The sequence below is a fragment of the Amborella trichopoda genome, chromosome 4 (assembly GCF_054954075.1).
Source record: "Amborella trichopoda isolate Santa Cruz 75 chromosome 4, AtrichopodaSantaCruz75HAP2 v2.0, whole genome shotgun sequence".
Taxonomy (NCBI): Eukaryota; Viridiplantae; Streptophyta; class Magnoliopsida; order Amborellales; family Amborellaceae; genus Amborella; species Amborella trichopoda.
Genome location: NC_142339.1, coordinates 25,391,168 through 25,533,521, shown reverse-complemented (window position 1 = coordinate 25,533,521; position 142,354 = coordinate 25,391,168). Strand labels below are relative to the sequence as shown.

Genomic DNA, 142,354 nt, shown 5'->3' with positions numbered 1-142,354 from the left:
GGTCTGTGGATAGCAATCTGACTCCTTGGGGATAAAATAGTTAAGGCTATACACAAGCACAGAGCTTTAGATGAAGATGGTAGCTCTACGAGGGGTGGCAAATAAAAGCAAACTTCACTGAAGATTAAGAGGGCAAGTCTGACTCCCTGGGGTGAAGGATGAGGCTTCATGTAACTCCATTAGGGATAACAAGGGTTACGACTTTGGTGTAACTCCACTAGGGATAGTGGTAGAATAAGCTCGACGGAGAGGTGCGTCCATTTGCGTGGACTGTTTGTAGCATCATTTATCATCTTGCTAAAGTTACGTGAGTTACAGTTTTAAGGTCTTGTAGCTCAGACCATGGCTATGTAGTTTAAAGTCATGCAGCTAGGACCATGTAGTTTAAGGTCGTGCAACTAGACCTCCACTATAGTTTAAGGTCATATAGTTTTAAGGTCGTGCACCTAAACCATTCAGGTGGTGAGGGAATGTGACTCCATGGGGAACAGAGCCGTTACTGGAGACTTGACGACTGTGGTGAAGCGAATGGACTCTTTGGGGATGCAGAACGGTGGCCTGCTCACTAGGGAGGGCAGGTCCCGATCTGGGCGTAACTCCACCGGGAGGACTGGAAAGACCACATCTGACAGTGCTTGAGTTTGGTCTACGAGCGGCGCTAGGCTGAGGCAGACGCGCGACACAAGGAATGAGCAATACATGCGCATCGTTAAGCTTTTAAAGAGGCGTACGATGTGAAGCCTTTTAGAGAAGCACACGGTGCACAACGATAACACTTGTAAAGTGCATGGCGATAGCATGAGGCGATAGGTCCTGAGGAAGCCCGCGACAATAGCCTCTGGTGGGGCGCACGAGGATAGGTCCTGAGGAAGCGTGCGGTGATAGCCCCAGGTGGAGCACGCGGTGATAGGTCCTGAGGAAGCGCGCGACGATAGCCCCTTGTGGAGCACGTGGCGATAGGTCTTGAGGAAGCGCACAACAATAGCCCCTAGTGAAGCACACTGCGTTAGCATGGGCAACAGTGTATGCACGGCGTTCGCCTGGGCGACGTAAGCATACACAAAACTGGGGGCACACGCGACGATTGAATGACACATGAGAGACACGTGCGAGTGGTGGTCTGCGAAGGACCTTGGACTCGGGCTTGAGAGCTGCTGCCCCGTTCATCCCGGCCTCACAGGGAAAGGTCTTTTGCAGTCTTTTGCCCCAATTAGACCATCGAGGGGTGCTTTTTTAGCAGTCCTCACCCTTGTTGGATGTATTCGAGGAAAATTTTAAGGTCTTCACCCACTTTAAACAGTTGTAGAGTTAGGGGCACGCATGACAAGAAATGGGGTGATGGGTAGTTAAGGTGCATGCTGTAGGTTTAAAGGGACCATGGATGGTGTGACTCAACTAGACAAATGGAGGCCATAAGACTCTTGAGGTAATGGTGATGCGTGGAATGGCTACAATGGGTGGTGAAAGCGCCTTATCAAGTGTAGGGATATACGGTTGAGACTGCGATACGCCTATTTGAGATATTACTTAATAGAGGCGGTCATATGCCTTGATGGTTGCATGCTCTGCTTCGAAACCTCATAGTCAGAACTGTGGTACTCCTCATTAATATATGGCTTTGTAGAGGCAGTGGTATACCTTGATAGTTACATGCTTTACTTTGAAGCCTCACAGCTGGAACTGTGGTACACCTCTTTGTGATATGGCTTTGTAGAGGTGTCGCATGCCTTGGTGGTTTTATGCTCTGCTTCGAAACCTCACAGTCAGAACTGTGGTACACCTCTTTGATATATGGCTTTGTAGGGGCAGGCGCATGCTTTGAAGTGCACACTCTACTTCGAAGCCTCACAGTCGGAATTGTGGTACACGTCTTTGTGATATGGCTTTATAGAGGCCGGGCGCATGCTATGGTGCACACTCTGCTTCGAAGCCTCACAATCGCAATCGAGGTACACCTTGATTAGGGAGGACAAGTCAAAGGGGTGGTGTCCTATCATCGGGGGCTTGTGAAGAAGGATGTAGTAGAGGATGTGTAGGAGGGTGTCATGCGGTAACCTCATGGACACATGTAGGAACAAGAAGCAGTTTATAATTGTGCAAATGGACTAAATGTCACGCAGTTTAACGTCTTGCTAAATGGACGTTTGACATTTTTACTTGTGATGACCCGTAGGGCAGGATCAACACCCCTGTCATTTGAGAGTGAGTGCCTCGAAGGGTTTTCACCACACCCCCTTTATTTTGACAATCTTGCCCATAGTGCCCTTGCGGGTTTTCACTATGCCCATCTTTTTTCTTTTTGACATATTTTGCCTATGGTGGCCTTTGGGGGTGCACACCACGTCCGTCATTCGTTTTTTTGACATTTTTACCCATGACACCCTTGCGGGTTTTCGTCATGTCCGTCTTCTTCTTCTTCTTTTTTTATTTTTTTTGTGGAAGCGTGTTTAAGGTCATGCACCGTCAATTGGACGTGTTTTAAGGTCATCCGCCGCGACCTAAGGGCATGTTTAAGGTCTTGCCTCCAAGACCGTATGTTGTGAGTTTAACGTCGTGTCACTAGGACGTGTGCTATAGTTGAGGGCAATGGTTTAAAAAGTGGATCGGTGATCAGGATCGAGCATCTCAAAAACCGATCCGGATCGAGAATCGGCTGAATCGATCGGATTAAAGCTTCAAAAAAATCCAAAAAAATTATTAAAATTCATTATAAATATTTTTTTTTAGTAATCCAATAAGAAATGAAGGTACTACATTATTAAATTTCATTTTTTCATCAATTTGTGAATATTGAGATGCTCTTTCCCTGTATAAACTTATGTTAACCATTAAATTTGCATCACATAAAAGAAAAATCATAGAATTATCATAGATAAAATATATAATTATACATGGACTATTATAAAGACTAAACTAATCAATGAAAGAATGGGCATTAAAATCTCGTTTTGGCGAAAAACCCTAATCCGCTAAAAAAATCCAAATTATTATAGCCTAACTAACTATAATCCAAAATTATTAAAACCTAACTAATTATAATATTATATACTGAAATTATAATTATTAGTTTACATTTTATAATTATTTTATTAGACAAATAATAACAAATTAAAAATATTTTATAATATTATCTAATTTAAAATGTATTATTGACAACTGTAAGAAAAATAATACATTACATGATTTATAATGTAAAAATTAATAAATAAAATAAAAGATTTGTTATCAATGTAAAAATTAATAAAATGAATACAAATTTTGGAAATAACACTTCAATTTTTCAAAAATTTATTTTTTTAGGTTTCTATAATAAATTTAGTGAAAGAGATTGTTAATAGAAAGATGGAGATTTCAAATAGAATAAAATTTTTACGTTTTATTTTTTTATGCCTTTCATATTATTTAAAAAAATAATTATACCACTATCTACAACAAAAATTAACTGCTATACAAAAAATTAACTTTTTTATTTTTTATTTTTTTTATGCTTTTTATATTATTTACAAAAATATTTATACAATATATACAACAAAAACTATACAACACAAAAAAATAACGCTCACGGGGAAACTCGACCTTGAGACGTCACATGAAGAACCAAAGGTCTTAACCACCACGTCACCTCACCATATGTGGTTATAACTTGATGATTAATAGAACATATTTAAATTCCCTTTTCATTTAATGATGTTTGGGAATTATCCCACAACGAAAGATGGGTACTCCACTTTGGTTTATAAATAACCTCACACGTGTCGCACGCGTGCAGGTGCGTGTCGCACGCGTGCACGTGCATGTCGCACGCTTGCACGTGCGTGTCACACGCTTGAACGTGCGTGTCGCACGCGTGCACGTGCGTGTCACACGCGTGCAGGGAGGGAACCGGGCTGAACCGGACAGAACTGGATTGGAACCGGCGGTTCTCCTCTAGAACAGGGTGGTCCCTGGTTTTGTATCGGAACTGGCACGGGCTGTGCCGGTTCCCGAGTCGAACCGGGCGAGTCCGGTTCGACTCGCCGGTTTTTAATACATTGGTTTAGGGTCATATAGCTTGGACCATGTGTGGCATTGGATCACGTGTGGAATTAGGCCCCAAGTTCAATTTTCCCTTGTCTATGAAGTTTTGAATGATGTCCTTGGCGACACGTCACTCCTTAGTGCTATGACCAAGTCTCCTATGATATTAGTAGTAATTGGGCTTGCTTTCCCTTCCAAGTTCGCTCGATATTTTTGTCACGGGTAGCTCAATCATCCCCTCTGATAAAAGAGTCTCAGGCAGCTTGAGAATCATACACTTGTCAAAGGAGTAATCCTCGTGTCGGCCTTGGCTTGAGGAGTGCATGGTATTTGTTATTGCAGCTGATAATTGATCATCGTCTTTGACTGATGCGAAGGGTCCACGTGTACTTTTGTGGTACTTGAGCAAACCTTCAATTTGAATTGTCTTCTTGATCATCTTGGCTAATGTAGTGGGCCATGATGAAGTGTATTAATGAGGCAATTCTGGATGCATCGCATCTATGCAGTACTCTATGTCTTGAGGTTCACCTGTTGGTGTGGCCAGATTGATGGCCAGGTTGCGCCACCTTTCGATGTACTCGATCACTAGCTCGTGTGGCTTTTGTTTCATCTCAAGGAGTTCAAAGAGTTGCACTTTCCTTTCTATGTCCCAGAAGCTCTTAAGGAACTCTTCCTTCATTTGTGCCCATGATGAGATTGACCCTGGTAGTAACCAAGAGTACCATTTGAATGCCGCTCCTGCAAGTGTTCCCACAATTGCCGAAGCAGTAGGTGCTCATTGTTCGCCGTATTATCATAGGCTACAATGAAATGGGCTATGTATTGCTGGGATGAGCCAGTACCATCAAACTTGGGGAAGTCAGGTCTTTGATAGCTCGATGGGAATGGAATTTGGTCAACATATGATGAGTAAGGCCTTTGATAGCAATTCAGCTCTTCCATCACTGGGATACTGTACTTTTTCAATGCTTCGACTACCATGCCTTTAACTAGTTCTCCATTCCCAACCTGAATCGGTGGGGAAGAGGCCGGTAATGATGGAGGCGAGGGTGGGAATGGCTCTTATTTTGATGGTGCTGTTTTGATAACCCGACAAGGTGCTTGAGAGAAGGTAAAGAGGGATTGATGCCCCGAGGGGGTATGAGACACTAATACCTCTTGGCGTAAAGTTTTCATTGTTTTATCTTTTGTCCTCATCTCAGCTTGTAATCGCCTTACTGTGGCCTTGAGTTGTGCAATCTCGTCTCCATAGGATTTTAGTACTTCGTTGATCACTATAGCTTTAACAGCTGCCATACTTGAGGACTCTTCTTTCATTTGCCCGTTACATGCCTAGGAGCTTGTAATCTTGGATTCGACTGCTTCAACAACATCATTGGTGAGGGTCATTGAGCCTTCCCTCAGGCCTACTTCATTTTCCAAGGATTGGGTATTCTCATCATCTAATGAGAATGTGAAACTCTCATAAGACGATGAGGTCACATCATCATCATTGAGGGAACAATTTTCAAGATATCGAAAGAACATGTGATCGTCCTCATAGGGAGCCACGACACTTTCAAGACATGGAGCCCATAGGTGGTCAGCCTCATAAGGAATCATAGCGTCTTCGGGAGCTGGAGGTGCTATTTCATTGGGGTGGTCTGTGAAGGGAATGTTAACCATCTCATCCTCTATTAGGGAATGATTTTCCTCAAATGAGAGTGACAAGCTCTCGTCAAAGGTAAGAGTCATTGGGTAGATGAGGACAAGGAATGTCGCCCTTTCAGAATTGAGCTCTTCATCACCTAACAGGAATGTGAAACCCTCATAAGATGAGGCCTTACTGTCATCGTCAAGAACACACATGAAGCACGCATGACATGAGCAAAGCATGCAACTGGCTTTGAGGGGAATCATGGTGCTTTCAGGGCATGGAGGGGCCATATCAGTGGGGCTGCCAATAGGGGAAGTACAACTCATCCCATTCAATACTGGGAAGTAGCTTTCCTCGAATGAGTGATGAACTCTCATCAAAGGTAAGAATATCTGGATGAGAGAAAGTGAGGGAGGCCACATCATTAGAATCATTCAGAGGGGACGTGAGTCCATCACTTCTCCGAGATTCTAGGACGAATCCTGATGAAGGTCAAGAGAGGGTGAACGATGGCAAAGTCCCATTCTTTTTTATGAGATCAATCTCAACAATGAGCTTTTCAACCCTTTGAAGCATCTCAATAGTTCGGTTCTCTTTCAGTTTCATCTCGGAGAGCTGGGATGTTGAGGCAGACTTTGGGAGGAGCTGGTGGACAATTTCCTTGCATCATGGGAGGAAGACCGACCCCTTCATAAGTTGAAATTTCAACCACCAAGGGATCCTTGGCAACACCCTCGGTGGGTTCGGCTTCTATCTCACTTGAGTCACTGAGAATGCCCCACAGTGGTGCCTTCCGGCTCATATGGAGTCTAGGGGAAACTGATTCGGGTCTATGAGCTGCCCTGAGCTCAGTCTGCTTGAAGAAGGCTTTGCTCTCGGTGCCCCGACTGGAGAGAGGCTTGGGAGTGTGATCGGGTGATGGCTCAATCCTTTAAGTGTTCACCTCATGCCATGCTTTTCCAGCATCATCCGCATCAAGGGGAATGAGAGGGGGAAAATGGCTCACATCTTTGAGAGGGAATTCTTCAATCACGTTTTCTTCTTTGCCCCTAAGCTGGGCTTTCAATGTCTTGGTATCCCGGCACCATTTCCAGGCTTGATCATGATTTCCCTTCTTCATGGCCAGGTAGTACTGCCTTCGAGCGAAGGTGATCTGTTCTTCCATCCCATTCACATGATTACCTTTGGAACCGGGTGGAGTGTTAGATCCATGCACGTGTGAACAATGCAAAGATGTGCTCCGGATGGGCAGGGGGATTGGCGCATGTATGCCCTCTACAAAAAGACTTCGAGAGATCTAGTGGCCAACTCGGGATCGAGTAGCATGTCCGGCCTTAAGAGGCCTGGTGCCATGAGCATGTGTGTGTGATGGAATGATCGTGTGACCATCCCTCACAGAGTGAGCAAGCATGTGCTGGGCAGGGGAACTAGGAGGTTCTCTCTCGTGTGCTCAAGCAAACGCATGATGCAAAGGGTGTGCAGGGCCAGGTCCAAGAAGAGTTGAACCTTGACAGTGCCCCGAGCTAACCTAAGGGTTGCCCCGAGTGGTGTGATGTGCATACAAAAGAGGTGTAGGGCTCAGTTCATGCTGACCCGAACCCTGATAGTGTCTCGAGGTAACTCGAGGGTTGCCCTGAGTGGTGTAATGTACATGCAAAAGGGGTGCAGGGCGTGTTCAAGAAGACCCGAACCCTAACAGTCTCCCGAGGTAACTTGAAGGTTGCCCCAAGGTGTAGCTAGAATGGATGGTCCACTAGCTTTGGTGGGTGTGTGTGAGGTGGTGACTTCAATTCCACCTCCTCTTGTGTCGAACCTCTTGTTACAAGGGCCCGAAGTGATAGTGAATGGGGGGTAGCCTCACGGAGACCCACAAGAGCATCGACAGATGAACTGGTAGTCACAAGAGAGGGAGGGGTGGACTTCGGGCTGCCTAGAGTAGTGGGATCGGCACGTGAGTAGCCGGTAGCAGTGTGCGTGCTGTGTGTGGTGGCATATGTGCCACTAATACAAGATGCGTTGGCAGATGGTCCACCATTGTAAGGAGGTAGGGAATGAGGGACTTGTTGATCCATCCTCGCCTTTTTCCAAGTGATGACCTGGGAGCACGACATAGGGTCGATGCTCAGGAGAAAGGTCGGGCACAAGGTTTGCAGAACCTGTTCCCGATGAATACTCATAAGTGCTGGGATTACAAAATTCCCGAATCGGACGAAGGGGTTAAGTAACCCCAAAGACAGGTGTGTATATAGTAAGCAGGAATAAAGAGAAAGAAAAGTCAAATAAGAACGATCCAACGATGGGGTAGCGTGTCCCCAGTGGAGTCGCCACACTGGTCGGATGCCTCGATCTCGCCTCCCGGATCTAGGTGATCGGGTAACACGTGTCTCGAGTTCGGAAGACCCGGGACCTGAGACTTCTCTCTTGGAAACCGTGTTCACAGAACAAGGGCAGGTACCCCGGCTGGTGAGAGAGGAATTAGGGCCGTGAGGCGAGACTTACCTCACGTGGGTTCGTGACATGCTTGGGCTGGCTCTCATGAGTGCTCTCTTAGATCACGTTAGAAAGCCATGTTTCTTCTTTCCTGCAAATACAAACATACATAAAAAATATAGAGATGTGGGTCATAGGACCCCGCTTTGCTATAATGAGATAAAAGAAGTGAAAATTAGAGAAGAAGTTCGACCTGATGGCTAGGCTGACATAGTAACAGGAGTGATGCAGCGGTTGGTCTGACATGGCAGCAAGATGTGTATGGTAACTCAAACCGGAGTGACGACAATACTGCACAACAACAAGACTTGCACGAGTATAAGGCTCAACTTGCCTTCTGGTCAAACAAGCAAAGAAGAAATGAAGACTAGCTCGACTCTCACTAGGTCCTCAAAAAGAGACGAAAGTGAAAATAAAAGTGATGGTGAAATAAGGATGATGGAAAATGAGGTAAAATGAAAATGAAAGAGGTGAATTAAAATAAAATGGAATTATAAATAAATAAATTAAAATAGAATGAAGTGAAGTGAGATAAATAAAATGAAGTGGAATGTAATAAAAGGGATGGAAGAAAATAAAATAAGATGAGATAATTAAAATAAAATAAATGGATGAAATAGAGTAAAGTATGGTGAGATAAAATGAGTGAAATAAAATAAATGAAATAAAGAGAAGTGAAATAAAATAGGTGAGGTAAGAAAAATAAAATAAGAGAGGTGAATGAGATAAAATGAAATAGGTAACTAAAATAAAATAAGATACATTGAATTGAAATAAGCTACATAATGGAGTAAGATGGAAAAAGGTGTAGTCAGAACTAAGATGGAATAGAACGAATGTATTAGAAGAGGAAGAGAGGAATAAAATACTAAAAAAAGTACTTTGGTTTAGAGAGAGAGAGGGTTATGCATTGGGTTGTTGTGTGAAGAGCGAGAGTAATGTTAGATATTGTAAAAGGGGCTTGTGCGAAAGAGTAGGGTTTGAGCCAGCAGGAAGGCGCGCACGGCGGCCAAGGACAAAAACCTCTTTCAAGGATGTGCACTCGTGTGCACGGCGGCTTGGTCTTCACACGTGCGAGGGGCACAAGCAAGGAGTTTTGTGGACGACAGCCTGAAGAAGGGGAGACTCGAGCAACGGTTTACACACACATGTGAAATACATGTGTGAAGGAAAGAGATCCCAAGCAGTGGCTGGAAGTACGCACATGGGGGTACACGTGCGGGGGGCCTGCTCGGGGCTACTATGAATAGCAAACGACAGCCAGGATGTGAGATCCCGGGCTCAAGCTCAGGTTATTGACCTGGTCTGACCCACTGCAACGTGGGGGAACGGTGACTGGAAGGGAACATCCTAGGCTTGGGCTTGGGTTTTGGCCCGGTCTGACCCACTGCAATGTAGGGCAACGATGACTGGTAGGGAATATTCTGGGCTCGGGCTCTGGTTTTGGCCCGACTTGGTCCGACCCATCTTTGTTTGAACTTTTGCATTGTTGTCTTCCCAAATTGCCCTCAACCTTTCTCACAAATGGCATAGCACCATTTTTGGCCTTGGGCGGTATTTTCCCTTTTATGAGGGGCAAATATGGGAACAACCGAGAGGATAAGGGGGTAAACAGCCCCATTTTTACCTTCTAGTGAAGAGTTACTTCGGTAAAGTTAAAACATTTTCGGTGAGGGTTCAAGCGGGGGACTTTGAGATTCCAGCGAGGAAGTTCAGGGTCGTCGGGGAATCATGTTGGAAGCCTAGGCAAAGGCAGGAAGTCACCGAGAAGGTGCTGAAAAGCACCGGGAAGTTTCGGCAGCATTCCGGCAGTGGTCTTTGGGCAACCGGAGGATCTTAAGGGTTGCTGGAGAGTTTTTCAGCGATCGGAGGGAGGAGTGTAGGGAGACCGAATGGTTTCGGTGGGATGCAGCAGATTTTATGGTGAGGGTGCATCGGTGAGGTGTCGGGGATGAGTTTCAAGGAGGTTTCGGGGGTGGTGTACCGAAAATGAAGGTTTCTTGACAGGGACCGACAGGTCACACAGAAGGCAAAGGGTTTTCTAGTGTAGGAAGCCCGAGTGGGGGTGCGCAGGTGGTTAGGGAAACCGAGGGGTCACGGTTCGCACGTGTGAGCAAGGACACGCGTCCTGGAGGTGAATGGTCGTACTTGCAGTGTACGGCAACCGAAGGGAGGGAGCGGCGCATGTAGGAGCGCATGTGCGACTGCGTGAGGGAGTCCACACACGACGACTAGTCTCGGTGGCCTAAGTAACGACGCCCTGAGTGAAAGGACATGCACGACAACCTAAGCGGTTGGCGCGCAGTGGGGTTGCACACGATGGGAGAGTGCATGTTGGCTTAAAAGGGCTCGTGCATGAATAGAACGAGCCCGACGGCTTAGGAGCAGAGAGGTGTATGAGGGAGAGAGAGCACCCGACGACTTGGAGTACAGGATGGATGGGAATTCTGATAACTGAGGACCCAAGAGTATTCCCTCGGTGAAGAACCTTCCCAAGGCTGGGGAACTCAAGACTGACACCTTCATAGGTGATAGCCTAGTCAGGGGAGACCTTATTTGGCTTACGAAGCCTTTATGTGAGCCACAATGGTCGCTCAGCATTACTTTTGTTGGTTAGCCGACGTGCCTCCACGTTCAAGAAATCGACGATGGAGTTATTTCCGTGGAGGAAGAGGGGGTCCCTCTTTTGCACTTCTTGCACGGGGAGTTGACCTCGAGCGAGGATCTTCCCACCCTCAGGAAGATGATGGTCAAGACGAAGGGTCTAGTATGGTCCCCTGTTGGGCTTCAGATGTAAGGGGAGCATCAGTTCTTGAATGGATCCGTTGTACTCTAGAAGTGATGCAGACTTATGCCGACGTCCTCAGGCACTCTTCCCTGTCGGCGGCAGTACAGAGTTTAGCCGGCTATTTTGAACGTTGCCCGAATATTATGAAGGCACTGTTAGAGACCTGGTGTCACGCTAGCAACACGTGGCTCTTTGGATTCGGTGAGGGTGGGATCTCCTTGCTCGATCTCCACTTTGTGAGCAGCCCGTCGCAGATGGGGACCATGTATGACAAGTTCGTGCCTCAAAACTCGGTCATTTTTTATAGGGCAACCCTAAGGGGTGAAGCACCTCCTTCCGGCCTTAAGGAGATGTTTGAGGCCTATCAATTTTTGAGCTATCAGGCTGAAAATGGCCACGTGACCTTTACCGAGTAGGTAAGGTATTTTTACAGGGAGTAACCTGACACCGCAGAGCTGATGTACTCCGTCATTGACGAGAAGGTTATGGGGAGAGTAGAGGTCATACCCCCAGTTTATGTGTGTGGCTCTGCAATAAACAACGTCTACCTTGCCGCCTACTTGGCCCTATTCCTTTGCATGTTTGCCCTTCATGGGGGGCAAGATGTGATTCGGCCCGGCTGCCTTTATGTAGCCTGTGACATGGTGAGTGGACGCCAATATGCTCTTTACAGCCTATCCTGGGCAACATTTACCATGGCTTAGGGGCAATATCATGAGGGAAGCCCATCAAGGGAGAAGAGGACGGGCCCGAGATAGTGGGAGGAGAGGCTTTCCTGGGAAATTTCAAGACACTCTTCCTAGCCCACTATGTGTTCGGCTAGCTTGCAGCATATTTCTCGAGCACGTATGTCAAGAACACAGTTCTGGAGGAAACCATGTGCACTCAACTCGTGAAGATAGCAGAGCAAAAAGCCGTCTTCCGTATCTGCGACAGCTTTCTTTATGCGTCGCAGCTTGTTTGGTGACAAATCTTTCTCTATGCGTCGCATCCCGTTTCTAATAGGGGGCTACACCGGTCGCGCTTTTGTCGATGAGTTGGATGGTGCATTGACGGGGATCCCTAAGCTCATGTTTCTTTTTATTATCAAAGGAGGGATCTTGCCTTATCGGCCCCACGCGGCGCGAAGCTTGAGGGGTATTATCCTCACTATTTTGCCCGTCAGCATGGGCTTGATCAGGGGTGCCCCTACCTGGCATTGTTTGAGAAACGTCATAGTAAGGTTAGCGCTAAGAAGAAGGAAGAAGCCCTGGGACTCGCCGAGAGTCTTGGAAGATGTTTCAGGTTCACACTGCCTGGGCGACCTGTCTCGAGTTCACCTAGGTGAACAAGTTTGTCATTCCCCATTCGGCTGAGTGAGTAGGGCTACAAAAGCATACTGGCGTTATGGAGACTCACCAATCGTTGGTACTAGCAAGAGAATCACCCATGGAAGGGGGAGAATAGCGGTCGGCATGAAACGAAGTAAGGAAGAAACTTCTCATCCCCTTTATTTGGGGAGTTCTTCGAGCTGAACTACCCCAAGGGCTGAGAGCAGCTCGGGGTGCCAAGGATGCTACTGGTAGATGCCACATCACCGCAGGTGCTTGCTTTGAGGGAGAGGACAAACATGTTTTTTGATAACCTTTGCTCCATCTTCGAGTGGAGAGTAGACCGCCAAGTTCTTGGCAGAGAGAGGTGTTTGGTTCAGGACATGAATGCCCTTATTGGAACTGGCACACATAGCATCCCAGACACAGGTTTTAGTTATGGCCAAATTCCAAAGGGGCCGCTATCATCTGGAATGGAGAAAATGGGGAAGCGCCCTGCGCCATCTGATTCTTCAGATGGAGAGGTTTCGTGCACAGTCAGGGTTTTGCATGCTTGGGGCACCGGGTGGGGGAGATCGATCAGTAGGGGCTGAAATTTCCCCAACTGAACTTGGGCCCTGAATGCGGACCGGGTGAGAATCAGTTCGCGATGGTCATGGGATCGTGGGTGTTGCAGGCTCGGGTCATCTCTTACAAGGGTGACGATTGCGTAGGCCTCTACCTCTCTCTTTTCGAGCTTGGTTGCCGCCAACAATGGGTAGAAGGGGTTCTTAGCCAGGGGGTTAGCAAGTTTGCTTGCCCTGGCCTTTCCAGGCTTCTTCCTTTGCGCAAACCGTATGCCCTCCGCATGCTTGGTTCTCAGGTTCTGGTATACTCTCTTCTCGAACCGAGAACAGAACATTCCAAAGCTACTTCCATGAGTCAAGGTAAGGGATAGGGGCCAGCAATGACAGTCTGTTTGGCCTTTTTAGACTATCTTGGCCTGGGAAGAGAAGGATGAAGAAGGTCTTCTCGGGTGAAGGGAGCCTTGCCCCGAGCTTGCCTCTAAGCTCTAGGGGCAACATAGGCTAGGAGAGGGGTTTGCAGGATGGTACTCTTAAGGAAGACTTTTGAGTACTATGGCTGCAAGTGTTTCACCAGAGGAGAAGAGGTGAACAGGGGAGGAGTCAACTACCAATGGCCTTTCGACTGAGAGCTCAGTGTGGATTGTGGCCTTGGCGCATGTGCACTCCTTGAAGTTGGTCTTCGAGTGACTTGGGGGTTGACCCAAGCTCGAGTGGCAGGTCTGGGTTTAGAAGGCCCAGTGTCGTGAGCATGTGCACGTGAAGGAATGGCCTTGTGACCACCCCTCACAGAACATGCATATGTTGGGAGGGGCGACAATGCTCGAGGAAGTGTGGCGAGAGAGCTGCCCAGAGCGGTGCAATGCATATGAACAGAGTACACAGGGCCGAGAAGACCCAAACCCTGATAATGACCCGAAGCAATCTGAGGGCTGCCCTGACGTGTAGCTCGAGTGGATGCACTACAAGCGTCGGTGAGTGTGTGGGAGGCAGAGGTCTTGGAACCTCCTCCTCGGTGTGTCGAGCCACTTGCTACAGAGACTCGTGGTGGGAGAGAATGAGAGTTTGCCTTTCGGCGACCCACTGGAGCAACAACAGGTGACTTGCTAGTCATGGAAGAGGAAGAGGGAGCCTTGTGGCTTCCTCGAGTAATGGGACCGGCAAGTGATTTTTAGGTAAAGGGGTGCATGCGGTGTGTGGTGGCTGATGCACCACTAATGCAAAGGGCCTTGGCAAAGGTTCTGTCAATGCTTGAAGATAGGGAGCGAGGGATCTTTATATCCCCCCTCACCTCGATCCAAGTGAGGACCTGGGAGCGTGACATTGGGTTGACACTCAAAAGGAACATCGGGAACGAGGTTCATGGAACCTGTTCTCGAGAAGGACTCACGAGTGTGGGGATTACGAAATCCCTGGCTCGGATAAAGAGGTTAAATAACCTCGAAGCCATGTGCGTACAGAAAGCTGAAAGAAAAGCAAGAAAGGCTAAGCAAGAACGATCTGACGATGGGATAGCGTGTCCCAAGTGGAGTCACCAAGCTGGTTGGGTTCCTCGATCTCGCCTCCAGGCTGGGTCACAGATTCACGATGATCCCGGGACTGAAGATCGCTCTCTCAGGAACCGCATGAGGAGGAAGTGGCAGGGTACCAACTAGTGAGAGAGAAATTAGTCATGAGGCAGGGCTTACCTCACGTGGGTCTGTGACATGCTCGGGTTGGCTCACATGGGCGCCCTCTTAGATCACGCAGAAAGTGCCATTCGCCTCCCTTAACCTCCTCGCTTCCTTCTAGCAAACACACACACACACACACACATAAAATGTCCAAACAAGTGGGTCAAGAGACCCCGACTTGTCTTTTAATGCGAGAATACACATGCATGCATGCTCGGAGGACGATGAAATGGGGAAAATGGTATCGTGGAGCCAGTGCCAACTTGACAGCCTTATGATGTCTCTTTGACAAGGGACTCGCGGTGCGTTCAATATTGAGAAAAGTGGGAAGGGGAGGAAATCAAAGAGACAAAGAAGAGAGAAGGGAAGAAGAGAGAAGACAAGGAGATATAAGAGAGATGATATAGAGGAAAATGGTGAGAGTGTGAGAGAGAAGTAGGTAGAAAAAGAGAAGAGAAGATGGAGAGAGATGGAAGATAAATAGGGGTATTAGAAGAAGAGAAGGCAGAAAGAGAGAGAGAGGAGTTAGAGAGATAGTGAGAGGGAGAAGGAGAGAAGATAGAGGACGAGATTGCGGTTAAGTCTTCGTTCGGGGAAGAGAGAGAAGGAGAAAAGATAAAGGAGGAGGGAATGAGAAAGAAAAGTTAGAAAGATAAAGAGAGAGAAAAGGAGAAAAGATAAAGGGAGAGAGAAAGTGAGAAGATAGAGAAGGAGAGAGAGATATAAGAAAGATAAGAGGGGAGAGATAGAGAAGAAGAGAGAGAATATAGAGAAGATGAGAGAGATAAAGGAGAGTGAGAAGTTAGAAAGATAGTGAGAGAGAGGAGAGAAGATGGAGGGGGAGAGAAAGAAAAAAGCGAAGGAGGTAAGATAGAGGGGAAGAGAAGATAAGGAGAGAAGATAGATGATGAGATAGTTGGTTAGGTGCCGCGATCTCGCTTCCCCGGATCTAAGTGATCGGGTGACACATGTCATGGGTTCGAAAGATCCGAGACCTAAGATAGCTCTATCGGGAACCTTGTTCACAGAACAAGGGCAGGTGTCCAACTAGTGAGAGAGGAATTTGATATGTGAGGTGGGGATCAACCTCACCTGGGTTCGTGACTTACTCGGGCTGACTCACACAGGTGCCCTCTTAGATCACGACGGAAAGCCCCCTAGCTGCTTCAGCTGGTTCGTAATCGCCTCTTTGGACCTGCAATGTCCTTGTTTTCTGCATAACTCTATCATGGTTAATTTGCAAGACAAGTGGGCATAAGGACCCACCCTTGTCTTAGGGCAATGTACATTCATATGGCAGAGAAGGTGAGAAGTTAGGGTGATGAGAAGAAGAGGGTTTGAATGTGAGGAGAAAAGAAGAGGGGACTCGATGAGGGGACGAGGATAACATGATAGTTGGACCAGTGCAATGACCGACTCAAAGTGGTACCAAGACAGGCACGGTAACTCAGACCGGCGCGACAGCAATACTACTTGAAACCAAGGTTGATATGACTATCCTAAACTAGTGTGGCTCCAACACGGGCCTGGTACTTAGGACCAGCACGACGGCAATACTGCTCGATAACCAGACCGCTAAGGCATTGCTAGACTAAGTCTTCCTTTGGTCAAGCGATAAGAGAAGAAGAGAAGAGATGAGACGGCAAAGAAAGAGGGTCCCAACGACACTGAACAGTGTTGCTCACGGCGAAAAGGCGCAAGCAGTGAACTACAGGCATCGTTAGGCATCACCGTGGAGAAATGCGAGAAGGTAACGTATCCCTTCGCGGGTGGCGATGACTTCTTGTGAAGCGCACGACGATAGGCATGGGACGCAAGGGAAGCATGCGGATGACGATAGGCTCCAAGCGCACGAAAGAAGCCTATGCACAGCGATAGACACCGAGCGCACGAAAGAAGCTTGCACATGATGATAGGCACCGAGCTCACGAAAGAAGCCTGCGAATGGCGATAGGCATCACCACGACCCTTCATGGGTGGTGATCGGTATCGCCGTCTGCGATAGTGCAGGGCGCAAGAGAGAAACTTGCGGACTTCGATAGGCATCACATCGACCCCTCGTGAGCGGCAGTAGGCATCACCGCCTGCGATAGGCGTGGGGCACAAGAGAAGCTTGCAGACGGCAATAGGTATTGTCGCGACCCTTCGCAGTCGGCGATTGCCATTGCCGTCTGCAATAGGCATGCAATAGGGTAAGACCCCTGCGGGCGGCAATAGGCATCGCTGTCTGTGCTTATGCAAGACGCCGAAGATACGCCAGCGGATGGCGACGAGCAGCACCGTCTACAAACTTTCACTGAGAGACAGAGACGAATGAAGAGAGAGAGAAAGCAGCTCGCACATGGTGTTGCCATCGCCATGCACGACCTGTGAAACCACAGGAGGGAAAAAGAAAGAGACAGAGGCATGCACGACACTGCCACTGTCACGCATAGCCTCGGAGTAAAACTCAGACAAAGAAGAAGAGAGAGAAGGAAAAGAATAGAAGAGAGAAAAGATTTACCTTAAAACCTTGGGGTACCGGCCTAGAAGTTTCTCTCTCCTTCCTTTCTCTCTTAAAACTTGACCCAACGATAAGAGGAGATGATGATTTTATTAAGCAAAAGTTCGTCTGATGAAAAGTCCTTTGTACGATGATAGTACGTGATATATAGAGAGTTTTTCCCAAACATGGGTGGATTAATCAAAATTAAACCTAATTGCTGAAAATTAAGATTTAACTGAATTAAAAGAAATTTTAAAAATAGGTGCAAAATGACAGATTTGTCTATTCCTAACAATTTGTAGAATTCCAAAATAATCATTGTTGCTGCCCTAGAATTTGCATGATCTTTCATGGATGATCCAGGGTTGCTCTGATGCCTGTTTGATCGAAAAATGATTGTTTTCTTGTAGGGTTCGGCATGACGATCGATTTAATACCAACTTCGAGTCATGGATCGTGTTTTTAGGCCATGATTATATGACTTAAAATTTGGATGAATCTTGAAAATTTTGGATCGACTCGTTTCTTGATGTTTTTTCGTGATTTCTTCGTTGAATCACACTAGGCATGCCATCATGATCGTGTGGCAACAAACACAGCTCGATTTCATGTTTTCGATGAAGATTTTGTAACTTTGGAGTTTTGGTCGGAATCTGGAATTCCAGAGGCAAAATTTTCCGTTACTTCATCAACTTCGTGTACGGAATTCGACCGTTGATCATGTACGGGGTTCAGAGCAGAGATAGCCATAAACCTTACGCACACGATGAAACTAGCCTCGCGTCGATCCGATTCATGAGCACCATGATTTGGTCGTTTGAGAAAGGCGTGTCGTTGTTGATTTTCCTTCAACTTTCTTCACGAATCGGCAATTTCTCTCTAGCTTTTCCTCGTGCTCAGGCGTCGTCACGGGGCATGCTACATATCGAAACGCTTATCTTGATGAGACAAACAAGCTTCAACAAGTTTGAGCACGATCTGATCTCGAACGAAGGAGATATAAGTGTAGCAAGTTACTGTTCGTGACTGTCCCTTTAATGGAGTTTAGTTGCAGGGTGGCCGCACGGGAATAGTGTGCAGCTCCTTCTGTTTCTATCTTTCACCTATAGCTTCTTCCTAGAGTGTCTGTTTAGGCTAAAATTTTACCCCTAAGGGTTTTCAACTATGCCCGATCTAATGGCGATGGTCCAATGACCATTTGATGCCCTAGAGTAGGGTTCCAGCTATAGGGGTGCTAGAGGTTGATTTTGCCGAAACTGTTTCTTAGTCTGCACTGCCTTAGACATGTTGGAATGCGACGAAACTTAGCAGGACACTTTTAAGAGTCCTCATGAAGATCTTGACCAGTTCTGGGGCCGTTCTTAGACTGTCAAAATTGTCACTGTTTTGTCACGCTTTATTAACCGGCTTCTCTTTCTTTATTCCACATCGGGGACCCATGCTGCTGAAAAATGTCTTCAAATAACATGCCTCATCAAATGTTATGGTTCAAGAGAAGTGAGAAGGATAATCATTCGAAAAATTTCCTCTTTCTTTATTTCTTTTTTCATCTTAGCCACAGGACCACATGAATGCCGAGGAGATTCACGTAATGCTGTAACTAGGATGCTCAGAAGTTTGGATACAATGTGCAGGTCCATTCATGGAGACTTTTGGGGGAGAAGAGACTTTTGAGGGATCTGTCGAAGTACTCACCCTCAAGGGACTATTTGTGATTCTGACAGCTGAGGATTTTGTGGGACCTCGTTGTCAGAATCTGGCTGTCTGGCGACCAAGTGCCATGCTTTAAGGCACTTCTTCCCATTTAGTCTGGGTTTCTTTGTTCTTGGATTGACAGCCAAGGAGCCTTTGGTTGGCGTTGTTTGCTGCTACATCAGGTTTGCTTTTCACAATCAGGGTACCTCTGTGGGCCCCATCCTGTCGGGTCTAGTCAGAGGCTTTTTGTTGGCGTGTCCCGAAGGTTTAAGCCTGTCGGCTAGGAAGGTTTTAGGTGAGGTGACGTCATGACTAAGCGTTACCCTGAAATATCTAGCACTTTTTGCCCTGGCTTTCTCAGTTTCTTGCCTTCGGAGGCATCTTTGGTTTGTAAGAATGATTTTTTGTTTTTGTTTGACTTCCTGAGAATGGTGCTTTCATTCATGAGACTTGTCTTGCTTTCTTGGAGAGTCTTTTGTCCTTCAGGTCCTTTTTGCCAATGGACTCATGCTGCTGGAATCTTTCCTTGATGATCGTATTTTTGAGTCCTGATATTATGAAACCAGGGGATTTTCTTTTGAATGGGGCTGAAGCGGCCTGTAGAGGCAGGTGCTACATCAACCTGCTTATTGGTCCAAGCGTCCTTTGCAGATTTTCACTTGGACTAGGGAAGTGGCACCATAAATATGGTTTTCACCAACCTCTTTTATTTTTGGGCTCTTTTACCCATGACCTTGTGGCCATGTCCACCCTTTTCATCTGTTTTTATTCATGACGTACTTTCAGGTTTTCGCTGTGCACTGGTTTTTATTCACGGAACTCTCTTACTCATGGTTTCGTGACCATGTGCGTCCGTCATTTTTACTCATTACGTTCCCCTGCTAAGATTTACATCATGCCCATTATTTTTTGTGAAGGCGTGTTCAGGGTCATGCCTGTGAGACCTGTGCGAAGCCTTTTAACGTCATGCGGCAAGGATGTACACTATAGTTTTAGGTCATATAGCTAGACCATGGTGGTGATGGATGGCAGTCTGCAGGGGCAATGGAGTGAGTATGGTGGTGGTTTTGACTCACTTTGAGGAGATGACACGAGGTTACCTATGAAAGATGGATGATGTATGAATGGTGCATGAAAAGTGGTGACCCACTAGCTGACGACGAGTATGGGTGGTGGGATGGTTTTCCATTTTGTGAGCATGGGTGAGACTCATTGGGAAATGATGGATGATAGTGAAGGGTTATGGACTTACTAGGGAGGTAATTAAGGTGGTGCGCGCATACAAAAGGGACGGTTAGGGAAGGTGTGCGTGAAGATGCACGTAAAGGGTGTATGCGAGTGTGTAGGGGCAAGTTTAAGGTCATGCCTCTGGAAGCTGTGCAAAGTAGTTTAACGTCATGCGACTAGGACCTGCATTACAGTTTTTAAGTTCATACAGCTTGGACCGTCATTATAGTTTAGGGTCATATAGTTTGGATCATTATGCTAAGCCTTTTAACGTCATGTGGCCAGGACTTACACTATGGTTTAATGTCATATAGATTGGATTGTGGTTATGTAGTTTAAAGTCATACAACTAGGACCATGCAATTTAAAGTCGTGCAATTAGACCTCCGCTACAGTTTAAGGTCATATAGTTTGGACCATGCAGTGCACCTGAACCATGGCTGTGCAGTTTAAGGTCATGCAGCACAGACCATTGTGTGGGTCACCATGTTGGTGATGCACTATAAGGGATCAGTCTATGGACAACAATTTGACTCCCTGGGGATGAAACAGTTAAGGCTATACACAAGCGAAGAGCTTTAGATGAAGACGGTGGCCCTACGAGGAGTGGCAAATGGAATTGAACTTCATTGGTGATTAAGAGGGCATGTGTGACTCCCCGGGATAATGAGCAATGGTACGGATGTAACTCTGCTGAGGATGATAGGCCAGAGCACAGATGCAACCCCACTGGGGGCTGAAAAGATAAAAATGACCCTGACTCCATGGGGATAATGGGTTGCAATATGGATGTGACTCCTACTGGGGATGTTGGTGCGAAATAGATCCACTGGGGATTAAAGGGGTAAGCATGATGGAATAGACATAGCAAAGAGGTGGTCCATTTCATAGTTTTAAAGTCATGCGTACGGACTATTTGTCGCGTCGTTTATCGTCTTGCTACAGGGACGTGCGTTGCAGTTTTAAGGTCTTGTAATTCGGACCATGGCTATGTAGTTTAAAGTCATGCAATTAGGACCATTCAGCTTAAAGACGTGCACCTAGACCTCTGCTATAGTTTAAGGTCGTATAGTTTGGACCATGGTGTTAAGCCTTTTAACGTCATGCGGCTAGAACGTGCGCTACAATTTAAGGTCATACAGTTGGACCATGGTTTTGCAGTTTAGAGTCATGCGACTGGTTAGGTGCCTCGATCTCGCCCTCCGGATCCTTTTGGAATCGGGCGGCACATGTCTCGGGTTTCGGGGGAAGACCCGGGACGTTTTTGAGATCTCTCTCGGGAACCTCGTTCGAAGGCGAGGGCAGGTGTTACCAACCAGTGAGAGAGTAATTTAAAGTTGAGTTCAGGACTTACTCAGGCTGACTCGCATGGGCACCCTCTTAGAACACGAAGAAAGGCCCCTAGTAATAAAACTGATTCGGAATCGCCTCCCTAGGCTTGTATTCTTCTTGTTTTCTACTTTTCTGCAATCATACACATATATGGAAAAGGTTATAAAACGGGTGGGTCAGACCTCACCCTTTTCCTCATTGATGAATGTACACAAGCATGTGCATTCAAAAAGAAGAAGAGAAGAAAGACAAGGGAGAGAAGAATTCGACTAAGTGAGTGGATCAGAGCGGTGACTAGGCTGATGGACAATTGGCCTGAAGTGGTAGTAAAGCAAGCTCGGTAACTAAGATTGGCTCATAAGAATACTACTAGACATCGTTACCAATACCGACTAACTAGCTATAATGGTCAGTCTGTCATGGTAATAACGCGGGCCAAGTAACCCTGGCACAACAACATTATAGCTAGACGACAGGACTATCATGAGAGGCTAATCTCAATCCCTCTTAGTCGAACGAAAGAGTAACAGAATTAAGGCTACGAGGAGAATATAAGAAGTGAAGAAGGGAAAGAAAGGAGGGAGTAGGAAGAGAAGAGTATGAAAGATGAGAGAATAAAAAAGAGAGAGGGAAGAAAGGCACAGTCGGCGTTAAGAATTGCCAACTGCATTTAGAAGGAAGAGAGAGAAAACTAGTCGGTGCTAAGCTTCATCTACTGACAGAAGAAGAGAGAGAAAACCAGTCAGTGCAAGGCTTCACCGATTGATAGAAGAAGAGAGAGAAAATCAGTCAGTGCTAGGTCTCGCTAACTGATAGAGGAAGAGAGAAAAAACCAATATGTGCTAGGTCTCGCCGACTGATAGAGGAAGAGAAAGAAAACCAGCAGGGGCTAGGTCCCGCCGACTGATAGAAGAACAGAGAGAAAACCAATCGGCTTTAGGTCTCGCTGACTGATAGAGGAAGAGAGAAAAAACTAGTCAGCGTTAGGTCTCACCGACTAACAGAGGAAGAGAGAGAAATTCAGTTGGTGCTAAGTCTTGCCGATTGATAGGAGAGGTGAGAGAAAATCAGTCGGCGCTAGGTCTCATCAATTAATTGGGGAAGGGAGAGAAAACCAGTCAGCACTAGGTCTCATCAACTGATAGGAGAGGAGAGAGAAGACCAGTCGGTGTTACGTCTCGCTAACTAACAGAAGAAGAGAGAAAACCAGTCGGCGTTAGGTCTCACCGACTGACAGGGGAAGGGAGAGAAAACCAGTCAGCACTAGGTCCCGCTGACTGATAGAAGAGGAGAGAAGACCAGTCGGTTTCACTAACTGACAGACAGAAGGAGAGAGAAAACCAAATGGTGCTAGGTTTCACCGACTGACAGAGGAAAGAGAAAACCAACCGGCGTTAGGCCTTGTCAATTGTGACAGAAGGAGAAAACCAACCGATGTTGGGCATCACCGTTTGCATTAGAAGAGGACATATGGAGATAGAGATGAGAAGAAGATAAAGATGAGAAGAGATGAGAGAGAAAGAGGGAAGGAGAGAGAAAAGATAGAGATGAGAAGGAGATAGAGATGAGAAGGGAGAAGGAGAGAGAAAGAGATAAAGATGAGAAGAGAGAGGAGAGAAAAAAGAGAGAGAAAGAGAGATAGAGATGAGAAGGGAGGAGGAGAGAGAAAGAGATAGAGATGAGAAGAGAGGAGAGAAAGAAGAGAGTGAAAGAGAGATAGAGATGAGAAGGGAGGAGGAGAGAGAAAGAGATAGAGATGAGATGGGAGGAGAGAGAAAAAGATAGAGCGAGAAAAGAAGAGAGGAGAGAGAAAGAGATAGAGATGAGAAGGGAGGAGAGAGAAAGAGATAGAGCGAGAAAAGAAGAGAGGAGAGAGATAGAGATAGGGATGAGAAGAGAGGAGAAGAAAGAAGGGAGGAGGAGGGAGAAAGAGATAAAGATGAGCAGAGAGGAGAGAAAGAAGAGAGAGAAAGAGAGGAGGAGAGAGAAAGAGAGAAGGAGAGAGAAAGTTACCTGCCAGAATGGTATCGACCATTTTCTTCTCTCTCCTCTCTCCCTCTTCAAGACGTACTAGCCAACTCAAGCAGGAATGGAAATTTTAGTGAATCAATCCAAAAATGAACCAAAGGCCTTTACAATTTAGCTTTGCATATTTATATAGAATTAGGCTAAAACGAGGGTGTATGCCCAAAAACTAACTAAATTGATGATAATTAAACTTTAATTGAATTAAAGAAAATTAAGAAAATAGGGTGTAAAGGACTGTTTTGTCCCTTCCTAACAATGTGTCGAATTCTAGAATAGCCCCTGCTGCTGCCCAAGAACTTGCATGATCTTTCGTGCCTAACCCGAGGTCGTTCTGATGCTCATTTGATCAAAAGATTATTGTTTTCTTGTAGGGCTCGGCTTGACGATCATTTTGATGCCAACTTTGAGTCATGAATCATGTTTTTGAGGCATGATCATGAGACTTGAATCTTAGATGAATCTTGAAAACTTCGGATCGATTGTGTGCTCGTTCCTTGATGTTTCTTCGTGATTTCTTCATTAAATCAAACTAAGCATGCCGTCATGATCATGTTACAAATAACATAGCTTGATTTCGTATCCGGATGACGATTTTGTCGTCTTGAGTTTTTGGTCGGAATCTTGAAATCTGTGGCCCGAATTTGTAACAGCTTTGACGCCTTCATGAGTGAAATCCAATTGTTCATCGTATGCGAGGTTCAGACTAGAGATAGCCTCAGACCTCATGCACATAATGCAATTGGTTTCGTGCCGATCAGGTATGCGAGCGTCGTGATCTGGCTGCTCAAACAAGGCATGCTGCTACTGAATTTTCTGCAACTCCTCTCACAGATCAGCAACTTTCATTTAGTTTTTCTCTCTGTTCAGGCGTCGTCACAGGGCGTACCACATATCGAATTGTTCGTCTTGATGAGACGAACACACTCATCAAATTTAGGAGTGATTCAACTTGGAAAGAGTGAGATATAGGCCCTAAAAGTGACTGCATGTGAATGTAAAAAAACCCACCTTTAATGGTGTTTTGGTGCAGTGAAGCCACACGGGAATAGTGTGCTGCCTACCCCTTTTTAGTCTTTTACCCATAACTTTGTTTTAGAGTACCCAATTAAGCCAAAACTTGACCCATAAAGGTTTTCAATCATGCTGGATGTAATGAAGATGGTCCCACAGCTGTTTGATGCACCAAAATTATAGCTCTAGTTACGGGGTTTATTTCAAGGTGCAAGAGTCCGATTTTGCTAAAATTGTTTCCTTGTGTTCACTGCCTTAGACATGTCTGATCACGATGAAATTTGACAGGTGGTCTTTTGAAGTGCTGATGAAGATCATGACCAATTATGGGGCCATTATGAGACTGTCGATAATTTCCAATGTTTTATAGGCTTTAATGACTTGTTTCCTACCAGGGACCAAGGTGCTGAAAAATGAGTTCAAACAGCTTGCCCTGCCAAATGTTGTGCTTCAAGAGAAGCGAGAAGGACGATCATTCGAAAAATTTCCTTCGGCTTTTACTTTTTTTCTTCCTAGCCACAAGACCACGTGAACGCCAAGGAGATTTACGTAATGGTGTGACCAAGCTGCTCAAACGTAGGGATGCATTGTTCGTGGGTCCGTCCGTGGAGAATTTAGGGGGAGAATAGACTTTTTTGAGGGATCTTGTCGAAGTCCTCACCCCCGTGCAGATTATTTATGATTCTGAATCTGATGATTTTGTACGGACCTCGTCAGTCAGAATCAGGCCCATCTAGTAATTGAGTGTCATGTTTAAGGGCATCGTTCCCATTTGGACTGGGTTCATTGTTTTTCTTTGGTAGGCACTGTTTGCTGCTACACCAGGTTTTCTTTTGACGTTAAGAGTACCACTATGGGTCTCGTCTATTGAATCTAGTCGGAGGCAGGTTCTATTAGCTGATCCCAAAGGTCTAGTCGTGTCGACTAGACGAGTTGACGTCTCTGGCAGGTTCTCCCCTCGCTTTGTCAGTTTCTTGCCTTTGGAGTATTTGTTTCAAGAGTGACCTCGTGGGAATAATGTTCTTCCTCATGTGACTTGTCTTGCCGTCTTGGTGAGTCTTCTGTCTTTCGAGTCTTTTTGCAACTGGACTCGGGCCATCAGAATCTTTTCCTTGAAGCTCATTTTTTTGGAGTCCTGGTACTATGATACTGGGGATTTTTCTTCTTTTGTGTGAGGGCTGAAGCCGCCTGTTGAGACGTGTGCTGCATCAACCTATTTATTAGTCTAAGCGTCTGTTGTGGATTTTCACTTGAACTTGGGAATCGGTGTTGTAGAGACGGTTTTCACCAATTTATTTTTATTTGGGGCTCTTTTACCCATAAATTTTTAGTTATGTCCACCCTTTTCGTCCATTTTTTCTCGCGATGCCCTTTCGGGCACTGTGCCCGGTTTTTATTCACGGAACTCCTCTACTCATGGTTTTGTGACTATACATGTTCGTCATTTTTGCTCATGGCGTCCCCTTGTTTAGGTATAAACCATTCCCATACCTTTTCATTTTCTTATTTTTTTTTATTTTTTTATTTTATTTATTTATTTTTTTATGTGATGGCGTGTTTAAGGTCATGCCTTCGGGACCTGTGCGAAACAGTTTAACGTCATGTGGCCTAGACAAGCACCATGGTTTAAGATCGTACACCGGACCATGGTTACGCAGTTTAAAGTCATACAACTAGGACCGTGCAATTTAAGGTCGTGCAACTATACCTCCACTACAGTTTAAGGTCATATAGTTCGAACCATGGCTGTGCAGTTTAGGGTCATGCAGCTAAGACCACAATGGAGATGGATGGCAGTATATGGAGACCCTGGAGTGAGTATGGTGGTGGTTTGACTCACTTGGGGAAATGGCACGAGACTACCTATGATGTATGAAGTGTGAGTGGATGATGGTGACCCACTAACTTACAACGAATATGGATGGCGGGATGGTTCACCATTTTGTGAGCGCGGGTGAGACTTACAGGCGGATAAGATGTGGTGATGAAGTGAAGGATCTCATTGGGGAGGTAATGAAGGTGGTGCGCACACACTAACAAGTAGGTTAGGGAAGGCGTGAGTGAAAGTACATGTAAAGGCGTGTGCACGTATGTGACGGTGAGTTTATGGTCATACATCTGGACCATGGTTATGTAGTTTAAAGTCATACAACTAGGACCGTGCAGTTTAAGGTTGTGCAACTAGACCTCCGCTACAATTTAAGGTCACATAGTTTAGACCATGGTGCTGAGCCTTCTAACATCATGAAGCTAGGACGTGTACTATGGTTTAAGGTCATATAATTTGGACCATGACTGTGTCGTTTAAGGTCGTGCAACTAGACCATCATTACACTTTAAGGTCATATAGTTTGGACCATGGCTGTGTAGTTTAAGGTCGTGTAACTAGACCATCGCTACAGTTTAAGGTCATATAGTTTGGACCATGGTTATGTAGTTTAAAGTCATACAACTAGGACCATGCAGTTTAAGGTCGTGTAACTAGACCTCCACTCATGGCTGTCCAATTTAAGGTCATGCAACTAGACCATTGCTACAGTTTAAGGTCATATAGTTTGGACTATGTAGTTTAGGGTCATGCAACTAGACCATCATGTGGGTCGCTATGTAGGTGGAGCTCTATGGGGAATAGGTCTGTGGATGGCAATCCAACTCTCTAGGGATAAAATGGTTAATGTCATACACAAGTAGAGGGTCAGATGGAAATGGTGACCTGATGAAGGATGGCCAATAGAGGTGGTCTTCACTAGAGCTTAGGGGGGCAAGCTTACTCCCTAGGCTTAAGATAGCTTGGTGTGAAATGGATCCACTGAGGACAATAGGCTGCAGTATGGGTGTGACTCCTATGGGGAAGAGGGATAGCTCCTGACTCCATTAGGGATGATGGGTCACAGTTTGGGTGCAACAGACTGATGCAACATCAGTGGGGATGTCAGGTCACGTCTTGGGTGTAACCTCACTAAGGATAAGTTGTAGGATGCACAAGACTTCAACCTGGAGTAGGTAACAATAGGCTGCTTGAAATACGACCGGCGCCAAGTGTAGCGTTAATGGTTTCTGGCAAGTGTTCAACTGGCACCGAGTTCTCAAAACACAACCGGTGATGGGTTGTTAAAGACTCAGCTGACGCTGTGAACAACCTGTGATATCGTTTGATGACAACCGACGCTAAGTTAACTACCGCTGGGGTCATTTGGAAACACACCCGGCGCTAAGTCAACCGACACTAGGGTTGTTTTGAAGATACCCGACGCTAAGTCAACTGGTGCTATGGTTGTTTGGAAGATACTTAGCATTAAGTCAACCAGCACTAGGGTTGGGTTGATGAGAGTTTCCTCGGGTCTCGAGCTAAAACCCGACTAGGCTCATCATCGCTTGGCTTCCCTTGGACACGATTGGAATTCTCAATTTGTGAGGGGCATTCGAGGGTAGTATAGGCTATCTAAAGGGTTAGAATCCCATTTTCCCTCATTTTTCACCAAGGGTAAAAACAACTTAAGCACAAGTTTTCTTTAACCGTGAGGAGAGAGTGTTCAGTTGAAGTTCCAGCGAGCAGCGGGACTTCAGCAAAAATTCTGCAGTGAAGGTTCTTGGCCAACAGTGGGATTCCAAGTGATTTTGCAGGGAAGGCCTTCGGCATGCAGGATTTGCCAAGAATTCGGCGAAGTTGCAAGGAAAGGAGCAGGAAAGGAGAGTTCTCCGAGGAGTTTTTCGGCAAACAAAAGAGGTTCTGGCTTTAGTCCTTTTCGACAGAAGAGGCAGGAAGTAAACCCGCGAGCATTTTCCTGCGTCTTAGGAGTTTTTTGGGGATTTTTAAGAAGTTTCCTGGGGATTGTCGCCACGTTTCGACACTGTTAGTGATGTTATAGAGGTTTTCGAGAACTTAAAGAAGTTTGCGAAAGTTTTCGGTGAGGTACTAGTGTTGTCCAGGCCAAAAACGTAGGCGGGAAAGTTTTTAAGCTGGTTTTCGGCTGTATATGAGAAGTTTCGGCGGGAAACGAATGGTCATAGGTGGTGGACCATCGTGGAAGGTGTACAGTTAAAGGAGATGAACCGTCGTAGGGGAGGCGTACGATTACTTCCTAAAAAGTGTGACCATTAAGTAGGTGCGAAAACTTAGGCTTTGAAAACGAGGAGTCTCGAGAAGAGAATAGTGCCACCAAGCCGGCGCTAACAAAAGGCAGTCGGCGCTGGGGCAACTTGCACTGATGGTTTGGAGTGCTAACTCAACTGGCACAGAACCTCAAGAAAGGCAACCGGTGTTAGGGGTAAGGAGCGCAACTGGCGCTGGCCTTCAGAGTGCTGACTCAACTGCCGCTCATCATCACGTGTGGCTTATCATGGTGCAGAGAGTGATGCTCGCTTATGATAGTAAGTTACGTGCGGGATTGGCGGCGCTCGGCGACGAGCTACATATGGCAATGTTCATGGGCCGGGCAAAAGTAGTGAATGATGGTAAGGCGTGGCTTGTGGTTCCTGTTGGAAGCCAAATCCTTCAGCATAACAGTGAGGTCCATGTTGTTCTGTGGGAGGGCATCCACTATGAACAGAGTACGCTTTACGTCATAGGCCAGTTCCTTGCCAGGGCAGCCCGCTTTGTATATTTGATACACAAGTTGAATGAATCCTTCATTGTATATTTGATGTACAGGTCAAGTGAGATACCTGACTTGTATGTTTGACATACACGTTGGGTGGACTGAGGCTAACTCCTTGGAGCGGCTCTGCTTTGTCTTCTGGCCTGTAACCATCCTCTTACTCATCAGATGAATTAAAACTAACTCTCCAAGTGGTTTCGCTTCTTCTTCATGAGGAAAGCCTTTCTTTCGTGGGTTTGCTTCTTCCTCATGAGACAGACATTTGTTTTAGCCTGTAACTATCCTCTTATCCTCATATGCTCTGGCAAAAGTACAAGTTTTTAGTTTGTAACAGTCCTCTTATCCTCAGATGCAAGAGACTTGTAACCTCCCTAGTAATGGGTTTCTTGTAATTTGCAACTCATTTTTACTGCAATAAAAAGAGTTAGAATTTTGTTTGGACTATCTTGCTTATTTTTGCTTTGAGTCTCTTTCTTTTTAATACACATCATGGATAATACTTCTTTAAGTATCGTCCATTGATAGGGGGCATTGCTTCCTCTCCCTCAAGATGTGCCAGTATATAGGCTCCATTGGGCGAGACCTTTTTTATTATGAAGGGACCTTCCCACTTAAGCTCAAACTTCCCTTTACGCCGGTCGTGTAAAACAATAGGCCTTTTGAAAGCTAAAACTAGATCATCGCGGGTGAATGAATGGACTTTGACAGACTTGTCGAAAGCCCTCTTCATTCTCCCTTGGTTGAGTTCAAGGCTCTGCTGAGCCTCTAACCTCTTTCGATTGAGTGCGTCCAATTCTTGATATCGGAGCTTGACTCTTTCGTCTTAGGTTATTCCTTGGTGAATAGCGACTCGCAGCAAAGGGATTTTTATTTCTAGAGGTAATACTACTTCTCCCCCATAAACCAAAGAATAAGGAGTGGAATTAGTAGCATTTCACGTAGTAGTGTGATAAGCCCAATAGGGCTTCAGGAAGCTTCTAATGCCAATTCTTCCTTGTTTTCTGACTTTCTTAAAATGTTGCACAGAGTTCTATTAAAAGCCTCAGCTAATCCATTTTCTCGAGGGTGGTACATAGTTGAGTACCTCCATTCGAAACCGAATTCATTAACTAAGCGATCGACGTGATGACTCATAAATTGAGGACCATTGTCAGATATAATCCGGTCGGGCACCTCGAAGCGGTATATGATATGATGTCAATTAAAGTAGGCTACCACTGTCCCAGGAACCTGCTTAAGGGGGACCGCTTCAGCCCACTTAGAGAAATAATCTATTGCAACTAAGATAGAAACATGACCAGTTGCAGAAGGAGGGTCAATAGGCCCTACGATGTCCATACCCCATTGTGAGAAGGGCCATGATGCAACCATAGGGTGTAAGGGCTCTGGAGGCTGGAGTGTATCTGGCATACTTGGCACTTTTTAGCATAGTTTAAAGAATCAACAATCATGGAAGGCCAATAGTATCCCAACCTACATATTTGTTCATAGAGCTTAGGACCGGATTGATGTAGTCCACAAATACCTGAGTGGACTTCTTCTAACACCTTATTTGCTTCTTGGATATCGACACATCTAAGAAGAATGTCGTCGAACGAGACTCTAAAGAGAGAATCTCCTTCAAGGAGGGTATACTTAGTAGACATTCGACGTATGATGTTGCGTTCGGTACGATCTTCTGAGACCCTGCCATGTTTTAGGAAACTGGTGATGGGTTCTCTCCAATCTTCCACTTGCTCAATTTCTGCACACATTGGGTCAAAGAATTTTGGTTCTTGATTCTGACCCTTAGCTCCTTGACTCTGCGCTACTGCTTGTTCAGTCTTGATTATTTCTTTGGCTAATAGAAGTGCTCCAAATGGATAAGGAGGGCACTCCGCATCAACCTCAGTTCTTAGTTTGATGTGTCTCCATTCTGCCACCCAGACAAGTGCGCCAGCCTGCGAGTTTAGCCTTCTGGGGATGTGACTCAGGGATACGTCCTCATACTGAGCTATATACGGTTTTGCAATATCGTGATATGGCTTGAGAATGTCTTTTCTCACATCATAAATCCCTTTGAGCTATAGGATAACCAACTCAGAGTTGCCATAGATCTTGAGCTGCTCCAAGTCGAGGTTGAAGGCTATTTCCAGTCCGATTATAAGGGCCTGATATTCTGCCTCATTATGAGAACCGGCTTGAGCAAGAGAGAAAGAAAATGGTAATATTCATCCTCTCGGACTCAGGAGTACTACTTCGGCGCCTCCTCAATTTGATTGGAAGGCTCCATCGAAGTACAATTCCCACATAAGAGCAAGGTCAGCACATAATACTTCTTTATCAGGGAGGTCGCTTGATAGAGGAGATTCTAACGGTACATGTGTGCTGCGAGAAAGTTAGCCAAGGCCTGACCCTTGATGACCTTTTTTGGGACATACGTGATGTCGAACTCCATCAGCAATAGTGCCCATTTAGCCAGACGTCCCGACAAGCATGGGCGTTTCATGAGAAACTTTATAGGATTAGCTTTGATATAAGTTCCACTTCATGACCAAGTAAGTAATGACAGAGTTTTTGTACTGCGAAGATCAGAGTAAGGCACATCTTTTCTATCGAGGAATACTTCTTCTCGGCCCCTTGCATCCTGCGACTAAGGTAATATAATGCAGTTTCTTTTCCTTATTCATTGTTTTCTGCTAATAATGCTCTGAGGGACTCGTCTAAAGCAGTCACATATAGAATGAGGGGTCTTCCCAATACTGGTGTCGAGAGTACTGGAGGATTGAGTAAATAAAGCTTAATGTCGTTAAGGGCTGCCTGACATGTTTCATCCTAGATGAATGGGGTATCTTTCTTTAACAGTTGTGTAAAGGGTTTATAGCAACCTGAGAGGGTGGAGATGGACCTGCAAATGTATGCCAGTTGCCCTTGGAGGGAGCACAGTTGTCGAAACATCGTCGGTGATGCCATTTCTTGAATTTCTTTGATCTTGACTGGCTCGACTTCAAGCCCTCGATGTCTGACGATGAAGCCCAAGAATTTTCCAAAGCGCACGCCAAAAGCGCATTTCAGCGGGTTCATTTTTAGTTGATGAAGGCGCTCGCTTGAACACCCTTTCAAGGCCTCTCATGTGAGCATCGTTTTCTTCATATTTTACCACCAAGTCATCTACATAACACTCCACCTCTTTGTGTATCATGTCTTTGAAAATGGTCATCATTGCTCTCTGGTATGTGGCGCCCGCATTCTTTAATCCAAAAGGCATCATTGTGTAGCAGAAGACCCCTTTTGAAGTTAAGAATGCAGTGGCCTCTTCATCTTCAGGCGCCATCATTATCTGATTATAGCTGGAGTATCCATCCATGAAGGAAAAGATTTGACAGTGAGCAGTAGAGTTGATGAGCATCTCGATGAACGGCAACGAGAAGTCATCCTTGGGACAGACAGTATTCAAATTGCGAAACTCAATACACACCCTGATTCGACCATTCTTCTTCCTGACCAAAACAACATTTGCTAGCCATTTCGGCTACTTGACTTCACAAATAAAGCCTGCTTGTTTGAGTTTGGTCACCTCGGCATCTATCTGCATCTCAAGGTCAGGCCTGAACCTTCTCGATTTCTGTTTGACAGGTTTGATAGTCAGGTCGATGCCGAGATGGTGAACAGCTACTTGCCGGGCATCTCATGATATTTCCAAGCAAAGACGTCACGGTTTTCTCGTAAGAAGGTGGTGAAATGCTCTCTCTTCTGAAGACATATTCGCTGAAATGAAAGTGGGTCTGGGATCTGCTTCGTCTCCAAGATTTATTTCTTCGAGTTCATCAACTGTTGCCTAACCACCTTCTTCCCATTCTTTTGGGGCCTCTTGGAACTCTTCATCATTATTTTCAGAGGTCTTTTCATCAACCTCAAGCACAGAGACCCATGACCCTGACATCTCTGCTTCCAATAGGGTTCCAGAGCATGTCATGATTTCTGTGCCTTTCTCGAATCGGGGGATAGAAGGGTCGACCTCAAACATGGGAAGCCAATCAGGCTGCAGGAGCTTGTTTTTTGGTTCAGCAAAGGTTGAGAGTGAAGTATTGTCATATGAATCACAAGGCCTTTGCGCATATGTGTGTAGAGCTTGCTTCGCAGTGACTTGCGCTTCATAGACTTGCACCATATGGCAAGCCTCTTGTGAATAAAAATTTTGCCCCCTCGATTCTCTCAGCCTCTGCTCAAAGTCAGGCTCAAGTGGCCACCAGGGTTTCTTTGGCTTCAACTTCTTGTGCTTCTTTGAAGAAGGTGGCTCTGCCTTAGCTTTAGCTGCCAAGGCATCAGCAACTGTTAGGAATCATGTTGCCTGTGCGAGGGTCTTTCTCAATTGTTGTCCGTTGCGTCCTGCTTATATTGGATCCTACGAGTTCTCGGTCTAGAGCATCGAAGTTCAGCCATATCAAGATTGTACCTGCAGGAGAGATATAAGAGGGATAATGAGAAGCATGAGAAGAAAGAGGAGAAGGGTTAGAAGGTGGGAACTTTTAAGGTTGTTCCCCTCATCAGACAGATTTGAGAAGCTTTTTACGTCATCACCAGGGTTGGACGGGTGCAGGGAGTCCTTTAGGTCTTTCCCTTGCTTAGACCGTTGGGGAGTGCTTTGAACGTCGTCACCCTCATTAGACGTATGCTGAGTAGGAGATGGCATGGGGACGACTTCTTGATAGGATAAAGAAGGAAGAAGGATCGTGCTAGGGATGAAATATAGTAAAGTTGGTAGTGGAGGAAGGGGCCTGAGAAATTGTTGCTCAGCTGTGGGTTGAGCTATCTTGTTTCTTCGGCAAGTAGCCCTTGGTGCACATATTTTTTTGGTTTTCTGAGGTGATGTTTGATTCATCTCGTTGGACTGGCGAACAGTCCTAGCTTGGCGAGCTGCTTCTCGCCTTAAGGACTTGAGTCTGCTTCGGCCATGGTAGACTATCCATGCCTGGGGAATCATTTCGCAAAGTCCAAGTCATTGATTGGAAGGTCCTGTTCTGCTAGACCTTCTTGCCCCAATAGGGAATGACTTGGGGATCACTTACAGGGAGATTGTAGAACTCTTGACACTCCCGTATTTTCTTTGGGAATATATCAAAGAAGCTTGTGCACTCTGATAGATAATGGCCTCTTATCTGATGGTATGGGCACCAACGATCTTCAGTCCCCTTAGCAAGGCGACGAGGCTGCCTTGCTTGCTTCAGTGTGATTATGTGTTTCTGAAGCATTATAATGAAGAAGGCGTAAAGGATATCGGGCATTTCGTCTTCCTCTTGGATGGTTACAACATGAGAGGCCTCGGCTGCTCCGAAGGCTCTCGTTAAGTCTTCAAGCGTTATTTGACCCTTCAGAATCAAGACATTGATAATATCCTTCAGTGTGTAGCAGTTATCTGTAAGATGATTGATCCTCCGATGGTAGGCACAATAATTCGCCTGAGTGTCAAGGCCAGGTTGCTCAGGGAATCTGGTTTCTGAAAGCTGGATCATACTATGTTCTAATAATAACCGAAACAGTGCAGGGACCCATTCCTTCTTGAAGGCGTAGACCTTGTTCCTATGCCTGGTGAAATAATCACCCCGATCAAGGTTGGCTGGTGGGGGTACCCGATTGTACGATTGTTGTTGCTTGCCAGCCTGGGGTACTACCTTTGTTGTGCTTACCCCTTTAGAGAGGTCCAAAGTTTGGGAGGGAGACGTCTTTGAATAAGTGACCATGATGGCCGCACTGATTACTCCTTTCTGTTGGCTGCCCCGGGTGTTATTCCGAGAGCTACCATTGCCTCAGTTGTTTACTAAACTTGTAGATGGTTATCGTGTCGTACCATGGTGGCATGATAGACTTTCTATGCGGACTGATTTAAAGATCAACTCTGACATGGAAGTCGGATTAGAGGCCTCTACATGTAGAGCGCTTTCAGGGTCGCATGTTCCGCACGCAAGTTTGGACTGCTTCCTTCTCAAGCATATGGTTAAGATGGCGGGAAGCCAAGTTTCTCCATCTGGATATGAACTGATCCACGGGCTCATCAGGGTCTTGAGTCAGGGTGAGAATTTCGATGGTTTGAACCTCTCTCTCGACGTCATATAAGCATTGATAGAACAACTTCTCCACCTCCTCTCACGTATGGACTGAGTTTGGAGGGAGTCGGCCATACCATTAAAATGTTGGGCCATCGAGGGTCTAAACGAATTGTTGGAGAAGAAGTCTCTTGTCAGCTGCTATTTCTCGACATGCTGTCTAGAAGTAGGCAATATGCTGGTTTGGGGATGTGGATCCGTTAAATAAAGGAAACTTCCCTTTCTTATAATCGGATAGAAACAGGACCTGATCAATATACGAGGAGTATGGCCATTGGCGTTGCGCCCTTTGTCCCTAGGATTTGTCTGTTCTTTAGGTTATGGGTGACGATAGCATCAATGTCTATCTGAGAGACGGGATGGGGAACAGAATTGTGCTGTGAGGTAGAAGGAGGGGGCTGCCTTGGACATGTACCATCAGAGTGATGGGAATTGACCTCATGGTTAGCCGACTGTCGTGCAACATTGATACAATCGATCTTTTCTATCATCGTGTGCACCATATCCTCGAACTTGTTCATGCGCTCTTCCTGCGAATCGTCGGGCTCGTTTACGACCATTATGCTGACCGTTTCACTATGGAGGTGAACGTTAATGACAACAAAGGGCTTGCGAACCTGATGGGTTGTACGTGGTAGGTCAGTCAGTAGGGGACCAACATGCCCTGACTGAACTCGACTCTTGTATGCTGACAGTCTTGGGACTGTGGCTGCTGAGCGGCTGGGTCTTTTTCTACGACAATAACCATAGCACAGGGCTCATGGAGCTCTTCTTCCGGCTTCATCGTCTGAAGGGGTTAGAAGGGATTCACGTGAAGAGGGTCGTCAAAATTGTTTGTTTTGACTGCCTTGATCACCTCCCTAGTCAAAATTTGTAGACCTCTATCACGCTTAGTCTTGAGGCTATGATGGACCTCGTGTCAAAACTGCGATCTAAGTCGCGACTAGTTAGCTCTTCTTGCACAGGAGAGAGCTATCTCCATCAAGTGAGACAATAGATGAGGGCCAGGAACTGGAATCATCTTAGGCCGGGGAGGATGAAGGACTCGATCTTCCATCAGGTTAATGCCTCGAGGTCTCTTGTGGGCTCGAGAGACACGACCAAAGTGACGGGGCTGATTCAGGATGGTACTCTTAGGGAAAATCTTCAAGTATCATGGCTGAAGGGGCTTGCTCGATGAAGAAAGAGCGGGCCAGAGAAGGGTTGACTCATGAGGAGACCTGAGTCGAGGGCGAGAGGGCGTCTGTGATGGCGACGTGTGTGCGCCCCTTGAAGAAGGGTTACCGAAAACCTAGGGGTCAACCCGGGCTCGAGCAAGTGTCTGCAAGGGAACATGTAGATGCATGCCCCTTACAAGGTGCACTTGTGTGTGCAGAGTAGGCGGACGAGAAGGTCCTCTCCTGTACTCGGGTTGGCATGGCAATGGCATTGCCCCGAGCAGTGCGATGAATATGAGTAGCATGCGCAGGATCTAGCCTTAAAAGGTTCGATCTTGGACACGGTCTCGAGGTAACAGGAGGGTTGCCCCAAGGTGTGGCTCGAGTGGGTGACCCACGAGCCTTGTGGTGTGTGTGAGGGGTGGAGATCACGAGGTTTCCACTTCGACGTGTTGAGCCTCTAGGGATAGAGATCAATGGTGCAGAAATGTGGGGGATAGCCTTATGGCGGCCCACAGAAGCAACGACTGCTTGTTTTCCTTCTGCAGAAAGGAACTGGGCAGCCCTCTGGCGTACCTCGAAAACACGACCGACAAGTGACTTGCCAGTGGCTGGGTGCATGCTGTGTGGGGAAACAGAAGTGATGCCGATGCAGGGCGCCTCGGTGGAGTTTCCACCAGAGCGAGGAGATGGGAAGTGAGGGATTTTTAGGTCCCACCTCATGCCGGTCCAGGTTAAGACCTGGGCGCTAGATAAGGGGTCATTGCTCAAGAGGATGGTTGGGAAAAAATTTGAAGGAACTTGTTCCCTAAGGACACTCTCGAATACGGGGATAAGAAATCCTTGATCCAGAGAAATGGGTTACATAACCCGCAAGCCATAATAAAGTGTGTAAAGACAATGAAAGTAGATAATAAAAGAAAAAACTAGTCAAACAAGAATGATCCGACTAAGGGGTAGTAAGTCCCCAGTAGAGTCGCCAAGCTGGTTAGGTGTCTCGATCTCGCCTTCCGGATCCTTTTAGGATCGGGCGGCACACGTCTCGAGTTTCGGAGGAAGATCCAGGATGTTTTTAAGATCGCTCTCTCGAGAACCCCGTTCGAAGACGGGGGCAGGTGTTACCAACCGATGAGAGAGGAATTTAAAGGTGAGCATGGGACTTACTCAGGCTGACTCGCATGAGCCCCCTCTTAGATCACGAAGAAAGCCCCTCAGTAATAAAACTGATTCGAAATCGTCTCCCTTGGCTTGTATTCTTCTTGTTTTCTGCTTTTCTGCAATCACACACATATATGGCAAAGGTTATAAAACACGTGGGTTAGACCTCACCCTTTTCCTCTTTGATGACAGTACACAAGCATGCGCATTCAAAAAGAAAAAGAGAAGAAAGATAGGGGAGAGAAGAATTCGACTAAGCGAGAGGATCAAAGCGGTGACTAGGCTGATGGATAATTGGCCTGACGTGGGAGTAAAGCGGGCTTGGTAACTAAGACCAGCACACAGGATTACTGCTAGACGTCATTATCAATACCGACTAACTAGGTACGATGGTTAGTCTGTTGTGGCAATAATGCGGGCCAAGTAACCATGGCACAACAACATAGCGGCTAGATGACAGGACTACCATGAGAGGCTAATCTCAATCCCTCTTATTCGAACAAAAGAGTAGCAGAATTTAGGCTACGAGGAGATAATAAGAAGAGAAGAAGGGAAAGTAAGGAGGGAGAAGGAAGGCAGAGAAGAGTATGAAAGTTGAGAGAATAAAGGAGAGAGAGGGAAGGAAGGCACAATCGGGGTTAAGCATTACCGATTGTGTTTAGAAGGAAGAGAGAGAAAATCAGTCGACGCTAGGGTCCGCCAATTGATAGGAGAACAGAGAGAAAACAAGTCGACGCTAGGCTTCACCGACTGACAGAAGAAGAGAGAGAAAACCAGTCGGCATTAGGTCTCACCGACTGATAGAGGAAGAAAGAGAACACCAATCGATGCAAGGTCTCGTCGACTGACAAAGGAAGAGAAAGAAAACCAGTTGGCGTTAGGTCTCGCCGACTGACAGAAGAAGAGAGAAAAACAATTGACGTTAAGTCTCGTCGATTGATAGAGGAAGAGAGAGAAAACCAGTCGACGCTAGGTATCACTGACTAATAGAGGAAGAAAGAGAAAACTAGTCGGTTTTAGGTCTCACCGACTGATAGGAGAGGTGAGAGAAGACCAGTTGGTGCTAGGTTTCGTCGACTGATAGAAGAAGAGAGAAAAAACCAGTCGACATTAGGTCTCGCCGACTGACAGGGGAAAGGAGAGAAAATCAGTTGGCACTAGGTCTCACCAACTGATAGGAGATGAGAGAGAAGACCAGTTGGCATTAGGTCTCACCGATTGACAGAAGAAGAGAGAGAAAACCAGTCGATGCTAGATCTCGCCGACTGACAGGGGAAGGGAGAGAAAACAAGTCGGTGTTAGGTCTCATCGACTGATAGGAGAGAAGAGAGAAGATCAGTCGGCGATAGGTTTCACCAACTGACAGACAGAAGGAGAGAGAAAACCAACCGACGCTAAGCCTTGTTAGTTATGACAAAAGGAGAAAACCAACCGGCATTGAGCCTCGCCGTTTGCATTAGAAGAGGACAGATGAAGATAGAGATGAGAAGAAGAGAGAGAAAGAGATAGAGATGAGAAGGAGATTGAGATGAGAAGGAGATAAAGATGACAAAAAAGGAGAGAGAAAGAAGAGAGAAAGAGAGAAGGAGAGAGAAAAGATGGAGATGGGAAAGAGATAGAGATGAGAAGGAGATAAAGATGACAAAAAAGAAGAGAGAAAGAAGAGAGAAAGAGAGAAGGAGAGAGAAAAGATAGAGATGAGAAGGAGATAGAGATGAGAAGAGAGGTAGAGATGAGAAGGGATGAGGAGAGCGAAAGAGATAGAGATGAGAAGAGAGGAGAGAAAGAAGAGAGAGAAAGAGGGGATGAGAGAGAAAGTTACCTTCTCAAAGGGTATCTGCCCTTTTTTCTCTCTCCTCTCTCCCTCTCCAAGACGTACTCATCAACTCAAGCAGGAATGGAAATTTTATTGAATCAATTAAAAAATGAACCGAAGGCCTTTACAATTTAACTTTGCATGTTTATATAGAATTGGGCCAAAACGTGGGTGTACACCAAAAACTAACTAAATTGATGATAATTACAATTTAATTGAATTAAAGAAAATTTAAAAAATTAGGTGCAAAAGGACTGTTTTGCCCATGTCTAACAATATGTGGAATTTCAGAACAATCCCTACTGCTACCCAAGAACTTGCGTGATCATCCGTGGCTAACCCGAGGTTGTTCTTATGCTCGTTTGATCAAAAGATAATTGTTTTCTTGTAGGGCTCAACATGGTGATCATTTTGATACCAACGTCGAGCCATGAATCATGTTTTTGAGGCATGATCATGAGACTTGAATCTTGAAAACTTCGGATCGATTGTGTGCTCGTTCCTTGATGTTTCTTCGTGATTTCTTCATTGAATCACATTGAGCATGCCATCACGATTATGTTGCAATGAACGTAGCTTGATTTCATGTCCGGATGAAGATTTTGTCGTCTTGAGTTTTTTGCCAGAATCTTAAAATCCCGTGGCCGAAATTTGCAGCAGCTTTGACACCTTTGTGTGTGAAATCCAATCGTTAATCGTACGTGAAGTTAGGACTAGAGAGAGCCTCGGACCTCACACACATAATGCAATCGGTTTTGTGTCGATCGGGCATGCGAGTGTCATGATCTGGCTGCTTAAACAAGGCGTACTGCTACTGAATTTTCTGCAACTCCCTTGACGGATTAGCAACTTTCATTTAGTTTTTCTCTTTGCTCGGGCATCGTCACAGGGCGTACCACATATCAAATTGTTCATCTTGATGAGATGAACACGCTCACCAATTTGGGAGCGATCCGACTTAGAACGAGTGAGATAAAGGCCCCGAAAGTGACTGCCCATGACTCTAAAACAACAACCTTTAATGGTATTTTGGTGCAGTGAGGCCACACGGGAATAGTGTGCGGCCTACCCCTTTTTAGTCTTTTAGCCATAACTTTATCTTGGTGTGCCCGATTAAGCCAAAAATTTATCCATAGGAGTTTTCGACCATGTTGGATCTAATGGCAGTGGTCTTATAGCTGTTTGATGCACAAAAAAAATAGCTCTAGTTACGGGGTCCATTTTAAGGTGCAAGAGATCGATTTTGTTGAAATTGTTTCTTTGTGTTCATTACCATGGACATGTCTGATCACAATGAAACTTGACAGGTGGTCTTTTGAAGTGCTGATGAAGATCCTGACCAATTCTGGGGCCATTATGAGACTGTCGAGAATTTCCACTGTTTTGTAGGCTTTATTGACCAGTTTCCTACCAAGGACCAAGGTACTGAAAAAATTGTTCAAACAACGGCGAGGACCATGCAGTTTAAGGTCATGCAACTAGACCTCCACTACAGTTTAAGGTGATATAGTTTGGACCATGCAGTTTAGGGTCGTGCACCTAGACCATTGCTACAGTTTAGGATCATGTAGTTTGGACCATGCAGTTTAGGGTCATGCATCTAGACTATAGCATGATAAGGGAATGTGATTCCATGGGGAACAGAGTCATAATTGGAGACTCGACTCCTCGAGGAGTGAGATTGTGGTACAGGGAATGAACTCCCTGGGGGTGCAGAATGATGGTCCAAACGGTAGTGCCATAGCATGCCCACGACGCTAAGTTTTGGATAACGCACGCGGCATGGCATTAGGGTGAAGCACACAGTGTTGGCCTCTGGTGAAGCGTGCGGTGATAGCCTCCTGGTGAAGCGCACGGCGATAGCCTCCTGGTGAAGCATGCACGACGTTAGCCTTTTGTGAGACGCGTGGCGATAGCCTCTTGGTGAAGAGTGCGGTGATAGCTCCTAAGTGAAGCGTGTGGCTTAGCTCCTGAATGAAGCGCGCAGTGATAGCTCCTTCTGGCCTCGAGCTTGACCCGCCTCGACTTGGTCATATCACTGTCTGGAGATGAGGATTGGGGCGTCATTTTGAACTTGTGAGGGGCATTTGTGGAACTGCTGAGTATAAAAGGGGAAAAAAACTCCATTTTACTATTTTATCAAAAGGTAAAATGGTGAAGAGAGTTCTTTAGAGAGAGAGCCGGAGCTTCCATCAAAAGACTTCCAAAAAGAGTTTCCCGGCCAAAGCTTGCACCAAACAGGCCTTTCAGTAACTTTTTGGCGAGCTTCAGCAGGTCGCGAGCCTTCGCAACGTGATTGCGAATGTTTTCGAAGAGTGCCAAGGCTTCTTGAGCAGGGAACAGGGGCTTCGCAGAGATTTCACGGAGACTTTTCCAGTGAGGAACAACAGCCATTGAAGCCATCGAGAGGGAAATAATGGTGCCTTCAGGTTGCGACACCATTTTCGGTGTGCACACGGGCTTCTAGGTGGACTTCTGGCGAAACTGCGAGGGTTGCAATGGTACTCTACCAGAGTTCCAGTGATCTTTCGGTCATTCTATGATCACCGGTAGGTTGCAAAGAGGTCAAAGGACTCTGACGGTCTTATGGTTATTAGAAGAGAAGAAGGAGGAACAACAGTAGGCTTCACTGGAAACACAGTGAAATGTGAGTTGTACGAACTGTAAAAGTGCCAGGAGAGGAAACTGAAAGGTCGCAGAGGGCTTTTGGGGAACTCCGGGCAGTTTTTCTGCTAACTTCGGTCACTAGTGGAAGAGAGGGAAACAATGGGGAAGGGTTTCCCTACGAGTGGGAGGAAGAGGAAACTTGTAGGGTTACATGGGAGCTTGAACAGAGATTTTGGAGGTTTCTTAGTACTCTCGGCCGTCGGAAAGGGGAAAGAACATGGTCAGATGAGGATCCCCAACAAACGGAGGAGAGTTTTTGATGAAACCCGAAGGGTTACGGGGGAGGCAAAAGGTCGCTAAAAGGCTAACCGTCCTCAAGGGGCAACAGTTGGAGAAACAAAGGAGGCACGGGGGTTAATGCCCCTTGGGAATTGAGGATGGTTGAAACTGGGAAACCACAAAGTCGCGCATGCCATTAAGTCGCATGCAGCACTATGCGGCACTATGTTGCACTCGGCAATAGCCATGCTAGACAGGATGTTGCTCCCGGTGATAATCGGGCGTGACATTAGGTTGCACGCGATGATCACGGGCGGCGTTGGGTTGCATGCGACGATGACCATGGACGGCGATACCTTGTGGGGGGTCAAGAGTGATGGCAAAGAAAATGCCTACCTCCTGTTGCCCGTTGGAAGCCAAGTCCTTCAACACAACAGTGAAGTCCATGTTGTTTTGGGGAAGGGAATCCATCATAGGCAAGCTCCTTGTCATGGAAGTCTGCTTTCTATGCCTGATAGACTCTATCAGGGTATTTCTTCTCGCTCCCAAAAACCAGTCGTGCCTCATCAAATGAATTGAAGTTGTATCGGCAACTGTTAACTTCTCCAAGTGGTTTTGCTTCTTCTTCATAAGGGCATCATGTGGTTTTGCTTCTTCTTCATGAAGGCAGATTTTAGCCTGTAACTGTCCTCTTTTCCTCTGATGCAAGAGTAAAACTTTATTGGAAACGTAGTTGTCAACTGACTGGAGAGTGGTTGATCTTCCTCTGACGCGAGAGCAACTTGTTAAGATTATAATTGTAACCTCCCTAATAATGGGCTTCTTGGCTATTACTTGTAACCCATCTTATGCAATAAAAGAAACGAATTTCCTTTTAAGTTGGAATGCTATTTATCATATATTATCATATAGCAACATGAAGTGAGGGTAGTTGAACCTCGAGGGGTAAAACTGCTTCACCCCCATAGACCATGGAATAAGGAGTAGAGTTTGTAGCATTCAGAGTGGTGGTGCAATAGGCCCACAGAGCTTTAGGCAGCTTCTCATGCCAATTCTTCCTTGTCTTCAAAACTAACTTATGGAGCACCCCGCACAAGGTTTTGTTGAATGCCTCAACTAAACCATTAGCTCGAGCGTAGTACATGGTCGAGTACTTCCACTCAAAACCAAACCAGTTATCTAGGAGATCAATGTGATGGCTTCTGAATTGAGGACTATTATCATATATTATTCTATCCAGAACCACGAACCGGTTGTTTGAAGACATTTTCAGTACCATGGGTCCTCGATACAGAATAAAAGGGAGAAGCCGGTCAATAAAGCCTGACAAACAGTGGAAAGTTTGATAGTCTCTGAATGACACCAGGACAGGCCAAGATCTTCACAAGGACTCCAAAAAGTCTCCTGCCAAGTTTCGTCTTATTCCGGCATGTTTACAGTAGTGCAGACAAAGAAACAGTTTCGACAAAATCAGCCTCTAACACCGTAAAACGGACCCCTATAACTGGAACCCTAATTTTTGAGCATCAAATGGCCATGATACCACTGCCATTAGATATGGCATGATTGAAAACCCTCAAGAGTCAAATTTCAGCCTAAACGGATACTCTAGGAAGAAGTTATTAGTGAAATATTAAAACAGGAGGAGCCGCAAACTAGTCCTGTGCGACCACCCTGTAACTCAAGTCCATTAGAGGGGATGTCATGAATAGTGACTTGCAGGCACTATATCTCCCCCATCTTGAGTCATATCGTGCTCAAATTTTGTAAGCGTGATCGTCTCGTCGAGAAGAGCATTTCGATATGTGGCACACCCGTAAGGATATCTGAGCGAGAAGAAAATCTAGAGAGAAGTTGTCGATCCGTGAAGAAAGTTGCAGGAAAATCAACAGCGACGCACCTCATTCGAGTGGCCAAATCACAACGCTTGCACATCCGATTGACGTGAAACCAACTTCATCGTGTGCGTAAGGTCCATGGCTATCACAAGTATGAACTTTGCGTATGATGAATGGTCAGATCTCTTACACAAAGCCAATAAAATGACTGCAATTTCTGATGTCGAAATTTCAGATTCTGGCCAAAACTCAAAAGTTGCGAAATCTTCGTCTGGACATGAAATCAAGCTACATTTGTTGCCACACGATTGTGCCAGCATATTTAGTGTGATCCAGTGAAGAAATCACGAAAAAACATCAAGAAACGACCACACTATCCATTCAAACTTTGCAAGATTCGTTCAAATTTTAAGTCGCATGATCGTGGCCTAAAAACACGATCCATGGCTCGAAGTTGATACTAAATCGATCGCCATGCCGAGCTCTATACGAAAACAATCATCTTTCGATCAAATGGGCATTAAAGCAACTCTGGATCATCCATGAAAGATCACGCAAGTCTTAGGGCAGCAGTCGGGACTGTTTTGGAATTCTATAAATTGTTAGGAAGGGGCAAATCAGTCATTTTGCATCCATTTTTACAATTTTTTTAATTCAATTAAATCTTAATTTTCAGCTATTAGGTTTAATTTGATCAATCCACCCATGTTTGGGCAAGACTCTATATATATCACGAACTATCATTGTACGAGGATCGTTTTTTGCTAAGGAGAACTTTGCATAATAAAATTTTCGTTTCTTCTTGTGGTTGGGTTACGTTTTGGGAAGAGATGAAGGAGAGAGAAACTTTTGGACCACTACCCCTAGGCTCAAGATAAATCTTTCTCTCTCTTCTTTTCTTTCCTTTTCGTTTCTTCTTCTCTCTCTCTCGTCTTCTCTCTCTTCTTCCTCTCTTCTCCTTCATCTGAGCTCTTCTCAGAGGCTATGCGCGGTAGTGGTAGTGTCGTGCATGCCTCTTCCTTTCTTTCTCCCTCTTGTGGTTTCACAGATCATGCATGGCGATGACAGCGCCATGTGCAAGTTGCTTTCTCCCTCACTTCATTCATCTCTGCCTTTTAGTGAAAGTTCGCTGATGGTGCTGCTTGTCGCCATCCAGTGGCGCATCTTTGGCATCTCACATAAGTGCAAATAGCAATGCCTATTGCCACCCATAGAGTCTTACCCTGTTGCGTGTCTATTGCAGACGGTGACGCCTATCGTCCACTATGAAGGGTAGCGGCAATACTTATCGTCGTCTTCAAGCTTCTTATGTGCCCTGCACCTGTTGCAGACGGCAATGCCTATCGCCACCCACGAGGGGTCACGGTGACGCCTATCGTCGTCCACGACTTTCTCTCTTACGCCTTGTGCCTATCACAGATGGCGATACCTATCGTCGCCCATGAAAGGTCGTGACAATAACGCCGCCTGCAGCTCATTGCTTGCCCCCTTTCGCTGTGAGCAACAGTGTCCAGCGCCGTCAGAACTGTCTTCCTTTGTCATCTCATCTCTTCCATTCTTTCTCTTTTCTTCTCTCTCGCTTGACCAAAGGAAGACTTAGTTTGGCAATGCCTTAGCGGTTTGGTTGTCGAGCAGTATTGCCGTCGTGCTGGTCCTGAGTATCAAGCTCGTCTTGCTACCACACTTGATTAAGACGATCATATCGAGCTTGGTTCCAAGTAGTATTTTCGTCGTGTCGGTCTAAGTACTATGCAGTCTTGCTACTACTCCAAGTTGATCATTGTATTGTTCAGCTATTATGCTAGTCTCATCCCCTTGTCGAGTGTTATTCTCTTTTCCCTTCTTATTCAAACCTTTCTAATCTCCCATCTCCCCTATGAATGCGCATCATCCTAAGCAAGGTTGGGTCCTTTGGCCCACTTGTCTTAAAATTTAACCATGTTAGTGTTGTGCAGAAACAAGGTGATCGCAGGTCAAGGGAAGCGAGTTCGAACCAGTTGAAGCAGCTGGAGGATTTCCATCGTGATTTAAGAGGGCGCCCATGCAAGTCAGCCCGAGTAAGTCACAAACCCAGGTGAGGTTGGTCCCTACCTCACATTTTAAAATTCCTCTCTCATCAGTTGGGCACTTGCTCTTGTTCTGTGAACAAGGTTCCCGAGAGAGTGGTCTCAGGTCCCGATCCTTTGAACCCGAGACTCATATCACCCGATCACCCAGATTTGGGGAGGTGAGATAGAGGCATCCGATCAGTCTAACGACTCCACTGGTGACTTACTACCCCTTTGTTAGTTCGTCCTTGCTTGATCAGGTATTACCTTCTATTTTTTGCATCGTGTTCCATGGCAAGGGAAGCGAACTCCCCAAGCTTCGTTCCTTACACTCCTCATGAGTCAAAACTCACAGTCTGGCTCCTAGGTCCTATCCTGGATTAGCCCGAGAAGGGACTTGAAGGTCCTTGACTCCCCACTTTCTGATCGTGGTGGACCCTCCACCAAGGCCTCGTGCATTGGTAGCACACCTACAACCACAGCACACACTCTGCTACTGGCAAGTCCCTTGCCAATCATATTACTTAGGTATGCCGAATGGCTATCCTATCCGCTTTCGTGAAAGGCAAACATGTTGCCATCACTCCTGCGGGTCGCCACACGGCTACCCCCTATACTCCTTTACCACCTCGAACTTCTATTCCTAGAGGCTCGACGCACCAAGATGGAGACCCTAGGGCCTCCACCTCTTGTACACACCCAGAGGCTCGTGGTCTGCCCACTCGAGCCAGACCTTGGAGCAACTTTCATGTTGCCTTGAGCTTGCATCCAAGGCTAGGCCTTCTCAGGCCAAACCGTGTGCACGTCATGCATGTGCATCCCACAGCTTGGGGCAGCGTCAGTTCTGCGCTAGCTCGAGCACATGAGGGTCGACCACTTTGTCCTCCCTCTTACCATACACAGCTTCACCCTGTGAGAGATAGGTTCCTACCTGGTCCCTCACAAACACAAGCGCATAGGTCTCGGCCCCCTAATGTTGAACCAGCTGACCCACAAGTCACTCATACGACCAACCCTAAAGGTGCACATGCACTAGCTTTGCAGGTTCCTTCCCGACCCCAACTCATGGGGAGTCGAGAGTCAATTCCTTCTTCTATCACCCGTCCTTCACTAGGTAGACACCTCAAGACTTAATACTCAATGGTTTTCTTTAACAATACCATCTTGAGACAGCCGCCCCCGCTCAGGCATCCACCCAGGCCTCACAAGGGAAATTGGGGCAAAGGTCTGATGGCAAATTGGAGCCTTCAACCTCCAAGGCAGTAGCTCAGATTGCCCCTATACACGGACCTCATTCCCTGCCCTAGATAATAGACATAGCCCTCGCATGCTCAAGAAAATCGGGGCAGTCCGAATCTCAGGCTCGATTCTGGACTGAAGTCTATCGCAGCCTCAAGATCAAGCAGAAGAGAGGCTTGCAGCTTCTGACTAGAAAATCCCCTATGGCAGTTGAAGTTGCCGCTCCTGATGACCTCCTATCTCACAACCCATTTTCCCCTCTTCGACTCCCAGAACCCAAACAGGAAGTCCAAGAGTATTGCTCGGTGGTGACCCTCATAGGGAAGGATCAAGCGACCAAGAAGTTATAGTCCCAAGACCGTCAAGAACTGGTTATAACATGGTTAGCGTACAAGACCCAAGTCCAGTCAGGGCATGCTGAGCCCTGACAGACCGACTTGCCATGGACGATTCGTCAACACTGGCGATTCACTACTCCACCTGGGTCTGACCTTCCAGAGGAAACAGTCAGCATCATGGTGATCGACGACCCAGCTGACGCTCAAGAAGAGCAGATGAATAGGTTTGAGGTAATGATGCAGTCCATCCTCACGAAGAAGGATCGTCTAGAAGCCTCCAAGTCCCCTTCTTCTCACCATGAGACTGACTCCCAAGCAAACTTCTCCATAGGCCTCCCAAGATAGCTCGGCTCCCCACACTGTTTCGCAAGCCAAGAATGCAAGGGGCGCTGCTTTACCAAAATCCATACCTCTCGTACATCGACCAGGTACCATTTCCCCCCAAACTATCAGAAATGACCTTAAACTATAGTGGAGGTCTAGTTGTACGACCTTAAACTGCATGGTCCTAGTTGCATGACTTTAAACTGCATAACTACGGTCCAAGCTATATGACCTTAAACCATAGTGCGCGTCCTGGCCGCATGACGTTAATAGGCTTAGCACAGTGGTCCAAACTATATGACCTTAAACTGTAGTGACGGTCCAAGCTGTATGACCTTAAAAACTGTAGTGCACGTCCTGACCACATGATGTTAAACTTGTTTGCACAGGTCTCGAAGGCATGAGCTTAAAACTCGTCCCTACACACACGCATACGTCCTTTATGTGCATCTTCACTCATGCCTTCCCTAACCGACCCCTTTATAAGCGTGCATTGCCTTCATTACCTCCTCAGTAAGTCCATATCCCTTCACTATCATCCATCATTTCCCTTGAGTCTCACCCATGCTCACAAAACGGTGAACTATTCCGTCATCCAGACTCATTGTCAACTAGTGGGTCACTACTTTTCACCCACCATTCATCCATCTTTCATAGGTAGCCTCATGCCATCTCCACAAAGTGAGTCAAAACCACCACCATACTCACTCCATGGCCCCTGCAGACTGTCATCCATCATCGCTATGGTCCAGCTATATGACTTAAAACTACAGTGCACGTCCTGGTCGCATGACGTTAAAAGGCTTCGCACAGGTCCCGAAGGTGAAGGCATGACCCTAAACACGCCTTCACAAAAATAACAGGCATGGTGTAAACCTGAGCAGGGGAACGCCATGAGTAAAAAATGACGGAAGGGCATGGTCACGAAACCATGAGTAAGAGAGTTCTGTGAATAAAAATCCAGGCACGGTTAAAACCCCAAAAGGCTACCATAAGAAAAAATGGATGAAAAGGGTGGACATGGCCGCAAGGTCATGGGTAAAAGAGCCAAAAAATAAAAGAGGTTGGTGAAAACCGTCTTTACGGTGCCACTTCTCTAGTCGAAGTGAAAATCGCAAATGGCGCTCAGACCAATAAGCAGGTTGATGCAACACTACCTCTGCAAGAAGCTTCAGCTGTATTCAAAAGAAAAACCCCTAGTTTCACAATACCAAGGCCCAAAAAGCTGAGCATCAAAGAAAGATTCTGACAGCATGAGTCCATTCACAAAAAGGGACTCGAAAGACAGAAGACTAGCCAAAAAGATAAGAAAAGTCTCATGAATAAAAGCACCATTCCCAAGAAGTCAAACAAAAACAAGAAAATCATTTCAACAAACCAAAGATGCCTACGAAGTCAAGAAACTGACAAAGACAGGGCAAAAACCCGCCAGAGACTTCGGGAACCTCGCCATAAGGTCACCTCGCCTAAAACCTTCCTAGTCGACAGGCCCAGACCTTCAAGATAGGACAACAAAAAAGCCCCCGACTGAACCCGACAGGATGGGGCCCACGATGCTGCCTTGCCAAAATCCCTTCCTAAACAGGCCTAGACCTTCAAGACAGGCCAACAAAAAAGCCCTCAACGGGACCCGGCAAGATGGTGCCCACAGAGGTACTTTGATTATCAAAAGCAAACCTAATGTAGCAGCAAACAACGACAATCAAAGGCTTCTTATTTATCAATCCAAAAATAAAGAAACCAAGACAAAATGGGAAGAAGTGCCCTAAATCATGGCACTTGGCTACCTAACAGGCCTAATTCTGACTAACGAGGTCTGCCACTTTGAGAAAAGGCTCAGATTTCCGCTCGGCTGGACAGAGAGAGAAGACAGAAGAGGAAGAAGATGAGATAGCGGTTGAGACCTATCGCTCTAGGAAAAGGCTCATGCCACCACTTGGAATGAGGGAGAAATGAGAAAGAGGACGAGGAAAGAGACAGGGGAAAAGAGGGAAGAGAGAGAAGAGAGGAAGAAGAAAGAGATAGAGGAGAAGAGGAAGGGGAAGAAAGAAGAGAGAGAAAGAGGAAAGATAAGGGAGAGAAAGTAGTAGAGAGATAGAGAGAAGAAGAGGAAAGAGACAAAGAAGAAGAGAGAGGAGGGGAGATAAAGAGAGGGAGAGAGAAGAGAGAAAGGAGAAGAGGAGAGAAAGAGGGAGAGAGAAGAGAGAAAGGAGAAGATGAGAGATAAAGAGGAAGAACAAAGAGAAGAAGAGAGAGAGTGAAAGAAGAGACGGGACCGACGACCTGGCCGCTGACCCTCGCTTCACACATGGAAAGGGAGACGGTTATCTAGTGGGTCTTGGCTCGGCGGCTAAGACCATGTGCAGTGGGCAAAATATTCTCTCTCCTCTCTTCAACGAAAAGGGTACACGAAAATAATCAAAGAGGGGAACGCTTAATATGAATTAATTAGGGTCTACGTAGGCCAAAAAGAGCCGACCTGTCGAAGATCCTTTGGTTATTACATGTTAGAGATATATGTAAGCAACCATGGAAAACATGGGTGGATGCCCAAAAACTAACCTAATTGCTGAAAAATAGACATTTTCTAATTTAAATAAATGCTAACAATTAGGGGGCAAAATGATGATTTTTCCCCTCGTTCACAACAAGCTGAGTAATTCCAGAACAATACTTATCATGGCCATGAACTCACATGAATTTCTTGTCGTTGTCATTGTGTCCATCTGGCCACTGTCTAATGAAAATAATATCTCAAACTTGTAGAGCTCGGTGAGGTGGTCATTTTGGTATACGTCTTAAGCCATGAATCGAGGTTTTGGACCGCCAACTCGAGGCGGTAATATTTGCGAGAATCTTGCAATTTTAGATTCAAGATCTCACCCATTTCTTGATTGTTTTCCTTGATTTCTTTGCTACAGAATGATGAGCAAGTCGCCATGATCATTTTGCAATAAGAATGGCTCGATTTGGTGCTCGAATAACCACTTTCTCAATTGGGGAATTTTGGCCGGAGTTAGGATTCCGGTGGCGAAAATTGCCTCTTCCTTGTATATGTAATACAGTAAATCCGAGTGTTCATCATGCACAAGGTTTGGCTCGAATGGATTCTTCGATCTTGTGGTCACGATGCATCCAGTTTTAGACCGATCGGGCATGCAGGCGTTGTGATATGGCTACTTGATCAAAGGGACCTTCTTCTTTAAAATTCCTGCAACTTTTGCTTTTTCATGGAGATCTTCTCTCTTCGATTTCTTTCAGCTCAAGCCATGCCATGCCATATATCAAAACGATTGGGCCGATGAGACGAACATCCTCTCAAAGTTTGGGCTCATTCCGACCTGAGATGAAGGAGAAACGACCATAGAAAGTTCAGCCCAAAATTAGAACACAGTTTCCATAAGTGGAAGCTAGTTTGCCGAGGGTGCACCAAGATTGCGTGTGGCCTATCCATTTTTGGTAAGTTGGCCGCATATTGGTCCAGAAATGTTTGAATAAGTCGAAACTTGGCCCCTAGGGGCTTTCAAACGTTTTGAATCCAATTGAAGCGGTCTGGTGATCGTTTGAAGCTCCGGCGATGGGGAGCTTCTTTCAGCATGCTAGAGGCAAAATTTCTAAAACTACTGCTTATGGTACTACAGCTCCAAATTTGTGCTTATTATACTACTGCTTCTGTGGTCCACAGGCATTTTGGCACCCGTGGACTTAGGTCACAAACTGCTCTCTCCTTTTGCATATCAGGGATATTTAGTGTTGGAAAATACCCTTCAACACCCACATCCTTCAGACATCACACGAGCGACTTGTTTTCCCCTTTAGCCTTGGACTTGGAATCTCCTTATCCTAAGTACGGTTCCCATTACCCTATGGCAAAAATACATTTGGGCTCAATCCCATCACTCTAGCTTTCTTTCAGACTTGGTGCCTTGCAAGGCTTTTACTTACATTCTACCAAGTGCTAGGTAGAGCTGATATAGAGTAGTACTATGAGTCCATCTCAAGCATAAGTCTCAACTGACTGTGCCTCAAGCGAGTATAACCGGATTTCCTGAAATAAATCCCCAACCATTCGTTTGGTATACAAAGGCTTCACAATCAAATAACATGAGACTGCAGGCATGGGCCTTAAACAGGTGGTACGTCTACCATCAAGTCCCACTTTGCCTCCTCACAATGGGTTCTAAGGGAATTTTGTCCAATCATTTAGATATACAAATCTACCTCTTGGGATCCCAAAAATACACCCCCACCTCAAGTGGAGATTCATCCACTAGTAAACATGGATTCTTTAGAATCTGCAACCCAGTTTGCATCACTGTATCCTTCTAGTACAATGGGTTCACCCACATAATGTAGGCCATAGTCTATTGTTCCTTTGAGATAACGCAATACCCTATAGATTGCATTCCAATGCTCTTGGCCTAGGTTATTGGTGTATGTACTCAGTTTACCTATAACAAAGGCTATATCTGATCTAGTGCATGGTATTGTATACATTATACATCCAATGACTTTGACATAGTCAAATTGGGAAATAGGGCCTTCACAGTTCTTTTTGAGTTTAATGTGAGTACCACAAGGGGTTGAAACTGGCTTGGAATCAAAGTGATCAAATCTTTGAGCAATTTCTCTATATAGTAGCTTTGGGTTAAAATATATCCAGTCAGATGTGTCACTATTTTAATTTCAAGTATCGCATCGCCGAGCCCCATGTATTTCATATTAAAATCAAAAGACAGTAAGTTCTTTGTGTCCTTGATGCATGGAGTATTGTTGTCTAGTATGAGTATACCATCTACATACATGCAAATAATAACTACTGCACTATCATAAAATTTGGCATAAATACATGTATCAGTATGTCTGATTTGAAATTTGTGTGATAAAATAATTTTATTAAATTTTCATGTCATTGCTTGGATGCTTGCTTCAAATGTATAGGGATGTCACAAGTTTACTAACTTGCGCTCTTGTCCCTTAAGGAGATATCCCTCAGGTTGCTCCACATAAATTTCTTCATCTAGTTAGCCATGGAGATATGTTGTTTTCACATCCATCTGATGAATCTCTAGATGGTATACATAGGGCAAGGCTATGAGAACTTGAATGGTAGCAATACGAGCAACAAGTGCATAGATATCAAAGAAATGAACACCTTCCTTTTGTTTAAATCCTTTCGCAACTGGTCTTGCTTTATATATTTCAATGGTACCATCTATCTTTATTTTCCTTTTGAAAGTCCATTTATATCCTAAGGGCTTAGCACTAAGAGGTCAATATGCTAATATCCATTTATCATTCTCCAGTATTGATTTCATCTCATCGTTGACTACCTCCCTCCAGAAAGGAGCGTCACATGGGGACATGGCTTCTTGAAAGTTTTAGGATCTTCTTCCAAAAGCTGCAATTGGAAATCATGACAAAAAATAGTTGGCTTCCTGATTCTCTTACTTCTCATGGGTTCTAAGTGCTCAGGATTTTCATGCTTACCAACTTTAGGTTTACAATGTCGAGCTTCATATTCATTATCTTACACACCAATGAATGTGTGTTAAAAAATTCTGCATCTCTGAACTCCATTACCACATTTGACTCCAAGTTTATAAAGCTATGTGCTTTGTTGTATTCAGTATAGTCCACAAAAACACATATAAGAGATCTAGGTCCAAGTTTGGGCCTCTTAAGGTCAAAGAGCCTTACCATATATCTCATACAAAACATGCCTTTTAAGGCATAAAATCAAGAACAAAAATATCTCCGGATATTGGGGGTATAAGGACCTTATCGAACATGAATTTAATTAATGTCCCTTTGCTAGAGATGGGTAGTCCTTTTATAGGACATTGTCACCCCCACTATTCTGTAGGTCCTAAAAACAAGCTTTAATATTGACTCTTTAAATCATCCCCTACTACACTGACATCGAAGATCATAACAAACAATATACATCAGTCACATAAGCCTAAGGCCTTTACTTCTTTCGAAGTTTACAGAAAATCTACAGGTGACTGGATCAATCCATAAGTCAACTAATATATGCAAGCAGACAGACTTTAATGGTCTGTACATAACACACCTTCCAATTTACAAAGAAATTGGAACCTTTGCTGCCATCTTAAATGACTAACATCCTCAGAACTGATCTCGCTTGACCAAATCTAAACTTTCAGTGATCTTCTAATATTAATCTCTTTGATCAACTCTTCGATATTGATATGCTGAGAGACGATGGGTAACCTGAAAGACGATGGATAGCTTGACAAATAGCCAATAACCTCACTGATGGTCAATGACCTAATTGACGGTCGATAGCGTCTGGCTTACAGTCAATAGATCTGACTTATAGTCGATAAATTCGTACTTACAATCGATAAATTTTGACTTACAATCCATAATATGACTTACAATTGATAGTTTGACTTACAGTCCATAATTTGACTTACAATTAATAATCTGACCTATAGTCCATAATCTGACTTACAATTGATAGTGACTTACAATTCATAATCTGACTTACAGTCAATAGTCTAACTTACAGTCAGGAGTCTGACTTCCAGTCGATAGTGTTAATTACAGTCAATAACCTTACGCACAGTCGATAACTTAACGCACAGTCGATAGGTTAAGGCACAGTCGATAAGCTTGACACACAATTGATAAGCTTGACGCACATTCGATAACTTGACCCACAATTGACAAGTATGACGTCTGATAAGTCTAACTGATGCTCCATAAGCCTTACTTATACTTGATGAGCTTGACTTACATTCCATAAGCTTCACTTATGTTTGATGAGCGTGACAGACACTCCATAAGCTTGACTTACGCTTGATGAGATAGATTGACACTCCATAAGCCTTACTTACGCTTGAGAGCCTGACTGACGCTCCATACTTACACTTAATGAGCCTGACAGACACTCGATAAGCTTTACATCAGTTTTATGAGCCTAACTGATGCTCCATAAGCCTTGCTTATGCTTGATGAGCCTGACTGATGCTCCATAAGCCTTACTAACTCTTGGTGAGCTTGACTGACGCTCCATAAGCCTTACTTACGCTTGATGAGCCTAACTGATGCTCCATAAGCTTTACTATCTCAAATCCCAGGAAAAATCAACAGTACCTTCCCTAGATCGGGATTGTGCTTGAATAGTACCAAAACACTCCTAATACCAATTGGACTTCCATATGAATCGGAGCCAGATTTAGAAGTTATATCTGAACATCGAAGCACTCCTAATACCAGTCAACCTTCCATAGGAATTAGAGCCAGATTCGGAGGATAAACAAAGTGGTAGAGTAGATCCGAAGTCTGGCCTTACACAATCTTGGTCCTTATATTTTAGCGAGTCATTAATAAACATCTCTAGAAGAAAAAAAAAAAAACCTCCATTTAACACTTCGAAATTGTGGGTTTTATGGGGGTTCACCGTGGTTTACCAAACATCATAGTGGACATGAAATCCCAAACACGGAACTTAAAATCAAGGGATTTGGAGGCACAAGAGGAGCTCGCTTTCTTTGAAGTGTTAAACGCCCCCGTCGCGGTAAATTTTTGAGGTGCAAATGGGTCTCGTCGAGTACATACAGCCATATCGAAAATAAATTCTTGAGTCTCTGAGTTGCACACTCAGAAGACCCGTACAAAACCGTAATCTATATATCTAATATGTTTTTCCAACTGGTATGATACTATGAACATCAATTGGAAATAAACATCTCTCTCACTAGAAAATCATTGTCCAATCGATATAATCAAACATTAGTTGGGTAATGAAGTACATGCATGATCATCTTGTGCCAAAATAAATAATAAATAAGTAGAAAATATTCCTTAAATTACGCGAGGCTAGTGCTTCACTATCTCTTACTAGAGAGAGAATACAAACTTTATGATAGAGAAAGTTCAATGTTTCTTTAAAAACCTCATGCCCCACTTCCATGAGTCCTTGATTTCTGCTTTTTGGCTACCCACTTCCAAGTTTGTAGCACTCTCTTCATCTTCTCTCTCCCTCTTCACCAAAGTTTATATACTAGATAAATTATATTTTAATGGGAAGCAGGATATGTGTCAAATGGTGGAGGGAGAGAGACATTTGGTGAGAGGATGTTGCTTAGTACGAAGTACGTGGCCCATGGGGTAGAGGGAAAAAGTAAGGTGCGGCAACCTTGGCCTAAGCACAATTAAAAGCAAATACGATTAAAGCAAAAAGATAGGAGGAGAAAATGAAGTGGTATTAAGATTCCACAAAAGGAAAAGTGAACCAGCAATAAATAAATTGTTTTGAAACACTAATTTTAGCAAAAAGGTACCAAATCTTGTCCTTGGAATCTATTTAGAGCTCGTTATTAGGACTTAATAAGATGGTTGGCTTGAACTAATAGGTGGATTCCCCCTATCCTAAGGACTCAAAGTGCTAGGGAAGTTAAAGGTAGAATAGTAGCAAGAGGTTCTGCATAGGAGAGAGCAAATAATGACAATTACAACTTTTTTGAAGTCAAAACCACTAAATCTTGCTCTTTTTTTTCTCATTTTTTTGTCTAAATAGATGTCCACGGAAATTGTTGCAACAAACCTTGCAAGAAATCTCACAACCAAATAGATCGAGCTCAGTTAGAAAGTGCTTTTTATGAGTTTTTATCATTAATTTTGTTTAGTGCCATTTAAGATCTTTCTTATAAGTTCTTTCTCATTTTTTGTCAGCCAAGTAGTGGAAATTCATGGCTCTAGAGAATCTGGACTATAGAATGTAATGCCCAATGTCATCATCATCATTCGAGCCTTATCCAAACTATTGGGGGTCCGCTACACGTGTTCTACCATTCTGCTCTATTAAGGGCTATACCCTCAATCAAACAATAAATCAACATATCTCTTCTCACTACTTCTATCCATGTCATTTTGGCCCTTCCCCTTTCCCTTTTAGAGACTTCAACTAGAACTAAATTGCCTTTCCTAACCAGCCCACCCAGGTTTACTTTCCCTCATCTTATCTCCTATTGAGGTTCAAGATTCATGAAAAGATGTGACAAAACTGTGTGCTGACAGCCCTACCTAACAAATATGTCATCCTTTTTTCAGGCTTAGGATAACCATGATTGACTTGGGACTAGACAAGGTGGAGTTACTATAATGCCCAATGTACCCACCCAAATTCATTGTACTTTGGGGTTTACATGAAATTAAAGAGCATTCTAAACGCTACTGCTAGGATTTAAAATGTTGTCTACCTTTACTATAAATTAAACCTCCAAAAGTGGCAACGCAGAAGGAAATATATGGATTATAACCAATAAACTTGGACCTTGAATTATGAAGGATCCAACTTAATAGTGGTTGATAAAACTGGGGGAGTCGCTTCTTAATAGGAAGACATGGGCCTCATGAGCAAGAAGGAAAAAGAAGAAGGTGGAATCAACACACAGAGGAGGAGGAGGTGAACAAGTAAATGAGGAACTTGTAGGAATTATATGAAGAGATGCATTAGGAGATACATAAGGAGATGATGATAATAACGATTTTGATGTCATTGGAATGAGGTAATGAATTTTGTTTCTAAGAAATAAGTACACTATCTTTTTTAAGTTTTAGTTTTGATCAATGTTACATAGATACCGATTGGTGTTGGTATTTATGAACATTGTAGGCGTTTAATATGCTGGCCTACCAATCCAATATGGCTATACACAACCATATGTTTATTTTTATGAATAAAATATTGTAGGTTCTAGATTGTATAATATATTTTCTATTTACATGAGCAAAAATATCTGAACAGAGAGGCCGTACATGAATGAGGTAAGCCAAACTCGATAGGATTAAAGCCTCACGCAAGCACCCACTAAGCTTTTTGATATTTCATATGTTACACAGTTGCTAGATGCCCATGTGTCGCAACAGGAAGCTACAAGCCACATTTTGCAGTAATATGGTTGGCTAATTTAGAAATCAGCACGCGAGTCGGTTAAATAATTCATTAAAGCTAACTCGAATCAATTGGTTTTGAAACACTATTTATTTTAAGTATTTCCGCAAAGGAAGGCATATCCCATACATTTTTAGGTTGTTTTTCAAACTTATTTTTTAGGAAAATATTTATATAAGGTTGCAAATATTTTATTAAGACGATGTAGATTTGCACTATCTTAAAAGATGTACTATTTTTTTACCCAAAAAAAAAAAGGCTACTACTCGTTAAATTTGTCTTAAAAGGGGTATCAAATTTACATCGTCTAACTAAGCTATTGCAACTTTATTTCTTTAAGTAAATTTCAGCCTCTGATCCTTTTGGGGTTGGTTTTCAAAACACTAGGTCTGCAGTATATTTTTTTTTTAAAAAGAAAAAAAAAGAAAAAAAAGAAGTAAATGAGGGCACCTCCGATATTTTCTAGGAAATCAGTGGTATATCGAGCGGCACCGTATTTGTGCAGTCGTTGCCGCCCCTACCGATTTGTTGTGCTATGCAGAGTCTCGTTGCCATTACCCCGCTGCGTCTCACTCTCACTGCATCATCAACGACGCTATCATACTCTCTCCATTGCTCCTTCCGCTTCTTTCCCTTTCGTAGCAATTGTAGCATCAGTGGATTCATCCCCCTCTCCTTGTTTCTTCAACCACCAAAGGAGCAGAGGCATCATCACCACCAGATCAGTAGCAGGAGCATTAGCAGTAGGAGCATGGCTACTGCTTCTGCCAATACCATAATAGCCCCTTATGGGTCGTGGAAGTCCCCCATCACTGCTGATGTTGTGGCTGGTGCAGAGAAACGCCTGGGTGGTATGGCCCTTGATGGCAATGGCAGCGTCATCTGGTTAGAGGGACGCCCTAAGGAAGCAGGGTACTGTGCAGTTCTATCTCTCTCTATTTCTAAAATTCCTTTTCTTCTTTTTTGTGCCCTTCTTAGTTGCAGTCACTTTGATCAGGCCACTGATGCCTTTGGTTTCCCTTTGATTCTTTATTTGGTTTGGTATTTGCGTATTTTCATATGTCATATAGGCTTTCTTCGTTGTGCTCTTAGAGAGTGTTAGCAAGTCTTGGAACCACAAGTACTACCCCATGGGCTTAAGTTTTCATTTATGAGGTCTGTTCTTCAAGGAATACACATATAGGTGGTGATTAATACTTAATGGGTAACTTGGTGGCGGGCCTAACTCTTACTTTATCATTTGAGAATCATTGTTGCATAGGGTAATCGAGCTATTCATGAGCTTATTTTCCTGATAAATTATGTGTTAAATTTCATGTGATCCTCTGTTCTAAATAAGTGGTATGATTTACCTTGATCACTTCTGATCGATTGACATATTTCATGCTTACACTTTTGCAATTCTCCTTTATTAAATATTATTCAATTATTTTTAACACTACTTATATGTTGTCGCTATGCAATCTTCATCGGAGACGGTTGGCTTGGAATGCAGTACACCTGCCTTAAACACAAGCCCCTCATCCTGGTTCATGTAAAGACATACACTGAAGGTTCCTGGATCTGATTATTCTTTGTCCCTTGACTGCCTGGATGATTATTTTCTATTAGTGCACTTCATGAGGTAGTTTCATTTCATCCTGTGATAATTATTAACTAAAGAGACTTAAGTAATAATTATTAACTAATCTGGAATGAATGGTGTGGAGATCCCAGGTTACATGTTTATTTCATGTTACTGAGTGTAGTATGAGCAGGATAGTGTTTTATGTGGTCTGTGTGGAATATACTCTGTTTTAGCTTGCCATGAAAGGAAAAGGATCCCTAGAATCATCCCCCCTCTAAAGCCATTATCGTTAGACCATCTACCCTCGAAGTATTCTTCTCAACCTAGCTTAGAAGCAACCAGTAGCTCCCCCCCTCCCCTCCATCCAAATGTCGACAACAGACCCAACCTGTCCCCAAAACTTACACTCAAATTACTGCTGAACCGTTACCTCCTCCAAAACCTATGCCCAAATTCATAACTCTTGAAATTCTTCACCAGAATCTATGAAACTGGGTTGAAGGTGAACAATGGTGGAATAAACCTTCTATGATATAAAATTCTCAGAATTTTACCTTTGTTCTTGAGATTCATGAAAGATTTGAGCAGTTGAACCTTGCTTGACTCCAAAAAATTTGATGCGCCTTTCTTGCTGACAAGAACTAGTGGTTCCAATTTTATGCCCCCTGGAGGTTGTCCAACAATTTAACTCCTTCTCTATTTCTTTTATATTGGATATTACATCTTTGGAGTAATTTGAGGGACCTTGTTGACGACCTTCATAATCTGTTCGTATTGTATGTTTGGGGAATACTTACAACTAAGACAGGAAACCCTTATGAGAATTGGTAGTTTGTATGAGCAGTACAAGATGAATGAATAATTTTGAAAATGCCCAAATAATACCTTAGTTACACCATAGCATGTAAATTGAATTGCTGGTGATGATACTCCCACTTTTATTTATTCGAGTAGCATCGCATAGCAATGATTATTGGGTTGTTGATTGGTAATCACATGATGGTTAGCAATGATTCTTAGAGTATTCTAATTGGTTTGCTTGGGGATAGTTTGTATTGTATGCAGGTGCTTTAGAAAGGCTTAGATCTTGGATAAATGAAATGTTGGTAATTTTGCAGCCAACCACTTGCTGTTGTTTCTTGCTCATGTTATAATATGTTGCTGGTCTGGGTAAATGTTTCTTTCTTGGCTAAAGATGTTTGATTGGCATTCCTCCTCTTGTAGCTTGCTTTGCATGGTTAGCAGTACTGTCAAAGCCCATGATAGTGAATATATTGGGGGCCTTACAGAGAAATATGGGAGATATTTTTTCTGTCTGGAGTCTATGGAATGTCATCTTCTCCAATGTCTTTGGCCATGCTGTGGGATTGCAAGGATGTAATTTGCACTTGTACTAAAACAAGCACGAGTGCTGTGTGTCCTATCTAAACTCCTGGATGCACTTGCTTTCCTACTGATTTGAGAAGGGAATGTGATGCAAAATTAAGTTCAAGGAGATGGGAATTTTTTTATTTTATAATTTTTAGTGGGTGCTTCAGGGATGCATCTGAAATTTTTTAATTGTTTAATTTGGAAATATTAGCCTCGGGGGAGTAAGATGGTATTTTATTTAGCATGGGGACAAGAGTAGTAATTTAATGAAATCTTACTTTTTTAGGGTAAGTTTGAATCTGTTTAGGATGCTTTCTTTATGGAAAAGTTTTATCTCTTTAGGAAAGGAAGAGAGAGGGAGTGATCGTGTGAGTTGAAGATTACTTCAGGATATTCTTGGTGCGTGATCACGTGAATGGAAGGAGAGTTTGAGAGAGAGATAAAAAATATTTTTTGCAAGTATATTTTTAACTTTTATTTAAACGAGCGATGTTCCCCCTTAGAGACTTAGAGTTGATATTTCTTTTGTGAAGAGTATTTTTGTGAATGAAGAAGAGTCAATTGGTATTAGAGCCTGGTTTAAAGATGGTTAATGACTAGGATGGCTATTGTGGATGTTATGGCTGAAGGAATGCTGAACTAGACTGAATGAAAGAGGGCTCGACAACTTGTTGGAGATGGTTATACTATTGCTGCAAAGAGAGATCAACAACAAGGTGCTCCAAATGGATAGGTTTCTGCAATGTTGGATCCAAATTGTGAGGGTTTAATATAGATTATTGTGAATCAAGCTCGAATCTAGGTCGGAGTGGGTTTATGATATGTTTGATCCTCCAATTGAATTCGATGCGCAAAGGCATCAATGAGAGTGTGGATTTGATGGACAGTCAGTTTGCAGACCAAGCCAAGTCCGACATGATTGGCGTACAGGAGCGAACATGAAGGAATCACGTGATTGGCATTGATTTATGTATGAAAGTTTGCCCCCCCTGAGTTTTACAAAAGCTTCTTTGATTGGAAAGATTTGTCCAATTCATAGAAGGTCAAACTTACGGCTCACTAGTGTGGTGGGATCAAGTTCAAGAAGCGGTTTCTAAAGGGAAAAGATAAAATCAGATCACGAGCGCAGATGAAGGCAAGTTTGTTTGAGCAATTTCTCCGCCAAGCTATGCACAAACATTGTATCGATAGTTTCACACTTTCACTAGTTGCATCAAGGTACAAACTCTGTTCAGAAGTATTAGGAGTACTACTGCTTATCCTTCTGTCGTAGGTTAGCAGAAACCAAGGACCAAAAGGTGGTGTATTATGTTTATCAATTGCTAAGTTTGATCCAAGATGAACTCGTTCTTCATCATTAGCCGGGTTGTAGGTAGCCTATCAAGCTACCTTGAAGATAGAGGAATGACAAAGAAAGGGGGCAACCACCACTGACCCATTCTTACAGCGAAATCATCATAAATTGGGAGGCCAATGGCTCCAACCCGGGGGAGTCTCTATAGCAAAGGATGACCTAGCTACTTGTACCCGAGCTCGAACTCGACCCTAAAAGGCTACTAGTTTGGGGTGTTTTAGGTGTAATGAGGTGGGGCACCGAGCCACGCAGTGTTTGTTGACTACAGCCCAACACCATGTCAATTAGGTAGTGCACAACACTAAACAAGGGGTGGACCACAAAGAACACCCAGTAGTTGCTGCTGAAAATGAGGATGAGATCGATGATCAAGTTGATGAAGTGGTGGCCGATCATGGGAAGATCTCTTTGGTTCAACATGTTCTCTCAGTGCCATGTGCACCCCAAGAAGAAGTTTGGCAAAGTAAAGACTTTAGTATATTTGACCCCCAATGTACGTGTAATGATAGTATGCAGACAATAGAAGTTGCGAGAACATGGTCTGTCAAGAGATGGCAGACAAGTTATATCTCAAGGTGGGAAAGCATGCAACATTGAATCTGAAAGCATCCACGTATTTACACGGTTGCATTGTTCAAATGCAACGTTTAGGTACCTTTTATTGCTTTGTGCTTGATTAAGTTTTCTATTGGCTGTTTTTATAAGGATGAAGTTTGGTATGATGTCACACTAATGGATGCTTGCCACATACTGCAGGACGTCCTTGGCAATATGACCACAAAACCATCCATAAGGGTGCTCCTTTTGCAAAGGATGTTCACAAGGTGTATATTATTGCCCTTTCGTATGGAGACTTCACTAAATCTTCCAAAGAAGAGGGCGTGATTCATCTTGCACTCTGGCAGTTTATGGAGGAGAGTGAGGAAACCGGTTAGATTTACGCACTTGTCTATTTCAGTACCCGAAGCCCTTAAACCACTTTTGATGGAGTTTGAGGATTTGGTGCCAGATGAGTTACGTGCTGGTACCTATGCGAAATATGCAACAATCTATAGACCTCGTACCTGCATCGAACTTACTTAAATGCCAACCTATTAAATTAGTTCTAAAGAACAAGCTGAGCTTCAGTTGTCGGTGGATTAGTTGTTGGCAAAGGAGCTTACAAGGTTTAACATAAGTCCATGTGCTATTGTATTGGCTTTGCTTATCCATAAAAGATGGATCATGGAGAATGTGGTAGACAAGAAGGCTATTAATAAAAAGGTAGTCAAATATCTGTTCTCTATTGCACGATTGGATGATATGCTTGACATGCTGGCTGGAACTACAATACTTTTGAAAGTTGACTTGAGAAGCGTCTATCATCAACCTCTCATACATTAAGAAAATGAGTAGAAGACGTCTTTTAAGACAAAGAGTGGGCTGTATCAGTGGTTGGTGATGCCTTTTGGCTTGTCAAATGCACCTCCAACATTTATGCACATTATGTAATGGGTATTAGACCTTTTATTTGCAATTTTGTGGTGGTTTATTACAATGATGTACTTGTGTAGAATGTTGATGCCCATGTTGACCATCTGCAACATATACTAATAGTGCTGAGGGCTGAGAAGTTATGAGTCAATCTCAAGAAGTGTAATTTCTTGAGCAATAACCTAGTGATTTTAGGCTACATTGTGGCTTGAGATGGGGTGAAGGTTGATCCTAAGAAAGTGTGTGCCATAGTGGAATTGCCGGTTCCAAAATCAATGTAAAGGTGCGTAGTTTCATGGACTTGCTGCTTTCTATTTAGAAATTTCAGCACTACCATAGCCCCAATCAATGCTTGAAATGTGAAGCTTTCCATTGGACCCCATCTGCAAGTAAAACTTTTGACACCGTTAATGAGAAGATGACAAATGCTCTAGTGCTTGCATTGCCAACTTTCAGGAAGGTTTTCAACATATGGGGATTGGTGTAGGGCTCAATCAATAAAGAATGTCTATTGCTTTCTTTAATGAATAACTCAATGAAGCACGATGAAAAGTATGCCATGTATGATGTTGAGTTTTATATAGTCATCCAAGCCCTAAGACATTGGTGACATTATTTAGTGCAACGAGAATTTATTGTATACACTTCTAATGATGCATTGAAGCATATCAACAGTCAGAAGAACCTTAGTGCACGACATGCAAAGTGGGTGATCCACTTGCAAGAGTTCACATTTACTATTTGTCACCTGTCAAGGGATCAGAATCAAGTGGCTGATGCACTAAGCCAATGCTCATACCTCTTGTCCACTTTGCATGTGAATGTTGTGGGTCGTGAAGCTATTCGAGAGGCGTATTTGGAGGATCCATATTTTAGCCCTTTGGTGTCTAAGTGCAGTTCAGGTGATCATTCCTGTCATGGCCAGTTGCATTGCTTGAGGGATATTTATTTTGTGACACATGATTATCTATTCCTGATACTTCTTCAAGGAAGCCTCTTGTGTCAAATCTCAATGGCGGCGGACTTAGTTATCATTGTGGCGAAGATAAAACCTATGCATTAGTGAAAGAGTTTTGGCCACGCATGACTAGGGATGTATATCAATTTGTTGACAGGTGCAAGGTGGCCAAGGGACACTTAGAAAAGACATGCCTGTACACTCTATTGCTTGTTTAAACTAGGTTGTGGGTTGATTTATTCATGGATTTCATTTGTGGGATTGCCTAGGACTGCAAGGGGATGTGATTCAATTATGATATGATTCAATTATGGTGGTGGATCAATTTCCTAAGATGGCACACTTTATATTGTATAGGAGAATCACAGATGCTACGATGGTTGCTATTCTCTTCTTTAAGGAGATAGGGCAATGGCCTGGACTTCCCAAGAGCATTACCTCAGACTATGATTATCATTTTCCTAGTCATTTTGAAGGACTTTTTGAGAAAAATAAGTACTCATTGCAATTCACTAGTGCTTATCATCGACAGACAAATGCCAAACCAAGGTGATTAATAGAAGTGTGGGCAATATGCTATGGGATTTGGTTGGAGAAAATGTGAAATTGTGGGATTTGCTATTAACACAAGCTGAGTTTGCGTATAATGATTCTCTAATTTACTTAATTAGGAAGATTCCTTTTACAATGATTTATGGTAGGTCTCCTTTGCATTTTCTTATCTTAATTCCTGTACTTGTGTGTGGGGTTGTGGATCCAAATGATGTGAGCACACTTGAATATATGAAAGAGTTGCATGAGAAGGTTTGAAGAAATTTGGAGGAGAGCTATGACAAGTAACATGATGTTGTGATGTGACACTGTCATGTGCAACTGTTCTATGTTAGAGATCATGTGATGGTGTATCTTAGATCTGAATGATTTCTTGTTGGAACTTATGCAAAGCTTAAAGCAAGGAAGATTGGACGTTGTTAGATTTAAGAGGAAAATCAATGGCAATGCATATGAAGTGAAGTTGCCTAGTGGGTAGAACATCTCTCTAATCGTTAAGGTTCGAGATCTATTCATGTTCCATGGTGATGTCTACTTAATGGAGTCGTCTTTTCCAACTCGTGGAGGATGATGCATACCAAATTCAAGGAGATGGGCTGATATGTTTTCTTTATTGTATTGTTCTATAGTGGTTGGTTCAAGGATGCTTTGAAACTTTTTTATGGTTTAATTTGGCAAATTACCTTAGGGAGACTAAGTGGGTATTTTTATTTAGCATGGGGGACAAGTGTAGTAATTTAACCAAACCTTTCTTTTTTAGAATAATTATGAATCTACTTAGGATGCTTTCTTTATGTAGACGTTCTATCTCTTTAGGAAAGGAAGAGAGGGAGTGATTGCTAAAAGTAAGACTATGTGACCTAGGCAAGTATAAATTGATAAGACTATTTCTTTCTTTCTCTTTATTTTTCCACCTGGATCACTTACAAGTGTCCAAATGCAATTATAGGAACCAATAAAACCATAAAGTATGCCAATGACTCTCACTTACTTGCCATTAAAACAAATTCTCATTAAAAAAAAAAAAATCTGAAAATTACATAACTCTGATTGGATTCAAGAAAGCATGAAATAAAATAATACCGCATACCTTGCCTCATGTTCCCCCTAAAGACTTCGTAAACCCCATACTAGGTCTCCTCCACCAATGGCACACGGGATTTCGGTTTGACCTTGTCTCAGAACTCAGGAAGCCTAGATAAAACCTCTTGAGCGTAGTGTTTCAAAAAGCGCTAGGCGGGTCCTAGGCGGTGGGGGGGGTCCAGGCTGCCCAGTGCCTAGGTGGGCACCTAGTAGAAATATTTTTGTTTTTGGGTTTTCTCTTTCTAAAATAGCTTCTAATGGGTTTTAGGTTTCAAATAAATCTAAAACCCACAATTTTACCCTTGTAGTAATAAAAAAATGACTCAAAAATACCCTCAAGGAGTTGCAGTTCCGCCCCTAGGTGGGGCGCAGGCCCTGGGCGGCTGCCTAGGCGCGTTCAGGCAGGCGCCCAGGGATATCCGCCTAGGCGCCCGCCCAGACGCTGGGTGGTTTGCTTTTTGAAACACTAGTTGAGAGCATGACATGGGATAGGGCTTTGACCATGGCTCAACACAAAATTATAATGCCGAGCATGTAAGCTTGGGGGGTGCCACCATTGTGGCTTGGCTGTGCCCCTAAGGGTTTTTAGCTTCTATAAAAATTAAAGTCTTAACTAAAGAGAGTGAGGAGAGAGAGAGAGAGAGAGAGAGAGAGAGAGAGAGAGAGAGAGAGAGAGAGAGAGAGAGGGTGTACCTGCCTTTAGGGCTTAGAGATAGACCAATCCAAAACAAGGTGTGGAGAATAGGTCCCCCCATAGGGAGCATTTATAGAATGGAGGCTAGGGTTTTGGGGTTTAGGGTTTTGCCATCATTATGAGACTCAATCTTGACATTTGACCATGGAGACTTGTGGGATGAAGAGATATTAGCCCTTTATTCTTTAGATCAGCCATCATGATTGAAAGGAATGAGGTGAAACTATTATCCTTCAGTTTCCACAGCTCTATTCTCATCAATTGATTGTGTAGAGAAAATACTATGTTTTTGCAAGTCTAATTTCAATCAATCTCTACATTTAATTGTAATCAATCAAATCCACTCCATTTCACTTTTCCTTATTTTCCAAAACAAGTAGGTGTCTTACAACACAAGCCACACAAAATAGGAAAGAGACTAGAAGTGGGGCACTCATGGGAAGCCTTGTGGGCCCCACACCCCCAATTGTGGGCACATATGTGGTAGGCCCAAAAGTCCAATGGGCCTCCACACCTTAAACAATATTTTAGAATAATGATAGGAATTTTATAAAACCAATAACTAGTTAGTTCTCTCTGAATAGAATAAATTCAGAAAATTGATTTTTTCTTATTTTAAAATCCTTTTTTCAATTAGATAAATTTAATTCTCAAAAAATAATAATCCTTTTTTCAATAAAATAAAATATCCAGAGAGGTCTAAAAATGCATTTTAATTATCTAAAATATAATTAAAATATAATCAAACAAATTTAAGAAGATTTGATGGGAATTTGGATCCAAAGAGTTAGGAATACAATAAATATATTGAGGACTCCATCCTTTCTAGGAACCACATCTCTTCAAACTGACCTTATAGTTCCCATGACCCACAACCTTTCATAGGGGTTCATGATTAGACTCTCACAGTTAGCCAATAAATGGAGACACGTTCTTTGTCCATGGATTACAAGTCCCTCCCTTAGGACAAGTCCAGGCCCCATTCTAGCAGTATTCATGTACACAACACACCCTCATCCAGAGGGTTGCTTCCTGGACTGTTATATAGTGTACATGCTGTACGATGGCAATGATGAGGATTTCAGTCCTTGTCATCTCCAGCCAACCATCACATACATGGGTCACACCCAGACCCTGACCAACCACCTTGGGCACACCTCTGACCTTATCAAGGGATAACCTCACATCGAAACCTTTACCGCTTGTGCACAAATGCTTAGGGCTACGAGTTTTAGACATCAATCTGAGCCATAGCCCGTCGAACCTTTGGTGAGTCATGGCATCAGTGATGCCTCACAGTCCAAACTGGACCACACTCCCATTGGAGCAAATATTTCACTATAAATAATTCAGCATATGCTCTCGTAAGGCCTTTAAATGACCACATAACCCCAGCAATTGCGTGAGGTGAAGATGATCACTATAGGATGTTCTTGGTGGTAATCACATGAATGGAAGGAGGGTTAGAGAGAGAGAAAAGAGATTGTTTTTGGAAGTTCATTTTTTTTGTATCTAAAGGAGGAATGTTCTCCCTTAGAGACTTGGAGTTGATATTTATTTTGTGAAGAATACTTTTATGAACTAAGAAAGTGCTTCTTCTTCCCTTTGGCTTGATTTACAGCTATTCTTCTCTCTTATTTGTTGCTGATCTTCTCTTGTTAGTGTATTATTAGTAGGGTGCATTGAATTTCCCACCTTCCTTTCACATCAGAATGACAGGCTTGCATCCTAGAGATTGGGCGGGTTGTCTTGTTCTTATTTGTCCTAGCCAGAGTCTAGAATGGTTGGTCTTCTTCACCATTTAGGGGCTTGTGACCAAATTAGTGGTTGCTGCATGGCAGTAATAAGTCATTTAACCTAGGGGAATTTTCAAGGATCGGCATACAAGAACCACTCTTAGATGGTTTTGTCTATTGATAGTGTAGTGTTGATACATGTATCTTCCTCCCCAGTTATTCTTCCTATTATCTAACGCACAAAGAGTTGACTCTTCCATTTTTTCCACCAGGGTTAGGATTATAGCTTGCTAATTCTAATGAGTGGGTTATTGATAGTGTGTTCTCTACTGTTAATTTATTGTCCTTTCACATACTTGATGGAGACTCATGAAACATTGGAGGAGATACCCAACTCCGACCTTTTGGTTGACTGTCTCTCGATTGGTTGGGAGGCATTTGGCATTCATCGGCTTCTTGCTATCATCTCAATGTCTCTTTGCTTATGGATACATCCATAATCTGCACAAGGTGGGAGGCTCTTGGTGCTTGGAGTCATTATGCATGTGGACTAAGCACTGCACTTGTTGCTTTTGAATGATCTCCTATCATATGGATCTAAATAGGTGTAAACTTTTTTAAAATTTTATGGCATATTGTTTTAGATTTCCCTCATTTATCAGTACTTTGTTGCTCAAATCCTCTTGCAATTGGTATCCTATAGTAGGTTTATGGATGTTCGTCATCATCATCATCCAAGCGTTGTCCCAACTATTTGGGATTGGCTACAGGAATCTTATTCCGCAATTCCGCTCTATCAAGGGCCATACCTTCAGTCAGATCATAAGTCACTATATCTTTTCTCACTACTTTCATCCATATCCTTGGGGGCCTTCCTCTTGCCCTTTAAGAATCTTTAACTTGAACCTAAATGCCCCTCATAACTGAGAGCTGTTCTAGGTCGACGTTGCACATGACTTAACAACCTAAATTTACTTCTCATTTGATCGCCTATTAAAGCTTCCCATAAGTTTTCTTTCATGTATTCATTATGAATTCTATCCTTCATTGTCTTGCCATTGATCCATCTCAACATCCTCATCTCAGCTAAACTCATTATATGGATAATGTTGTTTTTTGACCGACCAACATTCTTTCTCATAAAGCATGGCTGGTCTGACAACCATCCTATATAACTTGCCTTATGGTTTCATTGGTCTGCGATGATCGCATAAGACTCCAGAAGTGCATCTCCACTTCATCCACCCCCACCCAGCTCTAATTCTATGAGCAACATCTTCTTCAATCTCTCTTTTCTCATGGATTATCGACTCAATATATCGAGAATAACATTTTTTAGGTGCTTCTTGTCCATCAATTTAACTAATGCATTGTTTCTGCTCCTATTAATGCTAAACTTGCATTCCATATATTTTGTCTTACTTTGGCTAATTTTAAAACCTGTAGATTCTGAAGTATCCTTCTAAAGTTCTAACTTTGCATTTATGCCATCTCTAGTCTCATCAAGCAAAACTGCCATCTGCAAACAACATACACTAGTGTATTGCATCCTGTAGATGCCTAGTTAATGCGTCTATAACCAAAAGAAAGAGATGGGCTCAATGTTAACCTTGATGTAAGCCTACTGTCACTTATTCTCCACTAGTTGTCATCAGATTAGTTTGCTCTCCCTTGGATATATCCCTATCATTGTCATTGTATCCTCTTAAGACTCCTTTCTCCAGCACCCGCCAAATTATCTATCTAGGTACCTTATTGTTTGCTTTCTTAAAATCAATAAAAATTATGTGTTGAGGTCTTTTCACTTCTTTCTAAACTTCTCAATTAATTGCCTACTAAATAGAATAATTGACTCAATGGTTGACATTCCTGACATATTTCAACTGATTTTCTGATACACTTATTTCATATTAGTTGTTGCTCAATCATCCTCTCCACAGTTTCGTAGCGTGGCTCGTAAGTCTGATCCCTTGATAGTTATACAACTCTTATGTTTTTTTTGTTCTTGTAAATGGTACCATAGTACTTTTCCTATATTATCTGCTATTTTCTTTGTTATCAAAATCTTGTTGAACAACTTGGGAAGTTAAAATATGCTAATCTCTCCTATGCACTTCCAAACCTCAATTGGTATACCATCAGGTCGTAGAGTCTTTCTTTTCTTCACGTTTTTTAAAGCTTCTTTAACTCTAGATATCCTAATCCTACAAACGTATCTATGACCTCTGGCCTCATTTATGTCAGTTGTCCCTTCTAACGTTGAATTCCTAGAGTGATCATCATTTGACAATTTCTGAAAATAAACTCTCCACCTTTCATTGACCTCGTCATCCTTCACCAACACCCTCTGATTTTCAATTTTAATGCATTTAAGATGTCTAGGTTCCTACACTTCCTTTGTGTCATATTTGCTAGTTTGTAGTGCAGGTTAAAAGTGGAATCTCTTCCTCTAGAGATCTCTTTTCTTTTGCAGTTCGATTGTTGGTTCTTGGTGAGTCTTATGGACTCCATCTCTTGGCTACTTCATTATGGTTGAGGTAAGGGGCCTCAAGGGTGGATGGATGAGCTAGATGATCCCTCCTAGAGTTGGGACATCATAAAATCAGTTTTGTTGAAGAACAGACTCCAATTTTTTAGCTGCTAACATGGCTTGCAAATTGTGTACAATCTTTCTATTGGTGCCCCATTTATTTGATGCTTCTTTGATTCTGGTTCATCTATAGCTGATGGATGCTAGCACAGAAATGAAATTATATTTTTTACATGGATTGATATCACGGATGAGTGAGAAATATCCTCGAGGGTTTTGGGTTTCATTAGCTTTACATATATATTTTATATTGCTTTCAGTCGATTTGCATGTTATAACCCATTCATTACTGGTACCTTCTAAATGTGCATCGACTTCTACAACTTTACGTTGTTGGTGTGCAATATACATGTGTCTACTATTGAAATCTTCATGAGGCATGGTTTAATTAGTTGTGGTGACTTTTATTCTTGTATGTTTTTATTATTGATACATTGTGCTTATATTTCAGCATAATTAAATATAAGCTGCTTATATCTCGTTATTATGCAATGAGGTGTGCAGGCGGATGGTTCTTGTTAAAGGTCCTATTGAACCAACTGATGTGCCTAGTGATATCACACTTCCAGAGTTTTCCGTGCGGACATTAGCACAAGAATATGGAGGTGGTGCATTCACAGTTTATGAGAATGTTGTGATATTTTCGCATTACAATGATCAGCGGCTGTACATGCAATCTATTGATGGTGGTAAACTTCTTATCCGATATGCAAGGTTTATGTCATTGTACTACTGAGAAACTTGCTACCTATCTTGTACTGCTCTCTCTCTCTCTCTCGCTTTTTATTTTTAATATATGTATCACTAAGTGGACCTCGTACCTTGTAATGTTTTAAAATATGTGAGGCCACATCCATGCCAGGTGGACCATCTCGAGTTTGCGGCAGTTGAGATAACACACACTCACACATATATATATGGACCTCGGTTGCCCTAGGTGGTGGGATTTTTTCCACCTTGCCTTGAAGCAGCACCTAGGTTGTTGAGGCCACTGCCTTTTACAAAATCCCATTTTATACTCAAAAGATGTGGACAAGAGGCTGGAGCTGTACAATGTTCCTTTTTGTATATTGAATTATCTTTTCGAACACCATATGCATGGATTCTGTACAAACTGGCTGATGACAAGGACTGCGAGGGCCATGTCACTATGATTTATAGCTAGATAAGCCAAGCTTCCTACTAGTCTCTTATATAGAGTAGAAAATATAATCTCTTTGATATTAGTAAATTTAACATTTAAATTTTGGGGACTTCCATGTGTAGATATTCTTCGTAGTCATCAATCATCATTGACTTTCAGCACACTCTTAAGGGGTTGGGTGATGTGGTACAAAGTCTAGGAACACTTAAATTGAACCGAAAATCAACTCTAAAACAGTCCCCTTATGGGGCAAATTACATACCACTCACACCAACTCAAAATTGAAACCATTAGTTACATACAATGGAAATACACCTTCACATAATCAAATTACATGAACCAAAACTGCCCCAACAGTTACAACAGAGAATAATAACTATAAAACGGAGGTATTAGAGTGCCAAAAGTACTCGGGAAGCCAATGGTTCGAATCCCTTGTACCCGACCCATGATCGGGGCTTCTGAGGACTTAATCTTGTTCCAAAGATGAGTGCATGAGTAGTTTATATGACACAAGGGTATCTATCCAAAATGGGAAGCTTAAACACCTTTAAACCCCTTCTTATGGTCCACAATCGATAACAAAATCAACCCACAATAGTTTGCAAAAAGAACTAGGAAGATCCGATCAAAATTGAGCAAGATAGAGCAAAACTATGTAGTATAGTCCACCAGACCACCAAAACAGGATTGCATGCAAAAGTGTGGACTTTGAATAATTCAAAGAGGTAATAGATCTCGGGAATTTGAAGTTTAAGTATAAGAAACACACCAAAAAAATCGTGTAGAGAAAATCAAGGGTAAACTATGCTCATTCAAAGGAACATCAAGGTATGAAGCTTGTAGTCAAATGGTTGACTACCCTATAAAAGGCAATCATAAAGATCACATGAACCAAGGGGTAAAAGGTTTACAAAGCTACTGTAAGTAAGAATTTACAGCAAGCTTTGAAGTAAAAGAGGATGAAGAACAATAGAGAAAAACTCAATGGAGGGTTACCTTGATGATTGCTTAAGATGAACCTGATCTCATATAATAATGACCACCTTAAAACTCTAAATATGTTCAATGGAACAAGTTCTACAATGGCTGGTACATGGAGCTCATGGGAGTTCTTGCTCTCTCTCTAGATTCCATTTTCTTGTGAAATTTGTTTTTCAAATATGGGGTTATGTTGGACCAAAAGATTGTATTTATATGAAGTGTTTGAGTAAGATTAGATCTCAACCCTTGATGCTTCTCATCCCCATCCACCGCCAAGATGAAGGGACAAGATTTGCCACCATTATCACCTACTAAAACCTTAGGTCAAAGCCACATTTACCTTTTTGTCCTTAGCCCTATACTTTTATTCTAAACATGTTCAAGTGTACTTACAAAAATGCCCTCAACATTTCTTTAATTCAAGAATGCTGAGAATGTTCAAGGGTAAAGGGCAAAATAGTAAATGGCATCATGGCATGGGAAAGGTGAAAATGAGGGTTATGACACCACCAATAAGGTCAACCCAACCTACACCTTTTACATACACTCTACACCTTCACATGGGTCACACCAATGAGGTGCATCCTCATAAAATATCCCATGGAATGTAACCTATGTGCATATTGATTTTTACAATAGTTTTTATTTAAAAAATTCCCTTGGCTTCACACAAGCCAAGTATGTCACATGTGTGACAATAACCCATGTGATTAAAATGCAACCTTAAATTATAACCATATAACATAAGGTTTGGAAATCAAATTAAATAATTAAGTGTAAAAAAGGGGCTCGTGCCCAAAATAGAAGGGGGCCCAATGTGAGGGACCCAAGGTGCCACGTGGCCACCCTATGGCCACTCGGGTGCCACGTGGCATCCGCATGGATGTCCTCATTTGGAATTAAGGGCAAACAATTTTGAAAGACACATTTTTGTGCTTTAAAAAATCCAGAAAAAATCTCCAAAAATCCTAATAAATATTTGAAACATGTTTACATCATTTCTCATCATAATTAAATCAGAATAAAGGTATATGTGAGATCTTAAGGCTTTGACTTAGTAACATGAGTATTCTATTGGGCTAGTCTCGAATGATGTTCTATCGGTGTCTCAAGTTGACCCAATGGACTTATGCTCCATAGTCTATGGCAGAGACACATAATTGGTTACATCAAAGTCATTGAGTCAGAGCTTCCCACTATCTGACTTCTCAATGGCTTATAGGTGTATCCCTGTGGGACATATTACTATTCTATTACAGGGGTCTCTTCCAATGATGGAAAATACATATGGAATAGTGGCTTCCCTTGCGAATGTATCTGTACATGCTATGGAATGGTCTCGTGTTAGGATATGGACTCATGTCCCTTAAGTCTTGATCATTCCATACAGGGTCAGCTCTCATCACAAGACACTCGGGTTCTTTTACACTCGATTGGTAACTCCAAGCCCTGGCTAATCACATCAATTATGAGGCATTCTAACCTATATTTTCTTGACTCGGAGCTGAACCTCACACCTCCTAAAGATATCACTCTCTCAAAGTGTAAACTCTCAATACCTCATACGCACTTGGGGTATTAGAACCTGGGCCCCAGTTCGCAAAGTACCCAGATTCTATCTCTCACTCACTCCCACTGAGCAAGAGACTCTTGGCATTAAGGCCTTGAAAGGTCATATTGCTAACATTGGGCTGGGGGGCACCTGCAGTAATGTTCATTCTCAAATCTACATTAGATATAGGTTTGATTTAGGTATGTTTAGGTCAAGTTTCGTTATGTTTCTTTTGGTTTATTTGCTTTGTTTGTGTTGTTTCTTTTGTATGTGATTTTTTAGTCCCTCATCAAAGAATTAGGTCATGTATTCCCCTCCTCTCCTATATAAAAAGAGGATTTGGATGTCGTTCCTTTTGAGGGAATATTTGACAGGATTTAGGCCCCTTTTGTAAATAAATTAAATTGGTAGGAAATAAAATGTTATTTCACTCTCTTTAATCTCGAACATGTTTTCCTCTGTTTTTCTTTTGAACATATAGTTGTCTCTTTCAATGGAAACTTGGACTCTAGAAACCCTTGAGAAGTTCTCTCTAGGATTTTCCGCGTGTAGGGATTTGTGGCCTTTAAAGTCTGTGAGAGCATGTAAGTATGCACTTTAGTGGGGCTATATGATGGTTGATTGACCTAGGATTTGGCAGTCTGTGGGCCTAGTCATGTACAAAACCTTTTCCCTTAGTCATAGGTACTACCTTTGAGAGTTTTATGGAGGTTCATCCCTTTTAAAGGTAGAAGAGATGCTCAGGGGTATTATTATAAGCCCAAGAGAGCTTTTTGGTCTCTTGTATGCGGATGTAAGCTTGTGAGAGTAAGGGCCAAATCCTCAACAAAGTTCTGCACGACATGTACATATGACAACTGCATTATGAGAAGCAACACTATAAAGGGATGTACATGTATGTCGAGAGAGTTTCCCCTTGCAATATAGTGATATGTGCCTGTGACTTGCTCTTATGGGGAAAGTAATCCACGTAGTAAGGCTGTGGTTCTACTATTTGTTGGCCAGTGTTGATCGGCCAATCAAGAGCTTCTGCACATGATTGTGGGTCATGGCTCATGTTGAGTTGTCTTGAGAAGATAGTTGCGGATTACGGATCCTGACACAAGTGGAGTGCCTTGACAATCACTTATTTTTGACCTACTGGTAATAGTTCACTTCTAGTAGTATTTCTGTGTATTTTAAATTTTTAATAATTCATAAATATTGTTTTTAACTTTGTTTATGTTGTGATTTTTGGATATTTTGTACAATTTTAAATTATTTTATAAATGATAACAAAACCATAAAGTTTATCTATGTTATTTCCTAAATAGGGGTGTTTTGAAATTTTTGTTTAAAATGTGGTGGGACCCATTTTATTTGAAGAGGGTGGTTTATCTGAAAGGAATAGTGCATATTTAGAGAAGGAGTTGAAGATGTATAGCGGGTGAAGGCAATGGTGCAACCCAAAGTTCTAAGCAACCATACCTCGAATGCTAATCCAAAATCATAAATTGTTCCTGATCCAAGTAACTCTTTCGCCCTCTCAGAGAATGTTAATTTGGACTTACCAATTGTTATTCGCAAGGGTACATATTCCTGCACTCAACATCCTATAGGAAACCTCATACCCTATAATTCTGTGTCTCCCTCTCATCGTGCCGTCATATTTGCTCTGTGTTCTGTTAGAATGCCTTCCAGTGTTGTAGAAGCACTTTCACAACCTCAATTGAAAGCTGCCATGGCTGACAATATACGAGCACTTGATCGGAATAATACATGGAAAATCACTAACCTTGTTGAAGGGAAGAAGGTCGTAGGATGTGGATGGATATTCTTTATAAAATACAAAGCTGAAGGTACCATTGACTGCCAAAGGTTTCACCCAGACTCCTGGTATAGGCTACCAAGAAACTTTTGCGCCTGTGGCCAAATTGAACACTGTCGGGATCATTCTTTCACTAGCTGCGAATAAATCGTGGCGACTCTATCAGCTAGATTTTATGAATGCACTCTTACGTGGAGAAATTTGAGAAGAAATCTAGATGGCCATTCCTCTTGGTTTTCAGATTAAGGGGGAGACAGGAAGGGTTTGCAATTTAAAATGCGGCTGTGCGGTCGCATCAAGCTTTATGCGCTGCTCGGCACATTGCACATGACCGCTTATGCAATTTGGAGAGATGGCGCCTGCTGCGTCTTGCATCGACTGCATCATATTGCATATGTTGTTTGCTATTTTTTTCAAAACTTCTCGTGCAGGGGTAATAAGATCATTTTGACCCCCGAAAATAGGGAGAAAGGGTTTGGGGAGGAATTAAACCTCCAAACATCATTTTTCAGCCACATCCGTTGCTTTTATTAGATCGATTGAATAAAAAAATAAAAAATTGGCGAAAATTTTATTTTGTTAAGTTCTTCGATTTGTGTATTGGTTGATGCTTGGTTGTTAATTTGTACCTGTTAATTTGAGGAAGTTTAGGCGAACTTGTGACAACAATTCAAGTGTTTAGGATTTGAAAAACTGAAATTTAGAGTCTCATTCTCCAGACCTGAGAAATGATGATGATTGTATTGACTCTTCTTGAGCTTGACTTTTGAACTTTTTAATCTACATAGATGTTTAGTTTGTAGTATTTTGTAACTTTAAAGTTTGTGGTTGCAAATTTGTGCTTATGGTTGTTGGTTGTTGATTGTTGAATGTTTTAGGAAGCTAGTTTCAAGTTTCTAGTTTCTATCAGGGGATAGTGGATACCGAATCTCTGAAAGCTAATACTTTTGGGGTTAATGAATAAACTAAATACCTGCTATCACATAGATCGCCTTCATATTTTTCTATGTATTAATATATTTTTTTAGATTTTTTAGAATTTTTTTATATTTATTGACCGCATCGTGGCGATGCACCCCTATTCGGATTGCATCGAGCTGCATCGCCGCATTGGCCCCCCCAATGCATACGGCCGCATCCCGCATTTTAAAACATTGTTTGCATGTTAAATAAGGCAATATATGAACTTAAACATCTCCTAGTGCATGGTTTAAAAAATTCAATGAGTCTTTGCTGAAATTTGGGTTCAAAAGGAGTGAAGCTGATCATACGCTCTTTGTGAAGAAGGGTATTGCTGGAATTACTCCCTTATTGTGTATGTTGATGATATTATTGTAATTGGGGATAAATTCAAGGACATTGAGGATCTTAAATCTTATATAAACAAGGTCTTTGATATCAAAGATTTAGGACCCCTTAAGTATTTTTTGGGAATTGAAGTGGCGAGATCAAAGAAAGGGATAGTCATCTCCCAGAGAATGTATGTGTTGGACTTGTTACAAGATGTTGGGATCTAGACCTACAAATACTCTTATAGAAGTCAATCATAAACTACATGGAGAAAGGGGAGAGCCACTCGAATATCCAAATCAATATTAATGAATAATGGGCATGCTTATATATTTCACAATCATTCGACCAGACATTTCTTATGCGGTTAGTGTGGTTAGCCAATTTATGCATGCATCATGTAAACCCTTCCTCGATGTTGTGTGGACATGCATAAATTGGGTACTGTGGTTAGTGTGGACAGAACTGTCATTATCTTTTGTTTAGTCCTTATTTATCTTATGTCTCTAACCATAAGTTGTAATTGGGGTTATTACTTAATGTTATAGTCACCGACTTTCCCTCTCTCTCTATCTCTCCCTTCTTCGTCATCATCTTTATTTTTTTCTCTCTTTCTCTGGATCCTACCAAACTATTTTCTTCTCTACTTTAATTTCAACTGATGTGCATTAGATCCTTAGCTTATTATTTTTTATTGGATGATACTCGTAAGATGATGTTACCTCATGCCAGGGCCAATGTACTACATTTGCTTCACTTTGGTAAATAATCTAATGCCCTCATTATCGGGCTTTGAACCAATGTGAAGCAAACCTCATTAGATATTTATCTGCGATGGTTTTAAGATTATCTAGGATATTTTAGAAAAACGGAATTTTTAAATACCTAGTTAGATGTATTTTTAGTTTATTTGTGGTGATTACTTAGAGAATACCCAAAATCTTCCCTTAAATTGGCTGGTGTGCTCCTCTTCTCAAATGAAGAGGTCTTTAAAGCGAATTTAGCAACATGGCTGTTAACAAGTATGTCCTATAGTCTAGATTAGTGTTCAAAAAATCGGTTCAGGGTAAAGTTTGGCCCTTCGTTGGTCCGAGCGACTCGGGTATGTTTGAGTCAATTTGTATGAGTTTACCCCAAGTAGCCCAAGAAGCCCAAAAAGATTCCTAAAATTCTTGAAAAATATAACAAATTAGAAAATTGGAAGAACATAAAATAATTTTAAAACTATAAAAGCATATAAAACATGGGAGATATATGAATTTGAATTGAACTTGTTAAAAATAGAACAATTATATGAATTTAAATTCAAATTGAAACCTAAATTTTGAAGTTGAGCCTCCAGTCTTTGCGTTGTGCAAACCAATGCCCCCAATCCTTGTCAAATCCATCTCAATCACTTGAAATCGAAACCCCCAACAAGATTTAGGATTGAGGATCAGATGTTGTTGATCCGAGCTTGTAAATTTGAAATACAAATCTGTTGTATCCGATATGTTCGTGTATCTGTGCGTATGTATGTGTGTGGAGCAAGCCTATGATTGGGTAAAGAATCGAAAAATGGGCTTAGAGAATGAATTTCATCAAAGATTGACCATTATGAAGAAATGACAACTGTCTGAAATTGGGTAAAATCTAGGTTGAAATTTTCAACTTCTAACTTTTGATGCTTTTTTCTCAAATCTGATCTGTATAATATATTGATCATGGAAAAAAGAATATAGGGCCGAAATTTGGATTAAAATTGGTGTATAGGGTGAGAAATCTAAAACAAAGGAGGCTGGATTTCTTCCCCCCTTCATATTTAGTATAGGAGCTGCTTATGGGCATGATACATTGCTGAGTAGTCGACACATTGTCAAGTTCAAATCGACTCGCTTGAGTTGGCGAGCCTTGGTTGCGATACTTGATATTGATTTTCCTTATCGGACCTCTTCATAATTAATCACAAAATGCAAAGTAGTTAGCTGTTTCATTTATTTCGGTTAATGCTCTAGCCGTGGGGTCGCAATCAGAATGAGCTGCTTGGGGATGGGAGTTTGATGGTGGATCAGATAGGCTGTCGATTAAAAACATTAGGGCCTGGAAGTACGTTACCCGCTCACACCCGGTCAGGAAATCATGATGGAGCTTGCTATTGCTGGGGAGAGCAATCCTCAAGGCCTTGCGACCTGGTGCTTCTAGGGTCCAGGGCGGTGGCGTCGGCTTTTACGATTCTCTCTTGTCATCATTGAAACAAGGAGTGGCCAACCCCGAACCGGGCGAGACCAACAGGAGATGGATTCCATCCATAATGAGTGAAGTGATCGAACTACCTTATGGCCCCTAATTTCTATGAGATACAGGATATTCAAATCTACAATATCATTTTCGCTTTTTACTCTGATCCTTCTAAATGGTCTAAGGGCTAGGACCTCAAACTTTCCCTCCTTACCCTTTCCCAAGCCCCGGTAAAGGAGGTGATTTGTGTTAGGTAGGCAGCCAACGTAAACTTTGCCAAAACTTTCCATAAATCCTGAATATACGTTATTTGCTCCCTTGATAGAGTAGAATGACAGACTAAGATTCGTGTGGCCGAACCAAAGTAGATGGGAAAAGGCTTTGATGCTGATAGCTTTGATGCATCTAAATTTGTAGCTGTCTCATCTTGGGTTCAAATTCATGGCTAAACTGAAAAACACTTGCTGCATCCTCAAATTCTTGGGTTCGAACGAAGCTAAGCCACTTATGCTATAATTAGGTCTCGTCTCAGTTAGTTCATATCAGTGTTTCAAAAATTGGATTGGCCGGGATCGACAAACTAGTGATCTATATCGGTGATTGGACCAATTCTATGATGTGTAATGGGTCCAAAAATATAAAATAATGATTTTAATTTTAAAAAAATTAAAATTGAAAAATAATAACAGGAGAGAGCCAAGTGATTTGGCTGATTTGGATTGCTAGGTTCCCTGAGAGACTTGCCCCTTTCTTTGACAGAACTAGGCAAGTATTTCAAAATCAAACTAATTCCTGCTTATGACTGGGAATTGGGTATGTTCGTACCAATTCTGAATCCGGATCTGCGATTCTCGATCCAAATCCATAAATTTTGAATAATTCTTCATATAGAATACATGGATTTACCAAATATGTTGAAGTCAACATTTTCTTGTGGAGTTTCATGCTACATGTAAGAAATTTGTGTTATAAATTATACGGAATATGTTACTAGATCTCATTCTATGATGTTAATTCCAGGTGGCTCCCCAGTTCCCATTTCCCCTGAATATGGTGGACATGTGGTATGTTATGCAGATGGAGTGGTCGATAAACATTTCAACCGGTTCATTACTGTAAGAGAAGGTTGGTTATTTTAGATCTGAATCTTGACAATAACATGCCTCCAATTTGTACTATTGATTCTATTGTACTTTATACTTGATGCTAACTTTAGTAAATTGTTGGCAGATCATCGGGAAAGTAGCTTAAATCCAAGTACAACGATTGTGTCTATAGATCTTGAAAGTGGAAGCCTCAAAGGTAAAAATGTTGTATCCTATTCTACTATTGAAAAAAACATAGTGTCATAATCTATGTTATTTCGCAAGTGGGCCCTGCAAGTGCACGCTCCTTTATGAATGACTTTATTAAATAGTTGTATATATGTATATTTTGTTAATGAAGTTGTGTGTGTAATGTTGTCCTTTTTGTGGTTGTTTAGATATTGAAATTGACTTCTGTTGTCAAAGTGAGGCTTAGTGTTGGTGTCATTATAAGCATGTCATTTCCTATCACATCAGATCACAAAAGGTCTCTATCCTCCTCGCAAGTACTCGGAAACAATCATTGTTGTTAAATATGTAAGGAGGCTTGATTTTGCACTGGGAAACATTGCAGCAATGGCCTTAAGATGGTGCTCCAAAAACAGTCAAATCTACAAAAAAACAACAAAGCAGAATTTGCCTAGAATCACTATCTTGGACTTCGTACACCCCATGTAGTCTCCTAGATTGATTGCTCACCGTCTAGAGTGTAAGTGCCCTTCTTTTCAATTGGTTTGGGGTGAAAAGTTGCAGGTAAAGTGTTCTAGGTTGGAGGACTTTTTTCCCCTTTGGATCTCTCACACTGATCTGATTAGAGGAACACTCAACACCACATCCAACTCTCATACAAAATCCTCACCTTCTCTGTTTTTCTCTTGCCAAAACTCTGAAAGAAGACGACATAAATCTCTGTTTTGGTTACGGTAACGATCATGAAGTTGTACGTTACATGCCCTCTTCCTCTCTCCTTGAATCTTTGAACAAGTAGCTTGGAAGAAACCTAGGCATCTCAAACTCATGCACCTCCCTTCTTTTCTCTTTCTTTCTTCTCTCACCTCATAACCCTAGGAGGTTTGTCTACCCCTCTTTCTACCTTATAAACCATGTGAAGGCTAGTGTCACAAGGCCTAATCTTGAATTTAGCAATGTGCAGCCTTAACACCTAGCCAAGCTGCTATGGGTTAAGTTCAGCCTATCCACACAAACCGAATAAAGGGACTTATGCACACACACAACTCACACCAACAAGAGAGGCTGTGGCCCACTTTATTAAGTTGTACACTTACAATGTATACTTCCATAGATGCCTTCTCAAGGGTCTGAGCTAGGGGTTTATATAACCCCTCTTTACAACTTTTTGCAAAATCAAATTCGTACACGTGGTGGCCAGCCACAGGCCAAGGCTTGGTTGTGGGCAGTTGGCAAGCAGCCAGGCTCCCCTGGTCCTGAACGGTTACGCATGAGGCCGCCTCCCTCAGGCCACGACCTGAGGTGATGCCTCTTAATGGGCCATCATGCTTCTGCACCATAACTGTCGCCTTTATTTCTGTGGCCCATGACTTCGCTGTTACGCCCATTTATTAGCCGTTACGCCCACGTCACCAACCTCTTGGTTCGTTTGAATTTGAAACCTGGCTCTTGCTTAGCCTAGGGCCTTAAAACCCATAGATAGCCCACAATTGATTTGTGCCAAGCTATGGTGCAGGCTCATGCGCCTGCACACTATGCTATTACGCACAGGCTTGTTCCACTGCTAACTGCCAGTTGACCCAAGGCTTCCACTATTCCCTCAACAAGAGGTGTATTCCTAAACAACTTTGAATCTAAGACGATGCCTAGGAATTCGATTGAGGTTTTCTCAATTTCCATTTTCTTGGGATTTAAAATAATTCCATGCTCAAGAAATTTTTTGGAAATGATTTTGAGATGATTTTGGTGTTCCTCTATGGTTTTAGAAAACACGAAAATGTCATCTATGTATACAGCACAAAAATCTTTTAAATCTGAAAAAATACCATCCATCCTTCTCTAGAATATCTGCAGTGCATTGTAGAGTCCGAATGGCATTACTTTCCATTGGTAAGGGCTGTATGGAGCACTGATAGTAGTTAGCGGTCTGGATTCTTTTGTTAGCAAGATTTGCCAGAATCCCGACTTGCAGTCAAATTTGCTGAAATATTTTGCTCCTTTGGTTTGATGTATTAATACATCTTTTCTGGGTATAAAATATCCATCAAACTCAATGTTTTGGTTAAGCCTTTGATAGTTGATTACCATCCTGGCTTTACCTCTTTTTTCTTCATTATGGTTTCTTACCATGAATGCAGGACTAGAATGAGGACTTCTTGTTGGTTCAATCAAGTACAGTGGACGTTCCCAACGTCTAGGTCGCATAATTGCGAGTTATTTGTGCCTGGGCTTGCCCGTGCACCAGGCTGGTGCCTGAGGCTTGCTGGCCCATGGTTAAGGCTAGCTGGAGGCCAGGTGAGGCCTCAAGCCGGTTGGGTAGTACATCGAGGGAGGTTTGCAAGCCTCATCCTTAACCAACACGCACACAACTAGCAGGGGTCCTAACAAGCCTTCCCCACCAACAGTTCCCAATGCCCTCGTCAGGGGTCTAGCCTAGAGTGTGGTGTCCTTCTCCCAATTGGCTTTCTCTTCAGGCATGCCCTTCAATTTGACTAAGAATTCCACCCTCTTGTTCTTCTTACTTTGGCCCAACACCCGTTAGGCTACTATAGCCTCCACCTTGTTTTCGAACTAAGTCCTAAGTCCTCACTTTTGATGGAGCTCGAACAGCCTGGACCCCACTTAGGTCTTCATCCTTGTGGTATGGCTTCAAAAAGCCTATGTGGAACATCGAATGAGCCTTAAATTTGGTCAAGAAATGCCAGTTGGTAGGCCAACTTCACTATCAGGCGGATCACCTCGAAGGGTCCATTGTACCGCTGGATCAAGCCACTCTGTGTCGTCTTGGCACTGATCTTCTTCCAGATCTGGGAAGTGAGCTTCAACATCGCCGAGTCCCCAACATGGAACTCAAGCGGCCTCCGTCTTGCATCGGTATACTTCTTCATGCGCTTTACTACCCGGTCAAGGCTCTCACGAGGTTCTTCCAACTGTTCGGCGGCTCCTTAGCCAATCGCAGTGTTGCAGGGCACTAGGATTGGCCTTGCTGCAAGGCCACATCATGGGGCATCAAGGGCTGCTGGCCTGTGGCTAGTTCGAAAGCACTCTTCCTTGTAGAACGACTTTGATGCAAGTTGTAGCAAAACTAAGCCAAGTCGAGTAGGCTGGCCTAGTTATGCTGGTTGGGCGTTACATAGTGGCAGAGGTATTCTTCCAAGATTGTAGTCACCCTCTCAATTTGACCATCCGTCTGGAAAAGTTTAACTTAGTCCTCATTAATTCAAGCAACTGTTGTCAAAACCTTCCTGTGAAGCGAGCATCACAGTCGCTCACAATGTCCTCCAGGGCAGTATTTGCAAAATCCCAGAACGGTTAACTGGACATGGGCTTGGAAGCGGTTTAATCGTCCTAACTGGTAAACCGACTGATTCAACCATTCTAACAGGGCAAGTCCTGTGTGGTGAAAAAAGTGTTGAAACAAATAAAAAAGATGTAAAAAAAATCTACTAAAATATGAAAAACATATAGAGAATGATTAAAACAAAACACATTCAAATGAAGTTGAAAATTAATGAAAAAAATGGATTTTAAAGAAATAATATGTGTCTAAGGATGTATTTTTACAATTTTATGAAAAAGATGGGAAAATATAAAAGCGAGTATTAATGATCAAAACAATTTGTAATCTTTACCATAATGTAAAGAATTTTAAAAAATATCTTACAAACCAAATTCTTTATTTTTGGTACTTTATATACATTTTTTTGAAGTTTTTTTTTTTTTTTTTCTTTTTTAATACCAGTTGATCCCGGAAACCGCCCAAAATCAGAACCGGCTAGTGGCCGGTTCCAATCTAACCGGGCGGTTACCGGTTAGATCGGCTGGTTTTTCCAACAATGCCTCTGGGTCACCCACCATTTCACCATATGGGTGAAGAACAATTGTACTGTAATCTCTGCACTGCAGTGGTCAGGGGCTGTGATGAAGGTGCCACACTTTGAAAATCGGTCCTCCCTATGGACAGGCTTGCCTATAGACCTTCAGGGATGGGGAGGGGCTTGAGAAGACCAGCTGGCCTCTGCCGGTTGGTCTTGGCTTGCTGGTTTATCAGGTAGGTCTTCACATAGTGTTTGACCTCTTGCTCCATATTAGGCCAATATAAGCCATGAGATAGTAGGGCCAAGGTCCTCTCTTGGCCTGGGTGGCCAGCCGCTACGGCGTCATGGCATTCCCTCAATAGCTCCTTCTTAAGGCCACCAATGCTAGGCACATAGATGCGCCTGCCTTTGACAGAAAGGGTGCCACCCTGTAGCCAAAATTGTCTAGTTCGTCCCTCCTAGACTTGCATCAACTTCTGGGTCATGGGTCCCTCTCGACGTCCTCACAAATGCGGCCAAGAGGTCCCCCCTCTACTTGAGTGATGGTCGCAACCACCACCAGATGCTGTCTTTCGACTTGCCGCTTCGGCCACTACATTGGCCTTCCCTGGTTTATATTCCAGGGTAAAGTCAAACTCCGCCAGGAATTCTTGCCACCGAGCTTGCTTGGGGGTCAACTTCTTCTGTGTGGTAAAGCAACTCGTGGCCACATTGTATGTGCGCACTATAAATTTACTTCCTAGCTGGTAGTGTCGCCACACCGCACACCCTAAGGCAATGCACCACTACGTTCATTTCTTTCTCATGGATTGAGTACTGCAGTCTTGTTTAATTTTCGACTCTCAAAGGCCACAAGTGGCCATTTTGCATCATTACCCCACCGATCGCATAGTTTGATGCATCAGTCTGCACCAAAAGGGCTTGTCGAAGCCAGGGATTCGCACTGGCTTGCTGGTGATTGCTCTCTTCAACTTTTGGAAGGACTGCTCAAAGTCCACCATCCACTCCCACTTGACACCCTTCCTAAGAAGGTTAGTCAAAGACAATCTTTTTCGAATACCCTTAGATAAACTGCCGGTAGTAGTTAGCTAGCCCCAAGGAGCGTAGCTCGTGGATGTCCTTATGCTGTAGCCAGTCTAAAATAGCTCACACCTTTTGATCATCCATCTCGATCTTCCCTCTGCCCACCTTGTGCCGGAGGAACATTATCTCCTTTTGGGTAAATATCCATTTTTCCAATTTTACACTCAATTGATTTGCCCTTACTCTTTCCAGTACCAGCCCTAGATGCCTAACATGGTCATCTAAGGTTTGGCTGTACGCGGCGATGTCGTTTAAGTATACTGCAACAAACGAGTCGATATACTCACTCAATATATCGTTCATTAAGTGACAAAATGTTGTCGGGGCATTGGTTAGTCGAAATGACATTGCAATAAATTCCATGGACCTGTAAATGGTTACACTTGTCGTCTTCTCTTCATGCCCCTCGCTATACGCACTTGCCAGTAGCCTGAATGAAGGTCAAGGTTACTGAACCAGGTGGTCAAACAAGTCGCCAATTAGGGGCAATGGGTACCTATTCTTGATGATCAGCTTGTTTAGGGTGTGGTAATCCACGCATATCCGTAGCAACCCATCATGCTTCTTTTGAAAGAGGATTGGGGCACAGAACGGGGACTTGGATGGCTGAATCATGCCAACATCCAGCAGCTCAATCAGCTGCTTGTGGAGTCGATGGGGCCATTTGATATGGGGCAGGAGCCTGGGGTGGAGCTCCTTCCTCGAGCTCAATCCTCTGGTCCACAACTCTTCGTAGAGAAACGGACTTCGGGAGCTCTGGGGGCATCACATTAGCAAAACTTTTCAAAAGCTCCTCAACGACGAGGGGCACTGAGGCATCTTCCTTAGCCTCGTTGAGGAAAAGGGTCGCCAGATAAGTAGCTTGACCATGTTGTAGCCCTGTTTTGACTTGCAGGGCAGACAACACGTTTCCTTTGCCCTTGCACTTATTTGGAATCATGCAGGGGCACAATTCGTCACATAGAGGGTCAATACACCAAGGTGTGGCACCACAAGATGGCACCACAAGAACCTTTGTCGTTGCTCTGAACTCCAATCCAAGGATAACCTCAATTTCATCCAGGGGTACATCAACACGTGTGATCCTCCCACTCCATGCCCTCACCGTCATTGGGACATCCCTGGCTGTCCCCACAATTGCCTATGATGCAGCATTTACAGTTTTCATCTTGCTGTAATCTGTGGACAATTTGTTGCCTAGCCATGCTGTCTCACGGGCATCCTCAAAGTTATGAGTGGCCCCAGTGTCCACCATGGCCATCACATCCTTTCTTTTTAAGGAGATCTTGACATACATCAAGCCACCACTCTCACAAGGGTCTCTTTTGCCACCTTTGGGTAGTGTGAAGCTGAAGGGGAGTCGCTCTCACGAGGTCCTCTTCATCTTCTTCCATTATCTGTACAGTATGTGGGGATTGCTTTTGAGGGCAGTTTACGGCTTGATACGGGCCTTTGCAGATGCAGCACCAGGAGAAGTCCTTCTTAGCACCTGCTTTGCCAGAAGACTCCCCCTTGGGTCACCCACCTACTTGCCCTCTCCCTTGTTGCTTGGGGTTGCCATTAATGCTCTTTCCCTTTGATTTCCCTTGGCCTTGTCGTGAACCCTCTGATGGGGCATTGAGTTTTGTAGTCCACTAGGGTCTCAGCGGCAGTCACGGCTGCAAGGAGATCCTTTACTCCTTGCCTCCTCAATTCGGCTTTGGCCCAACGCTGCAGCCCAGCCATGAAGTTGAAGAGTTTTTCTTCTTCGGACATGTTTTTAATCTCCAGCATCAAGCTCGAGAATTGCTTGACATATTCTCGCATTGTGGCTGTGTGCTTGAGCTTACGTAGGGCCTCTCCAGCCATCCACACAGTGTTCCCTGGCAGGAACTGTTCCTTGAGTTCTCTCTTGAGGTCCTCCCATCCAACAATAGGAGGCCTTGACCCATCGGTCATGCGAGTCTTCCACCAAAGTTTGGCATCTCTGGTGAGGTACGTCGAGGTCACTGTTACGTGTTTCTCCTCGTGGGCACGGGCAATAGTGAAGTATTGCTCCATATCCCACAAGAAGTTTTGCAGCTCTTTCGCAACTCTAGCCCCACTAAAAGGCTTAGGCTCAGGCACCTTTACACGCTGCTGCTCAAGCATGCCAGAAGGTTGCTTAAAGCCCTCTTGACTACGCTCTGCTGCTCGTCATTCAACATCTAGAGGTTTTCCTTGAAAACATTGGTCACGGAAACAATGTCAGCCTCAAGTTCCCCCAACCGGGCTCCCAAGTTTTTTTTGAGTAAAGTTCACTGTATTGTATATCATAGAAGCCAAAATTACAAGAGTTGTGATGACCCTGCAGGGTCACCTGTGCAAGCCCAGTTATGGACGAAATAAAAAAAGTGCAAAGGAAAAAACCACGCAGGGGGGCATAGTAGAATTGGTGGCTTTAGGTCACCAAAGGGGAGCTGGAACTGGCTTCCTCTTTAGCCAACCGATCAGCGTTAGAGTTGGCTTCTTTGTACACGTGGCACCAAGTGATCCTGATGGCATTGATTATGTCCAAAATTTCCTCGAAGATGTCTTCAAGGCCATGATATTCTTGGCTTCTCACTCCACTATTAGGTTTTGACTCCAAGAGTGACCCTCCAATAGGGCAAGTGCCTCAGCAAGAGTGGAGTTTGCAATTCCAATAGGATGGGAGAAGGACAACATAGTACACTCGTCACTATCACGGAAGAGACCCCCAATGCCAGAGGGTCCAGGATTGTTGAGGGAGCAACCATCAAAATTGAGCTTAAAAGCTCCCCAAACTGGTGGTCTCCACCGAGAGGCCCTTGGGTAGGCAAGGAAAAGCAAATTCGACCAGTTGCTGTGAAAATCAGTGAAGGATGAGTTCTTGAATAGTTTGTGATTGGTGGCTCATAAAGCCACTAAATTCTTGACTTTCTCCGCCAACTGGTCTGCTGTGGATCTCTCTCCCCAAAAAATTCTGTAGTTTCTTTCAATTCACAACTCCCAAATAGTGGCTGAGATCGAAGCTTTCCACAAGAGCCTTCTTGCCTTTGGCCAAGGTGTGACGAGGGTAGCTTGAAGTAAGTGTGGGTTTGATCTCGGGGTGAACCATGCCCAGTCGAATAGTTTCAGAATGCCTCTCCATACTACTCTAGAGAAGTTGAAGTGTCGAAGAAGATGTGCATTGGATTCTTCATCCTCCATACAAAGTACACATCTATTGGGGGCTTGCACCCGCCTCCTTTGAAGTTGATCAACTGTTAATAATCTCTCGTGCAGTGCAATCCAACAAAGCACCTGGATCCTATGAGTTATGAGGGGCTTCCAAGCTTTAGAGGCTATAGAACAGCTATGGCCAATGGAGTTGGAGGGGGAGGTGAAAGTGTGATAAAAGGAGGAGACCAAGAACAAACCTGAGGGAGTAGGGATCCAGATAATCCTATTGACTCTAGATGATGAAAGGAAAACTGATTGAATTCTACTGGCCAGTGTTTCAAAAAGCGCTAGGCGGCACCTAGACGGTAGCGGGGGTCCAGGCTGTCCAACGCCTAAGCGGGCGCCCAGAACCTAGGCGGTCCAATAGAAATTTTTTTTTTGGGTTTTCTCTCTCTAAAATGGCCTCTAATGGGTTTTAAGTTTCAAATGAACCTAAAACCCACAATTTTTGCCCACTTAGTATTAAAAAAATGACCCAAAAATACCCTCAAGGAGCCGCATTTCTACCCCTGGGTAGACCGTAGGCCCTGAGCAGCCGCTTAGGCGGCTATCCAGGCACTGGGCGGTCCACTTTTTGAAACACTGCTAATGGCCAAAGAACTAAAGTCTTCAAGCTCATGGTCGAATTGAGATCTCCTAATGTTAGGCAACCAAGATCTAACATTTTCAGAGAGACTGAAATTGTCGGCCACAGAAGATGGAGTGTCATGGGTAGAAGAAAAAGGTTGGGATACTATTCCTTGAGAGGCGTGTGGCCACACCAAATATCTATCGAAAATTTGACGTAAGAAAAAGGTTGTCCTTTCTTGGTCGGAAACGCACATGTTGTAGAAAAAAATCTCAGCTTCAAAGGATAGAACTCCAAAAGCCAAAAATGTTTCTGCTGTTTTTACCCTCGGGCGTCTAGTGGTTGGTACCGAAGCATTATTTGTGCTTGATAATCTCCATCCATAGGTTGCCAGGTTGGGTGGCGTACCTCCACCACTACTTGGCCAGGAGGGCTTGGTTATGGTTTTTAAGGCTGCAAATGCCCAGACCACCCGAAGACTTGAGTAGGCATAACTTATCTCAGGAGATGTGACGGTTCTTTTGCCCTTGCTCCCCGGCCCAAAAGTAGTTCCTCATCAAATGCTCCAAACGATCTGCCATTGAGGCTAGAATACGAAAATGGGACATCTGAAATATCAGGGTGTTGGCGAGGGTGGCTTTGATAAGTGTAGCCTGCTAGCTTTGGATAGGAACCTACCCTTTTAGCCTGCAAACCTCCTATCGGATTTGTCGTGTATACTAGTCCAATGGGAGACCGTAGGCAACCTAAGGCAGAGAGGGAGGCCTAAATAACTAGAAGGTAAGTGATCAATTGAACAACCCTAGCTATCGAGAAGTAGTTGGACCACCGTTGGGCTGGTGCAGATCCTCGTCATTTTGGACTTGGCTAAGTCAGCCTTGAACCAGGTAGCCATTTTGAAACACTTGAGGAACATCCAAAGAGTGTCAACATGACTTGAGGAGAAGTCGCAGAAGACATGGGTGTCGTCTGCGTATTAAAGGCAAGAGACATTTGGGCTCAGGCTCCCTAGTTGCCAATGTGCTTCTCCTATGAAGCCATCAGCTCTTTAAGTCTGGTGCTTAAGGTCTGAGCCCTCTTCTCCGAGGTAGCCAGTCGAGCAACAAAATCATCTTGTCGTTCCTCAACCAAACTAACACGGTCACTCACATTTGGGGCCATTTCTATGAGCTAATTGTGGAATCTTAGCTATAATACCAATTGTCATGGGTCCTAATCTTTAACTTAGTACCGTGCGACCTTAACACCTAGTCAAGCTGCTAAGGTTCAGCCTATCCACACACACTGAGTAAAGGGAATTATGCACACACAACTTACACTGATAAGAGAAATGGGTTCAAGGGGTTGTAGCCCACATTATTAAGTTGTACACTTACAATGTATGCTGCCGCAGATGCCCTCTTGAGGATCTGGGCTAGGGATTTGTACAACCCCTTTTTACAACCGTTTTGGAAATTCAAATTTATACACATGGTGACCAGCCACAGCCTAAGATCGGGTTGTGGGCAGCTAAGGCAGGCAGCCAGGCTGCCCACGTCCTGAGCGCTTAAGCATGAGGCCACTGCCCTCGAGCCACATCAGGAGGTGAGGCCTCTTAATGGGCCAACACGCCTCTGCATGTAACTATCGCCTTTATTTTTGTGGCCCACGTTCTTGTTGTTACGCCCACGTCTTAGCCGTTACACTCACATGGCCCACCTCTTGGCTCATTTGAATTTGAACATGGCGCCTGCCCAACTTAGGTGCATTAAAACCCACGGTCAGCCCACAATTGATTTGTGCCAAACTGTGGTGCACAGGCTCATGCAACATGCTGCTGCATACAGGCCTTGTTCACTGCTATCCGCCAGTTGACCCAAGGCTTCCACCATCCCTTCAATAAGAAGTGTATGCCTAAACAACTTCGAATTCAAGAGTGGACGTTCCTAGTGCCCAGGTGGCATAATTGCGCACTATGCACGCATGGAACTTACCTGTGCACCAGGCTGGTGTGTGAGGCTTGTTGGGCAATGCTTAAGGCTAGCAAGAGGGCCAGGTGAGGCATCAGGCCGGTTGGGTGGTGCATCAAGGGAGGTTTGCGAGCCTCATCCTTGACCAACACGCACGCAGCCAGCAAGGGTCCTGACAGCCAACCGTTATGCCTTCATATGTATTAAATACGTTTGAGATTCCCTATTTAATCCATAAGTCAACATCCCCACTCACACTAGAAATCTCCCTTTAGAATTAGAAAACATATTCCCTTTATATCCACTTTATCCCTACACTATTGGAAATAGAGGATCCCAAACGTATTCAATATGCCTGATTCATAATAATTTGTCTTTAGGACATCATGTGGGAGGCCTAGAGCGCTTGTAAAATGATACTTTATAATAAATATGCACTTCAGTGGGAGTGTGCATGTTGACTGACCCTGGGTTGGACAGTTTATGGCCTCGGCTATGTCCAAAAATCTTTTCCCTGGGCATGTGGCACTATGGAGAAGGGTTTACGGTGGGTCATTCCTTGTTGAGGTCGAAGAGATGCCCAGGGATGATGTTTCTAGGTCAAGAGAACTATGTGGTCTCTTGTGTGCGGTTGTAATCCTGTGAGAGCAAGGGCCAAAGCCTCAACAACCTTCCCCATGGAAAGCACACATGGCAACCGCATTACTACCTTATAGAGGGGGTGGATGGGTGGGAGTGGGGGACTGAAGTCCTCATTCCAAGATCATGGTTCCACTGCTTATTGTCCGACTTTAACAAGTGAATCATGAGCCCCCGCAAGGAGACTGTGGGTCATGGGTCTTTGTTGAGTTAAATAAGAAAACAATAGTGGACCATGGTTCTTGCGTCAAGTGGTGTGCCTTATTGTCGCCAATTAGTACCACTTCTAAAATAGTTTATTTTAGTAGTAAAAATGTTTTTATGATTTTTACAAATTTTCCTGAGTTTTAAAAATTTACTTCTGGTATAAAATTCATTAAAGGGGCATTTTTCAAAAATTTCAGAACTTCGAAGGGCACATGTGGGGACTAAGGATCTAGCCCCCACATGTTTGTGCCACTATGAATGGGGATTGTGGCCTTGTGGGTCCCACATAAGGTCCCTGGGTGGCACGACACTTTGTTGTTATTTTATGTGCCATCTTTTAGTTAAAAGACGGTTAGGGAATCTCTTTAATTAAAAATAGATTTGTTCCCTATTCAAGTGGGACTTTTTATTTATATTTGACTTCCTATAGATTATGAAAGATCTAGATAATATTAAAAGTGGTTATAATTTAAATTTAAATAGAAGTTGGTCTTGGGTCAAATTATAAGGGGATAAGGTTCCTAATGTCCACTTAAAATTATAATGGCTGATTTGTGGGATGGATGGCTCAGATTTACTCTCTCACCCCACAGATTCCCTAAATATCCTAAAAGTCAAGTTGGAAAATAAGATAAGGCATACCTAGATGGAATCCTACTTCAAGTGGGAGGTAGATTTGTTACTATTTAAATCTATGAACTTCTCAAAATCTAAGAACTAGATTTCTCTCTCTCACGCCCCAAGATCTCTCTCTCTCTCGCCATCCTCTCTCTCGCATATTCTTGGCACACCAGCCCCTCTTCTCCTACTTGTCACTTCACCCAAAAAGAAAAGAAATAGGAGGTGCCATATGAAACCCTAAAGCTAGGGTTTACTGGTTTTGAAGAAAAGAGAGGTACATGCATCCTAGAGAGAGATCGATTGAATAGTTAAGCTCTAATTTCTTCCTATAGCGTTTCTACAAACCCTAATAGAGTTTTTGAGCTCTCTAAATCCCTAGGTTAAAAGGTATTGTTTATAAAGCTTCCCTATCTCAAAAATTTCAACATGACCTAAAGGATGAATAGTTCGTGGTCGATCAGGGAATCAGGTGTGGGGTGTATCAAACCCTGTGAGGGGAATCTTCTAGTAAGCCTTTCCAGTTGCTTTAATTAATTTTCAATCATATTTCATATTTTTGTGTGAATTTTCAGGAACATATTTTGTACTTAGAATCATAATGGATGATTGGTTATTACTCCTAGATAGTATCTATTTGTTTTGGCAGTAAAGATCCTAGGCTGTGTTTAGGGTTTTAATTTTGATTTACAGAAGTGTATAGTGGTCCATGCAAGTGGAATTCAGGTACATTGAATAAAAGAAAGAGAAAAATTTTGAATTTACTACTTTGAGTTCCACATTGCCATTCCTTTCAATAAAGGGAACTTGTTTTATAATTCTAAGGGGAGATTCCTGATTTGAGTAGGGCCATCCATAACTTTTCCGGCCATCATGAATCAAGGGTGGATAATGCACCATTATCCTTTGGAAGATTCATACGTCGAACACTCTTCCAATTCGATGTGGAGTCAAATAGAACCTTCTTTAGAAACTTCCTCTTCTAATTGGGATTCCATGACAGAACATCAATTAGATTTGGAATTCTCTCTAATCATCCTACATCCAGGAGCTTTGTTCATCTCCATGCAAACCAATAACATCCACCCTAGTTACAGCCGATTTGGATGAGATACCTGTGGACCCTCTTCGATGATGTGTATCATGGGATTAAATACAACCAGTCCATGGTGTGCGGGTTCACTTATCTAGCCAAGGCCTATTAACACACTATAGCGAGAGTAATGGAGCCTGTTATATCCCATTCAGAACCCCACTTCCTACTCATGTGCTGCTCTAGGTACCCATGTGGAGAAAACTCCTACTCAAACTGAGAGGAATCTATAAAGATAAAGCTCGAGGATACACTTGGGGAAAACAAAACAGATGTTTAATAAGGAATAAGTGTTCAGACATATAAAGGTTTCAAACCCCAATAAAACAAGCATTTGTTTGACTTGACAGAAATAATGTGTACATGTGCCCTTCCATAACCCAGGGAGAGCAAAGCATTGCCACAAGTTCTCTGTTGTCATGCAAAGACTCAAAGGTGAATAATATGGTCACTGGTCATGCTGTGATTGTGTTGGTGGAGTAACTAGGTAGAGGATTATCTGCAATGGGCGAGCCCTGCTACAATTGAATAGATTATGGCAGGATCCTCTCTCCCTTACCCCAATTCATCTCTTTTTAAATGGGGGTAAGACATTGAGCTAAATGTAGTGGTTGTTCTTCTCTCTCTATATCTCGCTCTCTCTCTCTCACAATGAACTATGAACAACACTATCTTCTGCCTTTTTCTCCACTTTGTACAATGAATCTACAAGTAATAGAACAATGGTTTTGACTGGGCTGCCCTAGGAATCATGAAAGATACTTTATAAATTGGAAAGCTCTTATCAAAAAAATGGGTGACAGCAAAATAACATACAAGATATGGGAGTACTTTGATCTTCTTGTGAATGTTGAGAGAGAGAGAGAGAGAGAGAGAGAAAGAGAGAGAATGTTTGGATGATAGAGAAAGAGAGAGGGGAAGGGATATATGTGTGGGTTTTAGGGTGAGATGACTCTCTTATGTTTTGAGAGAGATCGGGTGGGAAATAGAATACATATGACAGAGGGAAAGAATGAATACATATTGGTTTAGGGGGAGATAATACTAGTATTAGTTGAGAGAGAGAGGGGGGCGGGGGAATATGTCTAGTTGGAGAGAACACTCATATGAATTTGTGGAGGGAAAGAGGGATGGGGATATATTAGACTGGATGGAGAGTTTGATGAAAAGAATATGATTAGCATGCTGTAGAGAAATGATCCTGCATTGAAGGGAGGGATGGATGCATCGTAGGAAAGAGAATATAACACAAAAGCTATGCGAAGTAGAGAAGCATACTTTGATGAGGACAATAACTATCAAGAAGGCCCGTGGTTTGGGCAGCTAGGAATCAATAGGAACAGGTTGGGCCGGCCTGGTGCTGTGCCTAGCAAAAGTTTACTGTGCACGCTTTATTAGGGATAGGGTTGGGTTGGGCCCCCATTCAACCCTGCCTGGGCGAACCTTGCCCATATCTAACCCTACCACTTTGATTCAATGTCAAGTGCCTCAGTGCTAAGCCACATCATGTATGTAGAAATCTAGTGGCCCAAAATCTCAAGAACTAATTTTAATCTGGCCATTCTCCGAAGGGATTGTATACAATGAGACTATTTACCTATGGTACAAGGAGGTCACAGTTGCCTATGACCATCCGATATGAAATTTGATCGCTAGGGTGTGGCACAAAGTTCGAAAAAATTTCTTTTGAACTTTGAGCTTGGTCAGGGAATATACCTGCCCAATTTCACATCCATATCAAAAATATTATCCAAAAGTATTAAACAAACCCTAATAGTAGTTGGAGTTCTTATAGATGTCCAAAATGGTCTCCACAAATAGGCTTTTGATGCTACGTTTCTGATTTAATAGAAATTATCTTCACATGTTTGTGTTGTAAAGTAGTTATATCTTCTATATTTCCAAGGGAGTGTGTGCCATATGTTAATGTACTTTTCTCACTCATCAATACCAATCCAATATTGCTGACTAGCATCATTAAGTGTAAGAAGATATTTGTTAGGCTTCTTCATTTAATGAGTCCTTTTTCTTTCATCTTTCATTCTTTCTTATAGACCTCTATCCATCTATTGTTGACACTTTGAATCTTGTTTTTGGAAGAGCCAAAAGTATTGGTAAGTGGCAATGATTTCTATGCCTTCCCAAGGATTTGTCCAGAAGGAAAAAGAATTGCATGGGTTGAATGGAGTCATCCAAACATGCACTGGGATAAGGCAGAAATTTGGGTTGCGGATATCTCTAAGAACGGGTAAGAAGAAGACTTCATGTGTGCTCCTTTCATTTCTTGCATGCTTACCTGTCAAATCAAATAAATGGTTCTAGAGTTATGGTTGTTTCATTAGACTAAAATTGTAGAAGTTACTTGGTCATATTTCATTTTTTTACACTCTTAGGGAGGTAGGTTGTGATTGGTGGTTCTTTATGTTCTAGAATTTCAAGGATAAAGATATCCTTTTTTGTCATTGTGAACCCACTCATTCTAATATTTTCCATTTCTTGCTCTACATTTTATGAGATGTTTTCTCTTTGTATTAGAGTGTAGTTGGAATATTCACCATTCTTATGTCTTTTATTTATGCAATGTCCCTCACGTATATAAGTGTGACTTGCTCTTAATCCTAACACCGGTATGTATTACTGTACATCCCCACATTGATTAAATGGAATGACCCAACCTTCTTCCTTCTATACACTTTTCCTCTTCTCCTTCTTCTCTTCCTTTCTTGATAAAGTTTCTCATGGTTTCAAAGCATTATGGATGTGATGACCCTAAATTTTTGGAACTGAATAATAAAATACCTATGTAAAGAAATAATTTGGAATGCTAGTCCATTGTGTTATGAAAAACACCATGGGACCATACTTTTACAAACTTTTCATTTACACGTTTTTACACCAAAAATATTAATAAATTAAAGATGATTATAAGCGTGAGGTGACGTGTCAATCATGAAGTATTCATTTTGATGAGGTGGCACATACAATTAAGGAATTAACAAAAATAAAAGGACACATAATCAAACTTGTGTCACATAGAGAAGGGCTCTCTCTCACTTTAAATACCCCTCATAGTCTCATCATATCTAATCATGTGGGTCTTCTCTCTTTTCTTGTAAGTTCTTTCTCTCTCATGACGAATTTTTATTCTCTCACAATGTTCCCATAATGAATAATTTTTCTCTAATATTATTTTCTCATAACATTGTTCTCATAATATTCTCATGAAGATAGTATTATTCTCATAATGATAGTATTATTCTCATAATGATAATGTTCTCTTAAAAATAGAATTTTTCTCTCTCATTCTCATAAAAAAATAATATTGTTCCCATAATAATGTATTCTCATAATGTTCCTCTCTCTCTCATAATATATTCTCTCTCTCATAATGTTCTCATAAAAACAATTATATAAAAATTTTCTCAACGATTTTTCTCTCTCATAGGCATATAATATTTCTCTCTGTCTCTCTCTTTTATGAACATATTATTATATAAACTCATTTGGTCTCTCTTCCCATACCTTTAGCTAAACGGCATTAATCCTAGTCTTATTCTGGCGACAATAGCAACATACTTATCTCGTGACATATACATGTAAGTGATCTCGTTTTCCTGTAAATAGTTATATAAAAAATGGTATTTCTATATTTAATTGTAATAATTCCGTCTATCAGTATGAATTTTAGATACTGTAAGTGTTATGTGCAAGTGGCCTTATTTTCTTGTAAAACAGTTATTTAAAAATTTGTATTTCTACGTTTAATTAAATTGCAATATTTCCGTATGTGAATTTTAAACGTTATAAGTTTTACCCGTTCTTGTAACATGATTATTTGAAAAATATTGTATTTTCGTATTTAATAAATTTGTGATATTTCCATCTATTGTAAAGGATTTTAGATAGTTGAAAATTCAATTTTTAACTCTGGATTTCCATAAGAGTTCTTCTATTGTCAATAGACTGCTTATCATATTAAATTTCAAGAATGTCTCTCATAATATATTCTCTCTTTCTCATAATGTTTTCATAAAAACAATTATATAAATTTTTTCGCTCCTCATAAGGGTTCTTCTCTCTCTCATAGGCATATAATATTTCTCTCTCTCTCTCTTATATGAACATATAATTATATAAACTCATTTGGTCTCTCTACCCATACCTTTAGCTGAATGCCATTAATCCCAGTCTTATTCTGGCGACAGTAGCAACATACCTATCTCGTGACATATAAAAGTAAGCAATCTCATTTTCCTGTAAAATAGTCACATAAAAACTTGTATTTCTGTATTTAATTGTAATATTTCCGTCTATCAGTATGAATTTTAGATTCTGTAAGCGTTATGTGCAAGTGACCTTATTTTCCTGTAAAACAGTTATTTAAAAATTTGTATTTTTGCATTTAATTAAATTGCAATATTTCCGTATGTGAATTTTAAACGCTAAAAGTTTTACACGTTCCTGTAACATGATTATTTGAAAAAAATTGTATTTTCGTATTTAATAAATTTGTGATATTTCCTTTTATTGTTAAGGATTTTAGATAGTTGAAAATTCAGTACTTAACTCTGGATTTCCATAAGAGTTCTTCTATTGTCAATAGATTGCTTATCATATTAAATTTCAATAATATCTCGCAGAACTGCTACCTTTTGGAAACTATAGGTCAAAATATTTGATTGGTTATTTATGGAAATGTCTATGAAAGTGATTGATATAAATTGCTTCATGTGAAGTCATGTTAATGATTTCAAAGATATTTTGAATATACGATATTATTGTTTCCTGATATTTAGTGATAATGAGTTTCAAAGATATTTTAAGTATATAAGTGGACCTATCCGATACACCTGTAGGGATTAAGTAGACTTATCTGGTACGCCGGTGAGATATAAGTGGACCTATCCGGTACGCCAGTAGGAATTAAGTGGACTCATCCGGAACGTCGGTGAGATATAAGTGGACTTATCCGGTATGCCGATAGGGATTAAGTGGACTCATTCGGTATGCCGGTGAGAAATAAGTGGACCTATCCGGTACGTCGGCAGTGATTAAGTGGACCCATCTAGGACGCTGATAGGGTATATTGGTGATCTACTTGGGACTCTAGTAGGGTATTTTGACATCTTCTGAATTATGTTAAATTGTGTATTTTTGCTCTTCCTTATATGGTTTAAAATGCATTCAAAACTTTTGAAATTATGTTAAACTGTATAAGAATTTTGAATAGTTATCCATGTATGCTCTTCCTCATATTGTTTCAATATGCATTCCTTTAGAAAATATTTACATTTTCCAATTATGATTTTTAAGGATTATGACGATCACTTATTGAGTAGTAAAACTCATCAAACTATTGTGAATTCTTTTCAGAGTGATTGCAGCCTTATTATTCGTTCGTACAACAGGAGTAGCTTGGAAGAAGTTTGTAGTCATGGTTAAAGTTCGCCTTTGTAACTTTGGTTCTATCAAAATTGTATATACATATAGACTTTCATGTTAATACAAGATGTGAGTAGACTTTGTACAAATTTGGAAATTTTTGAATGGAAAAATCAGTTTTGGTGCAATATATAGTGGAAATTCTGAATTGTTCTATCTATAGTTTAAGAATAGACTGTCACACGTCAGGAATGTTAGTGTTATAAAACTTGGGGCGTGACAATGGATCCAAGTGTTAAGATCAACCTATTTCTAATCTTGGTAATCATTCTAATCTTGGTAATCATCGTGTAATCTCTATTTCTTCAAACTCTAAATCTCTCGTCTCCTCTCTTTTTTCTTCATGCCATAGACAAGTTCTTGTTTCTTCCATTCTTCTTATTAATTTTTCATTCAAATCAGATTTGAAGAATTTAAATCAGACCTTGTACAATTCCTTTTCTTTCATTTGAACCCTAAGAATCTCTTTCTATTCTTAAAATCTACCTTATCCCAAATCTATCCAGCTCACTTTTTCCTTAATTAAAATTTTTCTCTTAATCAATATTTTTTTATCCCTCTTCAAACCCTGCTCTCTTTATTCAATACCTTTTCTTTCACTTGAATCCTAAAAGTCTCTTTCTACCCCTAAGAATATTTCTTTCTTCACTTGAACCCAAATCTAATTTTAGAAATCAGAAACCTAGTGATATATTTCTATCCTTAAAATTACTTGCTAAGAAAGGGTCCATTCTGTCTCTGAAAATGGGAATGGTGTTTCAGCCTTGAGATTTAGTGCCAAAAGGTGATAAATCCCTCTCTTACTCGATCGAAATTAAAATAATATCTGTTCTCTTTCCTGAACTTTCGTTCTTTTGGGTTCGAACTTCTCCGACGATTGGCTTTAGATGCTTAGGTTGGCTCTAGCCAATCCTGGACTTGTCTGGAACCGGTCCATTGGCAGCCTTATAAGTGTAGGGCTGCCAATTACGAGCAGCCCTACTTGCACCATGGGCCAGGTTCAGGCTTAGCACATGGCCAATTATAAAAATTCAGGCCAGGCTTGAGCCCACGTGCCATTGCAGCCTATTAAATCTAGGCTGCTGCCTTGAATAGGAGGACACTTCAAGAAACTTGAGGTGGCGCTATATTTGCATGTTGGCGTCATGGTATGACTTTTAAGAGCATGTTAAATTTTTGGTTGCCCTAGACTTGAATACCACTATAACAAAAGGGAAAGAATAAATTATAATATCTAGGCTGTAATACATGTTCTCTGTTTTGTTGAGCTATTAGACTTTAATTTTTCTCATTATAGAAAAATAATTTTTTTTTGTGCTTTATGTTATACTTCGTTGCAGAGATGTATGTAATCGCATTTGTGTGGCTGGTTGTGATTCAACCTTAGTAGAGTCTCCAACTGAACCGAAATGGTCCATGCAAGGTATATTCTATTATTCTACTTGTATAATTGAAACCAAAATGGACCATCACAAATTTTGGTTGTGATATATTTGGATCATGTATAATCACTAGCTTCATGCTATCTCTACTCACAAGGAGGGCATAGTTTTTCCCTTACGAAAGTCTATCCCATTTAGGAAGTGGCGGCATAGTTGAGTATTTTAGTCATTCGTTGAAAGTATCGGTATCTTATGAATGATTTTACAATTACTGTGACTAACCTCATCATTGAAGCTTGCAGCAGAGACTTTCCATCTGAATCAGGTTCTTTGATATCACTTTGCATTTGATACTTCTGCAATTTTGTGTTTGGATTCTTCTTTTCCTTTTATTTCTTTTTTTCTTAATCATCAAAGAAAAAGTTAAATACTCGAATAAAATTAAATGGCCTTGTGGATCTTGGATTCTGTGAAAGACCTCTCAGGAGGCAGCTCACTATCAGATTACATTCTGAAATTTAAGTTCGTAAGCATTGTCCTTGTATACGTTTGGGCTCTACAAAACTTCCTGAAAAATCTTTGATTACTGGAGCTACGTCCCATAGTTCTGTATTTGAACATCCTTGGTCGATGATTTGGAGAATGGACTTGGCGCACCTATGACAGCTAGGAATTTTGTGAAAAAGGCTCTATTCCGATCCCCTTCCTTCAACTACTGAACTCTCGGACACCGGTCCTGAAAATCCATTCTTACTTTGCGGTTTTGTTGTGTTATAATTTTGCCACAGGTTTGTTTGACCTCTCTTCAGGAGATTGCTCTTGGAATTGAATTCCTCAATTTCACAAAGGTGGCAGTCCTTTGCAAGGATGGCACTGAACTGGCGGTAGCTCCAGGATTTGAGCTTAGATATCAGCAATTCGAACTTCTTCAACAATATGAAACCAGCCCAACAAAACACCAAAAAAGAATACAGCCACTGCCGTATGAAGCTATCTAATTGAGGTTCTTCTAGCTACAGGAGCTCAAATCTGAAACAAGAAGGCTCCCTGGGCATAGACTCTGAATCCAGAAGATTGGGGGAGTGGTTGGAGATGCTTTTGGATAGCGCCCCTCAAATGGGTTCCTAGGAAGGCCTTTTCCCACTAAGTGGTTACGAGGAACATGTCTAACTTCATGAGGGTATGGCAAGGAGCGGGGTTGGATGACTTGAATGAAGCATGACAGAAATCGAACGTTAATCAACAACTGATGCAAATTTTCTGGCAAATGAATATTTTGTTTGAATATTTTTGGTTAATATGACTTGGAAAGTCAATGATATCGGAGTTTGTGTCCATTGAATTCCTTTGACTTTGGTCAAATCAAAGTTTGAATTCTGTGCCGCATAGTTACATTATAGAAGTTTTTTTTTTTTTTTTTGGCTCAATCCATTTTGCTACATCATTACAATGTTAAATGCAGTAATGGCATGTCTGACTTCATGCTCCCTTCTATTGGTACCATTGGGAACTATCATCACATATTGGCTTTCTAAATGTCTATTACGTGACATTCTATGTACAATCCTTAAACTCTTGTTTTGATTTTGTGCAGGAGAGCTCTTCTTTATAACAGACAGGAAGAATGGTTTTTGGAATTTGTATAAATGGGTCTGTTGTCTCTCTATATAACTATATGGTTTAATTCCTCTGTGTGTGTGTGTGCACATGTCTGTACATATACATAGACACATACCTAAATATTTGCATACTTACTGAAATGACTTTATCCCATCTTTACTGCAGTTTATTAGTTATCTTGTCATGCATGTTTTCGACAACAATATTGATCAGCATTCATGTATTAAATTGTATTTCCTTTGAAGTGAAGAATATAATGAGGAATTTATCATTTGTATAGATTCTATAATTGTGACTGGTCTTTATTTCAAATGAACTAACTCCCTTTCTGTCAGTAATGTATGATGAATTCAAAGAAATAATGCTATTGCAAATTTGTTTACAAAAGATGACTATACAAATGTAATTTAAAAAGTTTGCTGCGTCGTTATTAGTAGATTAATATTTTCTCCAAATGGTCATATACTTGGAATTATTGTCCTGCCTCAGTGTATGTATTCCAAATGGTCATATACGTTGGAATTATTGCCCTGCCTCAGTGTATGTATTTATGTATTATCTTGTCACTCACTAGTTCAGTAATTTGTTTTTTATGGGATTCGAGAGAGCAACCAGCTCCTGCCAGGATGCAGCGACAACCCACTGCATAAGGAGTGTTAGTGGCAATGAAGGAGACAACCTTTATGAGCTCTGTTTCGAAATAATGCTAGGTACTTTGCTGAGTGCGAGGTGTATAGAGGCTTACAAGCTTGATTGATCTTATTCGAAGTTCTCATAGTCTCATATATGGTCCTACTCTGCTGCAGTAACGCCCTTTTTAAGAAATGGCACCATCACTGATATGCCATTTGCACACAAAGATTGGCACTATTGTCTATATCCGTGGTGAGAATCTCGGCATCAAGCAGCCTGCATGAATAAGCAGGCTTCGAGCTGCGCTTCTATCCCCACCAGACAGGACTTTATTGAATAAAAAATAATTTCATTACTCAAATTTGGTCATAGTTTCGCCTCTGCTATTCCATGATCTGATTTGCATCAAAGGTCGAAACAAGGCAGCTTCCCCTTTAATCCACATATTGCCTCGCCCTTGTACCGTAATGATCATGTCTTTCCTACAACTGATGGTACAGTAAAATGGTGGAGAAGACATGGCTGGGGCTTTTTTAGTCATTATTGTTCTTCTTGTTGATAGTATTCCCATGTTCTTATTAGGGTGTTCCTGTCCTGTTGTAATTGTTCACAAAAAAATATAATAAGAATGGCCTATGGAGAGGGCTCTCATCTAAACCTTGTAATGAGAAGGTGCATGATAACAAATCAAACGTTCCGCTGCTTGTCATTTTCTTATTACATTGTGTGGAATTTTGTTGTGTAAGATCATTCTAATGATTAAAGAAAGGAGTTCATTTTATTATTTATTTATATTTGTTGTAATTCTTATGAAGGAAAAATTCAGTTTATTACACCTGTAAATTTAATAACCCCACCCATTGCATAAACAGTTCCCAAACAGTAGTCTAAAAGATCCTCAGAGCCTTTTGATTCCAAATCATGAGCAGAAATCTCTTCGCTTTGTCACCTTTGTTAGTCACTTCCCAGTGAAAATCCTGGATAAAAATTGATTTTAGTCACTTCCCAGTTGTAACCTCTTACCTTATTTTTGGAGGGATGAAGTCCTGAGATTCCTAGATAATGAAATAACCATTCCCTTAAATGAACCACTTGTAAATAATAAAGTTATCGAAGTAAAACATTCCATGAGGATTAGTTCCTGTCCCAAGGTATGACATACCCAAAGAGCTGATTGGCTCACAACACATTTTTTACTGCTCCTATAAATGTGGAACATTATATTTCAAATATGAATATTGAGAAGGGTGTAATTTGCATAAGGTCACAACCTTAAACAACCGAAGTATGGCGCACCTCCAAACATTGTCATAAGATACAATTTTGGTATCGAAAGTTCTTAGGGTGGCCCGAAAATCTATTTTCATCTCTAATTATAAAAGCTTAAGCTCTAAAAAATGGTTTAAATCAAGCTGATCTATAAATGCATGAAAATCTTGAAAATGGACTGTCCAGATAATGTACATCAAGATGTTCTATTTTTGGGACTTAGAATCTTTTCGTTTTTCTATATCTATGCATCTCAATGTCAAGATGATCAATTAGATGGTTTTCCAACATCAAAATAGTCTTTTTCGATGTATTTTTGAGGTATTCCTTAATTCTACAATATAAGTTGTCAACCTTATACGAAATATTTTTCTATTGGGAATGGGGGCTGATAAACAAATATTTGTGGAACTTATAGATGTTTCATGCATATGACCCTAACTTGAGCATGATTTGGACTGTACTGATTGGTGTAGCTTTCTGTTGTTCTCTTCATATTCTATGACACTTAAAAAAATTGCAGGTTCGAGGAAACACTATGAAACAGTGTTTTAAAACTCAATGACTCATTCTCAGATATACCAGTCACCTGGTCCCAGCAGGGTGCTGGATCTGGTCCAGAAACCCCAAGACTCACACTTGTCTCACAAGGTCATGGACCTTTTGTTATTTCCATAAAGATTAGGCCAATTCTTGGTGAGTCTTGGCCTAGTTGGACTGTTGACTCAGGCTCAAAACCCTGACGACTCCTCACCCAAGCCCTAGGTTTAAATTACTGACATGAAATGGTCTTAATGTTACTGAAGTGTATACATGGAGCACATACTTGATGATTTTATTATGTTATATATGGTCGATATACATGAGTCTTATTAGAGGAATAAGCTTGCTTAGTAGTCTATCAGCTAATCAAAATTATTATATTTGAAATTTGTCAGAACTTTCTTTGCAAATCAATGTAGCTGATATGCAGTTATCATTTCTTACAGATAGAACACAATAATGAGATACAACCCTTATACACATTGGATGCTGAATTCAGCAGACCATTTTGGGTCTTTGGTATCAACTCCTATGATTTTATTCATCAAAATGGGCAAGCCACCTTAATTGCTTGCAGCTACAGGTTTTGCAAAATTCTTTAGTAATTATTATAGAACTGTCTTTTCTTTATATTTATGTATTGAGTTGTGATCTTATTTTTCTATTGTAATTTAATTTATTGAGTGATGATTTACAGGCAGAAGGGGAAATCATATCTAGGAATCCTGGACACTGTTCTAGGCTCTTTCACATCCATTGATGTTCCTTTCACAGATATTAATGACATTGTATGCTTCTTTAACATTCAAATCTTTTCTCCCTTCATCAGACAAGAAAATGATTCCGTTGTTGATAATAGATTGCCTCTATGACATAAAAAGTTGATCTTTTGAAGATAGATTGCATTGTATTTCATTGCATTCTTTCGCAGTTTGGCATATACTGATTTTGTCTTCTGCAGATCACAAAAGACAGATGCTTGTACATCGTGGCTGCATCTTCAAGCCACCCTTCATCTATTGTTAAGGCATGTTGCGCTATTTGTTTGTGTTTATGAGGTTCTTCTCTTTTCTATTGTAAAAGACACTTATTTACTCTTTTTTTTATATTCATCATCATCATCCAAGCCTTATCCCAATTATTTAGGGTCCGCTACATGAATCTTGTTTCCAATTTCTCTTTTTTTTATATTCTAACATGTTTTTATTCATCCTCTTTTTCCTTCTGAGTTACCCAGCTGACCTTAGATGGCATGGAGTTAAAGGTGGTGGACCTCACTACAATTTGGTGTTCTTCCTCTTTGGATTCTTTGCACTTTAAACCATATATCAGCTTGCCAGAGATAATTGAGTTTCCTACAGAAGTTCAAGGACAAAAGGCATATGCCTACTTTTATCCCCCATTCAACCCCTTGTATGATGCTACTCCTGGTGAAAAACCTCCACTGTTATTGAAAAGCCATGGTAAATGATGTGCTTCTTTTGGAACATTATCTGTTCACTAATAGTTTGATGATTCTTCAAGTAAAGAATAATTTAAGTGATTTAGCATATAAGGAGCTATACTGATGGAAAAGATGCAACAAAGTCTTCAAACTTCTCAGTCAAATCTGTTCATGGTTTTTTTTTGCGCCCTTTTAATTGTTTCTTGAAGGAGTTTGCTGAATGTAAAGGCTTATGTTTCATGTTTTTGTTGAGAAAGGAAAATATGTTATGTTTAGAAGGAAATATGTGACGATAATAGTGGTAAATTGTGGAAACAACAGGGAATAAGGGTGGATTTTAGCGATTTAGGTTAAACAACATTTGCCCTATGTGCATATGATAGTTCTTTCGATCAATGTATAGTTCTTGGTTTAAAAGAGGTCTGTGTGAATCATGTAGAGAGTTCGTTAAGAAAATCTTCTGTTTGAATTTGCATTCACTTTCTGTAAAATTCTGCAGGAGGTCCTACAAGTGAATCACATGGAACATTGGATTTGAGTATTCAGTACTGGACTAGTCGAGGATGGGCTTTTGTAGATGTCAACTATGGTGGAAGCACTGGTTGGTCCTAACCTTACCCTTTTTTAAGTTGTTCTAGCTGTTGACATGAAATCTTGGATAAAGATGATTGAGGCACGAGTACTAAATGCACGAGAAAGCATTTATGCGAGTGTGCTCAGTGACGTGCATGTTGCCATGAATGCAAACTTCTTTTTGCTTTGGAGTTCAGGTGAAAGCGATGTCATACATTCTGACATGAAATTACCAGTCTTATATATGTTGTACTTGAAATTTATCATAGGAGATTCTCATAACAAGGGTTCAAAATACATTAACCGATTAGGCATGTATTGCTTGAAGGTTATGGCAGGGAGTATCGAGAAAGACTCTTGGGAAACTGGGGCATTGTTGATGTCAATGACTGTTGCAGTTGTGCACAATTCCTGGTAATTATTGTAAATTTTATGTTCCTTAGTTTCTTTTGGCTTAACCATGGCTAATCTGGAATGTAAAGCAGTTGCTTTAAACTGAAACTGATGAATCAAGTTGTTTTTTGCAGGTTGACAGTGGGAAGGCAGATGGGGAACAACTTTGTATAACAGGGAGATCAGCAGGGGGTTACACTACACTTGCTGCTCTTGCTTTCAGCCAGACATTTAAGGCTGGTGCTTCATTGTTTGGTGTAAGTGACTGATGATGTTCTAGTAAAGCATTTCACATGAATTTCACATAAATGCATTTTCATTGATTGATGATGGATGAAATTTGAGCTCAAAGATTCAAAGTTTTCTGTATTGATAACTGTCAAGCATTTAGACTTTAGTTTTGTGATGCATGGCTTGGCTGAATCATCAGAAGACTTCTTAAATCTGGAAGACTTCATTTTTTTAGTTAGAAAGTTCAGGTTCTTAAAGCTTTTCCACTCCTAGTCGAAAATAACTCTGATAAGTCTCTGGGGCCCTTCATGATGCATAAAATTTGCAGGTTGCTGATTTGCGCCTGTTAAAGGAAAGCACACACAAGTTTGAGTCTCGTTATCTTGACAATCTTCTTGGTAAGTAGTTATATGCATAATCTTTTTCTCGGAATTGGTTCGTTGTTTCAGTTGATTAGCTATCTTTAATTTTGCAGGTGCTGAAAAGAATTTCTATGATAGATCACCTATCAACTTCGTTGAAAGATTTTCTTGCCCTGTAATTTTATTCCAAGGGTTAGAGGATAAGGTATGACTTTGACTCTCATAATTTACCATGTTTGAGCAATGTCCATTGGAGTTATTGACACTTTAAATCTGATAGCTTGATCAAAAGATGTACATGGTATTCACCCCTTTTCCCAGGTCAACCATGAAGATAGTTGTGGGTCCCATCTTACATAGATTCTAGCCTAGACTGGCTGCCTGGAAGGGCAGATCCTTCGAAAGAAGTGGCTAATTGGAATTTCAGGGAATAAAATAAATAATTTTCTTTTCTTTTATTAATATATCTGCATTCCACTTATAAGGACCATAAAACAATGCTGCAAATAAGAAACAAAGCCATAAATACAATATAGGATCTTTCTTTTTACAGTCAAATAAATATAACTCAATCTAGGGGCTGAATTGAAAGGTGGACTATGTGACTGGGCAAGTTAATATCGATTAAAATTTTTTACCTTCTCTTTTGTATTGCGACCCGAATCACTCATAAGTGTTCAACTATAATATGTGAAACAAATAAAATGCCAATAACTTTCACTTGTTTGCCATTAAAACAAAATTACATTTTCAATATAGATCTGAAAATTCCATAAAAGATACAATTAAATCAAAAGAGCATAAACCAGGAAATTACGGTATAACTTGTCTCAGGTTATCCCCAAGGGCTTAGCACGCGCCATGTCGGGTCTCAGAGAGAGAATGATTGAGATCAAGTGTGTAGAGAATGAGAAGCTAGGGTTTCTAGGGTTAGGGTTTTGCCATCGTTTTGAGAGTTAATTTTGACCATTGATCTTGGAGACCTGTAGGGTGAAGAGATGTCATCCATTCATTCTTTAGATTAGCCATCATGATTATAGGAATGACCCTTATCCCTCAGTTTTCATAGATTTATTCCCATCAAAATAGTATGTAGAGAAAGTACTAAATCTATATCAATTAAGTCTTACATTCTCTACCATTGGTGGAGGAGGCCCGATGTGGGGTCTGCTAAGTCCTTGGGCTAACCTGAAGTAAAGTATATGGTAATTTCTTGGTTCATGCTCTTTTAATTCAATTACATCTTTTTATGAAATTTTCAAATCTATGATGTGAATGTAATTTTGTTTTAATGGCAAGCAAGTGAGAGTCATTGGATTTTTATTTGTTTCATATATTATATTCGAGCACGTGTGATTGATTCAGTTGGCGATGTAAAAAAAAAAAGAATTATTTTAATCAGTTTTGACTTGCCCAGATACATAGTCCACCTTTCATTGGTATCAGAGCTAGGTCTTCTTGCTGCCATTGTTTTTTTATTTTTTTTATCTTGTCGTAATTTGATTTAAAAGTCATGGTTGCAAAGAGTTTTATGGCCGAACTCTTGAAATAAAAAAGATTCGATGAGGAACTACGTCTTGGAAGCGTAAAGTGGGATGTCCTCTATGAGGAAGATCTCCACGATATGCTTACCAAAGATCTTCCACCAGTTTTAAGAGAAAAATGCCTATGAAAGACAACACATAAGAGATAAATATGCACAATGGGAGTGGAAGAATATGCTTACCAACCATACACTACTTGTTTCGATGTACGATTCTTATGCATCGGATTACGAGAACTTGAAGTCTGCGAAATCTATACATGCAAGGCTAGAGAAGGAATTTGTTGATCCTTCTCTAGACAAGCAAACCCTTGCATTAAAGAACTATCACGATCTGAAAATGGTTGAAGGAGCCAAGCTTCCCAAGCACTTGCACATGTTCCGGGCTTTGATTCGTGAGCTCAAAGCCATCAACATGAAGACCCTTGAGCCTATGCAAGTTTGTCATCTGTTGAACACTCCCAACTTCTTGGGAGGTGTTTATATCATCTCTCTGCCCGAGAGATTGCTCCCAAGTTAGAGGAGCTTATGATCCTTAGGGTTGAGGAAGAGAGGAAAAGTGTGTTGATACCTGCACCTCATTATGCAGTTCATGCTAACTTTAAGCCTAATGCTCATAATTTTAAGAAAAAAGGTAAGGGCAAAGGAAATTTCAGTCACACGAAAAAGAAAATTAAGATTAACAAAAGGGGGAGAGGGAGCCGAAAAATAGAGAGCCTAGAGATAAAAGGGAGTGCCATAAATGCGGTAATGTGGGACAATGATATTTTGTAGAGAGAAAAATAATAGTGTTAGGGGGAATAGAGAACACCCTTGTGTGGTATTTGAAGCTATGCTAGCCGATGTCAAGGGTGCTACTTGGTACTTTAACTCAGGTGCTGCAACCCAAGTGCTACAACCGATGTCAAGGGTGCTACTCCAAGGAAGGATATCGTAATTTCCAGCCGGTAGATTCCGGTGAGCAATTCATATACATGGGGTGGAAATCAAAAGACTAAGATTTGGCGCTTTGGGGATTATGTTAGGAATTTGAAAAATGGAGTAGCGGTCTTAAAGCAAACACTATATTCTCCCGAAATGAGGAATTATTTGGTTTCAGTACCAAAATTGGCAAAGGCCGACTATGTCATTTTTTTGGTTGTTGATAAGTGACAGTTAAGACTCATGGGAAGTTGTTATAACCAGTATACTAGAGGATGGTTTCTTTGAAATTGAAATAAAGAATCCAGTTGCTGATGTCTCGTCCCCTGAATGTGAGAATGATGCTTACTTATAGCATATGCGATTAGGGCATATAAATCATAAACGAATTATAAAAGGAACTTATCCAAAATTTGTGAATCACGTGTGCAAGGAAAATTGGCAAAAAAATCTTTTACGAAAGCTCAAAGAGCCTCTGACATTATAGAAATCATCCACAATGATATATCCGATCCCATGAATATGGCAACCAAAAGCCACAAGAAATATTTCATCGCTTTCATAGATGATCACTCGCGATTGGGCGATGTTTATTTGCTACATTCCAAGTCCAAAGCCCTAGACCATTTTAAAGATTATAAAGCCGAGGTAGAAAACCAAACCAACATGAAAATCAAAGTCCTAAGAACCGATAGGGATGATGAGTATTTTTCACAACTCTTTAAAGAGATGTGTGTAAAGCATGGCATAATTCATCAATTTACCATGCCCTATACACCACAACAAAATGGTGTAGCCGAGAGACGGAATAAGACCTTGGTAGAGATGGTGTGGAGCATGATGGGACATGCAAAGCTCTCCTTAGAATTCTGGGGAGAGGCAGTATTGGCGACGAGGTATATCCTCAATCGCTCTCCCACTAAGGCAACTCCACTTACTTCACACGAAATATTTATTGGTCGTGCTTCATCCCTTGACCATTTAAAAGTGTGGGGATGCTCAGCCCATGTTCTCATCTTATACCAAAACCGAACCAAGCTTGATCATAAAATTGTCAAGTGCATCTTTATAGGATACCCAGACCATGGTAAAGGCTATTGTTTCTTCAACCTAGAGAATAGGGTAGTCCTAGAGTGTGAGGATGCTTATTTCTTTGATGATGAATTTCTCGAAACAAGATGTAGTCACAATAAGGTTAATCTCTTTGAGATGACTGTTGACATGATTGAGATTCGAGAACCCGAACCACAAACCCCCTAGGAGAAGCAACCAAATTAGTAGACCACTTGAGTTCTTCACTTACCTTGGGGAAGACTATGAAAGAATTGGGGATGAATTTGACAATGAGCCTACAACCTATAAAAAAGCCATATCTAGTCCTGAAAGAAACCAATGGGAAAAAGCCATGAGTGAAGAATACCACTCCATTATTCAAAATTGGGTTTGGGAATTAGTGCCTCTACCTCGTGATCAAAAACCAATAGGATGCAAGTGAGTGTTCAAGAAAATTGAACTTTGAGGGAAAACTTGAGAAATACAAAGCTAGACTTGTAGCTAAAAGGTTCACTGAAAAAGAAGGGGTAGACTATAATGAAACCTTTTCCCTAACATCCCATCAATTAGCATCTTGATTACCATAGTAGCCCATTTTGACTTTCAGCTCCATCAAATGAATGTTAAAACAATCTTTCTAAATGGGGAGCTTGAAGAGGAAATTTACATGAGACAACATGAGGGCTTCATAGAAAAAGGAAAAGAGGACTTGGTTTGTAGACTTATAAAATTATTTTATGACCTTAAGCAAAGTTAACGGCAGTGGTACATAAAATTACATAAAATTCCAAGAGATCTTGTCTGAAGTAGGTTTTACCTCTAGCCAAGAGGATTACTGCATTTATGTCAAGGCAAGTGGTGTGATGTAGTGTTTATTTCATTGTATGTGGATGATATGTTTATTGTAAGTAGCTCGATGGCTCTAGGGAAGGAGACTAAGGATTTCTTTTCACAACACTTCGATATGAAAGACTTAGGGGAAGCATCATATGTGTTGGACATAAAGATAACAAGAAACAAGCAAAACAGGACCATTCAACTTTCTCAAGCAACCTATTGCAAGAGGGTGTTGGAAAAATTTGAAATGGACAAATGTAGGTCCATATCAACCCTGTAGACAAGAAGATCAAGTTAAGCCTGCAAATGTGCCTAACTGATAAGGATGAGGTTGAGAGAAAAGCCATGGAGAAAATGCGCTATCGCAACGCAGTGGGGTCACTCACCTACATCTAGTCAGGTACAAGGCCACACATGTCATTTCCCGTGAGTGTGATTAGCCGTTTCCAATGCAATCTTGGATTGGAATATTGGAAAACTGTTAAGAGAGTACTAAGATGTTTGAGAGGAACTACGGATTATGCACTCACATATGGAGGCGGGTCGGATATAGTCATACAGGGGGTAATCGGATGTTGATTATCAAGGAGACCTTGATGACATGAAGTCGATATCTACTTATATCTTCATGCTAGGTGGTGGGGTAGTTTCTTGGAAGTCCAAGAAGTAGGATGTTGTAGTCCTATCCACCATAGAATCTGAATATGTGGCATGTTGTTTGGCAGTCATGTAGGCTGTATGGATGAAGAAGTTTCTCAATCAGCTCATGTTTGAGCCTGTGAGTTGTTCGTGTGTGAGAATCTTCTGCGACAACCAGTCTGCAGTCCATGTGACTAGGGAGCCATGATTTCACAAGAAACCCAAATACATTATTACCACATCCGAAATGAGGTCCTACTCTGCGAGATAGAGGTCGCGCATCTTCCCACAAAGGCCATGCTTGCAGACCCTTGGGCCAAGGGGTTGGTGGCGAATGTGTTCACCAAGCATGTACATGGGATGTGGCTGAGAGAGAGTGAGGAAGAGAGATTGTATGGCCTTTAAAGGCCAAGTAGGAGATGTTGAGGTTTTATGGCCATTTAAAGGCCTTATGAGAGCATGTACTTAAAACATTGTGGTGAAATGTTGGCTCCAGTGGGGGTCTGGTCCACTTTGAATTATGAAGCACTACTAGTGCCATGACTCATCTGAGCTTTGGCTGGCTATGGCTCATAGGTCATGTCTAAAACCCATAGACCTGGGCATTGTGTAAGCACAACCGATGAGGGTTTCAATATGGTGTTATCCCTAGTTGAAATTAAAGAAGAGAAGAAAATAGTTTGGTGCGATGTAGAAAGAGAGAGGAAAGAAAATAAAGATGATCAAGAAGAAGAAAGGGAGAGAGAGAGAGACGTGTGAGAGATAAAGTGGGAAAGTGATTTGCTTAGAGGCCACTTGTGACCTCTACCCCTCTTATAACATTAAGTAATAACCATAACTATAACTTATGGACAATACTGCCCTTATTTAGAGACATAAGACAAATAAAGACTAAACAAAAGATAAATGACAGTTCTGTCCATCAAATGCAATGAAGCTTATCCTTTTATTTCCAACAATATTGGAGGTTGACCCATTAAAGTACACAATTTCAAGTTTGTCGATTCCTTGAAAATGCAAGTCTTCTAAATATTTTCATTGAAGCATTGTCTTTCTTGATTTGCCATTTCACTATTTAAATAATTTTGAAACAGGTGGAGGATTTTTTATTTCAAATTGGATTTGGTTTTTGTTGGAAACAAACCTAAATGGAGTTTAAGGAGCTCAAGTTTCAAACCACGAAGAACTAAGATTATCATGTGTCTGATTAACGTAGATGATTAATTGGATTTGTTTTCTATTTTATTCCTGAGTTGTGGCAATTTTCACACCTTCAAATTCAAATTTTCCTGCCGAAAGTCTTTCAGAGCAGATAGAAAGACCAAAATACCCCTTGTGGTTTTGCACATGGTTATGATAGGTCCAACGTGTTTTCACCGTGTTATGATAGGTCCTAACTCTATACCTTCTTCATTGCGACACATGTTGTCTTTCCAACCACTCCCAGGTGCTTCACAGCAGCTACAACAGATGAAACATGAATTTCACCCATATAAATCCCTAATTTTCATGTTAGAATTTAAGAAAATTTGATTAAAGAGTTGAAACTCTGCTCCTGTGAGTTTTTTTTGCCATGGCTACACTACAAATTTCAGTCATCTCTCGATCTCTTTCTTTTTTTTATTTTTGAGAAATTAGTTTCTTTGTGATTGCCAACCTGTATTTTATAAATTTCAGCCAAAAGGGAGATTGGTCTTCAGGATCTGTAGTCCCTAAAAGGCTCTTTAAGAGAATGCAACTTTGAGAATTAACGAGTGTTTTACTCAATCCAATTTAATCTTAAGAGTGTATTTGTCCAAGACTCGATTGCATCACAGATAGATTCTACATCAATGATAGCGGAAGCATCCCATGACTCTGGCTTCACTTGAAGCATAGTTAACTTGTTTTTGAAAAACGAGTGTTTGGAACTATCTACTTTGCTTTGCAAACAAGATTCTGATGCGACACTAGGCATCATTGTCTCTGTGATTTCATACTGAGAGTGTTAGCTTCTTAATGGCTTCCCCTCAGTTGAGACTCTGTCACTGTATTTTTGGGTTGTCAGCTGGCTGAGGCTTAGAAACGGTGTTTTGACCTCGGCTACTGCTTAAAGCTCAAAATTTAGACTTGAACAAGCTGCTCAGTCATCTAGAAGTTCCTTGAGAACCATCGCCTAAAGATTTGGCATCTTTTTCGAGAAGATTTTAAAGCTCAAAAGTCTCGCTGTAAATTTTTTTTTTATAATGTTGACTTTAAATTAATAAGAAAGAGAGTACATTAGAGAGATTGGGCTGTCCACAAGGACAGAAGCTCCAAAGCCAAAGAAAAAGAAAATAAAGAAAGAACTAAAAGACATAATTGCCATCTTTTTAAGGTTACAAAGTCAGCAAAAGCTCCCTAGAAAAATAAGCCGTTCGAACTCTAGGGGTCATTGGCAGCAGCCGCGTCTTTAGCTAGAGCGTCCGCTTGTTGGTTGGCCTCCCTCCAAGTATGCTTCCAACAGACAAGAATATCCTTGCACAGGTAGTTAATCTCATCAAAGATGTGAGCCAGAGACCAAGGAGGTGGAGAAGAATTGGAGGCCCAACTAATGACATTCTTGGAATCCCCTTCTATGGTGAGGGTCTGGATGCTTAGGGGTTGGATGAGTTTTAGGCCTTCGAGCACCGCTGTCGCCTCTGCTTCCATTAAATCTGCTTGACCTATGGGCTTGCAAATAGAGACCACAGTTGAGCCACAATGGTCTCTAAAAATGGCTCCTATACTTGATGGCCTGGGGTTACCAAGTGAACAGCCATCAAAGTTAAGCTTGAGTAGACCTTGGCCAAGGGGGATCTATTGGGAAGCCCTGGGGGGGTGTTTTCATTTGTGTTGTAAGACCGAGATCCAATCCTGGACAAAAGCATTGGAGTGGAGACCCTTGAAAATACGGTGGTTAGAGGCTCAGAAAACCACCAAGCATTTGATTATAGGGAAGGTGGTTTGCCAGGAGGATTGCTCACCCTAAAAACCTTATTGTTTCTTTCCATCCAAATAGCTCATAGTTTAGAGGCCATTGTCAATTTCCACATGGTGATACTTGCCTTTGGCCAAGGGTACGGTTGGATGGAAGAAAAACTTAGGGGTATTGTAGCAGGAAGGACCCACTTGATATTAAAAAGTCTAAGCAGTATCCCTTAAATGTTGAAGGTGAACCGGCAATGCAAGAAGAGATGGGGGTTGGTTTCCTCATCATCCATGCACAAAGCACAACGATAGGGGAGTGGAATTCCTCTTCTTTGAAGCTGGTCGACTGTGAGCACTCGTTGGTAGAGAGCCAACCACATGAAAATTTGAATTCTGGATGGTGTTAATGATAACCATGCTTCTTTGGCTATAGAATTAGGGGCTAAAGAAAAAACTACGGTATTGTTGACTTCTTTGGCTAGTTTATGGAAGAAACTAGTGTTCTGGTCGCCGACCTTAAGCCATTTGATGCGAGATCTTTGGTATCAAAATATTTCCTCCTTTTTGAGGGTGGCTTGATAGTCGGATTTGAGTTGCACCCTACTTAAGAACTCCCTATCCAAAAGAGGTTTGGGCTCTTCCAGAGTGTCAAAGCCTTGTATAGCTTACAACTGGTGATTCTTTAGGGTGGCGACATTGCTAAGCAACTGTGAACTGCAAGATTTGAGGTTGCTCTTGATCAGCTGTAGTTTGCTGAAATCTCAAGCCCGCCCAGCCGACCACCTTATTTTCCAGCGCATGCCACCAAGAGGAGAAGAGATAGGGTAAAGATGGTTCTTCAAGCCAAGTCAGTTCGAACCTAAAAGGTTTGACTCCCCTAACTACGAGATTGGTGTTAAGCAAAAATGGCGCACTGGTCGGAGTTTGGTTTGGGTAGGGCTACAACATTGGAATTAGTAAAGGGGTGGTCCCAATCCACGAAGATAAGAAATCTACCATGTTTGGAAAGGGAAGGTGAAGAGGAATGGTTCGACCAAGTGAACTGAGTTCCTTGGATAGGCAAGTCAATGAGATTGTTCGAGGAGACAAAAATCGAAGAAATAGACATGGCCTGTGTGATCCTAGTGGAGGTATTCCTTTCGAATGACCACTTTGTGATATTAAAGTCTCCCCCAATGCACTAAATGGGGTGTGGTAAGGCAGCCACCGAGTTGAGTTCAACCCACAGCAACTAACGCCTGGAGTCAAGGTTGGGCCCATAGACTGCTGAGGATTTCAAAGGTAAACCGTCAGAAATTCTGGTAAGTAGAATCGAGACCGAGTAGGAGGCTATGTGGGTTTGAGATTAGGGAATGGGCAGAAGGGTGCCAAATCACCCAAACCCCACCATAAGCACCCTCTGCAGGTAGAGCTATCAATTTACATGGGCGTCAGCCCCACACTTGACAAACAACAGATAGTGAGGGCTCAGGGAGCTTGGTTTCAGTTAAAGCCAAGATGGTGGGGCGGTATTTGAAGCAAAAATCTCTAACAACTTGTTTCTTGTAGGTCAACCCGAGCCCGTGAATTTTCCAAGAAAGAATATACATTAAGAGGAAGTGGTATGTGGCGCCAACCGAGGTGACCTCCTAAGAAGGGGCCCACCAGAAGGTAACAAAAGGGGAAGAGGCAAGGAAGAGAGAGAAATAGCGGTGGTTTTGTCATAATTAACAGAACTTGCGACCTGAATCTAGTCTGAGCATCTGCGTTGAAAAACTCGTGGAACGGTCCTTCGGGACCTGAGTATGGGAAGCCCATAACCTGAAACACTTGGTTGATGTCTCCTTCTGCCGCATCCATATGATTAACATAATTGGAGTTGACCAATGGTGGGGAGGGGGGTTCCCTACCGAGTCTAGGGAGTCCGAAAGACTCATAGCTGCTGACGAGTAAGGAACCTCCAGCGAGAGGGCCGATGAAGATGTGCCTACAAAGGGGTAGGCTGGCCATCTGAGAGAAGGCAGGCCATCTTCTGGAATGGGTCTAAAAATGGCCGAGGGCAAGCCGAATGGGTCTGCTGCAGGAGGGACCTCGTCTTTCAGAGTGAGGGATTGTAAAAGAGGATAGGGGTCGCTCGACGTGGGTGGTGGGAGGAGAGGTGGAAGTTCTGTGAAATATGGAGAGGGTCAATTGAAGGTGGGAGTAGGAGCAGGGGGTAGGATGGAAGAATGACAGGGATTTAGTGGAGAAGAGCTCCAAGTCGGGGGTGGCCCCAAGCAAGGACGGGGAATAGGGAGAAAAGAAACTCGACGAGAGATAGAGAATCGAGCGGCTCTGGACTCTCGGAACGAAGAACTAGGGGGGGGGCAAAGGTAAGGGGAGGGTAGGAATGAGGGTGGCGGCCATTGAAAAATACCGAATGGAGGAGGAAGATACTCTAATAGTGAGGATGACGGTGCGGAAAAGCCCACTGGACAGAAGACGATGATGGGATTCCCAAAGGAGGGATCATTGGGGATACTGCCCTCAATCGGGGTAGAGAGAGGATGGGGGTCCACAGGTTCAGCAGGAGTAGGGATGGAGGATGGGGGTCCACGGGTTCAGCAGGAGTAGGGATGGAGGATGGAGGATTAGGGGGTGACTCTGCCGCCAAAGGAAGCTGGGAATCCCCTAGATCAATGAGGGGGGGGTAGGACCAGGTATCACAGAAAGAAGGCGACGAGGTAGCAATGGAGATAGGGTTAGGAACGAAAGGGGAAAGGAGAGGCCTCTTGACACCAGCGGCGATGGTGAGGGGGGAGGGGTGGATGGAGGAGAAGAAATAATAGAAGAGTGGGATGAGGGTACCTCCACAGGAGGATTGGAGGGGGACAATGCCAGGAGGGGGACTCTTAGAGGGAGGGAAAGGCGGTGGTTCGGAACTCGAGGGGGCCCCAGCCTCAAGAGGAGACAAGGAAAAGAAAGGAGAGAGAGTAGAGCGGTTGAGCGAGGGGAGAGGAAGAGAGAGAGGGATGAAGCCAAAAAAGAAATCTCCAAGAGGAGCAGCAGCCGCCACATGTCCCCCCAAGGAAAGAGTTGCTACGGTGGATGAGGTGAGAGGTGACGGATCTGTAGGAACAAAGGATTGCTTAGACCGAGATCCATACGGAGGGGCCACGTGGTTCCTAGGGAGAGACCGGGCCTTAGGGTACGGAGGCGACTAAGGGTTTGCAGCAATCAATGATGGTTGCGGGTCCTCAGGTGCAATGATGGGGATATCCATCGTACTTGATCTCGAGGCAGATCGACCGTCGTCAGACTCAACAGTTGGCTCGGTGACCGAGGGAGGACCCGGGGGCGAGAACGATGGGGGTGGAGGAGGTTGAAATGGATGTGGAGGTTGGGCACAAGCGAATGAGGAGCCCTTTCGGTGAGGAGCGCCAAAGTGGAGGCGGCCAGAATGGCGTTTATGGGAAACCACCATCCGTGGGCCAGAAGAAAGTGGTCCGGAGGAAGAGGGTTGAGCCAAAGAGGAGGGATGAGAGACAAAGTGAGGCAAGGGATGGGAAGTCGAGGATCAGGAAATGAAGACTTGATAGAATGTCCCTGACATGTCAAACCAAAGACATGGAGGAATGAACTTCAGATCCAGAATGTCTACAATCATCCTCAAAGACCCGAGTGGAAAACTGTCCAGGGATTGCCAATGAACAGCCACAAACAACGCACAAGCATCCCGATGACCCAAAAGGTATCGACACACCAGGAATGGAGCGGAATGGAAGAGACAGTGATCCAAATCTTTTGGCATCAGAACGCTCCCACATCTTCAGTCCAGCGAGAGAGGGACAGGCAGGCTCCTTGAAAGGAGAAGTGATAGTTACTCCTTAAAACTGCCAAAGCTCCCTCAGCAGATGGAAAGGAGAAGAGATAGGAGCCTTTAGAGCGGAGCCTGCAGGTCAGGCCAGGTTCCTTCCAAAGGTTCATTGCCCATTTCTACATCCCCTTACAGCCGTTTCTCTGGGGGAGAAGGAGCCACAAGGGAGGTCTGAAGCTGAGCGGCAAGATTGGTTGACCAGACTGAGGGAATGGGGATCAGACAAGGAGTCGACGAGAGGAAGAGACGATGGGTGGATGGAGGAGAGGTTGCAGAGAGGGAAGACATGTCAAGGTCCTGTAGTGGAAGTGATGAGATTGAATTGGATGTTGAAGAGGATAGTGATTTTAGCGAACATCAATGTGAAATAGCTGTGAAGCTGGTGATCGATGGTCTTGTGCAAAAGATGTCTAGTGGCATATCTTCTAAAACCCCAGTTAGGGTACGTGCTACTCTAGCGAAAAGGAGAGATGACCTCGTTGCAATTTTTTGTTGCAGCTAATTGAGATGTCTCAGTTCTGTTCGCTATTTTGCAGGGTATTAAGCTTGCTTAGTCCACATCTTGACTTGAATTACATTTCTTGTTAGTGGCAGAGTAAGTTCCCAGAGATTCACCTCTAAAAATGTCATGTGTGCTTTCACCATGGTTAAAACAGTGGCCCATAATCTTGCTGCAGTACAACTTGTTTTGGCATTTTCTCTCCGGTTAAAAACTGCATCGAAGTTTATCTCTGTAACTTGTTAATACGGATCTGAAGGACCCTAAAGCCAACAATTATAACCCCAAGCCTTAGTTGTAATGTCATTAAGTTCTGTAGATTTTTTTTTTTTGACACATTGAATTCCTTGGGTTCTTACTATGAATTATTTTAGCTTTTAACCTCTGCATGTTTTATATTCAATCATTTTCTATTACCCTCTGTTAATCTTCCCATATCTAGCAAGAGGATTTTGTTTGTGGAAAAGTTAGTTTTGTTCTTACTGAATTCTGTGGGGAGATTTCTCATTTTAGAACAATTTGGGGTATGCTGCCTGTAAAAGTGTCACTATTGAAAGTTCGATGTTGGTTAATTGTCCCTTTAATTAATCTCATTATGATCATCACACAGAGTGTACATGACAGATGTCATCTTGCATTCATCATTGATGATACACAGAATAATTCTCATTTTCCTATTCTTCTTTGTTGCAGTACTTTTCAAGGTAATTGTTTATACTCCAAAAACTTTAGGTCATGGGGCTGTTTATGTTAAAACTGGGAAGTTTGTTGTTAGAATGGTGCTATGTTCTTTTCATGAAATGGCATGGAAGTTATAAGCACTTGAGGAAGTGCAAGCTATATTAAGAGAGGTCCATTAAATTGCAGACTGGTTGGAAATTGCTATTTTATCTATTGGTCTAAACTCTAATAGCAGGCATCCTGCAAAAGCTTTCATGCAGTAATGACAAGCTCAATGGAAACTTCTCTTTTCTTCTCTATTGGCTGGACAAGTTCGATGGGATTCTAAAGTTTTGAATGTGGACTAAATCAATGGGAACGCAGCGTCCTGTCTTGTTTGAAATATTGTTTGAAACCTTGATATGCACATTTGGGTGTGAAAAGCACATTTTCTTTTAATTTAGCTTAATATTAGCTGTATTTGTTTATCTAAAGCTCATCATATGGTATTTTAACATGGTGTTGGCATCAATTTACTCTACTTCTCAAACGTTCTTGTTCCTCAAATTGATGACTAAAACCCACATTATTACCAAAGGGAGAATCCTACCATAAATTTCTTTCTTAAGCAAGTAGTGTTTGGTTGTAACATGGTCGTGTCACAGGTTGTGCTGCCAGATCAGGCTCGTAAAATTTATATGGCTTTACAGGAAAAAGGGTTGCCAGTTGCTCTGGTAGAATATGAAGGAGAGCAACATGGATTCCGCAAGGTATCATTGGTTTTCTTCTTTCTTGTGTGATTTCATTTTAACAAGATATAGATCGCTGAATGTAGAGTGTTCACAGGCTGAGAACATCAAATTCACCATCGAGCAACAGATGTTGTTCTTTGCCCGTTTGGTTGGACATTTTCATGTAGACGATGAAATTTCTCCGATCCATGTAGATAATTTTGATTAGGTGCTCTGCCACCTCTCACTGCATGAATACTCGGTATGAATACATGACCCAGAACAAAGGTGACAAGCAGGAACTGCCACTTGGATGAAACTGCAAGGATGCTGTTACCTAAATATTTCTTCATTCCTTTTTTGGAAATAGGGTTCTTTTTATTCCAATTTTTGTCCCATCATGGGGGCTTAACTCACTATTTCAATTTCCATGAGTATGGTATCACTATAAATGACTACCATGGTAAGCTATTATAAAATGTAGTTGATAGAAGAACGCTGATTGGGATGGGTATCTAGTTCCCACTGTAAGCATCACTGTGCTTTAGTTTCTTTTTATTAAAAGATCCTATTGTCTGGTGGTGCATATCTCACATTCACTTGCCTGAGTAAACTGGTCTAAGCATATTCTTGGGACCCCAAATATTGAAAGTGTATGGTATATGCTCCCATGGCTCTCCTCCCATTGGTAGGATATTGTTGACCAAATTTCTTATTTTTTGGTTTTTGTTTTCTATCAGCCGAATGAAGGTAATTATGCATGTGATTCGGGAAATGAAAATTTTCCAACTAAGACTATCTTAATAGGAGTGATTTTAGGTTGCTCTACAAGGACACTCTACAAATAAAATTTCAAGACACTAACTATTCAAATGCCATTGTACTTTTAAAAAAAATTCAAATTTGTCATTGCTTAACAGTAACGTTACCTATTAAAATAATTTTTAAAACAAAAGGTAATGATCTTTTTGATAAGTACACATATCACAACCCCTTAATAAATACATGAAAATGTGGGATAGTGGGTTAATCTTAGCACTTTTCATATATATATATATATAGGGTCCTTTAATAAATACATGAAAATGTTGACTAGTGGGTTAATCTCAGCATTTTTCATATATATATATATATATATATAAAGGGTCCTTTAATAAATACATGAAAATGTGGGCTAGTCGGCTAATCTCAGCATTTTTCATATATATATATATATATATAGGGTTTGTCTAGAGTTATCAACCTCTCAAAATACAAAGGTAACTTATTGTTTAAAAAGATCATTGTTTTTTGTATTTATCAAGGGGTTGTGATGTGTATATTTATTAAAAAGATCATTATTTTTTGTTTAAAAAATTATTTTAATAAGTAATTTAACTATTAAACAAGGGTAAATTTAAAATTTTTACAGAAGTATAATTGCATTTTAGAAGTTCATGTCTTGGAATTTTATTTGTAGAGTACCGTTGTCTTTTAGTAAAAATTTCAAATTTACTTTTTATGAAGATAACAAAAGTACTCTTTATCTTATAGTAATATTTATAAAATTATTTTTACTTAATGATGAAGATATCACAAAAAGTAACTTTTTTAAAGAAATAAATTACAAAATTTGTAAATCTATCTTTTACAACGCTATCTATCTTTAACCTCTGTAATTTGAATGGTTGTGAAGTTTAGACTACCCATATATATATATATATATATATATATATATATATATATATATATATATATATATATATATATATGAGGAAAAAGATAGGGTAAGCAGCTTCGCGTATTTAGGGAGATTACACCAATGGTAATTAACCATTGGTCATGGAATGAACGGGTAGCGATATTGTTGCAAAATTCAAACCGTTCCATTAATGTAATGTCCTCTTTCTCTTGATAGCTTAGAGAGGGTGGGCTTTTTGGAAACCTTAAAACTCTCTTTCTCATTAATGTAACGTCCTCTCTCTCTTGACACGTGATAGACGGTGGCTTTTTTTCTCACCTCAATACTCTCTCTCGTCATATTTGATGTAATGCTCTTCCTCCCTCTCTGTCCCCTGTGCTTGCCTCCTCTCTCTCTCTCTCTCTCTCTCTCCTGCCTCCTCTCTCAATGTGACTGTCTACTACAAAACCCTCGCCTTGCCCTGCCCTATCTCTTCCTCTTTTAATGTGACTGTGCCTACTGCAAAACCCAAGCTCTGCCTGCCTCCTCTCTCTCTTTCCCTAGCAAAACCTTGCTCTTCCTCATCCAACCTCTGCAAAACCACAACAAAACCAGGGTCTTTCTTGCTGTTGTACCCTCTTGCGCTCAAGATTGTTGCACCCTCTTACGCGCAATATCGCTGAATCGGGTATGCTCCTCCTCTTACTTTCTCTCTTGGCTTTAGTTTTATCTCCCCAATAGAGAATCATGCTAATAAATATTTACGGTTCAATCTCAATGCCAGACAAAAATATAAGACGGCTTTTGCATGTTGCCCTTTTAATCTATAATAGTTCCCAATAATGCAGCAAGACTCAGGAGCTTTGATGTTGGGTATCACTGGTTCAAATAGGAACTTGACTTGAACTAGTGTCATTTACTCATGGAGTTTTGATGTTGGGTACAATTAGAAGAACTTGCATTCTATGCTTGTTGATCCAAGGACATTTGAAGTAAAAAATGAAAGTTTTGGAGGGAGAATAAATGTAATTTCCAAAACTCAGGTTGCACTTATTTGGGGTATAGGCATTGGAGGTATAGCTGCACTTTCCATGTTTTTAGCATGGAATTTATTCATGACTAGGTATAAGTCATCTGCTGCGGATTATGGTGGGAAGAAGCCTGTCGATTTGGGATATGAGAAGATCGAAAAGGCAAGAGAGAAGGCTTGTTCATGTAAGGGTATAGCTTAGACCCTGGAAGACTATTTCTTTTTTTTCTTTGTGTATTCTAGGAAAATTACACGATTTCTTTTGTTTGTTAAGTTTAAGAAGTCCACACTCTCTGATGTAAAATGTATGGTGCGGAGTTGCTTTGCTTGTAATTTGAATCTTCGGGTTTAGTTTGTGAATTTGTGTTCTAATTGCTTGTAATTTGATGTAAAATTGTATTCTAATTGGTGTAGGTGGGAAGATGGCAAGTTCATCCACAAGCAATACCATGGCATATTCAGACAAGATTTGTAGAAATTGTGGCCACAAATGTGAGATGTACACATCTAGATGCGAACAAAATCGAAACGGGAAGTACCTTCATTGCAAATCATGTAATTTATGAAATGGGTGGGTCGATATGCATCTCCGACACTCCCAAAACTGCAATATATTGGGGCTAACGACATCCAACTTCGAGTCATTGATCAAGTTATTAGAGAACCAACAACGTTTGACTGCCTAAGAGAATTTTGATAAGCGTGTAATTATATTCATATTAGCTTTGAGTTCAGTATTTCATATTGTATATTTCTTTCTGCTTATAAAAAAGGAGTAAGGTGTACTTCTCTAACTTAGTCGTAAATAAACTACATTTTGCATTGAACAAAAGCAATGTGTCTCATTTTTTTGGCCTCAAAGTTATTCGTGCGTAGACCCCTTACCCTAGGCATTCGTGCATTTCTTTTTCTGAGCAGTGATAGTTGAGAGCTCAAAAGGTTATGGGAAATGCATGAGGTTCTAATCTAAGGAATCTCATTAGCATTTATATGAGCAGGACAGGGTACTTGAAGTCACTGTGGTTTAACTATTGAGATATCAAAGAGTTTATCATAGGAACATAGTTGAAATGTTGAGTATTAATGACATACTTCTGCTGAAAAGTTTCATGAACAAAATTGCAATGATCCAAAGTCCGTGTAAAATACTTAATCTCATAATATACCTTCTCACTTGAATAGCTCATAGTTGGCTTTAAAAGTTCAGGTTTAATAAGAGAAGAAGGGAAAGGAGGGGAAAATCCGGTAAATTCAGCCTTCTATTTAGTCATTTGCAATATCTTTATTGAAAGTTCTATACGAAATACACAGATTGTTTGAAACTCAGGCATCAGAGAGTTATAATCAAGCATTGCAAATTCGAATTAAATAAATCAACAATGCTTCCAAAAGGAAGGTATCAATCAAAGACATGCTTATTATAATGTAGCAATTCCAAACAACTGCTTGCAGATTTTCAGCGAGACATGAGGCATGTTTAGAAGAATAGGGGGTAGTAAATGTTAAGGGAAATTCTATTTCTTGTTGGTTCCTTTGCTGGGAACAATGGCCAATCCACAAAACATCGAAACTTTCATTAATTTAAGGCATTATTTTGCTTGGTGTCAGTATGTGCGTGTGCATGTATGTGTATGTGTATGTGTATGTGAGAGAGAGATGAGAGAGAAAATTTTTGCTGCTACTGTCATTGCTGAGGAAGCCATTTTAGCCCCCATAATTGAAGATAAGGACGACGGAATCGACTTACCGACATTCAAATTCTCATGATACAATGCACACACACATGCCTTTGTGTGTGTGTGTGAGAGAGAGAGAGAGAGAGAGAGAGAAAGAGATTGTGTGCGTGAAAGAGAGAGGGGGGAGAGTCACATTCAATTGAACTACACAAATATATGAACGCATAAATAATATTATGAACACATAAAAATGGAGCACCCAAGACAGTAACTTCAACTGTAAATGCTGGGCATAAAATTTACATGTAACAACTTTGGACTAGATAGAAAAGTTACAACAAAGAAGGCCCTAAGACCATGATGCTATTGTGAAGTGAATGAAAGCTCATTAACCATAAGATGCAATGCATCGTCATTCATCAAAGTTGATATTTCTGTAGACATCCCATTTTAAATTCGATTGTTTTTTGAACCTTTAGGATCACACTTAACCTAGTAAACCCAAATCCATAGTTCACACAGCCTACCCTGTGACCCAGAACCAATTTGCCTGCCCAAAACCTTGCAAGAACCCTGTTTTGACCCAGATTTCTGTAAATGCCAAGTTTTACCAAAACAATCATTAAAAATAGTAAAAAACTTCGTTTTGACCCAAATTTTCTGTGAGAGCTTCATAAGAGGCTGAGGAAGACATCCAAATTTAAAAAAAAGAAAAATAAATTTGGACAAGTTTTGGTTTGAGCGACACCAGTGGTGTCACCCAAGTCATCCTACAATTTCCCTGTTTTACCAAACAAATGATTAAAAAAAAAAATTCCTTTTTAACCCAAATTTTTTCTGGTAGCTTCACAAGAGACTAAGGAACACACCTAAAAATAAATATTTCAATTTTAACACTTTTTGACTTGGGAGACATGAGCAGTGTCACCCAGCCTGGACTGGGCGACACACCTAGTGTCGCCCATATTTGGGCGACACGGCTCCTGTCGCCCAGATCCCTGACCTTCAAAATTCATTTTTTTGGATGAGGATGCGGCCTCTTTTGGTGTTCATGTGACGGGGGGATGGAGACTCTAAAGAGAGAGAGAGAGAGAGAGAGAGAGAGAGAGAGAGAGAGAGAGAGAGAGAGAGAGAGAGAGAGAGAGAGAGAGAGAGAGAGAGAGAGAGAGAGATAGAAAGAGCTTCAGAGAGATACAAACCCTAGCCTCCTGAGACTCTAACCCTTAAGCCTGAGAAACCCTAGACCTAGGGCACAACAACGCTAGATCAAAACTAGACTTAGGGAATAAAAACCCTTTGCTGAAGTGATTTACTGGTCAACATCCGAACCAAAGAGAAACAAGAGGATCGGTTCTGATGCGGGCGAGCCCTAGAAGGCTCAGGAGTCCGGGGCCATTTGGCCCGGTTCGGTATCATTTTCTTCCTTCTTTTATTCTTACTTTACTATTTAAATTTTATTTTGATCTGTTTTGGTTAATTTGCTTAAAAATCGTGTTTTGGATGTTTTTGGATCATGCTGGTGCTACCACAGATCTGAGAGTAAATCTGCTCATTTTCGGGTAGATCTAGCCTCAGATATGAATTTGATTTGTCTCGCTTTCTTTACCACTTTATTTTCTTGTATTTTCACAAGTGTAACGTGACAGATATGAGAGATCTTCACCAGATTGCCAGATCTTGTATCATAAACAGTTTGACGCCCACTGTGGGGCATTTCGAGCTTGATACAAGCCCCAAAATACATTTTTTATACGCTGTTTTTCACTGTTTTCTATCACAAAAAGTCCCAAGAATCTGCAGTAACCAGGATCTAGGGTTTCCGTGCTGCGAAACCCTGATTTTTCTAGGCGACACCAGCCGTGTCGCCCAAAATTCGAAAGTTTTATAATCTTCTGAAAATTTTCAAATCTATTCTAGAGTCTCTTTTGTGACTTTTCACAAACTTTCAGAAAAAAATAAAATTTTTAAAATACCAAAAAAATATTTTATTGTTCTATCTACATTGTCCTACTTTGCTTTGTTTTTATTAATTTCATCATAAATATATGTTTTCCTGATTATTCCAAGTTTAAAGTAGTCTTATTTCATTAATATTAACAATAAACAAATAACAATAAATAAATGAAATTTTTGGGCGACACCAGTAGTGCCGCCCAGACGACACCACATGTGTCGCCCAACTACATGTCTCCTAGAAAAACTTTAGGACCCCACATGCATATTCTAGGGACTTTTGGGTCCATTTTGATCATGTTTTGACTTAAAATAAATTTTTGAAAAATACAAAAAACTATTTTGCTTCAGGTAGGTCTGTGCTGTTTCTTACTTTTTTATTTTATTTTAGTTTGTTAATTTTGACTGAAACCATATTTTTATTGCTTTCACCATACTTATTTTAACTGTGTTCCATCAAAGTTAAAAAGATAAAAAAAATTAAAAAATAAAAACATACATTGAGGGCTGCTTGCACTTTCCCTGAACCGTATCCCGTTCGAGTCACCCTCGACTCGGGCCGCACTTGACTTAGCTCGGACTGTGCTTGGTATCATGTTCTGACTTTACCTTCTTAGGGGTTGCTTACCCCTCGTGCTTCGAGCGAGTTTCACCTCGAAGCACGCATCGCTTGGCACAGCCAGTGCCGAATGCTCACTTATTTCCTTTCTTATTTTGTGTGCATTGTGTGCTTCTTTACACACCCCAGCACACATTGGACCAGGAACGCCAGGGAAACCCCCAAAATCCACATTAACGGCATGAGGGGAATCCAGCTTTGAGAGTCGAGGCTGTTGGGATACGTGTAACTTTAACTGTGAGCGCCCTTTTGTAATCATTTTCCTCAAAGCAACTCCACGTATAGTAGGACCGGACGAAATCCTATAACAGGAGGTCAGGACCTATACGAGGACCTATATCAGCCTAGCCGCATTTCAATAGTTAGGAACCCACTCTCAAGCTAAGCCTACCTATAGTACTATACTAGGTCAAACGTTTTCTTGTGCTGGCTTGTTTATTTATGTGGGTTGATCTTAGATTAGATCTCAGTCCGGATCTTCTTTTGGTCCGAGCTGAACCCTCTGGGTCCAAGTGCAGGCTTGTACCCAGCCTAGCCCAGGTCTAAACCAGGTTTCGGCTTTGTCCGAACTTAGGCTCCTTCTCTGTCTAAGCCGAAGGCCCGTTCTTAGTTCAACTTTGATCCAGTCCAGGTCTACAGCTGGTCTGATCATTAAAACTCTCTGAGTCCAAATTCAGGCTAATACTCAGCCCAGCCCAGGTCCAAACCAAGTTTACGTCCAGGTCCGAACATAGGCCCCCTCTTGGTAGGAGCCGTAGGCTTGGTCCGAGCCAAAGGCTTGTTCCTAGTTCATCTTTGATCTAGTCTGGGTCCACACCCGGTCTGATCTTCAAAACCCTCTTGGTCCAAGACCAAGCTTACACCCAGCTCAGTCCAGGTTCGAACCAGGTCCACATCTAGTCCGAACCCAGACCCACTCTTAGTTCAAGCCAAGACTCATACCCGTCTAGTCTAGGTCTTAGTCTAGGTTTTAACATAGGTCTAAACATAGAGATTGCCTTTAGAGCTAGACTAGGTTTACCCTAGTTCAGAGTTCAAACCAAAACCCATCGAGTCTAGCAGGTTTCATCCAATCTAGTCCTAGCCTAGATCTTAGTCTAGCTTAGTCTAGCAGGTTTCATCCAATCGAGTTTAGCTCGCACTAAGTCTAGGAGTCATGACCCGGGATCAAAGCAGAGTAAGGTCCAACCCTATGACCCCAGCTCAGTCTAGATCTAGAGAACCTAGTCAGTCCGAGAGGCACCGTCACAATGCTCCCTCACAAATCATCCATAGCACTTGTGTTAGTGAGCCAACTCTCGACCCGCATGGAACCAAACCTAACCGTCCAAGCCCCCTTTAGGACCATCATTTGGAAGTCACAAGTCAACAGCTTAATAAGGTTCGTAATACCTTGAATAGTCAAGGGGCCAGGTCAAGGGCAATCCTTCAAGACGTAGGGGTTAGCCTCAAATCCAGTAGGCACAACAAGAATAAGACCTCTGCACAAATCTCTGAGTCAGTCGATCTCAGCCCTATGAACCCGGATGGTCAATTAGCAGCCCAACATTCCAATCTTGGCAATCAGCCAGTTAGTGGGCGAGTGGGTTCACATAAACTAGGGAAGGTCTACCCGAGCAACCCATCACCAGTAAAGATCAGGGTTTTGACCTAACTCAATACAAAGACATTCCTAAAGTGCATGCTTACTTTCAATACTTGCTCAATAGAGGATACACCATCCAGCGCACTCAATCCAAGAAAGTCAGATCAGAAACTCAAGCCGTAGGCCAAGTCCAACATTTTGGATCAAAACAGGATAATCTTAGGGTTGTTAGTCTGCCAATTCAACTCACTATGGGCCAGGGGTCTAGTTCTAGTCATCATTTTGAGCCTAAGATTACCTAGAGGGCAGACCCCCTCTGACAGTAGTCATGACATTCCTTCACTCTTTCAGTCCAGTGCTAGAGAAATATAATACTCTAACCTTAGGGATAGATCATCCAATCAAGGTCAGGGTCAGATAGACCTAGCCGCCCAAGGTCAGAGGTCTAGTCATCATAGCAGCTTGAGTCGTCCATCCCAATTAAGTGGTGATCCTATCTTGCAGGCCTCCCTACATGGCCAAGTTGTGCAACCTCTGAGGAATGGGTATGCTCTGACCCAATTCAACTCGGGTGAGTCTACAAGCTGACAACCAGCACATCAAGTTCAACACATTCCTCAGGCTCAGTCCTTAGGGCAACCCGCTACATGGGTCCAACAGCTAGTTCACATGAGTCACATACCACAAAATCAAGTTCAACAGACCATACAATCGAGCCAACTAGAAGATCTACCAGTGGGGTTTGTGATGCCACAATTCAGAAATAGATTTTCAGGGAAAGAGGATCCTGAGGCACACATCAAAGCCTACTTATTGATGGTCCATACACTATGAGACCGATCTAACCAACTTAAGGTCATGTTCTTGCTTAGCTTAAAAGAAGAACCCTTGATGTGGCATCGAAGATTCATGAAGGAGGACCCTCAAGCAACTCCTGACGAAATGTTTAGGCATTTTTCCTCCCGTTATAGTGGAGGAAGGCTAAGACCTGTCACTCTTGGTGAGTTAACCTCCACCAAACAGAAGTCGGGAGAGTCCCCTTCCCTGTTTATAACCAGATTCAAAGAGGCCGCTATGCGAGTCATTGAAACTCCACTCCCTGAAGCCAAGAAGGTAAGCCTGGCATTAGAAAATATAACTCTAGAATATGTCACATTCTTCAGTGTGGGGGCAGTCCCTCACTCATTTGATGCTATGCTTGAAAGAGTATCATGATATGAGCGAGCCAAGAAGGATGAGACCATAGTCTTTGATTACTCGACTGGTGGAGAGTCCTCTCAAGAAAGAGAGGTGAACATGATCAAGAAAAGTAACCCTTTTGCAAACCATTCACAGGGAAAGACTAAAATTCATTCTACTACATGGAGAATGCAAACTTCCACATCAAGGGAATTCACTCCCAATGATGAGCCTATGACCGATGTCATGAAGAATTTGCTTATGGCAAGGCTCATATAATTACCAACATTAGCTAAGATTCCTCATTTTCATGGAGGTGATACATCTCAATGGTGAGATTGGCATCAAAATTATGTCTATAGCACAGAGAAATGTCGAGCTTTCAGACATAAAGTTCAAGATCTCATCGATAAGGGCATGATAAGTGTCGAAAAGGAAGATCTTGATAGTAAAGAGGAATAAAAAACGCTAGATGTCTCGACAAAGAATACTGATGTCAACTTGATTAACTCAAGAGAATCACAAGCTGTACTCAAACCCGAAGAACATCTACAAGGCCTTAAAGCATAGGAAGAAATTAACTGGCACCCAAGAGTTAATGACTAAGGATACTCAAGATCAAAGCAATGAGGATGATCTTAGCTCCAAGCCTACAACCGAAGAAAGGGAAAAACAAAAGGGTATCGCACATAATTCCACTCCAAGCTACTCTCCCAAAATTGGCGCAAGAAACCCCCATCATATGAACCCTTCAACCCGTACTTTCAAGTTGATACAATAAATGGTTCATACATGTGTGGTAACGAATCAAACTCGCAAGAGCAATATGAACTCAAGCATAAGCGCAACCAAGGTTTTGAAGCTATGGATTCCCAAGCCAATGACGACAAGAAAAATCTTAATTCTATGACAATAACTTGTGATGGGGCAAATGAGCAAGTACTAAAAGGAAGCCCTTCACCTCAAAACCTTGACGACCCCCCTAAATGGGATCAATATGATGAGGATGACGTGTTAGAAATTGACATGTTCCAGATCAACGAGAAGAGATCACCTTCCAAACAAGGGGTCAACATCCCAAAGTCTCCCATTATGCTTCCAAACAAGGGACCAACACCTCAAATATTGAAAGAAGTTAAACCTTCAAAAATTCTAAGGGGCCCACCTGGGCCACCTTCACCAGACTTCTTAGCCAAGCCACCTATATGGGATGAGGAGCCAAGCTCAAAAGATTTAATCGAGTCACCTCTCGAGATGAACCCAGTTATAAATGATGGAAAAGTAAAGAGCCCAGATATGACTATTCCCAAAGATTTGGTATCTTCACTAGAATTGATAGAGCTCAAACCTTTGGAAATTGCCCACCTGGGCTACCGTCACAAGATTTCTTAAATGATCCACTAATTTAAGAGTAAGAATTGGATATTGCAAATCTGACTGTGTTACCTCCTCAAGAGGCAGGCTCTTTAAAAGTCATTAACGACATGAGCACAACTCTGAAAACCGGAGCACCACCATATGAAGAGAATACATCTTGTGATGAACAAGTTCCCAACGGAATAGAAAGCCCTGCAGGGACAACCCCATCAAAATATTTAACAGGGGCAAAATCCTCTCATGAAGATGATACAATAGGGACAACTAATGATATTGAACCCTTGTTTGTTGATTCCCAACACGCCATAAGGCCATTTAATACAACGGGGGCAACTAATGAGATTGAACCCTTTTTTATTGACTCCCAACATGTAGTAAAGCCATCTAGTACCAACTTAATCACTCTTATGGTGCGAGAGTCTCACTTAAGCTCGAGCACTGAGAAGGAGCCTATCACAGGGTTAACCTTCGAAAAGAAATTTGAAATTTGCAATGAAAAGGATTACCGAAAAGGAGTTGGGTGATCACTCACCCCATGCAAATAACCAAATAAGGCATTCATACCTCACACTCCAAAAGTCATTAACGCCTAATGTATGACATGAAGTACTCCATTGACAGGAAAACCCTGATGAGCCTAACCGTCCATACAGAAGATTAAGGGATTAGGAAACTGAGAGTTATTTTTAGTCCCAAAATCAAGGTTCATGTAGCAGTTTAAAGGAAAATTTCAACAGAGATTCAGCAACCATTGTAAAAAAGATGTTGGATGTCAACTTCAGTCAAGGGAAATCAGAGGAAGACTGATATTAAAACCTTTCTACGACTTGGAGGAGGGAAAGATGATCGAATTCTTACGTGCTCTTAAGGCGAGTTTCTAAAAAAAAAAAAAAAAGGAAAGGCACCTTGACTCTTCTTCTTCCTCCTCCTCCTCTTTCTTTGTCATTGTTTCTTCAAAAAAAAAGAAATCCACTGGGGTGAAGATCCGAAAGGAACCCCAAGCATTGGAAACAAGGCCAGGCTGAACACCCGACAGGGACCCCAGCAATAAACAAATTTTTTTTAAAAAAAGTCCGTTAGGCTAAAAATCTGAAAGGAACCCCAGGCATTGAAAAAAAGGCTACCGGGCTGAACACCCAAAAGGGACCCCGGGGCGATGAAAAAAAAGAAGTTTTCTCCTTCCTTCTACTCTCCAAAGTCTTTTCTCTCTAAACATCTCCTCTTCCTCCTCGAGGCAAAACGATGCTAAAAGAAAATCAATATGCATTAGCCTGGTGGAACGTTGTTAAGGACCTAGAACATTGAAACTTTGAAAGGGTGAGTGTGGAAGAACAAAATCGAAAATCCAAAGAGATTCTGAACACCTACGGGTAGTACCCTGTTTTTTCAGCGCTTTATTTTGCTCGAAACTCTCAAGAACTCTATTTGAATTGCAATACAAGAGCTGAGGTTGGAAGATAAAGAAATACTTGATGATTCCTCGTCTTGAAGATTCAAACAAAGACCCGATACGCTTACATAGGGTCCACCAAAGGGGGTCACAAGTAGTTAAACTGTAAGACCTACACTAAAAGAAAACCACCCCCAACAAGAGCAGCAAATAATAATATTAATAATAACTCCACGGTCGTATGAGTATAACTGCTGACTACACCGTCCATCGTTGTATGACGTTAAACTGCTTAGAGGGCTCTATGGTTGCAGGAGTAAAAACTACTAACCAACCTTGTTTTTTGAAAAAATCTCTCTTTTTTTGAAAAATCTCTCTTTTTTTGAAAAATCCCCCTACTTTCAAAATTTCTAAAACGACTTTTAAAACGAAGGAGCTTGAACTCCCGTATATGGTGATTACCGTGTTTGTGACGATTGCCACGTTGCTACCTAGTTTCTCACTTCGGATTCAGCCAGACAAGTCTCTTCCTATAGAAAGCCTTTTCCTGTAGAAAGCCTTAGGAAATCTTGAGGAAATCCAAGAAAATGCAGGTTTGCAGATTTGAAACGAAGTTAGGCGGCATGGCCAGAAAATCCAACTCTAGTTTCAATCTTGTGTAACTCACCGACATCTCACGTGCGAAAACCTAAGGAGGAAAAATGCCCTAGGTAGGTGAGTTCGGTGAGCACAATGACTTGGAGGGATAGTTGGTGTGTCCTTTGACCACGTGACATCAGGAACAAATTTTCAATGTCTGCATTACCCTCTTTTTTCCTAAACTTATATACAGCCTTAGGAAACCCTAAGGAAATCAAAGAAGATGTTAGGGTTAAAAAATTTCAAACTGTAAAACCCCTAAAGTTAATTGGCATGGCTAGAAAATCCAACACAAGTTTCAAGCTTGTGTAAAACACCGACATCTCACGCGCAAAAACCTTAGAATGGAAATGCCCTAGGTAGGTGAGCTCGGTGAGCGCAATGACTTGCAGGGATAGTTGGTGTGCCCTCTGACCACGTGGCCTTAAGAAGAAGAGATCTTTGACGTTCACCTGCCCCTCCAAGGACAGGGAATGCCAAAGTGTCAACTTCTTTGCCACTCATCTGTCATTCCAAGGACAGTGAGTGCCAAAGAAGGGCAACTGTAGACGCCCCATTTTAAACAAATCATTAAAAATAGTAAAAAAAAATCCGTTTTGACCCAAATTTTTTTTGGTAGCTTCACAAGAGGCAAAGGAACACACCTGAGAAAACAAATATATTTCAATTTTGACACTTTTTGACTTGGGCTACACGAACAGTGTTGCCTAGCATAGACTGGGAGACACGCCCAGTGTCACCCATATTTGGGCGACACTGCTAGTGTCACCCAGGAGGCATGGCCTGTGTCGCCCAAATCCGTGACCTTCAAAATTCATTTTTTTGGATGGGGATGGGTTTGTTATATGAGGATATCCTTATATGAGGATATCCTTCCCAGCAGATTTTGACCCCTATAAGGCCTCTTTTGGTGGTCATTTGATGGGGGGATCGAGACTCTAGAGAGAGAGAGATAGAGATAGAAAGCATAGAGCTTCAGAGAGATAGAAACCCTAGCCTCCTGAGAGTCTAACACTTAAGCCTGACACCTAGTGCACAACAACCCTCGATCAAAACTAGACTTAGGGCACAAAAACCCTTTGCTGACGAGATTTGTTGGTCAACATCCGAATCAGAGAGACACAAGAGGACTGGTTTTGATACGGGTGAGCCCTAGAAGGCTCGAGAGTCCCGCGCCATCCGGCCCGGTTCGGTATTATTTACGTCCTTCTTTTATTCTTACTTTACTATTTTAATTTTATTTTGATATGTTTTGGTTAATTTGCTTAAAAATCGTGTTTTGGATGTTTTTGGATCATGCTGGTGCTGCCACAGATCTGAGAGCAGATCTGCTCGTTTCTAGGCAGATCTGGCCTCATATTTGAATTTGATTTGTCCCACTTTCTTTACCACTTTATTTTTTTGTTTTTTCACAAGTTTAAGGTGACAGATCTGAGAGATCTTCACAAGATAGATCTGTCAGATCTTGCATCATAAACAATTTCTTACTAGAAGAAGTAAAGAAAAACAGAGAAGCTGAGAAGCTTTATATGTGAACCATCATTGTACATTAAGTACGCCAAAATATACAAAAAGGGGGCATTTTAGAAAATCAAATGCCACTGTAAGAGCTTTTTTGGCCCTTTAGCTTTGGTATTGGAAGCGAATGAGACAGGCACCAATGGGTGGTCCTTCAAAGTCAGGCTCAAAACAAATGGTCCTAGGGCCTAATTATTGTACTTCTGCTTCTGGCTCTTCTTAGCTTCTTCTTGAATATTGAAAGGCGATTTCCATCTCTACTTCCTGTAACAAAAGATCATTACATTACATTAATATATGTAGCGTATTTTTAAACAACACAACACAAATTGGCATAAGTCATTATCCAGTTATAGATATGTGAAAATAGGACAACTAAAAGAATAATTAAGAAGCAAACCCACCTCTTGGGCCTACATGCTTTGCTGCAACCAAAAGAAAACAAAACAAATAAACCACACAAAGGAAAAGAAAGGTTAGTCTAATATTCTACCATATACCAAGCCCCATTTCAAAGGCATGCAAACATATAAACTTTATGTACCAACCCATGTAATTTATTTGTAAATCCAGTTAAGCAAATGAATGATAAAAAAATGGAAACAATATGGATGAACATTGAAACTTCAAAGAGATGGCAACTAAAAAATTATGACGCGACTGACCTAATTTTTAATGAGAAGGCGAAATTTCATTCTAATGGCAAGATGGACCATATCCAATCCTGCCTACAAAGAATATAAAATTAAAATCTTCATACCCCTGAATGGCTCGATGAAGGAATGTCGGATTCCCCGGATCCAATGGGAGTCTCCTCAATGCACTAAGAGCTGCATACTGTAAATTATTATGAATGATAGACAGCAAAAATGTCAAACAATACAACACTTCCATCTCTACTTCCTGTAATAAAAGATCATTACATCACATTAATGTATGTAGCGTATTTCTAAACAACACAACATAACATTAGATCACAACAAATTCAGTAGCATATAACACAACACTTACATGATTCATCACCATTACTATATATGTTCCATGTCTTCACAGGTCCCATCAATAGCTACCACAGTGTCGTTTAACATGCAATAAGGAAACACCTTATAAACATTTAATAAATCCATGTTACATTTATAAAGTGTACAAAGATGGAGAAATTATTTATGCATACTTTGAATGAGCGAATGATGGACAAGTTCTTTTGTCATGTCCACTTTTCTTACATACTGCACACTTTCTAATACCATCATTTTCTTTTGCCTTAGCTTCCTCTGACTCTACCTCAGACCGAGATTTATATCTTGTACAACAAGGTCGTCCCTTTGTTCGTGCCAATGGGGGCTCAAGGATATTTTGAAGAGGGCAACCCTCATTTCTTATGCTGCTACTGGGGTTCTTATTAACATCACTTGAATCTACTATACTCGCAATATTGGCATCACCTTTTGCACATGTAGCAGGAAAATCAGACATTATCAATTCATAGAGTTCGACACTTTCTGAGGCATTCTCTACAAATTTTCAAGCCATTTGACAAAGTTCATTATAACGAATGGATCGGGCTAGATCAAAAGATACTTGAATTTTCTTGCCTCTTTCATCAACTACAGCCCCTTTCAACACATCCTTTTTCCATCGATTCATTATGAAATGTGATAGGATCTCAAAAATATTATCCACCGAAAAGATTCCAAGCACATGCTTGCAAAGACTTCCTAACTTATCATACAAGTGGCAAGTACAAGAAGCAATTTGATTATGATTTTTGAATTCCACAACAAATACCCTTGTTCTACTTCCAGGTTTTGTCACCTTACAGGTGGCAATAGTGTTGTTGTCTTCAATGGCTTCAATCTTGTAATTTGTGGAATCTGCAACTTCTTTCCCAAAAAACTTCATCATTTTGTGTGTATAGATCTTCAAAACTTGCGCCTCTATGAAGGTAGAGGTCCTCAAAATAAGAGTATAATTGATGTTCTGTAAGTCAATCTCCCTCATTTTGTAAAGCTTCTTTTCATGTACTTTTTGAGTAATTTCCAACAAAGAGTGCAAGCTTGTTGTGGGAGTTAAGTATATCTTAAAGTGATTATTCACGCCTTCACTTTTTTGAGTCGTTGACATATCGACTGTGAATGCATCAGCAATATATGCATCAACCCACTGCATTCGACATTTGTATATTCTAATGAGCTATTCATTTTGTTGAAGATTATATTTTTCAATAAGGTATTTCCAATCTGTCTCAAACTCTTCTACGGCTGGGCTTGTTATACACTTCTTAAAAATTTCTAGAAAAGTGGGATGTCAATGCAATACATGGCACAATTTTCCTTTCTCCTTTGCAAGTATGTGTCATTTGCAATAGTGATGCCTACTTTCTTTTAGAACTTGTTTCACTGCAGTAGTAATTACATGATCCTGATCAGTGATACTTACACCAGATTGATGACCACTCATTGGTTCTAGCCACGTTTTAAATACCCATACAAATGACTCCATCTTTTCATCAAATATAAGTACAAACCCAAAAAAGGTTATACTAAAGTGGTGATTCACACCAAGTATGGGAGCATAGGGCATGCCAAATAAGTTTGTCATGTATGTCATATCAAAAGTCACCACATCTGAAAAGTGGAGGTACAACACCCTTGACATGGCATCTACCCATAGCATATTGATTAGATGACCATCTTTATCTAATTTAACCCTATAGAAAAATGAAGGGTTTGATTCTTTCATTTCGTACGGTCATTGCATAGCACGATTGCCATCTTCTCTTTTCAATTTTCTAAGGTTATTTACTATTTGGTTTTTGATATCTTTTTATGAGTATTGGAGATTCTCAATCCCCCTAGCTTGCTATGTAAAAATATCATAAATATTCCTAGATTTCACCAAAGCAAAGCTCACAGAATTTATCATCAACCTTGTTGCATTTGATATTGTTCGGTACGATCGAATTAGTCTAGCTTTCCTTGGACTGACAAGGACGTGGTTGTGATCATTTACAAACTTAGTCACCACCCACTCATCAGTAGAATTTAAGCTTATTCATAGCTTAGCCTTGCATCCACACCTTGATTGAGGGATATTCTTTTTACGTATGACATCTTTCTCCTTCCTAGAGCAATTAATTTCTCTGTCTATTCTTTGTCCATCCTTATTATTGTGTGTAGTTCCATTTCGAATGCCAAACCCATGTGCAAATGCAAATGCCCTGTAATATTCACATGCAACTTATTCAGAACTTCATTCCAATTTGGGGTTCTTTGATTTTCGTATTTGTAAATTTCTTATGGGGGGTTATGAGCATGTGATCTTGCTCGACGGGTTCAATGTCATCCCCCATGTTGTCTTGATCTGACAATGTGGGAGATGACACACTGCCTGAAATGGATCGGCCCATCTCAAGTACTTGAATCAGTCTACAAAAAACAAAATTTCTATATGAACTTATGACTAACAAAGCATTTCACTTTAAATGAATCCAAAGGAGATCTAATCATAAAGTATTTCTCTTTAAATGAATGAATTTTGTACTTCACAATATCCAATGTGTTCTCCTTAAAAGAAAATGCAAAAACACTCAAAAATTAGTTCTAACGTTAGACAACAGGAAGGGCAGAGAGAATCCCTCCAGTGCTTATCCAAACTTGCCTTTGTGTGGTCGGTCTTTCTAGAGATTTCTTAGATGCACATAAGGAAGAAATTATATTATATAGCAAGTATTAAATAATTTAAGGAAGAGATTCTTTGATGCACATAAGGAATTTTTTTATTAAAATCACCAACAGACTTGAGCATAACTTAATGTACACTTTTTCATATATGTTATTCAAAAAGTAAGAAATTACATCCTATGCCAACAAATTAATCTCATGGTTCTTTCCATATGATATATGGAGAACTATAGAAGTGTCAATTATGAAATAAACAATAAAAAAATCTAAGCATTAGTATTTGCATGATTCTTAAACATTCTCAACCTAAAAAACCACCGGATGAAAGATTTCTTTCTCGCTAATGCCTATTTAGAACTCAAAATGTTTAATGAAGCTCTATCAAAGTATGACTCTCTTCAAGGAATTTTCAGGTTTAGTGATTATATTCAAGCCCAAGTTGCCACTGTCCAATACAATATAAGGGAGTTTGATGAGGCAGAATTGATATTTGAGGAATTGCTACGAAGCGATCCTTATCAGGTTGAGCACATGGATATTTACTTTACTATGTACTGTATGTAAAGAAATGTCCAGTCGCTCAAAGCTACCTAGCACACAAGGTGTTTCTCACTGATAAATATCGACCTGAGTCTTGCTGCATTATTGGGAACTCTTATAGTTTAAAAGGGCAATATGAAAAGGAAAAAAAGGCATGAGAGAAGGGTTGTACATCAAAGAGTGTTGAATTCTTAAACTTAACAAACAAAAGAAATCGTGTGATTTTCCTTGAATACACAAAGAAAAAAAAGAAATAGAATATGGAAACTGCAGCTATGGCTCCAATGCCTATACCCCAAATAAGTGCAGCTTCAGTTCTGTAAAATTACATTTATTCTCCCTCCAAAACTTTAACTTTTCACTTCAAATGTCCTTGGATCAATTGGCATAGAATGCAAGTTCTCCAGTTGTACCCAACATCAAAGCTCCATGAGTAAATGGCACTGATTTGAGTCAAGTTCCTATTTGAACCAGTGGTACCCAACATCAAAGCTCCTGAGTATGTTGCTGCATTATTGAGAACTATTTATCAGCATGGACACTTATGGGTCACGAATATGTTGCTTCATTATTGGGAACTATTTATCGGCATGGTCCTCTATTGGGGAGAGAAAACTAAAGCCGAGAGAGAGAGAGAGGAGGAGCGTACTTGGTTCAATAGTATTGCGCGCAAGATTGCACAGCAATCTTGAGAACGAGAGGGTGCTCTGGTAAGAGAGACCCTAGTTTTGCTGTGGTTTTGCAAGGGTTGGAAGTTGTTGGAGGCACAGTCACATTGAGAGAGGAAGAGGCAAGGCAGGGTGATGGTTTTCCAACAAGCACAATCACATTGAGAGAGGAGGAGGCAGGGCAGGGCAGGGTTTTGCCGCAGGCACCGAGGAGAGAGAGAGAGAGAGAGAGAGAGAGAGAGAGAGAGAGAGAGAGGAGGCAAACACATGGGAGAGAGGGAGGAGGAAGAGCATGACAACATCAAATGTGATGAGAGAGAGTATTGAGGTGAGAGAAAAAGCCACCTTCTATCAGGTATCAGGAGAGAGAGAACGTCACACTAATGAGAGAGAGAATTTTGAGGTTTCCAAAAAGCCCACCCTATGTCAGCCGTCAGGAGAGAGAGGACGTTACATCAATGGAATGGTTTGAATTTTGCAACAATATCGCTAGCCGTTCAATCCATGATCAGTGGTTAATCACCGTTGGTGTATTCTCCTTAAATACACGAGGCTGCTTACCCTATCTTTTTCCTATATATATATATGGGTGTAGTTGGTATACGGACGCCGACGTAGGTGTAGAGGTACAATGCCCTTCAAATTTTATCATGGTATATAATTTTGATGTAAAATGTTATTAGGATTTTCTTATATCTAATTATAAAATTTTAAATTTCAAAATGGTTCAATTCAAGTATATCTTTAAACATATGAAAATCTTGAAAATGGACGGTGTAGATGATATGTTGTAAAATGCACTATTT

The 142,354-nt window shown here is 41.8% G+C and overlaps 2 protein-coding genes across 13 annotated transcripts; one reads left to right on the top strand and one right to left on the bottom strand.

Annotated features, from left to right (window-relative positions):
* The first annotated feature begins 58,259 nt into the window (after window positions 1–58,259).
* LOC18424793 (alpha/beta-Hydrolases superfamily protein) lies at window positions 58,260–125,553 on the top strand. Of its 12 annotated transcripts, none has more exons than XM_088865016.1 (18): window positions 58,260–58,583; window positions 71,554–71,738; window positions 81,064–81,168; window positions 81,274–81,345; window positions 96,603–96,741; window positions 101,276–101,358; window positions 102,912–102,967; window positions 105,829–105,965; window positions 106,080–106,170; window positions 106,344–106,409; window positions 106,620–106,845; window positions 107,326–107,427; window positions 107,728–107,813; window positions 107,927–108,049; window positions 108,352–108,421; window positions 108,499–108,590; window positions 122,011–122,070; window positions 125,136–125,553. In XM_088865016.1, the coding sequence occupies exons 1-18, from the start codon at window positions 58,423–58,425 to the stop codon at window positions 125,343–125,345; spliced, it is 2,064 nt and encodes a 687-aa protein (XP_088721142.1). In that variant the 5' UTR covers window positions 58,260–58,422; the 3' UTR covers window positions 125,346–125,553. The 12 variants fall into 12 exon arrangements, with proteins under 12 accessions (XP_088721142.1, XP_020517419.2, XP_020517420.2 ...); XM_020661760.2 differs by having other exon boundaries at window positions 121,966–122,070; XM_020661761.2 differs by having other exon boundaries at window positions 96,594–96,741.
* Window positions 125,554–136,914: 11,361 nt separating this feature from the next.
* On the bottom strand, window positions 136,915–138,826 carry LOC105421862 (protein FAR1-RELATED SEQUENCE 5-like). Its single transcript, XM_088864628.1, has 5 exons — window positions 138,253–138,826; window positions 137,888–138,171; window positions 137,418–137,560; window positions 137,062–137,082; window positions 136,915–136,921 (listed from the first exon to the last, which is right to left on the bottom strand). Exons 1-5 carry the CDS (start codon window positions 138,824–138,826, stop codon window positions 136,915–136,917), a joined length of 1,029 nt encoding a protein of 342 aa, XP_088720754.1.
* Between the last annotated feature and the right edge of the window lie 3,528 nt (window positions 138,827–142,354).

Bases quoted from the DNA above. Each gene is read 5' to 3' on its own strand.
- LOC18424793 (XM_020661759.2), top strand. From the start codon at position 58,423: ATGGCTACTGCTTCTGCCAATACCATAATAGCCCCTTATGGGTCGTGG. The intron at 81,346-96,593 runs GTAAAAATGTTG...TGTTTTTGGAAG, and splicing joins TGAAAGTGGAAGCCTCAAAG to AGCCAAAAGTATTGGTAAGT. The intron at 96,742-101,275 runs GTAAGAAGAAGA...ACTTCGTTGCAG, and splicing joins GCGGATATCTCTAAGAACGG to AGATGTATGTAATCGCATTT.
- LOC105421862 (XM_088864628.1), bottom strand. From the start codon at position 138,826: ATGCAGTGGGTTGATGCATATATTGCTGATGCATTCACAGTCGATATG. The intron at 137,561-137,887 runs GTATGTAAGAAA...CTTTTATTACAG, and splicing joins ATGGTATTAGAAAGTGTGCA to GAAGTAGAGATGGAAGTGTT. The intron at 137,083-137,417 runs GTATGAAGATTT...TTTTGGTTGCAG, and splicing joins CTTCATCGAGCCATTCAGGG to CAAAGCATGTAGGCCCAAGA.